Genomic DNA, 121,896 nt, shown 5'->3' on the forward strand with positions numbered 1-121,896 from the left:
GCCGGGCAGTGGTGGCTCATACTTTTAATCTCAGCACTTGGGAGGCAGAGGCAGGTGGATTTCTGAGTTTGAGGCTAGCCTGGTCTATAGAGTGAGTTCCAGGACAGCCAGGGGCTACGCAGAGAAACCCTGTCTCAAAAAAACCAAAAAAAAAAAAAAAAAAAAAAAAAGAAAAGAAAAGAAAAGAAAAGAAAAACCACTGGTATCTGACCATGGCCACATCCAGTTTCTGCTATAGTTCTAGAAGCTGTGAGGAACTCCATCGGTGTAAAAATTTAAGGGAGATTTTGGGGGTCTCTGCAACCCTCACAGGCTGTAGAGAGGCAGGTCAGGTCATGGGAGTTCAGCTCAACACTCAGTAGCTAGTATTGGTTCAAACTTCTGGCATTTAGCCCTCAATAGTTTATGTAATGCATCTGTAAGCATGGCACAATTTGGTGAACATTATTATTCTGGTGACTATCAGCTTAATCTCATGTGGGCAACAAAGTAAAATAAATACAGACCAGACATGACTACAGCAAAACTGTTGAGTTTTATAAAACTCGGGAGTCTAGTGTGCCAGGAGGGAGCACTTCAGCGGGGTTAGCCAAGGTGTTCCCCCTGAGGAATCAGCCATGTGACAGACCTAATATAAAGGTTTATTGGTGGGATGGGGAGGGAACCTGGACAAGGAGCAGAGGCAGAGAAAGGGGAGAGACAGAGAAGAACAGAAAGAAAGAGAAGAGAGAAAGGGAGAAAGAGGGGAGGGGAAGAAAAGAGAGAAGCCTTATATGCCTGGTTCCTGGCTAGTACCTGGTGGTTGGGGATGCAAGCAGTTGCTAGGTAACTGTTGGGCACAGCCTAGAGGAATTGCTAACAAAAATTCTCACAAAGTCCAAGTAGAAGATAGGTTCTATAGACTCTATAGACTGAGAAGGAAATTCTAAGTGTCAGAGGGAGGGCACAATGCTGCTGGAGAAGTCTCTATCTACCCAGATAGAGCGAAGGTCTCTAAGCTAGAATGCGTGTCTGCCCAACCTTCTGGGTGGATAACAGGTATTGTAGAGAGACTATCTTGTGTATTGTATGGATGCATTACCTGTCAATTAAAAAGCCTATGACCTATGGCTTAGGCAGGAAATGGAAGGTGGGACATCTGGGAGGACAAAGAATTCTGGGATAGAGCCAGGGGGCCTGGGAAGATGTGAGGAGAAGGATGCAGGGTACCTGAGCACAGGTAACCAGCCACATGACAGAATGTAGGTTAAAATAATTGGGTTATCTAAGTTATGATCTAATCAGAGAAGAGCCTAGATATAGGGCCAAGGTATTTGTAAATATATTTTGAGTCTGGGTCTTATTTCTGAGAGTATAGGACTGGGAAGAAAGATCAGACATTAACTTCAACAAGGTATTGCATCCGTCCCTTGAAGGAACAACCCTGTGTGCTCAACATTCCCAGTTTCTAAGTTGCTTATCTGTGAGCACGAAGACCTCTGTGCCTCCTACAAGAGACGGTGTACCTAATGTAAGTGACTTGTAAGCTATGTCACGCTATGTCCTCAGATTGAATACATTTCCCACCAAGAAGAGGATGATTTAAATGCAGCATATCTTAAATAAGTCACATCTGTTAATATTTATTTCTTTGAGGAAGATGAAGCTGCCGGGTTTTCTGGGTCAGTGTTTGTATGGTAACCCCACATAAACCATGCCAGCTTTAGACCTGGCCTTTCAACTTCTCCCTCTGCAGACTTTCAGCAGGAACTATGATGGACTGAAAATCTGCATAGTAACAGTATGTGGATATAATAATTATATATATATATATATGTATATATAATATACAATATATTATATAATAATATAATAATAATATTTAATATATAATAATAGTAACAGTGTGTGGATATAATATACACAGTAACAAACAGGACAGAGACTTGCTTAAGTGACAAGCAGCCAGAAAGTACATCCTACATTGGTATAGAGCTGCATCTGGCTTCTCTGGAAAGAGGAAGATAGGGAGAGGAAGGAATGGATTCTATCTGGCAGAGCCTAAGGGAGTGGTTACTATCCAGAGATGGGGACTAGGCTCTTAAAGAATCACCCGCATCTGTGTATCCAAACTCAGAGCATCCAACTGGACAGTGTCTAATGGGTGGATTGGCCTGAGCTACAAAATGCAGTAGGTTCTGCTATCTGGTGCTCTCTTTTCTAAGACAGGGTCTCTCTATGTAGCTCTGGCTAGCCTAGAACTCACTCTGTAGACCAGGCTGACCTCAAACTCACAGAAATCTGTCCATCTCTGCCTCTGCCTTCTGTGTGCTGGGTTCTAATGCGCCCTTAAAAGTCAACAGGAGGGCATTGAAGTTCAGCTTCACTCTGTCCCAGAATGAATGTGTTGGAGCTCTAAAATTCAGATGAATGCTAAATTTGAAGTTCTTTAATTAGTCTGACTTATCCTGTAAGGAACCTGAATTATCTACAGATGGCTAAGTACGAGGTGTAATAACACAATCTGACCCAAGAAGACACTTTAAAAATTAATTAGACATGTTTTAAATGAGCTAACTAAGTTTTGGCTATAATAGGAACGGGATACTGAGGCTTGCATGTTTTAGACAAGTGGTCCACATCTGAGCTCTGTCCTCTGCCTAGGTTTTCTTGTTCGTTGGTTTTTGTTTAAGATAGTGTCCTATGGCTGTCTGAATGACTCTGGTCCCCATTAAATATATAGGCTTATATATTTGAATACTTGGTCCCCAGCTGGTGAAACTGGGAAAGATTAGAAAGTGTGCATTGATGTTTCAGAAGCCTATACCCTTCTGTACTCCCACCCCAGCCTCGTGCTTGTAGCTCAGAGTGAGCTCAGCTGCTGCCTGCCTGCCTGTTGCCATGCTTTCTGACATGATGGACTCTTGTCTAAAACAGTAAGCCCTCCCCCCTCAATTAAATACTTCTTTTTATTAGTTGCCTTGTCCGTGATATTTTGTCATGGCAATAGAAAAGTAGCTAAGACAAGCCAAGGCAAGCAGGCCAGGAACCTGGAGGCAGAAACTGAAGAAAAGACCTTGAAGAAACAATGCTTGCTAGCTTATCCCCCATGGCTTGCTCAGCCTGCTTCTTAGTATACCTGCTCAGGGGTGGCACCGCCCATAGTGGGCTGGACCCTCTCTCAGGGGTGGCACCGCCCATAGTGGGCTGGACCCTCTCTCAGGGGTGGCACCGCCTATAGTGGGCTGGATGTCCCTCATCAACCATTAGCACCCTAAGGGGTGTGCCCATAGGCCATCCTAATGGAGGCAAAGCCTCAGCTGAGGTTCCCTTGTCCCAAGTGACTCTAGTTTGTGTCACGTTGACAAAAACTAACCAGCCTAAACATGTTCTCATGTAACTCAAGCTGGTGTCAAATTTGAAATACTCCTGTCTCAGCCTTAGTGTCGGGGCTTTGGACGTGATAACTCCATTTAACCTGCACCATCAATCACGTAGGACACAGGTAGAGGGCGTGATTAACAGGTCTCCACCTCGAGAGATTTAAATATTAATGAGTTATCTAAAAGTGGAGGGGGGGCGTGGCTAATTAAGTTATTTCCTCCCCTCTTCCCCTCCCTATAAAAGCCAAGCTCCCCTGGCTTTTAAGCGAACCATCTATACCCATTCACCATGCCATAAACAATAAAAGCTTTGGAAAACTCCTGGACTCCATGTGTTTCCTGGGCATGCCGCCAGGTTCCCAGCCTTTGGAACCATGAACCTTCCCGACACAGCCTCCGGCCCACCCGGTGGCTGCGTGAATGTGGAACCCTCCACCGGCAGTATGGAAAGCCCGCCAGGACACTGCCGCAGAACCGCTGCGCCACTTTGTCCCCACCGCTCGACTCCCCGAGAAGTTTTTTTTTTTTTTTTTTTTTCCCCACACCTTAGCTCAATTTTCCCTTCCTTTTTTGTTTCTTTTCCTTTTTCGACAGTCTCATATAGCACAGGCTAGCCTCAGACTAGCTATGTGGCCATGGTTGGAGGTGAACTCCTGATCCCCCTGACTCTGGCAACCAAGTACTGGGATTACAACTGTGCATCGCTCTCAGTTCAATTCATATTTTTCTGAGATGGGTGTCTCATGTAACCCAGGCTAGCTCTAATGCTTCCACCTCCCAAGTGCTAGGATTATAGCCATAAACAACCATATTCAGTTCAGTTTTTCATGTGCATATATATGTATGCATGTTCACATGACTATGTGTGTGTAGAGTCCACATGTTGACATCAACTGTCTCTCTTGATCATTTTCCTCCATTTATATGGCAAGGCAGGATTTATTATTTGAACCAGAGCTCACCAGAGGCTAGCTAGCTTGCTTGAAGATTCTGTCTCCGCCTCTCAACTACTGGGATTACAGTGGGCTGCTATGCCTGCCCAGCATTCCATGAGTGCTGGGGATTTGAACTCAGGTCCTTATTCTTGTTCAACAATCACTTTTACCTTCTGATCCATCACCCCCAGCTATCTCCTTTCATTTCTTTTTTGGCAGGGAGAGACTGAGTCAGGAGTGTGTGTGTGTGTGTGTGTGTGTGTGTGTGTGTGTCTACTCTTAGCTGTCCTGGAACTTGCTCTGTAGACAAGGCTGGCTTAGAACTCATAGACATCCTCCTGCCTCTGCCTCAGAGTGCTGGGATTAAAGGCATGTGACACCCACCTGTCAGTTCTTAATATTGTATATTTATTGCCAATCTTGATTATAAATTGAGTTGTTCTTGTTTTTTTTTTTTTTTAACAGTTTACAAATTTTGAGTCTGCTAAGCTTTAACCCCTTCATACCTGGAAAGAAATACTAGACATGCAGATGATTTTATGTAACTGCATGTGCTGGTTACAATGTATCTGGGAAGAGGGGCCTCATCTAAGTAAAGCCTCCATCGGATTCCCTGTAGACAAATCTGTGGGCATTTCCTTGATTAATAATTGATGCACATTGACCCAGTTCACTGGGGATGGCACCATCCCTGAGCAGGTGGGCCTGAAAAATATAAGAAAGGTAGTAAGCAGCATTCCTTCGTGGCCTCTGCTTCAGTTTCTGTCTCCAAATCCCTGCCTTGAGTTCCTGTCTGGCCTCAATTCATGGTACACTATGCTAGGGACATGTAAGCAAAACAAACCCCTTGCTTCCAAAATTGCTTTTTGTCACAGTGTCTTATCAGCAACAGAACCCCAGCTAGGGCATTGTGTTGAGACAGATTTGTATATCTTACCTTTGGCACAAATAGGTGGGCTTTCTTTTTATTGCTATAAAACAATTCCCTCAGTTCACTGGGCTGTGAGCTGGTTGAACCTTGAAGACTGTCAAGGTGGGGGGAAACAACCTAGCTGAGTGTGGTGGTGAATGCCTTTAATCCCAGCACTCAGGAGGCAGAGACTAGTGAATCTTTGTGAGTTCAAGGTCAACTTGCTCTACAGAGCTACTTCCAGGTCAGCCAGAACTACAGAGAAACCTTGTCTTGAGAAGCCAAAACAAAATGAACAACAAAACATGCCAGTTGTTGTTTAGCCATTTTGCCTAAGCTCTGAGATAAGAATTTATCAAACCTTCACTAGGAAGTTAACTTTCCTGACATTAACAATTTCCTGTTAAGTTGGCTCAATTCTTTGCTTCCCCACTCCCTCCATTTCAAGACCAAGCTTAAAAACCATTGTCCAGAAGACTAGAGCACTTGGTATCCAGCAAATGGGTGGAATAAAAGGCGGTGTCCCGGACTTTAGCTGTTTACATAACCCTTCCTGTTTGGCGTTATCATTTCCATTTTTTTTTTACATTTATTTGTGTGTGTGTGTGTGTGTGTGTGTGTGTGTGCGTGCGCCTTTATCCACTTTGCCATTTTGCCCTCCTGGATAAATCTATTTTGGAATCTGATATAAATTACATCTATTTCATATATATATTCATATGTATATTCACTGAGCATTATAAACAATTACTAAATAGATTTGGATGCTGTCTTAGTTACTATCGCTGTGATGAAACACCAAGACCAAAAGCAACTTGGGGAGGAAAGAGTTTGGCTTACTCTTCCATATCATTGTTCACCATTGAAGGAGTCAGGGCAGAAACTCAAGTAGGACAGGAACTTGAAGCCAGGAACTGATGCAGAAGCCATGGAAGGTGCCGCTTACTCCTCGCTCAGCTCGCTTCCTCATAGAACTCAGAACCATTAGCCCAGGTATGTCCTCACCCATAAAGGGCCCATCAATTACTAATTGAGAAAATGCTCTAAGGTTTGTCTGCTTATAGCCAGATCTTATGGAGGCATTTTCTACATTGAGGTTCCTTCCTTTCAGATGACTCTAGCTTTTGTCAAGTTGGCAAAAAACTAGCCAGCACAGATAGCTTTCTAAAGTTTTCATGGATTAGAACTAAAACCAAGGAACAGGTTAAACAGGAAAAGCCATCACTGAAACAACTTTAGACAGTAGATGGCGCTGTTTCAGCTGGCAGAGCTTTAGTGCTGGCGTCATCAAGACATGATCAATATCGGGGTGAATCCTACGAGCTTTCAGAACCCACCACTCTTCTTGTTCCGTTGCTGTCAAACAATGTTCGGTTAAGTCCAGAGATATCAATGTTCGAGGATGCAGGGACACAGCCTAGAATCCGCAAGCCTTCTGCTCCCGGCGCCTGGGATTCTTACTGACTCCTCCCCGCGGAGGAGGTTGTGGGTGTGGTTCTGACGCAAAGCCCAGGGGTGGACGACTCTAGGCAGGCCCTGATTCTAGAGATCCCCTACCCTTGGGTTGTGTCTGGAAAACCCAGGGTTACCTGCCCATTTATGTGAGACCATCCCGGACTGCATCGCAAGACCACGCCCACCACGGCCCCCAAGGCCGCTGGGATACCAGCTTAGTTTGGATAAGCCTCCCGCCCCAAGGCCCCGCCCCCTCAGAGACTCCACCCACCATCGGTCCAGCGGAATCTTCACGCGTCTAGAGCCCCTCCTTGAGAACTGAGGCCCCACCCACCCTGCCAGATCTCTTCCCCCTCCGCCTCCAAGTCTCTTCTTTCGGTCTCTGTCCTATGTGACAACTCCGCAAAAGCCAAAACAACCCCGCCACCAAGGCCCCGCCTACACGCCTAGAGTCCCGCCCACGAGGAGAGAGGCGCGGTCACACCGTCAAGGCTCCGCCCCGTCACGCTCAACGTCACGACTCCGCCCAACCACCGCCAAGGATCCCGCCCCCGAGGGCCTACCTCCAGGTCCCGCCCCTCCTGGGGCCCCGCCTTCCGGCCCCGCCCCTAGTTCCCGGGAGTGGCGGCTGCTGGGCTGAGGCGCTGCGTTTCCTTCGCGTTCGCGTTCTCCGCCGAAGCTCTGAGCCGCCGTGTCCGACAGCCGACGGGCTCCATCCCACGCCCGCCGCCGAGGTCCGCGGCCGTCGGTAAGTGTGGTCCCCGCGGGCCCTGAGCGGCGGAGGCGCAGGGCTCGGGCGGCGGCGCGTCTGCTGCAGTGCGGGTACGGCCGCGCGTGGGTGTGGGCTTCAGACCCGGCCTTCCGCGCCTGGCAGGGTCCGTGCGAGCGGGCCTCGGGCCGCAAGGTGGAGGTCGAATGGTCACCTGTGTCCGCCTAGCCGGCCCAGGGCGGTTCTGGAAGCTCAGCCTTTGTTGAGCAGGGCTTCCAGGTTCCCTAATGGGGTCCCAGACATGCGAGCACCACCCGGCCTAGCCCAGCGCTGGCGGATAAGCCGCGGAGGAGGCGCTCACCCGGTGACAGCAGTCCTTCTCTCGGGAAACCTGTGTAGGGTTGTTGAGGACACCCCACATTTAAAAGCTAATTCTTGTGAGGTGTCAGGTGTCTTGCTTTTTTTTTTTCCTAGTGCCATTTGATCTCAGTGTAAAAGACCGAATTCAAAACTGGGCCAATTGGTAAAAGAGGGTTGATGCGCTGTAGAAACAGGGGCATACCTGCAGGTAAATGGAAAGGCTGCTGATTGTTGGCTTTTACTGAGTTCATCGTACTCCTTCCTTGTAAGCATGTTTACAACCGACTTCTGGATCCAGCAGATGGCTTTTGGGTCTTCACCTGAGCTAAGAAATTAAGAATGCGTAAGGCGGGAGAGCTCCTACAGATAATTTCTGTTTTAAGTTAAAGGCGTCAGGTGCACGTGTGCGTACAGCTGCCCCTTTGTGTAAGATCATTTGTAGCCTCTCTAGTGCTTTTGGCCCACTGAACTGCCGTTATATCTCACACAAAAAAAAAAGTGTCGGAGATAGCTCGTGAGAGAAGCTGTTTAAAGGTTGACCTGGCCATTCTTGCACTTGTATAACAGAGATTCCCATGGAACTGAGCCCTAATGTCCTCATCTCTCACAGTAATGTCCCTCATGGGACTCCAGTGTGTTTCATTAAGTGAAATCTATGTAGAGCTGACACAGAAGCTGTGTAGTGTTGTAATTCCCCATGCCCGTATTTTGAAAGGGTTTGCTTGAATAATTTCTGAGCTTCTTAGCCGTGCAGTTGTGTCAGCTAGTTCTTTCTTCCAGCATCAGCCGTCACAAAGAACTGCACCTGCTGCCTGTTCGTACCTGGCTAGCAGCCTCCTTGCCAAGGGCAGCCAGACTCTTGTCCCGGACACTTATCAGTGATGCAGCTCTTCCTGGTGACATAAGAGTCCACACCTGTGGACTCTGAGGACTCCTTTGCTGTTATCTGGGCTTCCTCTTTTCCTCTCTTGTCCAAATCAGACTCGGATAGCTCTGTGTGTGTAAGAAAGAGTGCGAGTTGAGAGTGTGTGAGAGAGTGTGTGTATAAAAGAAAGAGTATGAGTGAGAATGTGTGAGAGATTGTGTGTGTGTGTAAGAGAATGTATATGTGAGAGTGTTTTATAAGAGAGTGTGTGTGAAACAATGAGAGAGAGAGAGAGTGTGTGTGTGTGTGTGTGTAGTCTGGTAAAATGAGGGAGGCATGGGTAATGGGGAGAGTTTTACATGGGGCAGCAAGAGGATTCAGGGAGTGCCACGTGAGACTGTGGGAGGGGGAGAAGAATGAGCGTGGGAAACTGGACCCTTGCAGGACAGAGGGACCTAGTGTGAGTGTGGCAGGTAAAGGGAGCAGGAGCGTAGAGCCACAGATGAGCCACTTTGTACAACGTGGGAAAGTGAGGGAAGAGAGTGCTGAGTGGGTGGGATTCAGGGTTTAGTTGAGTTTTTTTTTTTTTTTTTTTTTAAAGTGTTAATTTGGGTATAATTTACAGGCCATCAAATTTACCAGGTATATAATTCAGCGATTTTCAGTAGAGTTACACAGTTGAGCAGTCATTGCCATAATCACATTTCCATGACCTCAAAATGACCCTGTCTGTTTCTGGTCCATCCAGGCAACCACCAACCTGCTTACCATCATGAGAGACTTGCCCACCTTGGCTATTTCATCCAAATGGAGTCATAAAATATATGATCTTGCTTGGCTGGCCATTTTCTCTAAGCTTATGTTTTCTTTCTCCCACCATCCCCAATCCCACAGAATCCCCTGTCCTCTCCCCACACTCTACATAAGTACGTCTGTCTGTCTCTGTCATGACCCCCAGGATCTCATACATCTTAGGTTGGCCTTGAAATTACTGTGTCTCGGAAGATAACCTTGAACTCTTGGTTCAAGTGAATTCTCTTGCCTCACTGCCTAGTGCTGTGATTACAGACACGCTCATCACATCTGGCCAGAACTCCTGTAACAGGTACTTTACCCACTGAGCCATCTTGCCAGTCCTGACTTGGTTTTTGTGGAGAAGACTTCCGATCTTTTAGTCATAGAGGGTTGGATTGCTATGTGGACCTGTTAGATTGAAAGCACACCCTCGGGCTTGATAAAGGCCCGTTGATGGGAGGGACCTTGTGCATGCAGAATTACCAGCCAGCCATGGGATGTAGTTTTGTTGGTGTCTCTCCTAGAATTAGTTTTGTCCATTAAGCAGATCCAGCATCCTTGCTTCTCCCTGCCCAGTGCACTTGTGTCCCTCAGAATCCGTGAGGGTGGGAACTCTATCTTTATTTACCCAGTGACTGGCTTAGAAATCTTGCTAAATATTTGAATTGGATTGCCCAGGAAGCTCAGTCTGTGAACACAGGTCTCTCGTAGCTCCAAGTTGAGAAGGATTTCTGCCCGGGAGCAGTGCCCTCAGATGTTTTCTGATTTCACATCTAGATCCCTCCTTCACTGTGAGGATGTGAGATGGACCCAGAGGAGCAGGAGCTGCTGAGCGATTACAGATACAGAAGTTACTCGTCAGTTATTGAGAAGGCTTTAAGAAACTTCGAGTCCTCCAGCGAGTGGGCGGATCTCATATCTTCGCTCGGCAAGCTCAACAAGGTGCTGGGGTACTTCCTGTGGGACGGTGGTGGTGGGGAGAGTTGTCTTCTTATGGTAGGGAATTTGCAGTGGTTTAGAACAGTTAGACAGAAAAGAAAGAACAGCCAGGGGTTCTGCCGCTCAGACTCACCCATGGCTAGTTCATGTCACTATGTATAACATCCTGTGTCTTTGGAGCACAGAAAACAGATATATACTGTGTTGGTGTTTTATAGTGTTGATAGGGTGCAGTGGTCTTTGCTTTTTGCTTTTTGCTTTTTCGAGGGAGGTTTCTCTGGGTAGCCCTGGCTGTCCTGAGACTAGACCAAGCTGCCCTTGAACTCAGAGATACACCTAACTCTGCCTCCAAGTGTTAGGATTAAAGAAGTGTCCCACCACACCTGGCTGGGAGGGACTTTTTTCTTCAAGTCTGTGTACTGACTGACGGAATGTAAAATTGTCAGTATTATTCAGTTATTCAAAGATTGTGCTGCGTCGGATGAGGACTTTTCTGTTTCTTTTGTATTGTACTTTTTGTAGAGCTGACTGGTAACTTCTAGAAGAACAGAAAGCAAAATAATTGCATGTGTGTGAATGTGTGTGTGTGTATGGGGGAGAGTGTGTGAAAGTGTGTGTGTGTATATATGTGAATTGGAGTGTGTGTATGTGAGAGGGGGGAGAATGTGTGAGAGAAAGTGTGTGTGTGTGTGTGTGTGTGAGAATTGGAGTCTGTGTGTGAGACAGGGAGAGGGAGGGAGGAAAAGAGGGAGAGAGAGAAAAGGAGAGAGAGGTGGAGAAGGGTTATGCTCTGGGAAGATCCAAGCAGATCAGAGGGGGCTCCAGCTATTTCTTTATAACCTTCGTGTCATGTCCCACCCAAAGGGAAGGCACTGCAGGGTCTGTAAGGTGCTCAGTGACCATTGTGGCACATAGTAGACAACCGCTGTGGGGAAGAAGATGTATGCCCTCCCAGGCTGTCTGGCCATCACTTGGGTCTGGAGCATGAGTTTCAGGTGGGAGTTAGAAGATCCCATCTCCATTCAGGTCAGGGAACTCCAGCAAACCCCACTGAGGAGAGAGTGCCTCCCTTTATCTTTCCCAGGTGTAGGGGAGGGGGTTGGTGAAGAATAGACAGATTGACTTGGGTACACTGCCTGGGCAGCTGTTATGTCCCCTCCCATGTGCCCATCTCAACACCTTCCCTCTGAGGCCAGAAAACAGCTCTCAGAGTATTTTCTTGGCTAGCCTAAGGCCCTGGGCTCCAGGCCCAGCATAGGGCTGGGGGTGGGGCAAGCATCTCAGCCTGGCAGATGGCTGTCCTGGGCTTGGTGAGATAGGAGGTTGGTACTCATCGGCCAGGAAACTCCTAGAAGGGATGTTTACATGGAAATGTCACAGGCATGTGTTCAATAGAGGAAACAAATTTTTACTCCAAGATCTGTCTTTTAGATAGGATACAGAAGCCTGAGCCTCTGTGGTTGGACAGCTCCAGCCTTTGCTCAGGTGAAAGGGTTACTCTGAGAGACACAGCTGGAGACTCAGGCACATCTGAGTCCTGCTGGGTGCTCACTACTCAGAGCTTGACCTACCTGGTGTCTAAGAGCACATGCCAGGTTCCCTGCATACGGAAGTGGAGAAGGACCAGGAGCTGAAGGCAGCTTGCAGCACAGGATGAATTCTGAGCCAGCCTGAGCTAGTGTGCTGTCTCAAAAACTAACAAAAGAAAAGAACACTGTGCCTGTGTATCTCACAAAAAAACAGTTGTGTTCCTCATTTCTGCCTTAAAAAAAAAAAAAAGATTTATTTTAAATTTTAAAGTGTGTGTGTGTGTGTGTGTGTGTGTTGGGGGTTGTGTACAGATGAAGAGGCCAGAGGTGGCAAGTTCTCCCTGTGCTGGGGTTACGGGTGGTTGTGAGCCATGTGATGTGGATGCTGGTAATCAGACTCTGCAAGAGCAGCAAGCACCCTGAACCATGAGCCATCTCCCTAGCACCCCCTTTTTGTGGATTTTTTTAAAGATAGGGTCTCACATAGCTCAGGCTGGCTTTGAATGTACCATATAGCTTAGGTTAGCCCTGAACTCCAAATGCTCCTGCCTCCTCTCCCAAGTGCTGAGATTACAGGTGTTTATCACTGCATCTGGCTGTGTCTTTTAATTGAGTTAAAATATATTTTGTCCACTTTAAAGTATGTGGTACATGGTTTTTAGTACATTTTACAGTGTCATGCTGCCATGGAATTTCTCATTCCAGAAAAATGTGATCTTCCAGAAGGAAACTGCCACTGAACTGCCTCTCCACCAGCACGTGAGACAGTTTATTCTGCTGTCTCTCCCTAGGGCCTGCCCTTCCACATGAATCAAATTATGCAGTGTTTAGTCTTGAGTGTCTGGCTTATTTCACATAGCATAACATCTACAAGGCTCGCCATGTCCTGATAGATTGTTGTCACATGTATCAGATCTCTTTTTACAAAGCTGAAAGTTAACCTACCTTTTGACAGGTATTTTGGCTGTTGTGAGTAGTGATATTATGCTTATTTCTATGTGTGTTTTGTTGTTTTCTTCTTTACAGTCGTGTCATTGTGTGGGCGAGCCTGTGCCACTGTGTGTGTGTGTGTGTGTGTGTATGTGTGTGTAGGTATGGGTGTGTTTTAGTGTAGGTGTCAGTGTGTGTAGGTCAGTGGCAACTCAGAAGAGTAAGTTACCTTCTTTTACCTTGTGGGTCCTGTGTGTTGAACTCAGGTCACTGGGCTTAGTGGAAAGCACTGATTTACTCAGGGAGTGCCAGACTGTTTGTCTGACAGTCAGCTCCCAGCAGTGCACCAGGACTCCAGCTTCTCCTCATCCTTTTGATACTGACTTTCATGTTTGTTTTTTTTTTTTTTTTTTTAATAATAGCCCTCCTACTATATATGAAATTATAACTCATTGTGGCTTTAAAATCATTTATTTTAGTGTTTGTGTGCCCACATGTGCATGCATGGGGACGTATGTATGCCACTGTACACATACAGAGGTGAGAGGACAAGTTGAAGGAATCGTTTTTTCCTTTTCCATGTGAGTCCTGAGGATTGAATTCAGGACATCAGGTTTGGAGTCAGGAACCTTTATTCATTGAGTTCTCTCTCTAGTCCCCAGAAGGAGAGGGGTGGGGGTTCAAATGTATGCATGTTTTGCTGCCATGTATTCTAGGCACTGTGTACGTACAGAGAAGTCTTGGGGCGGCAGGAGTGTGTGTGGTGGATAACATAGCATGTTCTGTGTTTTAGAACTGAACAGTGGTGCTGAGTTCACTGTCTCCTTACTCAGCCTAGGGAATGGAACTGCCCACGTTTAGCATGGCTCTTCTTACCCCAGTTATTATAGTCTAGAAACTCTCACACAAATCTGCCCAAAGGTTTGTCTCTTGTCAAGTTGACAGTTGATATTAACTATCCCATCCAGTGTAGCTAATGCTTGCCTAGCGGGTCCTGGCTCTACTACAGGGAAGTGATTACACTGTTGTCCCAATTCAGATGAGGGAACTGGAGCCTAGAGGGTTAATCTGTGACCGTGGGTACAGCTAAGGCGCTGAGGTGCTGTCTTCCTGGTGTCCAGAGCTGTGTCAGGGCTGGAACAACAGTGTCCTGAATGTTTTAAAGGGCTTGATTCCTGAGAACAACTTGTTACTTTTGCTGCTTGTCCTAATGATGTGGGAAACAGAGAGAGTGGCTCCAGCAAGATTGACTAGATTCTGAGACAGAGGCTGAGGCACTGCAAGGGGCACCGCTGTCACCACACCTGGCCCCTGAGTTGGATGGAGCTGGTGGGTTCCATCATCCTACAGGACTGGACTTACTTCCATCTACACAGCCCTCATTAATGTAAGCTGAGTCCACTCATCCCTTTCTGGGAAAGTATGGTGCTGAACACCCGACTTTCCTAAGATTTACTCACTGAGGTGACCCTACTTGTGGTATTACAGTGGATAAACATTCTAGTTAATAGGTCACTTTTTGCTGCAGATTTTACCCAAGAAATCCCACCCTGTCATTCGGGCAGTATTGCTTTTATTTCCTCCAAAGCAAGGAGCAAGGTCTCAAGTATGTCAGGTTGGCCTCAAACTTAGCTTTCTGTCTACCCTTCCCCACCCTGCCCACCATAGAGCACCAGCGTGTGTGGTAATGGGGTCAAGCCAGGGCTATAAGCATGAGGCCACTCAGCTACAACCCCAGCCCTGTGCCCAATGCCTTGTTCTCTGCTGCTATAATCAGTCAGCAGGCCAGAATATCCAGCTAAAGGTTTGCAAGACTTGAGTGAGACAGGGTGACAGTAACAGTCTGCTCTCAGCTCAGCCTGTGACAGCTGGTGTTTGTGACGCTCTTACCACGCATTAAGGAGTCGCTGTGCCATATTGTATAGTATTTGCCCTAGGCCTGGTGGTGCAGGCATGGCCTTCTAGCACTTGGAAGGTTGAGGAAGGAGTGTAGCAAATACGAGGCCTGGGCTACAGAGTTGAGTTCAAGGCCAGTCTATACAACTTAGTGAGACCCTGTCTCAGAATACAAAGCAAGGAAAGGGTTTAGGTACAGCTCTTGGTAACATTCTTGCCTAACATGTGAGCCTGTAGGTTCAATCCCCACACTGTCCTGCAGAATAAAATAGAATAAAAAGATACTTGACATCCAGCTCTGGCCAAACCCTTGCTCTGGGCTCAGGCGGCCAGGCTGACCCAGGAGCTAGGCTGTTGCCAGGCTCTCCTACCTTTTCCTGTCAGTGTTGTGTGGTGGAGAACAGGGTATGCCATCTCACTGCCAACAAGCCTTACTCCTTTGCCCAAGTGAGACTGGTGTGATTGCGTCACCAGAAACTATTAGCTAACTTGCTTAAGTCACGCAGCTGTTAGTGGCTGCTGTGTGTTGAGTTGTACTTATCAAAATCCTCACTTCTGGTTCCTCCGAATGTAACTGTATTCGAAAATAGACTGTTTACAGAGATGATCAAGCTGAAGTGAAGTGATCAGTGTGCAGCTGGAACACACTGTGATGGGTATCCTTACGATAAAGGGCTTTGTTTCTGAGATAGTGTCTCATTATGTATCTCTGGCCTCAGACGTGCTGTATCGACCAGGATGCTCTCAGACTCATAGAGGTCCACCTGCCTCTGCCTCCCAAGCATGAGAATAAAGGAGAGCACCACCACAGAAGGGGACATTAGAGCCAGGTCTGGGAGCTCAGGTGGAGGCAAGAGGATAGCAGGGTTAAGGGCTTCCTGGACTACAAAGGGAGGCGCCAGGCTGGGCAATTTACTGAAACTTCAACCTGACAAATTAGAGAGAGGTCAGGAGGGTTGTGACTTGCCCACTGTGCTTGAGACTCTGGGCTCATCCCCTAGTCCTGGAAAAAAAGAAAAAAGGAGGAGGGGACTTGGACACAGATGTAGACATCATGAGTGATGAAGACAGGGCTCAGGACAACACACCTGCCATCCTGGGAACACTACGGACATGCAGAGCAGACTACCAGAGCTGCCGGGAAGAGCTGCTCCTCTTCTCAGGGGGAGCCACTGTGCTGACACCGGAAGTGTCAGCGGAGAGTGCTTCATCTGCCTTCTGTTAGGGAACATCGTTTAAGCCGCTCTGTGCATAGTGTACATTGTAGTGCGTAGTATACATTATAGCAGATTCATCAAAGGATGTCAGATGCCATAATAGACTGAAGATCTCAGGTGCTGGGCTGTGGCAGCAACATAAAACCCCTGTTCACGTGGAATAGGAGGCTCTACTGCTGGGACAGTGACCAATGTGATATTGAGTCCTGACTACAACAGCTAAATGTGGGCAGTGGGGTGCAGGGAGTCAGTGACTTTTTAGACAGAGATGGCTCTCTTTTACATGACATTTGAACAGAGGCCTGAGGGTGCAGGCAGAGAGGCCATCAGTGAGACCAGCCTGAGTCCAAGGCACAGTGAAGGGAGAGGTGTGGGCTGGTTTAGAAACAGAGTAATAGAAGAAAGAGGGCCGCCTATGATTCAGTCCTAAGATTGTGGGGAGCAACTGGGTTTTTGTAGGGAGGTAAAGGGGGAGCAGAGTAGGAAGGCAGCTCTCGGACTTGGCTGACAAAACTAACAATGGAGGCATCTGACGGAGGCCATCAAACATTCTGGTATATCTGAATCTAAAGAAATTTCCTTTGGTAGTTAACATTTTAACCAGCTAGGTGAGACATCTCTATTGTAGTCTTGAGACAGGGTCTTAATGTATAGACCAGGCTGGCCTTGATCTTGCAGTCCTCCCTGCTCAGCCCTGGGTGCTGGGACTGAAGGTGTATACCACCATGCCTGACTGAAGGTGGAGAACTCTTTAGTAGAGCTGGAGAGAAGCAAGGGGAGCGGGCAGCCCTGTCACAGCCTGGTTGTACCATGGGTATGTTGGAGATTGCCCCTTCTTTAAGCGTCGAAGGCAGTGGAAACAGAGGACCCCTGCAGCAGCCTGAGGACTTCGTGCTGAGGCCTGAACTCTGGTGAAGCCAGGATTCTTGGCTTTAGGACAGAAGAGAATTTCAAGATGAATCCGTATGCTGTAGGGACGGAGATTATTAAGAAAAGGTTTTAAACACAGATTTCAGCTAGGCATTAGGGAGAGAAAGAGGAGCACCGGGGACAGGGCAGTTTGTACCCAAGGATGGGTGAGCCTCGCGAGAGAGTTGTGTTCAAGTGTCTTGGTGACGACTGTGTGTGGTTTGGTGGCCTTGAAGTTGTTGGCTCCACAGGTTTCCAGAAGCTGCCCTTTATTTTTCCTCTTTAGGAATGGGATCTGAGGGGGCTCCCGGGCTGTGTAGGACAGGATTTTAGGGTGATAAGACAAAAACCCAGGGTCACAGGAATGCAAGGAGTCCTTGCTGTAGCGAGACACAGGGGTTGAGACATGTGTGGGCCATAAACAAACTTCCCAATTCAGTTGGTGAGATTCTCAGAAAGTCGTGGGTTTTGCAGTTAAGAGGAGTAAGGATACATTCAAGGTTTCCTTCACTCTGGCGTTAAGTAAGGATACATTCAAGGTTTCCTTCACTCTGGCGTTAAGTAAGGGTACATTCAAGGTTTCCTTCACTCTGGCATTAAGCATAGGTCAGTGCCATTTTAACATTTCCACAGGAAATACTCCATAGAAGGAGAAAACTGTCCGAGGTAGGCAACTTCAACAGTGAACTTAGTTTTGTGTCAAAATTCTATTCAACTGGCTCAAGACTTCAGCCAGACCCTGAGGTCGGGGCTCCTTCCCCTTCCTTCCCAAGCCCGCCCCTCTGTTTATTTTCCCGTCTTCTGTCTTGTCTCATAAAGCCCCAGTGAGACTCCTTAGAGTAAGCATACCCCAAATGTCTCATCCATCCTGATTACCTCTGAAAGGGTCTGTCTCCTCTTGCAGTCCATGTGAAGGTATTGGGTGTTAGGACTCTGCTCAGACAGTGATTAGTAGGTCTGACAGTCCAGATGACTGACCACAAAAGCTCAGTCCAGATGGTTTTTCTCACCCACCAAAGGAGGCTACAGTGTTATTTCTTCAAACCTTTTCACTGCCTGTGTAGTGGCGCTGAGGACTTCCTGGTGTGGCAGTGACTTAGGTGATGTAGGGCAGGCTCCACTGCTCCCTACAGGCAGCCTTCCTGATGACTTGAGCCCTGGCTGCAGCACTTCAGAACTCCGCGCCCACTCCTTTAAGAAGGGATGACACTGTGGTGAGTCCTCTAAGGGTGTATGAGCATCCTCACAGTGTGGGGTCTCTCTTCCCAGCACTGACCAGCTAACAGACCCAGCACTCCTCACTCCCACTGCTGGTCCCTAAGCAGGAGGGTGACGAGATGCCCCTTCTAGCCATATGACACTAAGCCGTCTGTCTCTTCAACCCCAGTTCTCCATTGTTAGTATGTGGCACCTCGGTTCAGAGCTGGGGTTTTAGCTGCTTGCTGCCATCTTCTAATGCTCTCCACTGATAGTATGCCAACATATGGTGACAGCAGCTCAGTTCTGGTGTGTTTGCCCAGTACTGGGTTTGGATGACATCATGGCCCTTACCCTAGATTCTGAGGGCCTTGCCAACTCAGCTGCCCACTCCGAGCCACTCAAACATGACAAGGTTGAGGTGGGTATTTTGGGGAAGAACTTTCTGTCTGCAGAGGAGTCTGTTGCACTTTTCAATAACTTGTAACCAGGATAGTCTTATTTTGTGTTTGAGTGGAAGAATTTGTTTGTAGTTCATCCTTTGCAGTCTGCTGGAGGGATAGAAGTTGACCAAGCTCACATAGACAGTGACCTCTCCAGTGACCAAAGGACAGCAGCATGAGGTCACAGTGCGGGAAGCAGCTAGTGATCCATTAAGTCGCTCTGCTGAGGACTCAACCCCCAAGTGACTCTCTGGAGAAAGTGTCATTAGTAGACTATTTGATGAGGTCATAGGGTGAGTCCTTATCTGGTAGGACTGTGCCCTTGAAGGGAGAAAAAGGCACCCTCCCTGTCTACCCTCCAAGCACCCACGTAAAGAAAGACACACCCAGAAGGCACTTATCTGCAAGCCTCGAAGAGACCTGAGCCAGCTGTCCCTTGATCATGGCTTCTGGTACTGTGAGGTGAATCAGTGTTGTTTAAAGCACACAGTATATAGTTTTTTAAAGGCAGCCAAAGAGATTAATGCAGAAAGCTGGAGTTAAACCTGGCTGCTTTTCGGTCCATAGAACTGTTTGGATATGAGCACCAGCCTTCAAGCTCATGTGAGGCGTTCCTGTTTGTCCTTTTTAGTGGGCCCCACCCCCGCCAAGCTTTGTTGACACACAGTAACCTGAGCATCCTTATACAAACTCAAGTCCTCACAGAGACTACCACTGAGCCACGACACCAACACTGCCCATGCTAAGTGTGATTTGATAGGTTTAACATGCATACAACCCTTTGAGACCCTCACCACTGTCAGACTGTGTGTCTGTCCCCTCCAGAGGTTCCCTCTTGGTATATTTCATATCTACGTCTCCAGACAACTGTCAGCATCCTTTCTGTCACTGTAAATGAGTTTGCATTTTAAGAAGCTTTGTATAAACAGAGCCTGGTGTGGTGGTGGTCTCAACAGCTGGGTGGCAGATGCAGGAGATCCAAGAGTTCACATCCAGCCTCCAGCTACGTAGTTTCAGGGATACACTGAGCTACCTAAGACTGTCCTCAAAGTAAACTGAATGAACCTTTGTCTAAATGGGCTTGTCCTCTGTTACTCCTGCTCTGGCCTTTCTCACTCACTCAGGCTATTCTGAAGGTCAGCCAAGAGGTAGATACTGATAATTCATGTACCTTGTACTGCTGAGTAAGATACACGGATACACAGGATCCATTTCCTGATAATGGACAGTTGAGTTCCTTCCAGTGGATATCTGGTTTTAATTTTTTTTAATGATTTTTTTGTGTGTCCATGTGAGGATCCCCTGGAACTGGAGTCACAGGCAGTTGTGAGCTGTCATATGGGTGCTGGGAATTGAACCTGGGTCCTCTGGAAAAACATCCAGTGCTCTTAACTACTGAGCCATCTCTCCAGCCCATGTCTTAATTTTGTAAAGATTTATTTGTGTGTGTGTGTCTGTGTGTGCATGTGTGCACGAGTGCGTGTGTGTGTGGGTGCAGGTGCGTGTACCTGTGCTTGTATGGAGGCCAGAAGAAGAGCTGGAATGGCTTGGAGTTACAGGCTTGTTCACGAGGGTGCTGACTCCAGACCCTCTCTGTTCGTCAGGGTTGCACAGGCAAGTGCTCTTTACTGCTGAGCTTAAGGCCCCCACAGTTAATGTCTTTGGAGGCCACAGTTTGCCAGCAGGATGCTCCAGTCTGCATCCTGCCATGTGTGGGAGCTGCAGCCCTTCCCTGTCTTCAACACTTGAGCCACTATTCAGGGGGCAGGGAAGAGAAGTTCATCGTGACTTTTGCTGCATTTCCCACATGATAGACAATTAAGAATACTGACATACAACAACACTGTAAATTTATTTTAATCTGATGAACATAAAACACAATGGCAGTTGGAAGAGCCTTCCTTGTATATGGTAACAAATACAAATAATTGGAAGAAGCTCCTGACAGTCAGGGAGCACCTCGAAGTAAATCGTGATGTGACAGTAAAATGACCTATGTGCCCTTCAGATGGTGGAGGCCTGTGGTCACAAGAGAATGTACTCATGATAAAATCAAGGGACAGAAAAATAAAGTGACAGTTTCTACAAAGCTCTCTCAGTCCTGCATGTATGTGTACACATGTGCATGCACACGTGTGCATGTAAGTGCAGGCTCCTGCAAGAGGTCATTAGATCTCTTGGAACCGATGTTCCCAGCAGTTATGAGCTGCCCAACATGGATGCCGGGAACAGAACTCAGATCCTCTGTAAGAACAGAACAAGCTCTTAGCTACTGGCATCTCTCCAGCCCCAACACATTCAGTAAGTTTTAATGGCACATATTCCCTCCACTTACATCTTCCAGGCACACTGAAAAATGTCCCCTGGCTGAGCAAATGGCCCAACAAGCCTTTACTGTGTGAGAACAGGCAGGTGATGTCATTAGGCAGGTCCTCATCACACAGTGATTCTCACTGTCTCACCCCCGCGCACCCCTCCATTGTTTGTCTCATTAGGAATCTGTTTGTTGCTTTGTTACTGTATCTCATTTCATTAGCTGATCAATATGGGAAGTGTTGGGCTGGAGAGAAGGCTCGGCAGTTAGGAATACACAGTGTTCTTGCTTAGGAGGACGGAAGCTCAGTTTCCAGCCCCTACACCAGGCAGCTCATAGCCACCTGTCACTCCAACTCCAGGGCATCCAGACACCCAGAGTCACATGTGTATACCCACACATACACAGTTATTTTTTTATAATAAAATAAGCCCTTAAAATGTGTGTGTGCATGTAAATGATAGGTAATGTGTTTCTTTTTATTCAAGTGACAGATCCTTTCTTACTAATGCTTCTGGTGACTCTCCAGCTAGGTGCTTTGGTGTGTTGGTGACAGTCTCATTGGATTGCTAGGAAAGGCAGGGGAGCACTGCGCATGCTGTGGGAGCAGCTGGTTCAATCCAGACTCCTCACTTCTGGGAGACTCCTCACTTGTGGGATGAGACAGAGGTCGGTGAAAGTGTGTTCTGAGGTAGCCGAGGCATAACAATCTGATTCTCATATTTAATCCTCCATTTTCAGTGGCACTGATTACTTCAGATGTGACCTTGTTGGGAGCAGACTTTTAGCAGAAAGCGGCTATCAGCTTTGCAGCCATCTTGAGCCATATACCCTGACATGAGACTTGGATTACAATAGCCTACAACAGCTGAGCACACTCTGATAACATCTTGCTTTAGATACCCAGGACTTTCCTTGGGTGTGTGAGATTAAAAGTATGTGACTTAAGAGTGTGACTTAGAGATCAGATCTAGAGACAAGACCTAAGGGCATGATTAAAGGTGTGACTTAGAGGCGTGGCTTAGAAGTGAGACATATAAAGGCTAGAGACAGACAGAAGAGAGATCAGAGAATCAGACACTTTAAAGAGTAGAGAACAATTTGGAGTAACAGAGATTCAGACACTAGGAGTAGGAGTAGACATTAGATACTCGGAAGAGAACAGAGATTGAGTACAACTAGGAACTAGGAGGAGTAAAACTAGGAACTAGGAACTCAAGACTTGGGACTTGGACTGGGAAGAGAGACTGAAGAATAAACGGGATTGAAACACACTCTGTCTGGTCTCCATTCTTCGAGTCCGTCCTCACTCTCTCTCTTGCTGAACCCCGACCCTTGGACCAGAGCGGCAGCTTGGGCTGGGATACAGTGGCCGCCAAGCGCGGAGTGGAGAGGGCCTCAACATTTTAGGCCGCCCAAAGTGGGCCAGCCTAGGCCTCAACATTTTTGGCGCCCGAACAGGGACTAGTGCGGGTCCCAACATTTTTGGCACCCGAATGTGGGCTAGTGCGGTTCTCAACATTTTTTGGCCCCCAAACGTGGGCCAGCTCGGTTCTCAACGTGACCTTGTGACTTCTTGAACCGCTGAGAAGTGGCAGGAAGGCTGTAGGCCAGCTTCAGAAAGGGATTTCCTCTCCTTCAAAGATATAAAAGGACCAAGCACTTATTGTGTGGTTATTTTTGTTCCAATGAGAACGGGCAGTTTTTGTTGTGGAATTCTTTGTATTTGTGTAAGAATTTAATGCCTAGGCCTGGGGCAGACATCCTAGCCCTTGACAGGATGACAGTGCTCGGTCACTCAAGAAGCTGAGTCTTTTCCTTTGCTTAAGCCAGAGACAAAATCCTGCTCCTCTTCAGGGGAGAGCCCCAGCCGTGATAGTGGGCATCTGGCGTGGTCTGTTTGTGCACTGCAAGATGTTTGTTCACATTCCGGCCTCTTGTCCACTACATACCAGTATACCCTCTCTCCTCCTCCACTTCCACATTTTAGAAAAAGTCATAAATGTCTCCAGCTACCCCTCAGTGTCCCCTGAGGGGCAACATTCCCCTGTACTTTTGATTTTATAAGTTAACATTATATTTTCTTTATTTAAAATTTCATGATTGGATAGCCTATGTCCATGCAGCCAAATGTGTCCCAACCTAGCCCATCTTTTGACCTTATCCAAGAGGGAGCCTGTACCTGTGCCTGTGTCTGTATTTGACATTTGACAGTAAAAGTGTCTATGTGTCCTTCAAAGTTACAGAATGGGGCTGAGGGTAGAGCTGAGTTTGCCTGGCACACACCAGGCCAGGTTCTGCCCCCACCCCCAGCTACTCTGGTGCTGCCAAAAGGGAAAGGAAGGAGTGTGATTTGCCCAGAGTGTACCTCAGGGACAGAGCTCTTGCCTAGAATGTCAGAGGTCTTGGGTTCAAACCTCCAGATAAAAAATTAAAAAGGTGAGTCTTCCTGTGACTCTAGAAAATAAGAAGGCATAGAATGCCTGTTGTGAATCCCTAGACTTTGTCTGCTTTAAGTTGGAGCTGGCTGGCGGCCCAATAGGCTAGATGGGCCAGGGCTTTTCCTGAGTCACTGCAGAGCGTGAGCACAGAGGCTTGTTGTGTTTCTGAGGATCCATGTTCTTCCAGTGCCCTGCATGCCAACCACAGTGTCCTGCTCTCTGTCCTGAATGTCTCAGGACAAGTTTCAGAGAGAACAGAGCTGGGTCCTTTACTCTGCATAGAGCAAGCCTGGGTCACATGACGTCATCCCCTGCAGCACACTCCTGCATCCTGGTGCTGCCTCCTCCCACCCAGACACCAAGAGCTTTTCTTTAACAGCCTCCTGACCATGCAGACCGCTTGTTTCTGAACCAGGAAAGCGAACAGCAGAGAGAAGGAAGACCAGGATGGGATCAAACCAGACCAAAGCTGATGAAAGCAAGTCCCCCATGCGTCCATGGAGAACTGTGACCTTCACTCCAGTCTGGGACTCTCGGTTACGTCCCTTGACATTCTTGCCCCCTGGTTGGTCACTGGCCATAAGCACTTGCCCATTGTTGAGCTGGCATGCGTCTCGGGATCCTGCTAGATGCGTTTTATTTTTGTGTATGTGTGGGAGCAGTCACTGTGATGGCATTAGTGTGCAAGACAGATCACGGGGATTGAACCAGGTCCTCAGGCTTCTTAAATACTCTCCCCTCTGAGCTAGCTCCTGGCCAGCCACCGGCCACCGTGCTGTGGGAGCTTTGTGTACTTCTAGGGAACAGAACACTGTGCCTCAACCCAAGTTCTTAGCAGCCATTCTGCAGCCAGTCAGCTCCAGCTGAGGAGGGCCCACCTGGTGTGAGGCTTCAGTGATCTCTGGAAGGTAGTGTAGGGCCCGGCCAGCTGCATTCTCCTGTGTGACTTCTGGAGAACACTGTGTTCTACCAGTGAGCAGTGCTTTGGGGACTGATGCCTGTTCAAGAGTGGTAACAGCTCTGTCTTCGGGTGGTCTTTCTTCCCTCCTGGCCCAGGCCTTAACAGATTGACCCTCATAAGGTCTGCTGCTGGTCTGTTACACATGTCATTTGTATGTAGATGACAGTATGTTTAAAAAGAAAAATGGCTCCACCTCCCTTTGCTCTCCTGGATGCAACGTGTGGTTCTTCATTCTTAAATATTCCCCAGTTCTCAGCATCACATGTAGTGCAAGCTTTAGGCAGGCTGTGAATGGGTGGCTTTTCGACACACCTTCCCTCCCAATTTCTTCCTTTCTGGTGGAACTCAGGCCTAGCTTCTGCCCGGCATGATGGTCAGTTCTGAGTGTGTGAGCTCTTGGCTCCAGAAGGGTGGTTGCCAGAAGGTATAAGCTCCTGTGGCTTTCTCAAAGTTTCCTCCTGTGTAGACAGTTTCCCCAACAGCAGAATTTTTGTATTTATTGAGGTTCATGTCCTCAGTGGCTGTCAAGTGGCCAGAATATGAGGTGCTGTTGAAAAGAATAGACCCCAAGTCTAGAAAAGTGGGAGAGCCCTGCAGAGCACCTCTGTCCAGAGCTCCTCTGTGAGAAGGCAGGGAAAATGGAGGTTAATGTTCAGGTGGGAACGTTACAGAATCTTAACAGGGGCTGGGGAAGGCAGCTCTGGCCGTAAAGCACTTGGTCTGTGAGTCTCAGGACCTGAGGTGAAATCCCTAGAACCCATGTACAATTGCACATGCCTGGAGTCCCAGGACTGAGGAGGCTCACTGGTCAGCCAGTCTAGCTGCATCTGTGAGTTCCAAGTTCAGTAAGAGGCTTTGTCTCACCAGATAAGGTAGATGGTGATAGAGGAAATGCCTGCTGTCAGCCTCAGGCTCCACACACGCATGTAAGTCACACACGCCTAGAGAGGAGTCCAAATGAGATAAACTCAGAAGGGGAAAGCAGCGTCTGTGTGTGTGTCATGTTGCTGCCTGAGCTCAGTGTGTTTGTTATGTTGGGTTCATCCTGGGAGACACACCCGTAATCCCAGCACTCAGAAGACTGAGGCAGGAGGATCGTGGTGAGATCTTTTCTCAAAAATTATAAAAGGTTCTGTCTTGGCACATTAATTCTCATGTCATCATAACCAAGATATTGGGGCACCCTGTGTAGTTTAAGACCCTGTTACTCATTCATGATGCATGCTTGAGTGTGTGCGTGTGCGTGTGTGTGTGTTTGCAGGGGGTTGTGGTTTAATGTGGGAGAGATAGGTGTGAAGGGGTGTACCAGTGTGTGCATGTGCAGGGGTGTGTCTTTGTATGTGTGAGAATGTCACTGTGTATTGTATGCTGGTGATCATATATAGAGTATGTGCATACGTAGAAGATACTTGTGCATGTACATGTGCAGAGGTATATATATATATATATATATATATATATATATATATATATATATACATATATATATATATATATACATGCGTGTAGGTTGTATGTCTGTGTGTGTATGTGTGCCTGCACACTAAATATTAAAGTACTGTGGATTGAGGTGGATGCTCTTGGGTCTCTCAGCTCCTTTCAGTGTTTAACATCTGTGACCAGCCAGAGAGGAGGTAGCAGCACATTCGGTGTGAGGAAAAGCCTTGGAGCACCCAGGTAGCTTGTGGCAGCCTGGCAGCCAGTGAGAGGAGGAGCCCGACTCAGACCCAATCTGGGTAGTGTAGACCCCTGGCCTTACTATGGCTTCCTGAACTCTTTATGGGAGCATTGTTTTCCTGACAGCCCACTCTGGGTTGATAAAGAGTGCTGCCTCTGTGCCCAGCCACCAGCTGTGCTTGGCCCCTGGGCCTGGACTGCACCAGCCAGTTCCCTTCATCTCTCTGTCTCTGCTTTTGTGACTTTTCTAGTCCAAATCCTTAGTTCACCGATACTTAGCACCCAGCAATAGCTCAGAAAGCCTTAGCTGATAGTAGCTAGAACAAATCCCTCTGGCCTCGAACTCATGGCAATCCTCCTGCCTCTGCCTTGACAGTGCTAGGATTATAGGCCTGAGTCACTGCAGCTGACTTAAGAATATTTATTCATTCATTCACTTACTCCTTTATTTATTGGTTTTGTTTTTTGGCTTTTCAACTCAGGGTTTCTCTATGTAACAGCCCGGCTGTCCTGGGACTCACTCGGCTAGCCTCAGACTCACAGAGAGCGGCCTGTCTCTGCATTCCCAAGTAGTTAGTTTTGAGACAGAGCTTCTCTGTGTTGTCTTGGTTGTCCTGAAACTCACTCTGTAGACTAAGCTGGCTTCAAATTCAAGGATCTGCCTGTCCCTGCCTCCCAAGTGCTGGAAGTAAGGATGTGTGCCCATACCTGGCTTAAGCACTTTAAAAAAGAAAACCTCAGTCTTCTGTATGTCACTACTTGAGATGACTGGCTGACTTGACCTGTACAGGTCCTCTCCTCAGTCTTCTGTATGTCACTACTTGAGATGACTGGCTGACTTGACCTGTACAGGTCCTCTCCTCAGTCTTCTGTATGTCACTACTTGAGATGACGGCTGACTTGACCTGTACAGGTCCTCTCCTCAGTCTTCTGTATGTCACTACTTGAGATGACGGCTGACTTGACCTATACAGGTCCTCTCCAGCAGCCTTTCCAGGTGAGGATGGTGGCCGTGGGTGTTGGAAGCCTCATTGTGAGTTGACTCACCCTGCCATTGCTGGGTTAGAGTTCACTGAGGGAGTGCAGTGTGCTGCTGTTCATCCTGTGACCTTTTGAGAAGGAAGCTTCTTGTTTACACAGAGGCTGACACCGTGTCACTCTCCAAGGAAACTCGAGTCTCACTACTTACCGTGGAGTCTCAGCGGCCTACAGTGATCCAGAGAGGCCAGGAGCCCCTTCTCCAGTTTGTCTCATGCAGCCACCCTCCCATGTCACTGCCATCTGTCACAGCACTTGGTGCTGGCAGTCTCTTGCTTGCCTTAAGTGGAAGTCACATCTGCTCTCCACCTGTCTGGTCTAAAGGGCACTGTTGGTGTCCCGTGGCGAGGCTGTAGTCGAGTGCTGACGCTTGGTAACCTGGCCAGCCTGAGTCACTGGGTTGTTGCTTTGTAAAATGGGCGTCCCTGGAAGGATGGCAGGCTTCCAGAGGAACGCTTGTAGTGTTTTACTGTGATGGCTGTTGTGCCTTGTTGGCTTGATGAGAGACATATGTTAAGTTGGCTTGTTTACATTTCATACAGAAAGCATGTGGCCCTCTGCAGGAAGCCTATTCTTCCACAGGGGCACTCTGGACTGTGCCTTCTGGGACAACTTGTGTGAGTGCAAGTGGGTGTGGGTGTGTGGGGGTATGTCTGCATGTGTCTGCATGTCTGTGTGTGCACATCTGTGCACATGTGTCTCTGTGTGTACACAAGTATGTGTGCATATCTGTATGTGTGTATGCATGCATGTGTATGTGTGTGTGTGTGTGTGTGTGTGGTGTATGAAGTGTTTGTAGCATATACACACACATAGAAGTACATCCACACTGAGATCAGAGGGAGATGTTGAGTCAGGGTCTCACACTGAACCTAGAGCTAAGCTGATGGCCAGCAAGCCCAAGTGATCCTCAGGTCATTGTCCCCCACCAACTACCCCACCCAGGGCTGGGGCTATGGTGTGCATGTGGCCACATCCAGCTCTATGTTGTGTTGGGGCTTATGATCTGCACTCAGGTCCTCCTGCCTGAACATCACTGAGGGAACTTTCTTAGCTCACTGTTCAAGCTTTCAGTACAGCTGAGTCCTGGAGAAGCTGCTGTAGTCACACTGTCGTGTTGGGAGAGAACCAAAGTGAGGTGCAAAGACGCCCTTGGGTGGACACAGTGAGGTCTTTCTTTGCTTCTGGTCGTGAAGCTAGGCTATAACTCAACCCCCATCCCCTTTTCTATTTGGGGAGACTGGGGATCCACTCCAGGCTTTCTGCATGCTAAGCAGATAGTATACTACTCAGGGATAAGACATACACCTTCAGCTCCTGTTACTTTGTTTTAAGGTCAACCTGCTGTGCCTATGGATGTAATGAGGTCAAGAATATTGTAATTATATCCTAATTGTAGTTTCAGGATTATATAGTTCCTGAGTGAAATAAGTAAGGAAACTTAATTTCCTGCTTAATCATAGTTTTTCCTTTCCACAGAGCTGACTGAAAATTATTTAGAAAACTATTTTCCTTTCCCAGCTCATCTGCCTCTCCGAGTTTATATTTGTAGACTGTTTCTTAAGAATTGTATATGTTAGGCATAGTGGCCAACCCAATCTGGATTTCCAGTTTTCTGAAAATAAACCCCTCTGTGACCTGCTCAGCTGTGACCTGCCCTGGGAGTATTTGCTAAGCCTTCTTCACTGAGCCATCTGGTCCACAGAGGCAGTGGTATGCTCACGCAGGCTGGAAAGAGCAGCAGAGTGGAGGGGCCCTCCTCAGCTGGGCCAGGATGCAGCTGACATGAGGGATGGCCTCAAGTTAGCCCAGGGGAAGTCTCCAGGACTGGATGTGCAGGCAGGAGATGGCCTCATCCCACTGTGTGAGAGCTAGAAGAGGCAGGCCTCCCATGAGCGGGTAGCTAGCTGATTCTGGGCTGGGCTCCCTTTTTACACCCAGTACTTAATGCCCTTGAAGTTTTCTCAGCCAGGTTGGATGGGTCAAGATGTGAGACACACAACCACCATTGAGGTGTGGAGGTGACAGTGGCTAGCTAGGCATGATGGCATATGCTTAGAATCTCAAGTGTCAAAAATAAGTGTTCCCAGGGAAGATGATAGCCCTCACTTCTCTGTTGCCCTGAGACACAGGGTCTTTTCCCTTTGAATTGGTTGTAGTGGATACACAGTATAGAAGTTGTAGTTGCTGGGCAGTGGTGGCCCATGCCTTTAATCCCAGCACTTGGGAGGCAGCGGCAGGTGGATTTCTGAGTTCAAGGCCAGCCTGGTCTATAGAGTGAGTTCCAGGACAGCCTGGGCTACACAGAGAAACCGTGTCTCGAAAAACCAAACCAAAAAAAAAAAAAAAAAAAAAAAAAAAAAAAAAAAAGTTGTAGTGGATACACAGTATAGAAGTTGTAACAGATACACAATAAAGAAGCTGTCACTCTCACCTTTCTTTCCCTAAGACAACAACACAGTGTTTGCTATGTCCCAGAGCTCTTTTCAAATCCTTTGGAAATTAAGGACAGAGAACCGCTGTGTGTTTGAGACCAGCCCTGAACTACATAGCAAGACCCTGTTTCCAAAAACTCTGCTGGCAAGGATCTTTCCACTTTAAAATTGTTACATAATATAAAACTTAACATTTTAATCCTTTTGATACAGTGTCTTGCTGTGTTCTCCAGGATGTCTTCAAAGTCTCCAAGTTCTCGGTTCCAGCAATCTTGTATCAGCCCACAAAGAAGCTGAGACAATAGGCACACACAGCCTGAGTCCACCCTGACCATTTTGGGATATGTAGTTCGATGATCTTAAGTATATTCAGGATGTAAACTGACCTCCGACTGGCATATTGGCTGTGGTGTTGTCACACTGCCATGTTGGGGTGACCCTCTCACTGCCTCACCATGTTTGTGCATGTTCTTCTTTACCACACAAGTGTCACAAGAAGTGTGAGCACCATAAGACACGTCGTTTTTTACAGAGTGCTATTACAGTTGTCATCTTACAGTGTTGTCAGCTTTAGTTGGTTGGTTGGTTGGTTGGTTGGTTGGTTTTCTCAAGACAAGGTTTCTATGTGTATATATCCCTGGCTGTCCTAGACCAGGATAGCCTTGATCTCACAGAGCTCTTCTTGCCTCTGCCTCCCATATCCTGGGACTGAAGCTATGGGTCAGCACTGCCTGGCTTTGTTGTCAGCTTTTTATAGAGCCTAATTTGCAAAGTGGGTCTTATCTGGGTTTATGTAGAATACATATACCATGGAATACCCAGGGCTTGGTACTAATATTTCAGGCATCCATAGACATTTTAGATCCTTGGGGATAAGGGCCACCTATGAGAAGAGGTTTGTCAGTCAAGATAGGGAAGGTTGGCAACAGTTAGGCCCCCAGATCTCAGTGGCTCCTCAGTATGGTTTGTTCCTCTGTCAGCTGGTACTTTTCAGGGGCCTGGGCTGGGAGGGCCTTCCTCCCAGCCATGGATTATGACCCTAAAAGCAGGAGTAAGTGACTGAAGATCTTCAAGTTGGCCTTTGAAGCCTATTCCAGAAGACTCCCACAATCCCACAGGCTGTCTTGGCTTGAGTATATCACAAAGCCTGTTCTGTGCCCATGCTGATGAGTCCTGGTTGCCTGTGTTGTTGTGTAGCACTTTTAGTGAAACCACAAACAGCAGGAGTCCTTAGGACATACCGAACACACAGAGGCGTGGTGTGGACTTGAGAAGATACATGGAGGAGCAAGCTTGCTGCCGTTCTCAGTCAGGCACTGGTCTCCGAGAACATCTACGTGCTGTGTCTTTAGGACTAGACCTCAGCTGATCTGCTAAGCAGGGTGATGGCCACCTGGTCTTCTGCCTGTTCTGTGTGTTTGAGAATGACCCACATAAAGTGCGCTATTTCCTGTTCACTGCCCACATGTGTTTCCTATCTGATTTATCTGTTAGTGTTCCTGTTCTCTTGTCATAGCTTGTGACTCAATGGCTGCTGCAGTTAGTTTTGTTTTTAGATAAACATGTGACTTATTTTGCCGGACTTCTCTTAGTTTTAGGTTATTAGACCCTTCCTAAACAATGTGTCAAGACACATTTGTTCCCCTTGAGATAGGCTCTCATATCCTCCGCTGGCCTCAAACTGGCTTGGAGCTCTCTCTGTAGTCTAGGGTTATCTTGACCTTTTGATCCTCTGGGGGTCACAGGCGTTTGTCACCATGCCTGCTGTAGCGATTGCAGGGGACTGAGCCGAGGGCCTCGAGCATACTAGGTGTTTGCACCCGAGCAGCTGACCTGCAGCCCTAGCCTTTTAAGATACTGTGTGGTCTCAGGAGCGAGTTCCAGGACAGCCAGGGCTGCACAGTGAAGCCCTGTTTTGACAGCCCCCTGCCAAAGAAAAGATAGGTCTGTACTTCTTGATAATCCCTCATTTACCCTTTACCTCTCACCTGATCCAGTCCATTTTAGAGGTGGAAGCCATGTCCTTGTTTATAAGCAGAAACCTGTCACAGCCCCAAGGGCACATGGCCCAGGGCCAGCCATCCTGACCTGGGGCTGGAACACACCTGGTACAGCAAGGCTTCCAGGCCACCTGGTTTCATTTGGTCAAGCTCTTCTATCTGGAGAGATGGATGGGATATCTTCGCCCCAGAGCTGGTGGCAGGAAGTGGGGACCTGTGTGGGGACCCTGCTGCCTCCCTGGGAGGGGACTGAGCTGAGTCACAGGTAGGCAGAGGAGTGCTCTGGTGAGAGAGTGCTGCAAAGTGTAGACACAAAGCAAAGACTGCCATGCTGTGATAGTTTTGTGTTAAGAAGGGATGGCAGGCCAGGGAGATGGCTCCATTGGTAAAGTGCCAGCCTGTGGGCTTGGGTGACCCCAGAACCCATGTGAAAAAGCGGGGTACAGCAAAGCACTCATGTAATCCCCGTGTCAGTGAGGTGAACATGGGCCGTAGCAGGAGCTTGCTGGCCAGCCAGCCAAGTGAATTAGCACACTCCATGTTAGTGAGAGATCCTGTCTCAGGGCATAAGATGGAGGGGTGGTGAGAGGGCCCAGAGGATAAGGGTACGTGTCATGCACACCTGACAACCTGAGTTTGACCCTGGAACCCACCTGTGGAAGGAGAGAACTAACTCTTCAAGTTGTCTTGTGACTCCCACAAACTCATTGCAGAATGTGCACACACACACACACTCTGAGTAAATGGAAGTTCCTGTTTGTTTGTTTTGAAAAAGGTAGAGAATGATTGAGGAAAATGCCCAGTGTTGACCTTTGGCCTCCACACACTTGTGCCAATACACAGTTATACAAATATACACATGGTTGTGCAAATACACACACACACACACGCACACCCAAAAAAGAAAAAGAAAGTGGAGATGGGGTAGGCCAAGCAGACTACAGCCATGCTCAGGGGTCCTTTGAGCGTCTCTCAGAGAACCTGGAGTTTACCCTGCATGCTCTCAGTACAGATACGTGTATACAGATAACCTGGGGCTGTGGATTGCCACACCACCATGTCAGATGGTATTATAAGACAGGGTCTCTGGGAACCTTGTTTTCTTGTGTGTTTTTAGTGCCCAGAGCCATGCACACACTAAGCAAATACTCTGGCACTAAACTATATTCCCAGCTTGAAAACCTATGGTATAAAGAAGGTTCTGTGTCCTGCATGCTTGGGGAAACAATTGTTCCATACCTCAGTGCGGTTGCAATGTATTTTTCCTGTTTCTAACACAATTCCTAGTTGGTAGAGATGCCAGAAACTGCTGCCCCACCCCCATGTATAAGCCCCACCCAAAACTACATGGCTGAGTAGCTGAGCTGAAGAACATGGGATGAATGAGACCCCCCTTATCCTGAGCCAACATCCAGAGCTACTGCTGGTCTCCTGGGATAGAGGTGCACACAGCCCTTGTCTGTCTGGGGAGCCATGGTATCACCAAGAAGCTGTCTGCCTCCTTTCCAGCATGGGCAGGGCCTTTCTAGACATTCAAGGTCCCAGAGAACCTGGCTTTTGAGTCTCTGGAGCCTTCACACATGTTCATCCATGTGACCCCTCTCTGTCTGTCTGTCTCACTGCCCCACTTTGTGTTCTGACCCCACAGATTTGCTTTTGTCTGTAAGCAGCATAACTGCCCTCTCACTTGCTTCTCTTGTGTCACAGGCTCTCCAGAGCAACCTGAAGTATTCCCTGCTACCACGGCGGCTCATCATCAGCAAGAGGCTGGCTCAGTGCCTGCATCCTGCCCTGCCCAGTGGTGTTCACCTAAAAGCCCTAGAAACCTACGAGATCATCTTTAAGATTGTGGGAACCAAATGGCTGGCCAAGGACTTGTTCTTGTACAGGTACAGCTGCTTCCTGCTCTAGTACCCTCATCAGTAGGGCAAGCCATGTTTCAGTTCAGTTGGAAAATGACAGGCAAGGGGCCAGGGTTGTCACTGAGTTGGCAGAGTGCTTGCCTGGAATCAATCCCAGCACTGAGAAGCCCAGTGTAGTGGTGCATGCTTGTATTTCTGGCAGGAAGAGCAGAAGCTCAAGGTCACTTAGCTACATGGAATTCTCAAAAAAATGTTTAAAGGAAAATGGCAAGCAAAATATACATGGGGGAAAAACACACAGCAATTAGTCATCAAGCCATCACCAGGAGATGGCCACCTTCAGAAACACCTGCCCCCAGGCTCCATGTGCTGTGTCTAACGAGAACCTGGATGTTACCTGCTTTTTACTTAATGTGACCATCTCATCTCAGGTGCGCATCTGTCTGTCACCAGTTAAATGGTTCTGATTGCTCTTTAAACTCCACATGAGGCGAGAGTAGAGAGCTCGGCCTTTGCCTATACAAGGCCCTGGGTTTCATCTCCAGCAAGTAAATGTAAACAAAGCCAAACCCCAAACATCCCCTCTGCCAGCTGTTCCTGTGGAGCCTGAGACAAGGTTCCTGACTGCTCTTGCCTGCCCTTCTTGTCTTTCTCAAAGCTGTGGCTTGTTTCCCCTCCTGGCCTATGCTGCCATGTCGGTCCGACCCGTGCTGCTTGGCCTGTATGAGAAGTACTTCCTCCCGCTGCAGAAGCTGCTCCTGCCCAGTCTTCAGGCCTTCCTTGTGGGCCTGCTGCCGGGCCTGGAAGAGGGCTCTGAGATCTATGAAAGGTTGGTGGATATCATGTCTGGGGGTACAGGCTCTATCTGTCTGGGAACTTTCTCTGTAGATTGACCTTGAACTCAGAGATCTGCATGGCTCTGTCACCTGAATACTGGGATTAAAGGCATGTACTGCCTCTTAGACTTAAACTTTTCTTTACCTGGATCTTGCTCTGTACCAGGCTGGCCTTGAACTCAGAGATCTGATTGTCTCTATATCCTGGGATTGAAGGCATGAGCCACCAGCTTTGCTTTTTTTTTTTTTTTTTTTTTTTTTTGCCTGGGCCTAAGCTTTTCATGGCCACTACCCCTCAAGATCCAGATTAAAAAAAAAAAAACCTGTATCCTCCATTTCTGGATTATAGTTCATTCCAGATTAAAAGTCCAAATGAAAGCAATAACCAGATAATAATAATGCCTAGATATAACTGTTCCTTGATCAACAGCAAATCCAAACAGTAAGCTTAGCTGGGTGAGATGTTGTCCTGAGGTCACCAGTCCCTTAATCTGCTCATCTCCTTGAACGTAGGCTACAGCTCCATTCTACTTCCTGGTGCCCTTTTATTCTTTAAGCCATACACTCAATCAAAATGCTCTTCATGAGACTTACTTGGAGAACAATATTTCTCCTGGGATTTTTTGAGATTTCCTTTGTCAATGTAATTAATATAAATCTTGTTATCTTAGCCTCAGGTAGACTCTTCAGACAGGGGCAAAAGCAGCCACATTCTTCACAAGGAAAAAAAGCCATATTCTTCACAAGGAAAATAGTCTCTAGGCCACATTCTGAAACTCTTTTCTTCACTGAACCCTCTTGGGCCAGGTCTGCACAGTTCAGATCACCCTCAGCAACAAAGTCTTCCATATTCCTACTAGGATGGCCCATTAAGCCCCAGTTAAAGCATTCCACTGCTTTCCAAATTCAAAGTCCCCAAATCCACATTCTTCCAAACAAAAGCATGGTCAGGACTATCACAGCAATATCCCACTCTTGGTACCAACTTCTGTCTTAGTTAGGGTTTCCATTGCTGTGATCAGACACCATGACCAAGGCAACTCTTATAAGGACAACATTTAATTGGGGCTGGCTTACAGGCTCACAGGTTTAGTCCATTATCATCAAGGCGGGAGCATGACAGCATCCAAGCAGGCATGGTGCAGGAGGAGCTGAGAGTTCTACATCTTGTTCCAAAGACAAACAGAAGAAGACTGGCTCCTGAGTGACTAGGAGGAGGGTCTCAACGCCCACCTCCACAGTGACACACTTTCTCTAACAAGGCCAGACCTCCTAATAGTGCCACTCCCTGAGCCAAGCATATTCAAACCCTCACAGACCCTGACCTTGAGAAGAATCCTAGATAGAAATGAGGCTGTTGTACAGGGCACCCCATTAGGTCATAGTTTGTGGACACACACAGGTGAACATCCACACTTCTTCTGGTGGGTGAAGCATCTCCTAATGAGTGCCTCCATTCACAGGGAGGGAGGGAAGGTGGGAAGGGTTTTTGGTTCTGAATAATAAGGCAAAGCCAGGTCCTTCAGTAGGCGGGACTTGGAGGGGCGAATCAATAGGGGACAAAGCAGGGTCCCCTTCCCACATTTATTTATTATTTGTTTTTCTTTGTTTGTTTTGTGTTTTTGAGGCAAGATTCTCTCTGTGTAGAGAATCTTTCCTGGAACTTGCTCTAAAGACCAGGCTGGCCTTAAACTCAGAGATCCACCTGCCTCTGCCTCCAGAGTGCTGGAGTCAAAGCTGTGCGCCACCACATGCCTACCTTATCTTTTGACATGGGTTTTACTATATTATGTAGCCAAACTGGTATCAAACTACCTACAGTCCTCCTGCTTTAACCTCTGCCTGCTAAGTGCTAGGATCACAGGTATGTGCCACCATGTGACTAGAGCAGAACCTCAGCAGGGCTTTGGCAGGACCTGAACATGCACTTAAAGCTCTGAAGTTTTTCACTGGGTCTGGTGACAGCTCAGAAGTTGAAGAAGCTGTATGGCCATATAAACCATGCATATGCATAAAGCCCTTTTACATTTCTTTCTTATTTATTTTTATTTTGGGAGAATTATAAAGAACCTATCTCCATACTGACTGTTCTGAGCGATGCTATGATTAGCCACTGGTGACTGGACCCGTGTGACACCCATCTGTGGTGACTGTTCACTGTGCATATACATACCCCATGTGCTGGCACCAGCTCTTCCTGCCTCTCCTCTTCTCAGGCCTTGGCCACATCACCCTCACATGCATTGGGGCAATGCCTGGGCCTCATGTGGGATCAAGCAGTCAATCACAGCTTGGACTGTCCCCCAAGCTCTAGAGAACCAGGGAATCCCAGTGGCTTGGAATGTTGTATCCACTGAGAGTGACCCAGGCTACATTTGTATCTGTACTGGGATTGGACAAACTATGCCAGATGTTTGCATATGGTACGCTTGGGATTCACCTAGCTTAGTCCTCAGTTTCCCACATTATAGTCACATCTGTGAGGAAGAATCTGATGCTGCCACATGTGGTGGCTAGCCTGTGTTGAGGCTTTGGATATGTGGACTTAGTAGTCATGGTGACACAGGAGGTAGCAGTGAGGCCATTACCTGACTTCCTGCAAGTTCGCGTGCGTGCGTGCGTGCGTCTGCATGTGTGTGTACATTCTCTGACAGATTGACACGTCGTTTAGTTCCCCAAAGCTCTCTTGCCGTCCTTTAAATCTCTGTTACTCACACTAGAAACATGTTAAAAGTTGGAGTGTTCTTGTTTGCTTTTTTAGTTGATAAGTGAGAGTTTGTTTGAACAATTGTTAATATTGTTTAATATTAATGTTTTTCTCCTCTGACATTATGATTTTTTGACATTGAACCAAGAGCTGGGTAGCTACATGAATCGCTGAATAGATTTAGTTGCCACTGGAAGCCAAGCCAGTGTCCCACCACACCAAGGTAGATGCTGGTCAAGGTCCTTGTAAGCCCCGAGTGTATGTTACAGGCACCATGAGTGAGCTGGCTGTACAAGATGGTTTTGTACTGTTTCTGTTGTAGTCTGAGAAGGTCTTGAGAACCAGACCCCTGAGTCCTAGGATTAGAGCAGCATACCCTTTCCAGTCATTCTCACGCACAGATGGGAAGAGGAGGGTGCCAGGTGAGGTAACCACTGCTTTCATGTAGTAAGGACTGTTCTGTCAGTGCTTCTCAGTAAATGCAAACAAACGGGCCTCTCAGCCAGTGTGGGACGGTGTCATCATCCTGGCTGTCTCTACTTCGCTGTGCTAAGAAATCAAAGATTAGAAGAAAAAAATACTCCTTTCTCAGAGCAGAGGGAGGCGAGTGCCTTGATGGCCATAAGAAAGCAGAACTTGAGGCCAGGTGTGGTGACACTGATGGGTGTGATCCTAACACTAGCTGGGCTGAGGCAGAACCAGCCAGGATTACATAGCAAGTCCAGGCCAACTTGGCTGTACATAGTGAATCCTGCCTCAGAAATCCACAGGGAGTGGGGAAAAAGGAAAAGGAAGGACGACCGTTTACATCAGTGCTCTTGAGTATACACAGGTAATCCCAATATCAAGGAGGTAGAGGCAGGAGAATCACCCTGAATTTGAAAACAGCCCTAACTACATAGTAAGACCCTGTCCCGTCAACAGGAGGGAAATCTCAGCAGGCCTGGGCCTGTCTCTGGTTGTGCAGCGGAGTGTGGGGTGGGTAGAAGGGGCTAGCTACTGCTGTGTGGTTGGCAGGACTACAGTGCTACAGGCATCTATGTTCATTATCTACTCCTGGGACAAAGCCAGCCCTGGAGGCAGCAGTGCTGGTTGAGAAACCCTGACTCATCTGTTTTTGAGACTGTTTGTTGTTTCCCACTGGTCTTCAGTCCCTGGGACCCTGTGGTCCTCTCGCTAGCCATGAACCAGCAGCTGCGGTTGTTCCTGCACTTAGTCAGAAAGGCTACTGTGAATACCTGATTGCAGCCCAGACAATAGGGTCCTGAGGCAGGACTCAGATGGACTGCTGACATCTGGCCATTAACTGTCTCTTACTGTTCTGTGGATGAGCCAATGGCAGTAACTCCTGCTGCACTGTTGTAGAAAGCAGTTACTCTCACACTCCTTTTATTATTATCATAAGCCGTAGATCAGCACGAGAGCTGGGCAGGTATCTACCCTCTATTAGAATCTATTTCCCTATCAATAACTCCAAGTTATCATTTCCCATGTTCCATCTGGGCAGTTCTTAACTCCAGTTGGCTAGCTCTCGTGGCCGTGTTTTTGTGACTCACCTACCCCATGGCAGCTTCCTCCTCTCTCTGCCTTCCTCTCCTTGTTCTCCATCTCAGACCCCCAAGCCAGGAACCCCAACCCCACCTGTGTCTCCTCTGCCCAGCTACTGTCCTCGGTTTTGGATAGTGGACCCTGCCCTGGGTGGAAGCTATGCAATGGGCAGCATCCGTGGTTTGTACTTTGGGGGTGGTCTGTTGCAAATCAAAGGGCACAGTGGCAGTAAGGAGTGTGTGTGTGTGTGTGTGTGTGTGTGTGTGTGTGTGTGTGTGTGTGTTTTCTCAGGCTCAGTGGGTTTTATCTAGGTGAGGACAGGAATTCTCAAGTAATCCTGTGGTAAGGAAACTCTTCCTCACTGAGGAGCCTCACCTCCCAGTGCAGAGGCTGCCCAACAGGTCTGTGTCCCAGGCACACAACCACTCCTCTGACCAGTTAACCATATAATGTAGCTGCTGAGCGCTGCTTCTGCCCGATACTATGGCTCTTGCTACGTTTTTTCAGAGCTGAGCAAAGCCAAGCTCTATTTGTTTGGTCAGCTTTTAATAGAAGACCAATCAATACCTTCAGCCACAAAGCCATTCTGTGTACTCACCCTGAGCCCTTGGTTTGACTTACACTCCACATGCTTGTTCTTCTAAGATCCAATTATCAGTCCCTACAAATACTTTATGAGACAATAAGGTTTAGGCTCATTTAAAACTTGTGTTAACTTTTCGTTCTTCGGCAGTTTCATATATAGAGAATGAATTTTAATCCTTCTTGTGCCCTCTGACCCTCTCAGTCCCCCTTCCCAGTAAGACCCTCCTACATTCGTGCGGTTTGAACTGGGCTTCCTGAAGAGCATAGGCGTGTGGTTATTTGCTGGAGCACAGGCAACTTAGGAATGGTCTTGGGGAATCCAGCACTGCAGCCTGGGTGGCGCTCACATTCCACCTCTCCGTGGGGCAGAGACTCTTGGCTCCATCTCATGGCCAAGCCTGTCCCAGGTCCCATAGCCAGGATTTGAACAGGAAGGCTGAGCTGAGAGGCCGGTGCGCTGTTCTTCACACTTTGCTGGCCCTGGCCTTCTTCCCCCTACTCCTTTGCAGGTAGGAAGCATATGAGAATGCTAAGTGATGAGTGACTCAGCATGACGAGGCCTCTCACCAGCCCACATGTGGGTTCAGTACGGGCACTGCAGAGCAGGGCCCCGCTTCACTGTCCATGGAAAAACAGGCCTCATTCGCTGCCAGAGACGTGTCATGAGCAGCTGACTGCGTCACGTCACAGGAGGACTGAGTGAAGATAAGAGGTGTGCCAAGCCGGATGGCCGACACCTGTGACCCCGGCGCTCAGGAGGCTGGGGCAGGTCCAAAACTAAAGGGAGCTGGCAAGTGGCCCAGCAGTCAGGGTGCCTGCTACCAAGCCTGTTGTCCTGAGTCTAATACCCAGGCCCACACGGTGGAAGAAGAGGAACAACTTCTCCAAAGGAGAGAGCCAGCTCTTTCAGAGTGTCCTCTGACCTAACCGTGACTGCTGTGCATGAGTGCACATATATATACTGCCACACACTACACACATACACACATGCACACATGCACACAGATGCACTAGTTAAATATGTGGGGCTGGAGGGATGGCTCAGCAATTAAGAGCACTTACTGCTTTAAGAGGCCTGGAGTTTGGTTCTGTAACTCCGCCTCTAGGGAATCCAGTGCCCTCTTCTGGCCTGCACAGGCCCCTGCAAACACATGCACATAAATACACACAGACATGTATAGACATAATTAAAAATCTACTTGTAATAAAGGGAACAATGGCTCACTGGGTAAAGGCACTTGCTGTCAGGCCCAGCAACCTCCGAGCTTCCATCCAGGAGCCTTGGAGATGGTCTGTGTGCCACACTTGTGATTGGATAAGCTGCACCTCTGGGTGTCATGTTTGTGTTAGCAAATTTGGATCCAGCATGACAGCTGGTGGATGGGAATTAGAGCAGTGTAGAGATGACAGCCATCTGGAGTGACAGGAAGATGGGGTTTCCTGGCCAGGGTGCTCTTCCTCAGGACAGGACTTCATGGGTGGTGCTCACACAGTGCAGAACGTGGGAGGGACCCTGAAACCTCATCATTTTTCACCAACAGAACCGACGTCCTGCTCCTGAAACTGTCTGTGGTTGTGGGCCGAGAGGTGTTCTATGCTGCCCTGTGGGGGAGCGTTCTGACAAGCCCTTCCATCCGCCTCCCTGCCTCCTTGTTTGTGGTGAGCCACATCAGCAGGGACTCACCAGGCAAGGAGCAGAAGTATATGCTGGGTACTGATTACCAGCTCACGGTAAGTGCCTTGGTCCAAGAGAGAGAGAGAGAGAGAGAGAGAGAGAGAGAGAGAGAGAGAGAGAGAGAGAGAGAGAGATATGGGTGTGGCTTCTCCATCAGGGAGAAGGGGAAGTGGAGACATTCCAGGACTGAGTGTGTGTAATGGTGAGCTGCCAAGCAGGGTGAGGGGCAGCCAGGCAGGGTGAGGGATAGCCAAGCAGGGTGAGAGGCAGCCAGGCAGGGTGAGGGATAGCCAAGCAGGGTGAGAGGCAGCCAGGCAGGGTGAGGGATAGCCAAGCAGGGTGAGGGGCAGCGGCCAAACACAGGGATGGTTTGCTTTCCCTTTAATATTTTATCCTTATTTGTGTATGTGAGAGAGAGTGAGAAAGAGAAACTGACACACTGACAGACAGAGAAAGAGATATTGAGAATGAATGTGTACCAGAGTCCAGAAGAAAATATTGCCACCTTGAGAGCTGACATGCGTACTGGCAACTAAACTCAGGTCCTGTCCTGTGAAAGAGCAGCACAGACTCTGCCCACTGAGCCAACTCTCCCGCCCTGGTGGCATGGCTCCTCAGTGGCCAATGGCTGCGTGCATAGGTACTCAGAAGCCTCTGCTAGGGTCCCTGCTGTGCGCTAGCCTTGTTTCCTCCCATGCCCGACATCCCTCCCTCCTTATTCATCTTGAAGCTGCCTCCTCCCCTGCTCCAGTGTCCTGATGACGCCTGGCTCTGTTTTCTGCCCTGGTCAGTCCTCTTTGGCTACCCTCACACCTAAAGGTTGGGGTTTCCCAGCCTTCTTTTCCAGGCCCTTGAAGGTAATCTGCCTTCCCTGGCGGCAGCTACAAACCTTCTCAAGAATTTTGTAATGTGAGCATCCCAGACCTTTATCTTTCCCAGCCGGGATCCTGTGCTTGACATGCCACCTGTTACCACCTTGTAGTGGGCCCACACTTTAAACAGTGTTTCCAGATTAAATCAATGGATTACAAAATCTGGAGCTAGCAGGCATTGCTGTCTGCAGAGGGCTGGTAGAACTTTTCCACAGGTTCTTTTTCAGGACCACGTGATAGAATTGAAGAGCCCATCGGATTGTGATTGGGATATCAGAGATTCCTGTGTGCAAATGTCTCCTACTTTTCTGCCCTGGATCTGGCCTGTTTGCCTAAGTCTCTCTCGGGCCAGCAGTCTTCCCACTGGCTACATCGACCCCACTCAGACCTGCTCTTTATTAGTTGCTAAGAGATACTTTTTGTAAAGAAAACCACCTATCGTGTGCTTGTATGCTCTGTGGCTCACACAGTCCCAGTTCAAGACTTTCTAGTTGTCTGCTCCCAGCTGATCGCTCACCTGTTCTCTCCTAAGACTTGTTTCCTGCCTTGCTCTTAACCCTACACCTTCCCACAAGCCTTTGTGGTTTTCAGCCTCAGTGCACCCGTCCCCTCCTGAGGCACTGAGAGATGCCTTTATTGAGAGAGGACACTTGGTCTGTACTGCCTTGACGTGGGATACTCTGGACTATGTGTCTTCCTTTGGATTTACGTGAGGCTCCTGTTGTCACATAGCCCCATAGTCCCTAGAGCTCAAAGCCCTGTTATCATCTCCTGTGTGGCCTAATGCCATGTCAAGACTCCCAGCCTAAGCCACTTGACTTTTATGGCTGCATAGCATAGATGCAGAGAGTATCTGGTGTCTTTGGAACAAGCACTGTGATTTGTCATTTCAGGTGAGATCCCTGTGTGCTTCACTACTAGACTCCAATGTTCTTGTGCAAAGAAATAATCTGGAAATCATTCTGTTTTTCTTCCCGTTTTATACCTGTCTGGTGAGTTGTATTTGCCTTCTGAACACTTCCCTGTTACTTCAAAGACAAAGGCAGGTGCTGGTGTCCTTAACAGTTTAGTCACAGAGACTACTCAGCCACTTGGCAGTCTCTGCCTGCCTCAGCCCTTTTCTCATTCTGTGGGCATTGTGTGATGTCTCCTGGGAAGAGGTGAACAGATGTCTCTTTATGCCGGATAGGGCAGCAGCAGACAACTAGAGGATGATGTCCCTTAGTCCCAGCTTGGTAGGGCTGATGAGTCGATGGTTTTGTTAGGGTCACTAACAGGAATGTGGGTGACACAGAGGGAAGGGTCTACCCTGGCATTGCAGAGACACAGAGGCTCCCTGGATACCCCTGTAAGACTCACAGCCTTCATGGAAGAGTTCCTCCCCGGCAGCTCTACTTCTTACATGGCAGTAGGAAGGGACCTTGTGAATCTGATAACTCCCTTAAAGGCTCCTGAGCTCCCTGCACCTTAGTCTATCCCTCCAGATGGAATGCCAACAGGCAGGCATTGACTGGCTGCTTTGGTGGGCTGTGTGGGGACAGCTAACTTTGGGGATGGATGATGAAGCCACATGTCAGAAGTCAGGAGCCCGCTTAGCATTCCCTTGAGGTAATGCTTTCTCTATCCTTCTGATAGGACCCTGATGAGAGAGCCATCCCTCTGCTCAGACAGGACGTTGTACACATTCTTTCGGCTGCCACCCAGACACTTCTGAGAAGGGACATGTCTCTCAACAGAAGACTGTACGCCTGGTTACTAGGTACCGAGTAGTGTGTGAGTGTGTGCCTCAGCGCTGCTTTGTGGGCTACATGATGCCCTTGGTGATGTCTCTGAATCATGAACTGTAAAGATAGTAATGACTAACAGCCCTGCTCCATTGAGGTTGGATTCCTACAGGAGCTGTGATTATCTGCAGCTTTGGTTTTGTTTTGTTTTGTTTTAAGAAAAGTGAGGTTTTAAAATTCCAGATGAGTTTTGTTTCAAGAGTCAAATAGAAATACCAGAAATCTCTAGCTGAATTATATTTAATGAGAAACCAGGTGTGATGGAACGCTAGTATTTACCAAAGGGCATGGGGGAGGCTGAGGCAGGAGGGTGCATAGTAAGACCCTATCTCAAAATCAGATTAAAAAACAGAGCTGTAGCCAAGCAGTAGAGGCTTCCTTGGCATGTTCAAAGCCTGGGTCTGATCCTCAGTACAAAGAGAAGAGAAGAGGAAACCGCCGAGGCAGAAGCCTGTGCTGTGTGCTGTGTGGGGAAGTTTCATGGGCTGAGGTCCATGCAAGGAAGCCCCAGAACACTGTGAGATCCATATAAGGGTGGGGGAAGGGACACGGGGAGTGATTTGCATAACATGAGGAGACTCCCTGGTCTGCATCTCTGCTTAGTGTTATTTGGACGACTTGCAAACCTGTTGCTTGGAACACTCCCAGGCACATAGCTCAGGGAAGTAGAGGCCGAAGGAAAGCATTTTCATATGTAAGTTCCCATATTTATGTATGTTAAAAAGAGAGCAGTGTGGACAGAACAAGAGGCTTCAAGTGTGCTGGGCAGGTTGGCAGCTGAGCCTCATCCATCCCAGCTTTCCTTAAGCTCCAGGGTCTGGGTCTTTCCACGCTGATCTCAGGGTCTGCCTCAGTTTCCTTGATTGCTTCTCCCTAGTTGTGAGATGTGCAGAGTCACTGAAGAAAGCGTCTACGATGAGTAACTACATACTCATGAGTGATGGCTCATGATGGAGGGTTTTTTTTTTTTTTTTTTTTTGAGACAGGATTTCTTGTATCTCAGGCTGGCCTTGAATTACAGTAGAGCCTTAGATCTTGTCCTTCTGATCCTCCAGCCTCCACCACCACTTGATGCTGTGATTACAAGCATCAATACAGTGAATACAGCATGGGGGCGGGGGGGATGCAGGGCTTCATACACCCCCCAGGTCTCTTTGGAAATCTTAGACTTTTTAAAAATTGTGTGTGTATGTGTGTGTGTGTGTGTGTGTGTGCGCGCGTGCGCGCGCGGGAACGTGCTGACTGTATTTGTGTAAATACAATGCCTGCAGAGACCAGAAGAAGTTGCCAGATCCCCTGGAGCTGGAGTTAACAAGCTGTTGTGAGCCTCTTACCTTGGGTGCTGGGAGCTGATCTCAGGTCTCTGCAAAAACAGTATGGGCTCTTAACCATTGGGGCATGTCTCCAGGCCCCTTTTAAGGATTTCTTTTCTTTTCTTTTCTTTTCTTTTCTTTTCTTTTCTTTTCTTTTCCTTTCCTTTCCTTTCCTTTCCTTTCCTTTTTTTTTTCCTTTTCTTTTCTTTTCTTTTCTTTTCTTTTTTTTTTTTCTGAGACAGGGTTTCTCTGTGTAGCCCTGTCTGTCCTGGAACTCACTCTGTAGACCAGGCTGGCCTCAAACTCAGAAATCTGCCTGCTCTGCCTCCCAAGTGCTGGGATTAAAGGCGTGCGCCACCACTGCCCAGCTGAATTTTTTTTTAAAGGATGAGTTTGTGGGCACTCATCTGTTAGAACATAGGATTCTAGCTGGGTGGTATTACATACTTTTAATCTCCCGCACTCAGGAGGCAGAGGCAGGTAGCTCTTCACCGAGGCCAGCTTGGTCTATAGGGCCAGTTCAAGGACAGCCAGCACCACACGAAGAAGCCCTGTCTATAAGAAAAAAAAGGAGGAAGAGGAAGGGGAAGAGGAGGAGAAAGAGGAAGAAGAAGGTGGCATTCTGTTTATGGAGAAAGTGCTGAGCCTCACGTTTCTGCTTATTTCCCAAGGCTGGTCTTCCTTACCCTGAAGATCTGCTAACTGATCCAGAGCCCAAAATGAGGGCATGCAGGCAGGCAGGCAGGCAGGCATGCAGGCAGGCAGGCAGGCAGGCAGGCAGGCAGCCTGCCTTGATTTCAGTTAGTGCTGGAGAAGTAAGTCATGATGTAAAGATGACCTTTGTTCCAGGCCTTATAAACATGCTGCAAAAGGGTGTTGAGTGGTTGGGCAAGCTAGACCAATGCCCACAGGGATGGATTCTCCCTGCCTGCTCCTTAGCCAGGACATCCCTGTCAGATGTGGGCTCGTGTAGGGCACGTCCTAGTACAGGCACTTCCCTGGGAAGGGAGATGTGACTGGATCTGACTTTGCTTGTCTGTTGAAGGAACTGTACTTGTTAACATACCACAACAGGAGGATTTTGCCCAACACAGTATTTTACAGCCTGTGGTGTTCATTCTTTTATAGGCTCAGACATTAAAGGAAACACCATTGTGCCAAAATCTGAAATTTCAAATTCTTACGAAGACCAATGCTCATACTTTTTTGATAAATACTCCAAGGATCTTTTAGTTGAGGTAAAAACATTTCAAAAAATGGAAATTTGACTATAATTAGGACATATCCAGTCTTTTTTCTTCCTTTCTGTTTTTGGGGTTGGGTTTGGTTTTTTGTTGTCGGTGGTGGTGGTGGTGGTGGTGGTGGTGGTGGTGGTGGTGGTGGTGGTGTTAGTGTTAGTTCTTTAAGCCAAGGTGTCATGTTTCCCACATTGGCCTCACACTCACTACATAGCCTGGGATGGCTGTGAACTTCCAGTCCTCCAGCCTCTCTCTGACGTGCTGGTGTGTGCCATTGTGTCTGGTTTATTCATGCAGGGCATTGAACCTAGGACTTGATCCACGTGGGGCAGGCCTTCTGTCCACTGAGCCCTGTGTCTTCAGTGCATTTCTTGGTGAATTCTCAAAGCAGACAGTGGGCATGACCCCTGAAGGACCAACATGCATGTGTTATGGGCTGGGACTGGTCTTCAGTTTCTCCCAGAGTGTTTAACTAATAATTTTGACTCTACCACATACAGTACCCTAATGTGTGCTTTGTGAACAAACACACAGGCTCTGGCTGAGATACTGCACCAGAAGTTCTTAGACACCGACTTAGAGGAGCGCCACCATGCGTATCTGAAGCCTTTCCGAATCCTTGTCAGTCTGCTGGACAAGCCGGAAATAGGTAACGTGAAAGCACTGTTGTCAGAGGGTTTAAGCACAGATGCAGTCAGCAGATGAGTCTTAAAGTGTGTTTCAGTTTCCGAAGTTCTTTCAGGTTCCTGATTTGCAGGGTGTGCCTACAGAGCATCCACACTTCACACTGTGAGACTGTCTCTTCCCAGTGTCGGGACTGCTGAGTTTTGATTTGTGACTGTGAGCAAGCTGTTCCTCTGTAAACATGAGAACATGCTACCACGACGTGGAGACGTGGAATAGGCATTATACTCTACTGCTTATGGACCCCTCTTACACACGCTGTGATCCCTGACCCCCCCCCCCTCTTCACTATCAGATCTGATGTGCAGTCACCAGAGCCCATAACAGGACAGAGACCCACACACACCCCTGTCCGTCCACTGCATTGCCAGCTCAAGGTACTGTCTAAAAGTCCAGGGTATGTGAGCCTTCTGGCCAGAGCAAAGAGCCAAGAGCATTCTTAGGCCCTGAAGCCTTTGCTTGTTAACCAGAGTGTGGCACTGAACGTCTGTTGTGTGTCATGGGCTCAGGGCACCGAGAGAGGACAATGATTCCTTGTGAAGATGGAAGGGGCACCCAAGGTGCTAGGATGCCTGTGCATTTGTGCTTTGGGTGTTTGCGACAGTCTGTACCCTTCAGGCTGGCCTGGAACTTGATATGTAGCTAGATGGCCTTGAGTCCATCTCCTGCCTCTGCCTGCAAATTCTTAGGATTATAGACACAGCACCACATTCAATCTAGTTTTCTAAAACTCATTGCATGTATTACATACTGTGCATATGTGTGCATTCTCATATGTGCTCATGCATACCTTAGTGTACATGTTGAGGTAAGAGGGCAGCTTTCAGGAGTCGGCTCTCTACCATGTGGTCCTTGGAGTCACTCAGGTTGTTAGTCTTGGTGGAAGGTGTCTTCAGCCACTGAGACAGGCCCTGCCTGCCTTTTTTCCAGCAGTAATTTTGTATTGGGTGACTTGCTTGTGTCCTGTGTCTCTACACCTCCAACATGGAAGTGGGACCTCTTGTGATATCCATTTTACAGAGGGAAAGTAATTTGCCCCAGGTCACCCAATGCCCAAGCCTTCCTTTCAGGAAGTACTGCTGTCTTGGCAGTGCTGAGCACAGATGCCCTGAGATGCTAGTCATGTGACAAATACAATCTCTGCTAGCTGTGATCTCCTGTGGCTTAACCAACCCACAGTGGGAGCCTTTCTTCCTAGAAGTGCCTGGGCCCAGATTCTCTTTTCCTCCCCTGCTACTTCCATCGGCTCACAGTGGCTCAGGTTAGATTTCTCTAGACCTGGAAGTAACTCTGTAAAGTCGCATTTTAGCCTGAAAATCAGGTGCCGTTAGCATGTCGGGAGCTTGCTGTATTTTTTTTTTGGGGGGGGGGTTATTCAAAGAAAATGTAGGACTTAGCATTAGGGGATGTATGTTTTGTGCCAGAGCTGTACTGTGGAGAGCCAAGCAGCCATGCCTTTATCTGGGCTCCAGGTCATGCTTTCTAGATAAGGGAGAGTGGTTAGCGTCATCTCAAATAGTTGTTAAGTCTGCTCTTCTGGCTGGCTTGGTTATCCAAGGGATGTACCCATAGCTAGACAAATTTATTATACAGAAACAAGAGCACGAGGCAGTCACTCTGTCCTAGGTCCTGTCCACACTTTAAGCAGGCAGGCTTTAGCCTGTCTTGTCTCCTCCGAGGAGGAGGCTGCAGAGCTGCCTGTAGCAGGAAGCACTTGGCCCTCAGGAGAACATACCGAGCTTATGAAACAGTCCTCTCAGAGGCACACTGTGATTCTGTAAAAATCGTCAAAGATTAAGTTGATATAGGGCTCAGAGTGCAGGCCAGTGTAGAACAGTTGCTTAGTGAGGCCACAGGTTTGGTCACAACATGGAAAAACAAACCCATGAAAGATGCATGTACTGTTGCCATTTGCACAGCTAAAACGCAGAGTTTTCCTTTGCTGAGAGTGGGCAGGCTCTCATCCCTCTGGGTATGCTCGTGAGAAGTCAGCTTTGAAAACTCCCACCCTGCACTCTGCCCAGTGGGCTAAGACACTGCTCTGATGCACAGCTGGTGCAGTTATGTGGCTCCTTGTGGGAGTTGCAGTGTTGACGTTGTTTTGTGTTCTTGCTCTGGCTTGAAAGAGCTGAGAGCAGAGAAGTTGTTTCTTCTCTGTGGATGTCTCTCCCCAGTGATGTTGGCCAAGCAGCTCACAGGTTTGGAACATGTTGCCTTCAATGGCCTTCACCCAGTGGAAGTTAGCTTGAGCCACCCACTCACACACACACACACACACACCCGTGACCTGTCACCTTGTGTAGTCAGGAGAGCAGCACAGCTCAGTATGCCCAGATGTGACAGCGTCTCTCACACAGTGGCGCTGGCTGTTTGCCTCGGCATCATTCTGCTGCTGTTGCCCTTGCCCTTGGTCACGTGTGTGTGTGCGTGTGCGTGTGTGTGCGCGCGTGTGCGTGTGAGAGAGAGAAGCCTGTGTGTCTGGAGGTGCTGCTCCCTGTGCTTTGTGAGGCTCAGTTGGTTTAAATTTGCTGGTAAGGGTTGGAGACCTAGCTCACCTGGAAGAGTGCCTGCCTAGCATGCAGGAAACCTTAGGTCCACCCAGCCTCTTACTGCACAAATTGGGCATGGTGGCAAAAGCCTGCTTTTTGCAGCACCCAGGAGATAGAGACAGGAAGATGAGAAGTTCACAGTAATCCTTGACTGTGTAGAGAGTTTGAGGCCAGCCTGGATTGCAGACCACAGCTGAAAACAAACAACAATTAAGTGTGTTGTTGATTCTCTAACTGTCGCTGTTGATTTCAGGACCTCAGGTGGTTGAGAATTTATTTCTGGAAGTCATCAGAGCCTTTTATTCTTACTGCCATGATGTCCTTGGCTCTGACCTGAAGCTCAGCTACACTCAGAGTGGGAATCCGCTCGTCAGGTATGAGCTCAGCCTCCACATCCCTCAGCCCTCCCCCCCACCTCCATGGTCCTTCTCTGCTCTTCAGTATGAGTCATGCAGGGTGAGAGGGTGGACAAGCCACAGGTCAGAGCACCATGGCAGCTCCTTCCTTCTAATCGTGAGAACCATGAACGTCATCCGGCAAAGGCCACTTGATCTATTGTACACAAGTGGTGAGGCCCAGGGAGAAGGGAAACTGGGTGGAGGGAGATGGGAGGGAGGGAGCTCAGAAATGAGGGAGAAGAGACCAAGACACCGAAGGATGGTCAAGATGCTAGAAGGGGTTTCTTTGGGAGCCATTAGGCAGATTGAGCCATTAGCTCAAGGTATTCCTTGGCTACATAGTAAGTTTGAAGCCAGCCTGGGGCCTTGAAACCTTATAGATAGATAGATAGATAGATAGATAGATAGATAGATGACAGACAGACAGATGGAGCAAGCTACCTCTTACACTTCACTGTTAAATTTGCTTTCTGCCTGGAGTGGTAATGTATGTACAAAAATTTAATTCTCCTGTTTTCTTGTTTCTTCATGGTAAATGTCCCGAGCAGTGTGTTATGCTTCTTTTTTCTTCTCTCAAAAAATAAGAGGGTTTTCTTTTCTTTCTTTTTCTTAAACATAAAAGCAATAGATGTTTATGTAGAATAGCCTGATATTTGAAGCTATCAAAAAACAACAAAGACATGGTCTTCCATAATCCTTCCATCTTTCAAGGAAAAATAAAAGGTTCTTACTTATTTCTAGACCCCTCCTACACGTTTAAACATGTCAGCCCCACCTGCCAGCCCAAAGACAGGGTTGCATGGTCTCTTTAAGTACAGCAGTGACTGGCTCTCCACTGCTTGCTGTGGAATGTGCTGACCAGAACGCCCTCACCAGGGACCTGTCATTAAATAAGGAGGGTGGGGGGGCGGGGAAGAACAGTCCTTTACTGATTGACACCACCTTTCACCTGGTTTCCACCTTTTCCTGATTTTAAATAGTCGTGTATCTGTGTCCACGTGAGGGTTTCCGTAGCATTCTCTAGAGTGCTTCACTGAGCCACAGAGACACACTTAGAACGTCAGCAATGTGCTGGAGATGTAGCTTAGTCACGGTGGGACACTTGACGAGCACCGTCCCAGGCCCTGAGGCTGCCGTCCAGCATCCTAGGAAGTGAGGGTATAAAACAGTAGCCAGCTCTCCCTGCTGCACCTGCAGTTGGGCTGGGGAGCTGGTGCATCCTGCTGACTGTTAGAGTGTTTTCCTGACTCTTTCTGTTTCTAAGGGGACCCATGAGTAAGGACTCTGTGTAGCAGGGAGTGGGTTTCTTCATAGCGGCCAGCAGATTGCCCACACTCATGCAGGCAGCGATAATTGGATTCAGTGGGTTATTTATGGAAAGAAAAAATAGAAAATTGTATACGAATATGGGAGGGGACGAGTTAGGGGCAGGAGTGGGCAGCAGCGTAGGTTTGGTCGCACTACGTTTCATATATGCATAAAATTGTCAAAGAATACATAGAAAGGTTCTAAAAGCTGTTATTTAGGAGTGAGAGCAATGTGGAAATGCTTTCTAAGTCTGTCAGAGGCGAGAGCAGAGCCGGTAGAGGCTTCTTAAGTCGCCATGCTGTGTAGCGGGGACCCTCTGGTGGGGGCTCCCTCGGACACCGTAGCAGAGATCTCCCGCTGGTGTGTTCAGTTGATTTCCCTCTTCTTCTGGCAGCACGATCAAAGAAAACAGGCATGCCTCCGAGATTGTGAAGACGGTCAACCTGCTGGTCTCCGCGCTCAGCACAGACTTCCTGTGGGATTACATGGCTCGGCGTTTCGAGGAGTGCTTCAGGTGAGTGATGGTGTGTGAACAGGGAGCAGGTGGGTGGTTCCATGGCTGCATGGAGGCCGGAGTCTCAGCCCAAGCGAATCTCAGTGGTCTCTCCTGACCTCCAGAGTCCAGTGGACACAGGGCTGGAAGGAAGTCATGTAGGACTCTAATAATAGGACAGAGACTGTCTGTGTCACAGGATCCTGGGCCACTTTATTATTCACTAAGGTCTAACTTTAGAAAGCCCTCTGCCTGTTCTCTAGCATTGATCAGTGCAGCTTCTGCAAGCCGGTGCCTCGCTCAGCTTAGGCAGTCTCCACTGCTGAGCTCAGACTCTTCATTCTTAGATCCTTCCTGAAGTTAGTGAGTGATGGGCCAGAGTGCTCATGTTTTAGGCTGCTGTGATGGCCTTTGTACCACTGTTAATCCTGTGTGAGTCCAGCATGGGCCCCTGACTCCTACCCATGTAAACTTGGGCCATGTGTGTCCTGTGGCTACATAGCATGCCATGAACTCCTGGGCAGCCTCTTGAGAAGTGGCATTTTGTTTCCTTGCTGTGAGTCTGAGAGGTAGCTAGAGCCCAGAGACATGCAGAGAGGCTCTTGCCCAGCACTGCAATTGGTAACAGCGAAACTTAGAACCCAGTCACGCCCACTATGGGCGTCTGACTTCTCAGCTGCCCCTTAGCGCCTCTCTGCCCCCTGAAACATGGCACAGGCGGCCTACCCCATTCTGAGTGGATTGCACTGCACCCAGAGCCAGCAGCGGGGCGGCAGAAGAGGAGAGGGTGCGGCGCGCACTCCCTTGCTCGCCTCCACTGCTCTTTCTTTCTTTTGTTAGGATCAGACTCAAGATTTGTGCTTGGCCTCTAAGCCACACCCTGCCCTTGTTTGTCCCTTTTGAAACAGCTCTCACACTGGCCTTGAACTCACAGAGGTCCACCTGCCTCTGCTTCCTCAGTGCTGGGGTTAAAGGTTGATACCGCCCTTGCCCTGCTGCTTGTTTGACTTTTTGGACAGAGCCTCACTGAGCTGCCCAGCCTGGCCTGGGACTGGCCACTCTGCTGCTTCAGCCTCTTAAATATTTGGGATTACAGACTGTACCACTGGTGTGGTGTAGTTATTTTATTCATGTTGTGTGTTTACGTACGTGTATGCGCATGTGCGTGCGGTTTTGCACGCATGTACACGTGTGTGTTTGTGTGTGTGTGTTTGTGCTTGTGTGTGCGTGTGTGTGTGCATGCATGCCTGTGTCCGTGTGCTGCAGTGCTCTGTGGGTGTCAGAGGACCCTTGGTGCAGTCCTCCCATCCACTTCTGCAGCTGGTCTAGTCTGTGTTGATGCTGCTGCTTATTCCAGGCTCCTGGCCCGTGAGCTTCTGGAGATCCTCCTGCCTCCACCTCCCATTGTGATAAAATGCTGTGGCCAGAAGCAAGTTATGGGAGAGTTTGGCTTGTGGTTCCAGAGGGTGAGAGATTATTATGGCCGGCCGGGAGGCATGGCACACGCAGCCATGTTAGCAGGACAGGAAGCTGAGAGCATGAAGCAGAGAGTGAACTGCAGGTAGAACAAGGACTTCAGCTCTCAAGGCATCAGCCTCAGTGATGTTCGTCCCCCAGCTGAGCTGTGTGGCACTGTCTGCCCAGACATAAACTTGCGCAGACAGTGCCACCGCATGTCCAAGACTAAGGGAGATGTGTTTCATTCAGACCACCACTGTCTATTCCTGCACATTTAGAAACAACTCTGGACTCCAGAGACTCCTGCTCCTACCCAGAAGTAGGTCAGTCAGTGAAGCAAGCCGTGCTTCTCCAGGGGTCATACAGCTCAGAGCCTGTGACCTCATGTGTCTCAGGGAGGAGTCCCAAAATGTAAAGAGTAGCCAGGGTATGGTGATACACACTTTTAGCTCCAGAGGTAGAAGCAGACAGATCTCTGTGGGTTCAAGGCCAGCCTGGTCTGTATACCAAGTTCCAATGTCAGCCAGGCCTATGTAGTGAGACCTTTTTTCAAAAACAAACAAAAAGCAGCCTCTGGCTCATATGTATGACATACGCTGGTCCCTGTTCCCTTGGATGGGTCTTTGGTTTGGTACTGGGAACTTGAGCCGCACAGAGTGACATCACTGTATGTCTGCTAGGTGATGAGTTCACACCTGAACAGACAAAATTCAAGTCAAACAGTTTCGAGACGTATTCAATAGGACACTCACTAATACCTTTCCACACTAGTCAGTCTGTCACCAACACTGATGTGTCAGACCCAACTGCATTTAAAACAGAATAATTGATGGAAATCATAAGGTGTTTGAAATCGAGCCAGTCATGTTTGCTTCTGCCTGCAATTTCAACACCTGTGAGGCGATCAGGGCTGTCCTGACTCAAAACAAAACCATCCTTTAATCCCAGCACAGGGAGGCAGGGACAGGCAGATCTCTGAGTTCCAGGACAGCCTGGTCTACAGAGTGAGTTACAGGACAGCAGGGCCACACAAAGAAAACCTGTCTTGAAAAGCCTAAAAAGAAAAAGGAGGAGGGAGGACAAAATTTGCAGTGACTGTGGAGGGATTAACTCTCTCTCCTGTGGTTAACATAGACCAGTGTCGCAGACCACAGCTATTGGAGAAGCCATCAGCCCTCCCCCCACCGTCTCGGAGCTCTGCACCCTCCTCGTGTTCCTCCTGGATGTGATTCCCTTGGTAGGTGCGCTAGACGCCTGATCTTGGTTTCTGTCCCAGCTCTCCTCAGTCTTCCAGTCTGTCTGTTAACCCTGCGTTTATGCAAGTGGCTCCACACACAGGACTGTGTAGGTGGGGCTTGTGTGTAGTGTGGATGGGGTCTCACAGTTCTTTTTCATGGTGGTCTCCTGCCTCCTGAGCTCCTGTTCACCACTGAGCTATTCTCCCAGGCTTATTGCATTCTTGCTGGGTTGTTTTTATGTTCTGTTTTGGTTTAGTTTGGTTTTTCAAGACAAAGTTTCTTTAATTCCGAATTGCTGGGATTAAAGGTGTGTGCCCCTACAGCTGTTTTAATTAAAGGAATTGATTTCTGGGCCTGGCTAAGTATGGAAGCAGTTGGTGGACTGGGGCTCCAGTCTTAGAGGTGACATGGACACGCTTGCTAGTTAATGTAGACTGCATGTGGCAGCTTTAGTATCTTATCCAGGAGGTAAATGCAGCTGAAAGCTTGGCTTGGGACTAATCTGAAACTGAGACTCTGAGATCCAGACAGGCTGAGGTGCTTACTTTTCCTGTGTGGCCGGCCAAGGTGAGTAACTGCTACTTCTGTGTTCTAGGAACTCTACTCAGAGGTGCAGACTCAGTACCTCCCACAAGTGCTTCGCTGCCTGCTGCAGCCTCTTGCTGAGGAAGTGGAGGCCCTGAGCTTACCTGAGCTCACACACGCCTTGAAGACATGTTTCAAGGTGCTTAGCAAAGTCCAGATGCCGCCCTCCTACCTAGATATGGAGCCCACCAGCGGGAACTCGGTATGTGCTCCAGGACGCAGGCACTGGCGGTGCCTCCGAGGAGTGGGAGGTAATTAGCACGAGAGCACTGTGGACAAGATGTGTAGCCCCTGAGTTCAGGATGTTGAAGGGTTAGTGCAGATGATCTTCATTTCATCCTCTCCCGGGTAGCACAGCCTCCACAGGTGGCTATACCTGCTGATACCTACAGCAGCCCTTCCATTGTGAGTTTGTATGCATGGGGCTTGACTCACTTAAAGTGCAAATCAGAGAATGCCCTCAATTGGCAGGGTGGCTTCAGCAACAGAAATCAGGCTTCTCAATTTGAAGCTCAGAGCTCCTTTCTCTCAGTGCTGTGTGACTGGAAACTTCCCGACCCTTCACAAGCTTCTCCTGGGTTTGTTGGCCATCTGTAGTACTTCAGGCTTGTTAGAATTTTATGGCCTCCAGCACATCTCTGCATTTACATGGACATAATGTTCTGTGTGTGCAGACTGTGCCTAAGTTGAAGACACAGCCTGTTTGGATTTAGGCCACCCAGATGCCCCCCACTTACCAGCTGCTAAGAACCTCTCCTCAAATTAGGCCCCACTACAGGCTGTGGGGGTTAGGGCAAGGCCCCACTACAGGCTGTGGGGGTTAGGGCAAGGCCCCATTACAGGCTGCGGAGGGTAGGGCTGGGCCCCACTGCAGGCTGCAGAGGGTAGGGCTGGACCCCACTACAGGCTGCGGAGGGTAGGGCAGGACCCCACTACAGGCTGCGGAGGATAGGGCTAGACCCCACTACAGGCTGCGGAGGGTAGGGCTGGACCCCACTACAGGCTGCAGAGGGTAGGGCAGGACTCCACTACAGGCTTCGGAGGGTAGGGCTGGGCCCCACTGCAGGCTGCATAGGGTAGGGCAGGACCCCACTACAGGCTGCGGAGGGTAGGGCTGGACCCCACTACAGGCTGCGGAGGGTAGGGCTGGACCCCACTACAGGCTGCGGAGGGTAGGGCAAGGCCCCATTACAGGCTGCGGAGGGTAGGGCTGGGCCCCACTGCAGGCTGCATAGGGTAGGGCTTGACTGCCTATCTGGGCAGCATGTTCATTATAACCTGCGCTGTGTGGCCACTCTGTCTGTTTTGCTCTGCCTGTACCATGGAGCACCCTTGCATGTCTGTTGTAGCAGTATCTACCTTGTAATTTCTGCATACCTCCCTGTGTGTGTGGACTTACACGGTAACCATTCCTATGAGCAAGGTTGAGAAGGTTGCAGTGAGGATGCCGTTGTCTCTGAAGGATACAGTTTGATTCACAGGCTGCAACTGAAGGGCCATGATTGCTTCCTTGAAATCGTGAGAGGTGCAGCCACACCAGATGAACACTTAGTCTCTGAGGCTCAAGGGGAGCATTGAGGCAGACTGCTCCTTAGGGGTGAAAGTTCTGAGAGTAGTTGTTAGTGTGTAGCAGACAGGTGGCCAGCACCATGTGGCCAGTCTGAGGGGAGATCAGACCACATGCGCAGTGGCGTCTTCTCCTAGTTCTTGCTGGAGAGTGGGTGGGAAGGAGATGAGAAAGCACCTGGGTTTATTGGTTGTTTGGTTGATTGTTTCAAGACATGCTTTCTCTGTGTAGCTCTGGCTGCCCTGGAACTCACTCTGTAGACCAGGCTGGCCTCAAACTCCCAGAGATCTGCCTACCTCTTCCTCCCTAGCGCTGGGATAAAGGCAGGTGCCACCACCAAGTGGCTGCGAAAACTTCTGGTTTTAGTCTGCAGTTGGCCACTGCTAGATGTGACCAGTGAGTCCGTGTGTCAAATGATCCATAAGTGTCTTTGCAGGCTGGCCATCACTGGGGGGTCAGTAGGGCAGGGAAGGCAAGCGTCTAGAGAAACAACCACATTACTGTGGTTACTGCCATCGGCATGGTTCCTTCAGAGCAGAGGAGCCTATGGGATGAGAGATGGGGTTTTTTTTGTCTTCCACAGAGTCCAGTAAAAGGAGGAAACAGTGGCATCAGTTTGGCGACGGAGGCTGTGGTGGCAGGTGATGAGGAGCCTCCCTTTCCCCCACTGAAATCTGAGGACAGTGGGATTGGGCTCAGCGCCTCGTCTCCAGAGCTCTCTGAGCACCTCAGGGTGCCTCGGGTGTCTGCGGACAGAGACGATATCTGGAAGAAAGACGGGAGCATGCAGGCGACATTCCTTTGCATCCAGGAGCTCATTGCGAACTTTGCCAGCAAGCACATCTTTGCAGCGTCACTGACTGTGTCTGGGGAGGAGGACAAGCCTGAAGAGTCCCCAGGGAAGAACAACAAGGGCCAGACACAGAGCGCAGAGCACTCTGCCAGGAAGAGCTCATGGGACCCCAAGCCCATCACCGTGCCCCAGCTTAAACAGATGCTTTCGGATCTGTTCACAGTCAGAGGGTCTCACTTTAAGACAAGAAGCTCAGAGTCACTGTCATCTATGCCCAGCAGCCCACATAGGAAGGCAGCAACAGAATGGGACGTTGACCAGGTGGTCATTGAGTTGGTGGGCTCCAAGGAGGACTGCAGGGAGGCCTTGGCTGCTGCCTGCCACCTGCTGCTGGACTGTGCCACCTTCCCTGTGTATCTGTCTGAGGAGGAGACTGAGCAGCTATGTGAGATGCTCTTCCAGACTCCAGGTGAGAGGGTGGTCCCCCCAGTGCGTGGTCAGTCTGTTGAGAATTCTGTGACAGGCTTGATGTTCAACTACAGTCATGTCTACCCAGAAGGGGGACAGGAAAACCTTCCCAGTGCAAACGATCAGAAATCTAAACCTTTTGACACTGGTGCATGCTTTTGGGTCATTTTAGATTAGGGAAGATTACCCAGTAACTCCACAAACACCCCCAAATCTGAAAACCCTGGAATCAGAAGCATGTTGGATGCCAAGCCTTTGGTTAGGGGCTTTGTGCCAGCCAGCCCATTTCCTTTTTGTTCTGTAGCCAGCTGCATCAGTGACTTGTTAGCTTGCTGGCTTTGTGTCTGCTTCTGACTCCTGTGTCAACTGTATCTGACTTGGCAACTAGTTTCTGTGAAGACCAGGTTGGCCTCAAGCTCACAGAGATCTGCCTACCTCTTCCTCCCTAGCGCTGGGATAAAGGCAGGTGCCACCACCAAGTGGCTGCGAAAACTTCTGGTTTTAGTCTGCAGTTGGCCACTGCTAGATGTGACCAGTGAGTCCGTGTGTCAAATGATCCATAAGTGTCTTTGCAGGCTGGCCATCACTGGGGGGTCAGTAGGGCAGGGAAGGCAAGCGTCTAGAGAAACAACCACATTACTGTGGTTACTGCCATCGGCATGGTTCCTCTAGAGCAGAGGAGCCTAAGGGATGAGAGATGGAGGGTGAGCCTGTAAACCTGCCTGGTCCACCCGGAGCCTGACTCATGGGAGGTACCCTGTATTGTTAGAGCCATAGCTATTTGTCTGCCATGACTGCCATCAAAGCTGAGCGCCTTAAACAACAGAAGCACACTGTCTCAGTTCAGAACCAGAAGCCCCAGAGCAAGATGTCCCCAGAGACACATTCGATCTGTCTGAGCCTGGGCGCAGTTCTTCCTTGGACCACACACCAGTCTTTGCACATAGACTCCTCCCTCAAGGAGGACCCAGGCACAGTGAGCTAGAGATGCATTACTTCTTTGTTACTGTGACAAATTATCCAACAGAAGCAACCTAAGGGAAGAAGCTGTATTTTAGCTGAGGGTTTCGGAGATTGTCTCTGGTAACACGCAAGAGACAGCAGCTGGGAAGCTCTGCCTCCTGCGATGGGACAGAGGTAGCAGATCAGGAAGAGAGACACTAGAGGCAGCCTCAAGCCTTAGCAGGCCACATTACTGACCTGCCTCAGCATCCAGGCTTCAGAGCTTTCCAGAGCAGCGCCAACAGCTGGGGATGAGGTGTTCCAAACACCAGCCATTGGGGACAGCAAGCTCCAAAGCATAGCAGAGGTCCACTCTGAGGCTTGTCCTAAGGTGACTGTATCCAGGAAGACCTTGTCAAGTCAGTCTCCCTATAGTTCAGCTCCAGATGAGCACAGTGCTGTTCAGATGCCTCAGGTCACTGCCCAGAGTGGGTTCTGGGGTTCTGTGGGTTCTGTGGGTTCTGTGGTTCCGTGGCAGCCGAGTGGGGAGCCATGCTCACTTACTCACCTCTCTTCTCTGGCTGGCATCCTTTTAGGAGCCAGCGATTGCAGTTTTCTACCGTGGCTGAAATCCCTCATGACAATCTGCTGCTGTGTGAGTGACTGCTTCCTCCAGAACACAGCCATCGCTACCCTGCTGGAGGTGATAAACCACTCCCAGTCCCTTGCTCTTGTCATCGAAGACAAGATGAAGCGCTACAAAACCTCTGGGAACAACCCGTTTTTTGGCAAGTTACAGATGGTGACAGTCCCTCCCATTGCTCCTGGGATACTGAAAGTCATTGCTGAGAAAACAGACTTCTATCAGGTATTTCCCCCTGGCAATATGTGTATAGGTCCATGGCCTTTTCCTTAGACCAGAATTGCTGACTGGCACAGGCTGAGCAAGTCCAGTGCTATCCAAGGGTTGGAAGGACCTGGGACCGTCTGGTCTGTCTCCAAATCCCAGCTCCTGACAGTTTGTACCTCTCAGCAGGCCAGGGCAGTAGTTTTACCCTATAAGCAGGCTCTGATGGGACAGTTAGGGTCCAACACTATGCAGTCCCTAGGCTATGGGACAGTTGGGGCCCAGCACTATGCTATGCCCAAGTTATGGGGCAGTTGGGGTGTCTTGACTGGGCAACACCTGGTGGGCTTTTCCTTGGTCCAACTGTGTCTGGTAACAGTCTCGTGTTGATGATGGGTCTCGTGTAGTAAATGTGAATAGAAGGCAGGCTCACAGGAGAGAAAAGGCTCAGCTGTTACTGCGCTTGCGTGGTCTTCACTCCCTTTTCCCTGCAGAGGGTGGCTCGTGTGCTCTGGAACCAGCTGAACAAGGAGACCCGTGAACATCACATCACCTGTGTAGAGCTGTTCTACCGCCTGCACTGTCTAGCCCCGACCGCCAATATCTGTGAGGACATCATCTGCCACGCCCTTCTGGACCCCGATAAGGTGAGCCTTGCATCTGTATCCTCTGTGCTATGTCCAGCGAGCTGCTGAGTTTGCCCACTTTTCCAGCCCAAGGCAGATTGTTCCCACCCAAGCTAAGTCTCTGTTGGGCTCAGATGTCCAGATGAGCAGAGGTGATCCAAAAGCAGGCTGCCAGATTCCTGGGAGTGGAGCTGAAAGGTCCGGGACTCCCCAAAAAGGGGTCCACTTAAGTCTCAGGATAACACGCACCCAAAGGACACACGAGAGACCGTCTTGCTGTAAAATACATGAGGTGGTTTATTATATCAGAGCTCTGGGCCAGCCCATATCCCCATATCTCACATAGGGGATAGAGGGACTGACCTCGTGGCTCAGGGGCATAGCGCTTATATATGGGCGGGATAGGGAAAAATCGAACTTTCGCGCGGGTGCACAGGATTGGTTGTTTTACCTTTTTTGAACACTAGTAGGCCGTACCATGGGGCAGGGTGTAGTTCTTCCCTTGGCCAGTCAGTTTCTGGGATGTTCTTAACAGGCCTTTGTACTGTAACTCCCCCCTCCTCTGTAACTAATTAGATGGACCCAAACCTGCTGGCAGGTGCTTTTCTGCCCAAGGTCTAAGGCGAAAAATTTATACATATTTGATAAGATGGCCTTTATAATTTTTCACTCTACATCCCCACTTTTTCCGATTTGGTTATGTTTTTAATCATAAAAACTCAATTATTAATAGTCTATTTTCACCCCACTTTTTCCGATCTGGATCTTTAGAAAAATTTAAACTCCAGTATCATAATTATCATTTTTTTTGACCCAAAGTCCTATATTGGTGGCGCAACACAAAAAGTTGAACAGCATTTATTCTTTCTCTAACAAAAGTTACTAATCTATTTTAAATGTAGGGGCCTATGGTTAAGAGCAAAAGTAAAATCACAAGGGGTCCAGCAAGGGAGGATTGAACCAACTCTTGAATCAAAGTTGCTGTGCATCTCTATCTTGTCTCTGGTCTAACTTTTTTTCTGAATTTACTCTCTGGTCACTCTTGAATGGTCTACATAATAGTAACATTTTTTCTTAGAGCAGCACACAGACTTTCTCCTTTAAGAAACAGCAAGTCTAGTAACAACTTAACTTTGTTACTGACTGTTCTAGGGCTCTCAAATCCACATCAGTGGCAGCCCTCAGCTGATGAAAGTAATGAAGTGTCTGTATCAATGTAGTTACACCTGTCTCTATACCTATGGCCACTCCTAGTCACAATGTAACAGCTAGAGTCAAGGAAAATAGGCTGTCTGCAGAATCATCTAGGGTGTATCTCAAACTCAGTTCAAGAGTACCTGCAGGATCTAGCTGGACAAGTACACAATAATCTTTGTTTTCATCAAAGATAGCAGTGGAAACACATGGTGTTAACCCGGAGCTGTAAGTCTACCATTTATCAATTTTAGGCACTAGGTATCTGTTAGCAGGGGTTCTTGGGCTCTATTCTATTGACTAGGGGTTTCAAAACATTTCTTTTTCTTTGTAGCACACTTTCAAAGTTGTCTTCTGACTTTTCCACATTTTGTGGCACATAGCTGTCTACATATACATAAAACCACATATATAATAAAGAGAAATTGCAAAAGGAACAAATCTATATAACTCTAGATTCACATTTCAACTTCAATCTTGTAATCACAAGCTGTCATTTAACCTTGGGTGTACACACACTAAGTCCCACCCTCCAAGGCAGCATTTTCCCTGTGCCTCTGGGGTGGTCTCAGGAGTCAAGGCCTGCTGCTTCTTTAGCCTTGTAGAATAGCAGAAGACCTGGAGCCAAAGAGTAGGGGGTTGTTCAGGCATCTGGATCTTCTCCAGTTGACATCAGTCACAGGTGGTGATGGTGAACTTCAAGGAGGTCGGATGGTCCACAGCACCAGGAACAGTCTTTTAGTAGCCTGAAAAATCATTTCTCACACAAAATGGGCATTCTGGGTATGGAGCAAGAACAAGGGACACTCTAGCCAGCGCCAGTTCCCAAGGGTAGTTTAATTTTAGGGTCCTGTATATTCTCTCTACCTGTCCTGAGCTTCGGAGACAATATAAACAGTGGATCTTTAATTCCTGACTTACCTTAAAACTGCTCTCTGATCTAATTATCTAGGACACTTGAAACCTCGAGAAGGTCCCTATGTTAGGCTGTTTTTTCCTAGGTATTTCTTATTTACCCTAAGTCTTATTATTTTTCTGGCTCAGAACCTAAGGTCCCTTATACGCTTTAAGTCTCTTGGCTACTTGGTTGTATTCATATCTTAAGAGTCTATCTGTGTATTTAGCCTGGTAAATCCTTTGTTTTCTGGGGAGTATAGTTCTCCCTTCTTGTGTGCGCCATTGTCTATTTTAGGCCCCAAACCTGGGAGGGCTCCTGTATCAAGCCACTTGATCTGTCCGGTTGTTGCCTCAGGCTGGAGTCTCCTCCCTTTTTGGTATCCTGGGCAACAAATATTTACAGCTTCCGGTTTCATCAGGGTTTCCTCTCTTGGCATATAGCCTTGCAGGCATGGACTGTGGCAAAAGCATACCTGTTGTCCATGCAGATGTTGGCTTTCTTGTCAGCCCCAAGTTCCAAGGTTGTTCTCTGCACCGATGACCTCAGGGGTGGGGAGTCAGTCCAGATGGCATGTGTCCACCACAGTAGCGCTGGCTTGTCTCTGACCAGCATGGAGAAAACTGCTCCCGTCTGTAAAGCACGTTACCTCGGCTCCCAGCTGGAGTCAGTAGGAGGAGCCTTTCCTCTACCCGTGAGTTCTTGTCAGTTAGTTGCAGCCTGTCTGGGCCCCAATCCTGGGGAGTAAGTCTCAACCCGACAGAGGGTAGGAACAGTCTAGGATGACCATAAATGAATGGGATACCCAGCCCATCTCTTAGTCCACCATTTTCGGGTAGTCCATGAATACCTTTTGACCCATTGGCCTGGAGGAAGCCCCTGTGTCTATCAAAAGTTGGGTGGCTCCAAGCTGCCCCGTCTATCTCAATAGCCGTCTTCACACAGAGCTGTTATCTTCGCCACTTGGGGTGTTTTTCGAGGCCTGGGACTTTCTGGCCCTGGCTTCTATTTTTTAGGGCCCTCTTGGACCCTGAAGCTGGCTCCTTCACTTGCAATGTGCACACTGGTCTTTTTCAAAGAGTTTTATCTCTCTTTGATTGGAATCTCTTTTTTCTGCTTTCTGTAAATTCTTTCCTGTCACCTTTCTCTTTCTTTACCTCTCTCTAGTCTCCTCTATTTCTCTCGATTCCTCTGGACTCACAGCAACTGATCTCTATTCTTTTTCTCTACTCTTTTCTTCTAGACTTACACTAAACCTTCTCTATTCCTCTTTTCTATTCCTTTCTTTTAAATCTTCTCTCACTTGTTATTACCATCAATCATTTTAATATGTAGTATACTTCCTAAATCTTTCAATGACTTATCTTGTAGTCTCTGTAGCCTCTGGAGCCTTGTCTACACTGACAGAATGTCTCTATGAGCTAGTCTAGAAAGGCTGTGGGTAACTTATCTGATCTCTGCTTAACCTCATGTGTCCTGATCAAACTTAGTGGGGTCTCATATAATCTTTTCTCTCAAGACCTATCAGCGGAATCTGGCGTGGGCCTCTGGGTGTCCCTTACCTTCTGTCACATGGAGGTCTTAGTCAAATCTGCTCCAAATTGACCTGCTGCTGACCACGGCCTGATCAATTGACGGGGTCCCCAATCTGAAGACCAGAACCTGCAAAGGTCTTGTGAAAGCAAGGCTTTTATCTTATCTGTAGCATTTCACAGCAAGGATTATTAAGATGTTGAAGGTTCATACAGTTATTAACAATTTTTAAAAGGCAATTTGAGTTACATTTGACACTTATTTGAATTTAACTTTTAACAAAATAGAAACTTTGGTCATAGTTCTATAAAAACCTTTTAAAGAGTTATTTCTGATTACAACAAGAACAATAAAGTAAACATTTTTATGTCTAACGTAAGAGCACAAGTCTTCACCACTTCTTTAATTTTATCTTGTCAGAACTCTCATCTTTGAACCAAATCTTAATGAAAATCTCATACAAATAATGAAATTGTCTCAAACAGTAATGGCTAAAAAATTTATCAAAACTGAAGGATATATATATATATATATATATATATATATTCCTGACTCATATATATATATTCCTGACTCATATATATATATTTCTGACTCAGGGCAGCCTATAACTTTTAAGCTGTAATTTTAGAAAAAAGCACTCCTTTACTTATAAAACTGGGAAAAATCATTATCAACTTCCTTATTATATACAGAAGCTAAAAAACTGCTGGCCCCTTTTTTTTTTCTACTTTCTGCTGGTGTCCTTCTCCTAGCCACAGAGCAGGGCGAATAATCAGTTTTTCTTGTGTAAATCAAGACTGCCTCACAAGTAAGTTTTAAACTAAATTAAGTAAGCAGTTTTAACCAGTTTGTCTCTCTTTTTTTTTTTTTTTAAAAAAATAATTAACTCTCAGGTGAACAATCTTGCTGCGGCTGTTTGTCTAGCTGTCCTGGCTCCACTGCCAGGTTTTTTTCTTTTTTCTTTTATCACCTGGGTTCTCATCTATCTTCATAGGCGGCAGGTGGAAAACCGCCATTTGTTGCACTAGTGACCTCAAGGTACCCAGTACAGCCAGGAATATCAAACTAGGTAACTGTTGCACGCTGTTGCTGTGCTGGGGAACCACGAGTTGTAGCCCGCCAAGTGGGGGCTGGGTGAGCGGGCTGGGTGAGGGCACCCTCCATGTGCTGTTACCTGAAGCATATCCTACATGCGGTAGGCGGGTTGTAGGAACACGAACCGCAAGCACGAACCGAGGTAGCTGCCCCTTATTAAAGGACCTGCCCGCCTTTCTGCAGTTGTATTCTTGTACCGGCGGCTTCATTTCTCTCTCTGCCGGCAATCATGTTACCTATTTTTAACTCAAGATGTTTAACACAGTAGATTAACAGCTAACACACAGATGATTTGTCAAGAAAAGACACACACATATAAAAAACAAAAAAACACAAATAGCTCACCCCTCTCACGGGTGGTACATAAAACACAGATAGCTCACCCCTGCCACGGGTGGCACAAATAACACTTAACCACATTTGGTTACGACCCCAGATGGAGAAGTTTTACCCCGGCGACAGGGGAGGGGCCGGCAGCCATCTTGGCTGTAGTTCCCTAAGCCACAGGGCCTGCTGGGTAACGTAGTTTTTAGGTTGGACACCATCTTGGAAGTGTCTCTAGCAGACAATCACTCGCGACCCGTGACGTGAAGAACGGCCTGAAGGGCTGGCGCAACCTGCCTGTTTTCCCCGCCTATCCGTGTTCACACAGCCTGCCCTGCCCGCGTTTACTGTCAGCCCACCGGTCCTCTCGGCGGGGGGAGGGCGTCTCTCCGTGCCGCACATGCGGTGCCACGTGGCGCACGGTGATTGTTTAAAGCTCGGCTCTTTCTCCCCAGCGTGCAGCTGCGGGGAGAGGCTGCCACATCGCATTTAAAAGAAACTCAAAACAACATATAGACAACATATAGACAAAGGACATTAACATTAAAACATAGTCATCCGCGTCTAGACTTAAACAACCAGCTAAACTCGAGTCACAACGGGAAAGGCATCCACAACCATCTCCCGTGCAGGGAGCACTCCAGCTCCTTCCTACTGGGACGTCTCCCAGATAATTGCAGCTTCAGGCCATTGGACCTCACGGTCTCACAACGGCAGCTGACAAACACTAGAATCAAACCAGAAAACAGAATCGGCGGCACACTCATTGGATCTCACGATCACACAATGGCAGCTGCCAGAAAAACGGAACCAGAATAGAAAACAGAAGCGGCGGCGGGTGCACCCAAATATAGCTCACTCACACAGACACACAGACAGTACACAGACTTAAACCCACCTCCAAGGGGTCTTCGGAAGTCCTGGGGTAGCTGCGTAAGCCTGGACGAAAGTTTCCCGGTCAGGGAACCAAGATGAAAGGTCCGGGACTCCCCAAAAAGGGGTCCACTTAAGTCTCAGGATAACACGCACCCAAAGGACACACGAGAGACCGTCTTGCTGTAAAATACATGAGGTGGTTTATTATATCAGAGCTCTGGGCCAGCCCATATCCCCATATCTCACATAGGGGATAGAGGGACTGACCTCGTGGCTCAGGGGCATAGCGCTTATATATGGGCGGGATAGGGAAAAATCGAACTTTCGCGCGGGTGCACAGGATTGGTTGTTTTACCTTTTTTGAACACTAGTAGGCCGTACCATGGGGCAGGGTGTAGTTCTTCCCTTGGCCAGTCAGTTTCTGGGATGTTCTTAACAGGCCTTTGTACTGTAACTCCCCCCTCCTCTGTAACTAATTAGATGGACCCAAACCTGCTGGCAGGTGCTTTTCTGCCCAAGGTCTAAGGCGAAAAATTTATACATATTTGATAAGATGGCCTTTATAATTTTTCACTCTACAGAGCCATTGCTTTTAGGGTCCTCATAGTGCAGTTGTGTCCATATTAAGGTTCACCATAGAATTCTGCCCTGATTCCCTGATAGTCAGGACTTGCAAGCCTCTGGAGCTGTTTGTAAGAGTCATAGTTGTAGAGAGTTATTGGCCTCCTGAGGGTTTTCTGTCAGTTCATTGTCCTTGTTCTTTACGGCCCATGGGCCTGATATTTTGAGGGAGCATGAAGAAACCATGTTCTGTGTTTTCTTTGGACCACAGCACTTGGATATGGTTCTGGACACTGACTAATGCCAAGTCCTTTTTTAAAAGATTTGTTTTTATTTTATGTGTAAGTTTTCCTTGTATGCATGCAAGGGTATATGTATAGTGTGTGTGTGTGTGTGTGTGTGTGTGTGTGTTCCCATGGAGGCCAGAATAGGGCACTGGTTCCCCCTTGAAGTTGCAGATGGTCATGAGCACCACATAGGTTCTAGAAATGAACCTGCATCCTCCACGTTTCCAGCCCTGGGCGCCAAATCTTAAACACATACTTCACTAACTTAACACATCTAACTAAACACACATCTAAAGCCTGGGGAACTGTGTACACTTTAATCCCACACTTAACAGACATAAGCAACTGTGTAAGCTCCAGAACAGCCATGGCTGTGCAGAGAGAGCAAGGGAAGTGAGAGGAGGTACTTCCTCTTCTGCCCAAGGCCGCTCTCCTGACTGCTTTTGTTATTCACATATTTTTACATTTATGAATCTGTGTGTATGTGTGTGTGTGTGTATGCACGCACATGTGTGTGTCACAGCAACTGTGTGGAGGACAAAGGACAACTTGGAGGAGTCAGTTTTCTCCTACCCTTGTAGATTCCTGAGATTGGACTCTAGCTACCAGGCTTGGCAGTGAGCACTCCCAGAACCTGCACTCATTATTAAAATGACACGTAAAGCTGAGCCTACAGTGACAGGATATGACTCCTTCATGGGAGGCTGGGGCAGGAGGATTCCAGGTTCAAGACCAGCCTGCACAACTTTTTGAGACCTTGTGTCAGAATTATTTATAAATAAAGCAAGCAAGCAAGGTTGAAAGAGGGTGGGGCTGAGCAGTTGCTGGGCAGATTCAAGGGTTCAACCACTCTTACCAAAAAACAAAACAAAACAAAACGAACAAACAAAAAACCAGAGCCTCACGGTGACTCCCACAGAACCAGGATGAAACCAGGCTCCTCCATTTCTTTCTTAATCAAGGGAACACGGCTGGAAGCTCTTTTTCGGTTTTCGGTGATCTGGCACCTGACACGAGAAATCCAGGGCAGTCGTGCGACATCTCACAACCGCTCCTTTGACAGGTAAGACAGTTCTTCATTGTGACCCATCACAGGGAGCACTGCAGAGACCCCTAGACATGCATTAGGCTCTGGAGGGCGGGGCAGTGAAGCTGCCAGCAGGCTTATATGTAGGAATCCATGCTGTACAGGACAGGATACCCACAGTCCTCTGACTTCATGTAGCCCAGTGTGAGACTCTTATGGGGGCTTTCAGTGTGGAGGGGATAAGGGAGCCCACCCTCTTCAAAATCACTGTGAGGCTTTGCAGTTTGCCCAGATGAGGGGACACCCAGGGGGGATAAGACTGGTCTAGACCTCAGGCCACCTACACCTGGTTTCACCTGCTACATCACCACCTGAGTACTTAAGATGTATTCGTTGGTATATTAGACTCTGCTTTGTCTTTGCCATGAGCCCACTGTGTCTCTAAAAAAGCACAACCATGAAGCTAGGCACACAGCCTGTCACTCACTTGGTGTGTAAGGCCAGCATGATGAAGCTTCCTGGAGTGTCTGGTTCAACAACAGGAGCTCACTGCAGGCCATGGTGCCTGGTGTGCAGGGTCGGCAGAGTGGGGACTTGTTGACATCTCTCCCCACAGGTCCTTGTTTGTCGTCCTGGATAGCCTGGCTTGCACAGACGGTGCTATCAGTGCAGCAGCCCAGGGCTGGCTGGTGCGAGCACTGTCCCTTGGGGATGTGGCACGCATCCTCGAACCCATGCTCTTGCTGCTGCTCCAGCCCAAAACCCAGAGGACCTCCATCCAGTGCCTCAAGCAGGAGAACTCAGCCGGTGAGCAGCCTCACAGTTGCAGCGAGGGTGGGGGCAGAGGGGAAGGCCAGCACCACACTACTGAGAATGCACACTGCTCACACGAGCAACTGTACCTTGGAAGCTGATGGGGATGGTGACATTTTAAGTGCCACAGGAACTAGCACTTTGAACTAGTAGGTGTGGGTTGCTGTTTTCACTAAAAAGTCAGTGCTTTGTTATTGAGAGGAAATATTTGAAACATGCAGTATATATTATTACTATTAGCTATAGTCACCTTGCTGAAACTAAAACCTCACCCCTCTTGGGTAAGAGTCTTCATGCCCTCTGGCCAGCATGTCCCCTTGCCCTCCTCACTCGGCCTCTGGCAGCCACCTCTGTTCCTGCTTTACCTCTGTGGGAGTAGATTCTAAATGTCACTGTAAAAGAGACGGTGAGGTGAGTTATGATGTCTAACCCCTCTTGGTGTACATGCACATTTAAAGTCCACACTGCATCCTGTCAGCATGTGAACTTACCTCCCAGTGGTACATCTTTTCAAGTCCTACATTTACACACAGGGATGCTCTATTGTGTCCCTGGAGGGAACAATCCCTGTGTGTAGAACACCCTTACCAGTGTCCCTTGCTCAGCAGAGGGGTGATGCCGTGTGTAGGCACCGTTGTTAATTGAGATTCCTGGTGCCTCTCTGCGTAGATTTGTACCCCAAATCTGGGATACTTTCAGATAACTAAAAACGTCACGTTCCTGTGGAATCTGGTCCATTGTCCTTTATGTCTGTCCTGATCTTACAGAGAGAAACAGTGCCACCCTGAGGTGGGTGGAGGGAAAGACATGGCCTCCTCTGCAAGGTTCTTCCTGAGAGAGGAAAAGCTGGCCGCCTTCTCGAGACTGAACTATTATTCCAGGTCTTAGGAAAGAGATGATTAGAGAACTGTACACCTTCTCATTAAGCTCTGCACGGCATGTGTGTGACGTAGATGTGTGCCACACATACACATATGGTACAGACACGTGCATGCCATGGCACCTGTGCACATGTGTGTACACACACACACACACACACACACTGAGCACATGCGTGCCATGGCACCTGTGCAGATGTGTGTGTACACACACACACACACACACACACTGAGCACATGCGTGCCATGGCACCTGTGCAGATGTGTGTGTACACACACACACACACACTGAGCACATGCGTGCCATGGCACCTGTGCAGATGTGTGTACACACACACACACACACACACACTGAGCACATGCGTGCCATGGCACCTGTGCAGAGGACTTTCCTCTCTCACTGTCTATGTTTTAAGGATGGAACTCAGGCCATTATGCTTTGTGGCAAGCAAGCTATCTTGCCAGCCAGCTCCCGCCCATCCTCTTCCTCCTTTAAAAAAAAAGCCTCACTCTGTGATTCTTGAGATTCTGTCTCTGCACTGCCTCATACTTCCCATTTCCTTCCTGGTGCTGGTGCAGCTTGCACCTTGCAATATGAAGACAGGGAGGTGTCGCCTTCCCTGCCATGTCTGTGTTGTGGTGGACTGTGTGCTCACAGGCTGTGCGTCTTTGGTTTGTAGGTTGTCCATCTCTGGTTTCTGCTTTTCCTTCCTCTCCTTATCCTGAATGTGTTCATGGCATAGACTTGTTGAAAGCTACTTAGCCAAGAATTTTCATAGTATCAAAATCTTCCAATTTTTACCTTTTTTAAAAAGAGAATTGAGGAACTGGAGAGATGGCTCAGGGTTGAGAGCACTGATTGCTCTTCCAAAGGACCCAGGTTTAAATCCTAGCACCCACATGGCAGTTGGCAATTGACTGTAATTCCAGTTCCATGGGATCTGATGCACTCATACAGACCCATGGAGGCAGAACACCAATGTAAATAAAACTGAAGAGAGAGTTGATATTTAAAAGTGCCATATGTTTTCTTATTGCAGAAGTGTTACTGTGTCTGTTTTAAACTTTAGGTAGTAGCGGGGCATAGCAGCTCGCACCTATGATTCCAGCACTCAGGAGGCTTGGACTGGGGAGCATCACCTCGAGAAAGCCTGGGCCATTTAGCAAGTTCCTGATTAAAGCGCTAAGCGAAGCGAGGTGGCACAGGGCTGAGGAGCTGGCATACATGAATGCCAAATGGGTGTCCAGCACTGAAAAGACAGTCCTGGAGCGAGCTGCCTCGGAAGACTAGCCATATCTGAGAGTGCTGAGCTCAGACATCTAAGAGACCCTGCCTCAGACACCAGCCTCAGGCCTCCACACATGCACACACATATACCCACACACATCTGCATACAGTACATATGCACATGCAGAAACACCATGAATGCACACATGCACATTCAAAAAAGAAAAAAAAAGAAAAGAAAAAACCCTCCAAAAACTTCAGAAGTAAAGGCATCACACGGAGGTCCCGACAGTACCAGCTGTGATCTGGGCACTGCTGGCGGGTGGCAGATTCCCTTCCCTGTCTTGTTTACAGCTGTGTGAACTGAGTGCTTTCTCCAGTGGACTCACTTTGTACAGCTGTTGTGTATCTGCATGTTCCCTCTCACTTCTCCTGTACATACCTCATAGTCATGGGTACTGACACATGCATCTTGACCCAGCAGTGTGTCTGTTACAGGTGTGCACCTAACTGCTCCCTGCACCCTCGCTGTGGCTCTATTTTCTCCACATCCTGTTTCGGCGTGTGCCCGGTCCTCACAGCATTGAAACCTGCTGATGTGTCTGTGGAGTGTGTTTCCAAAGAGGGAATTCCTAGAAAAAAATCATTTACAATTTCCAAAGTGCCTCCTCTCAGAATTATGATAAAGACAAAGCTGAAGCCGTGGGGGCCCCTGACTCCAGCCCAGCCCTCAGGAATGGGTAGTTAGAGGACAGGCTGAGCTGTAGAACAGGACTTTGTCTCAAGGAAAATAAACCGGAAGTTGATATCACAAGCGCATGATAGTGTCACTAATACTCACAATCCCTGAATATTCCTAAGGGCCGAGGTGCCCATGTGTGCCAGCACCCAGCTTTATGTGGTGTTGAAGATCGAACCCAGGACCTTCTACACTCTAAGCTAACACTCTCCCAACTGAGATACCCCTCCCAGCTAAAGGACATATTTACATTGTTGTGTCTCTGTTTTGCCCATGATACAATCTAGACTTGGGTGTAGTTCCAGTGGCCATTGTCTCCTTTAAGCCAAAGATCACCTCAGAGCTAATTTGTCATCTCTAGCAATTCTGGTCTAACGTCCTTTGTCATTTTGTGATTTCCAGAGGACTTATACCGCTGGTTTAACAGGAAGAAGCCCACATTCAAAGAGGCATGTGGTGAGTCTGAGCTGCAAGAGGGTGCCCCTGAGGAGCACCTCCCTCGAGGCCAGTTCACCACAGTGGACCGTGAAGCCATCTGGGCTGAAGTAGAGAAGGAACCAGAGAAATGCCCACCAAGAAGTGATCTGAGCGAGGAAGACCTGCCCTACTACGTGGACCTTCCAGAAAGGATGACCTCTGGTGGTGGGGATAGCAGTGAGCACACAGAGTCTGCAGACACGAGCTCTGGCCACACTGACAGTGAAAACACATCCACTTTCTCATCTCCCTCCCATGACCTGCAGGACCTGAGCCACGAGGAGAACTGCTGTGCTCCCATCCCCATTGGGGGCAGGGCATACTCCAAGCGTGCAGCCTTGCTGGCAGCCTTCCAACCAGAAAGCCCCAGGTCCAATGCCAGGTTAAGCCTGGTGCGAGCAGACTCTGACAAGACGCAGGCTTCAGAGTCATTTTCCAGTGATGAGGAGGCTGATGTGGAGCTCCAAGCCATCACCACATCGAGGCTGTCAAAGCAGCAGAGGGAGAAGCAGGAGACGGTCGAGGCCTTGTTCAAACACATTTTGCTCTACCTGCAGCCCTACGACTCCCAGAGGGTCCTGTACTCCTTCTCTGTGCTGGAAGCTGTGCTTAAGACCAACCCCAAGGAGTTCATTGAGGCTGTGTCCAGGACAGGCATAGACACCAGCTCCACTGCGCACCTGAACCTAATCTCCAACCTCCTCGCACGCCACCAGGAGGCCCTCATTGGCCAGAGCTTTTATGGCAAGCTGCAGACCCAGGCCCCCAATGTCTGCCCCCACTCCCTGTTGATTGAACTCCTTACCTACCTCTGCCTGAGCTTCCTCCGGTCCTACTACCCCTGCTACCTGAAGGTCTGCCACAGGGACATCCTCGGCAACCGGGATGTGCAGGTCAAGAGCGTGGAGGTTCTCATTAGAATCACAACCCAGCTGGTCTCCATGGCCAAGGCCTCCGAGGGCAAGAATGTGGAGTTCATCCACAGCCTGCTGCAGAGGTGCAAGGTCCAGGAGTTTGTCCTGCTCTCGCTGTCCGCGTCCATGTACACCAGCCAGAAGCGCTATGGCCTGGCCACCGCTGACCGAGGGGGCAGGGTTCTTATGGAGGACAGCTTCTTTGAGGAGAGCCTCATCAATCTGGGGCAGGACCAAATCTGGAGTGAACACCCACTGCAGATTGAGCTTCTCAAGCTGCTGCAGGCCCTCATCGTTCTGGAGCACCACCTGGGCCAGGGTCAGGAGGAGGCTGAGAGTCAGCCAGCCCTGTCCCGAGAGTGGCAGAGGGCTCTTAACTTTCAGCAGGCCATCGGTGCCATGCAGTACGTGCAGCCCCACCCCCTCACCTCCCAGGGCCTTCTGGTCTCAGCTGTGGTGAGAGGGCTGCAGCCCGCCTATGGCTACGGCATGCACCCCGCCTGGGTGAGCCTGGTCACACATTCCTTGCCGTACTTTGGAAAGTCTCTGGGCTGGACAGTGACACCCTTTGTTATCCAGATTTGCAAAAATTTGGATGATCTGGTCAAGCAGTATGAAAGTGAATCTGTCAAGCTCACCATCAGGTATGCTGAACTTGATGTTTTTATTGGCAGATTTTGTAATTAATGTCTCTGTTGCCAACGCTACTAATTGAAATATAATCAAACCCCTTCAGAAGGCTGGGGAGTGTCATCTGCAGGAGTATATGTGTTTAGATCCTTTGACTTTAACCCCACATGTCTGGTAGAGTGCTTGCCTGCTAGTGTTTATAAACCCATGGAGTCTAGTCCCCAGTACTGCATCAAAACAGCACCCAAGGTCATCTGGATGGCCTCACACACATATATTGTACATAGTGGGTGGGCTCTGTGCTAGTTGACGCCCTGTGTAGATAAACAAACACAGCGACCCAGGCCTTCTCAGAGGTGCCAGCCAATTAGTTAACTCTGTTAGCTTTGCAAAATAGAAATAAACAAAACCAGAACCAGCTTTAGAGTAACAATAAAACACTTTTGTCTTTAGTGACTTTGTAATATAAAGCGATACCCAAGATGCCTGTGCTTTAATTTCAGGAGCACAGTCAATCAAACACAGCCACTCTGTTCTGTGTTTACGTCATACTGGAACCTTCATAGCCTCTCCATTAGATTCTCAAGACCAGTTTCTCATTTTTAAATATTCTTCTAACGTGTGTGTTTTAAAGGACAAGATGGGATGCCATTCTTTTTTTCTTCTAAGTTGGTTCTGGGAACAAATCAGGTCACCCTCTCACCCCCATTACTTTATTTAATAGTTTCTCATCTCTTCTCCACAGCACAACCTCAAAGAAGGAAAATATTCCTCCAGATTACCCACTCACTCTCCTGGAAGGTCTTACGACCATTAGCCATTTTTGTCTTTTGGAACAGCCTGTTCAACATAAAAAGGTACATATTCCCCCTAGAATCTGAAGCAAATTGCTTGTTTTTGTCTTTACTGGGCAGTGACTGTGTTAAGTATATAATGATATATGAATGATGCAAGTGTCATGCAAATATATATGAGATGCAAAGGAGAATATAAATATATGAGTTCTACACATGTGTATAAGATGCAAATACATGCAAGATATGCAAATGTGTGTACAAACATAGATGTGTATACACAAGAAACAAATGTTTGTGAGTTCCTTCAACCTTTGCCCACTGTTTCAGCTGGCAATAATGGTAAGATAGAAAGCAGATTGATTGATTTTTAGGCTTATTTAACATACGTGTGTGTGTGCGCGCGCGTGCGTGCGTTGCACACACAGGTATACATGCCAATAGAGACCAGAGGAATATTTAAGCCGTTCCTCTATTGCTCTCTACCTTCTTGCCGTAAGACAAGGTCTCACTAAGCAGAAGCTGTCTGCTTTGGCTAGTCTGGCCAGCTGGCTGGTGAGCTCCCAGGATCTGCCTGTTCCTCTCCAATACTGAAGATATAAGCATACAAAGCTATGCCCAACTTTTTTAATGGATGCTAGGGATTTGAACACCTGTCCTCACGCTTTCACACAAACACCCTTTTTGCTCATTAAACCTTGCCGTGTATTCATCTTAGTCTAAGTGATTTTTTTTTTTTACCTCCTGATGTGATATGATGCTTGTGAAATCTGAGGTGGCTGCTCCACCCTGCCTAGCTAAGTCTTAGGACACCTGGGTGGTGATGCATGCCTGTCAGACTACCAGCACTCAGTGTGCAGGGAAGAGGATCAGAGTTCAGGGTCATCGTTGGCTAAGTTAAGTAGCAAGTTTGAGACTGGATGACATGAGATCCTCTCTTAAAAAACAAAACACAGCTGGGCGGTGGTGGCACACGCCTTTAATCCCAGCACTTGGGAGGCAGAGGCAGGCGGATTTCTGAGTTCGAGGCCAGCCTGGTCTACAGAGTGAGTTCCAGGACAGCCAGAGCTACACAGAGAAAGTATACCTACTGTTTTGATTGATTTTAAAAAGTTTATTTAAGCTGGGCATAGTGACCACGCCTTTACTACTAGTCCTCCAGAGGCAGAGGCATCTCTGTGAGTTTGAGGCCAGCCTGATCTATATAGTGAGTTCTAGGACAGCAAGAACTACATGAGAGAGTTCCTATCTTAAAAAAGTTTATGTAAAGTTTTATGTCAACTCTGTCTGAAAACAAGCAATGGGTTGATACATACAGTGACAGATGTCACTTTCAGACTACCACATGGGCGGTGGCCCACCCTCCACCCCAGCAGCAGCACCATCCCCAGGTGAGAGGGGACTTGGCTGGGACAGTGAGTCTCCTACACCCATTTGAACTTTCAGACTGCTGCCGTAAGTGATCCAATCAATCTGAGAAATGCCAAGAACGCCATTTTGGAAGAGCTGCCTCGAATAGTGAACACCATGGCCCTTATCTGGAATGTTCTCAGAAAGGAAGAAACTCAGAAGAGACCAGTGGATCTCCTGGGAGCCACAAAAGGATCATCTTCTGTCTACTTTAAAACCACCAAGGTGAGGCCTTTCTTGGGTCTGTTGGTTTGTGTGTTCACAGAAACTTAAACTGCACCTGCCTCAGCCTCCTGAGTGCTGGGATCTCAGCTGAGTATCACCTTGCCGCTTCTCTCTCTGGCTGCGTCCTTTCCTGTGTCTCTGTATGCCAGGTGTGGTAGCGCATGCCTGTACTCCCAGCACTCAGAAGAATAGCATTGCTGCATGTCAGAGACCAGACAGATCTGCACAGTGAGTTCCAGGCCAGTCGCATATGTAGGTACACATGCACACAGAGGCATGCACATATATATACACACAGGTATGCACACAAAGACATACACACAAGTAGACAGGTATACATATGCAGGGGTACACACACAGAGGTATATACACACAGGAATGCACACACAGTGGTATACACACAAATACACACAGAGAGCTATATATACACACACAGGTACACTCACAGAGGTACACACACACACACACACACACACACAGGTACAGACACACAAACACCCGTGGTCAGGTTCAATCAACCCCTCAGTAATACTTACCATCTCTAGACTCTGTCAAGCAACTCATCAAGCTGTGTCCCCATCCAGGCCACTCACTGTGCCTTCCCTCTGCCAGGGGTGACATGACCAATCTCACATCCAGCTCTGAGGGGTCTCAGCCCCTCCTCTGCCCCAGTCCATGCAGTAGTGCTGTGGCATGCGCTGCTGCAGTTCTGAGTGTGCCTCAGGTGCCGCCTGACACTACTCTGTGTTTTTTTTTTTTTTTTTCAAATAACTCTTGGTTTTCTTTTTACCAGACCATAAGACAAAAAATTTTAGACTTGCTGAACCCCTTGACAGGCCATCTCGGGGTTCAGCTGATAGCTGCGGTTGCTACAGTGTGGAGCAGAAAGCAGATACGGCGCCACAACAAGACCAAGGTGAGAAGGAGGCAGAGAGAGCTCGCTCAGTGTGCACACGCAGGCGGGCCTGCTGATCCCCACAGACGGCCCTCTAACCTCCGCACACGCACTCACAAGATAAGGAAAGATGAAAGGTAGAGGGGAACAGGCAGCCTCAACCTCAGGCCTCCACACACATGCACACACTCGCCCAGACATGGACATACCTCCATGCACACTACGATCACATCAGACTTCCTTCTCCAGGGACAGCCACCGTGGAAAGCTGTGTGTGTGCTGTTTTGCTTTAACTTCACCTGTAAGCTTTCAAGGAACTCTTTTCTTCTGGGCAGATGGTCCCTGTGGCAGGCGTGTCCCAGCACACCCTTGTTGACCTGGTCTGTGCTCTCAGCGCCCTGCAGACAGACTCAGTGCTGCAGCTGGTGAAGGAGGTGGTGAAGAGACCAGCGCAGATCAAAGGGGATGAGGTGAGGTACCCTGGGGAGGGGGGCACACCCTGGGAGATCTACAGGCGGGTGGCAGGTGTCCTTCCTGGTGCTGCTTCCTATTAGTTGTGACCTGGTGGGAAAGAGAGAATTCTTTGGGCTGTAAAGAAGCCCTGTTGCTATGTGTTAAAGGATGCCTTCAGACTTTGGGTGCTGTTAGTGGGAGCTACCTGAGGTCAGCTTACCTGTTTCTGAGGTTACACACAGTGCCTGGTACTCAACTCTTAGCACCTTCTAGAAAGAGGAAATGACACCTGCCTTCAGGAACTCCACAGCCTGAGAGGTGCAGAAAGTAAACAAAGCCAGACTCTGTCAGGGGCACAGCCCTGTGGGATTCAGCAGCCACCCTGGCAGGGGGAGGTGCTGGGCTCAGTTCCACTTTGGTGTGTGTGGTTGACTACAGATGAAGGTCAGAGGTCACAGAGGAGCAGGCAGGAGGGGTCAGCTCAGGGGATTAGGCCTGCTGGACTTGCGCTTCGCTTCGTGTTCATAGAAGTTAGCCTGACCTTCCCACAGAGAAATAGAGGCCAGCTTTTCTGTGGTCATACTTCAAAAGGGGTGCCCATATGTCCCAAAGGGGTGCCCATATGTCCCAAAGGGGTGCCCATATTTCCCAAAGGGGTAGCCATATGTCCCAAAGGGATACCCATATGTCCCAAAAGGGATACCCATATTTTCCAAAGGGGTAGCCATATGTCCCAGAGAGACCTTTCTGAGTTGTAGAAGGCACACACGTGGGAGCACTAACAGTCCTCAGCTCTATGGGAAAGTTCCATAGGAAGTCAGGTATAGAGACCACCAGGGATAAACATTCATTCTTTTGGAGGCCTGGAGCTTTCCCTGTCGTCACTAGTGGGAGCTTCAGAGATCATCCTAGTGACACAGGTTGCCTAGTGATGACTCAAGTTTCTTGTGTGAGAGAGAGGGCCGCTAGAAGAGACTGTTGTGCTAACGGCCCTGTTTGTACAAAGTCAACAGTTGGCCACGAGAGTGTGTCAAGGGTCAGTTACAGTCAGATGACAGAACTTATGGAGGCAGTCAGGGAAGGAAGAGATGGATTGCATGGGCCGCCATGAGGCAGTCAGCTTGAGAGGACGGATTGCACGGGCTGCCATGAAGCAGTCAGCTTGAGAGATGGAGTGCACAGGCCGCCATGAGGCAGTCAGCTTGAGAGGACGGATTGCACGGGCCGCCATGAAGCAGTCAGCTTGAGAGATGGAGTGCACAGGCTGCCATGAGGCAGTCAGCTTGAGAGATGGAGTGCACAGGCCGCCATGAGGCAGTCAGCTTGAGAGGACAGATTGCACAGGCCGCCATGAAGCAGTCAACTTGAGAGATGGAGTGCACAGGCCGCCATGAGGCAGTCAGCTTGAGAGATGGAGTGCACAGGCCGCCATGAGGCAGTCAGCTTGAGAGATGGAGTGCACAGGCCGCCATGAAGCAGTCAGCTTGAGAGATGGAGTGCACAGGCCGCCATGAGGCAGTCAGCTTGAGAGGACAGATTGCACGGGCCGCCATGAAGCAGTCAGCTTGAGAGATGGAGTGCACAGGCTGCCATGAAGCAGTCAGCTTGAGAGATGGAGTGCACAGGCCGCCATGAGGCAGTCAGTTTTAGAGGACGGCTGTAAATCAGCTCTGCTCGCAGGAAACAAGCAGCTTGTCTGGGCCAAGCTTGAGTGACCATGGTCTGAGAAGACAAACTGAAATTACCCTGAAGGACATGTCCACTGAAAAGGTCCCATGGTTGTATGGTCACAGGATGAAGGGAAGTCACAAAGCCATGTATTTACAGAGTCAGTGGTGAGGCCAGCAGCTAGGAGCTAGGGCTTCTCTCCTCTAGTTCAGATGTCATCTGTATGACGTTGTCAGCTGCAAGGTTGGAGACTTGAGTTCCAGGGTTGCAGGTCAGACCCAGTGTCTGACTTCTGTGCCCATTAAAGGAGCTAAAGCGAACTCCAGGTGACGGCTCCTTCTCCGCCACTGTCTCTCCCTCTGAGGGCAGACTTTAGGGGCCCAGAGCATGGAGTGGCAGGACTGAAGGGGGGTGGAGCTCTTGACAGGTCTAGTAAGATTCTACCTGCTGAGTCCTTATCAAGACCAGCTTTAGTCATGCACACAAACTCTGCACACACATGAACTGCATGCATACAGACTGAACACATACACACAGACTGCATGCACATGTACTGCACATACATGAACTCAGAGTCATCGTAAACATATTGAGAGGTGGATTAGAGAATCAGCCAAGTGCAAGGCACCAGGTCCAAGGACATAAACCACACTTTCCACGCTTGTTTGTGGAGCTCTCCTGTGGGTCTCCCACGCTGTGGAGCTCTCCCGTGGGTCTCACACATTTCCATGCTTGTGGAGCTCTCCTGTGGGTCTCCCAGTACGCTGGTTGTCATTCTCCACCTGTTGCTGTACCTAGACTTCGTTACAGTAGGCTGGCCATCGAGAGAAGCATGGACTGAGGACTCTGAGGGGCAGGAAGTGGCCCTTCCTAGGGGTCCTTGTCAGGCTAGCCCTGCTTCCATAGATGCCAGGGCTGTGTTCTGGAGAAGCACATGCATGTGTAGCCAGTGCATCCCCTTTGGGTTGTGTTTCTTCAAGTTACTAGAAAGTCTGCAGAAAACTGTAACTTTTTGATTAGAGAGTGTGAGAAAGAAACCAGTTTTTATCTGTCTGATTGAAGTTTGGTATTTCTCTGATTATTTTAGTATAACTTCTATAAATAGCTTCCTAAAAGGAAAAATGTATCTGGAATGTTTTGTTTTGTTTTTTCCCTATAACTCCAGCTAGTCAGAACTTAAGGAACTCTGAGCTAGGCAAGGACTAGATCCTCGCCTTGCCAAGAGGCCATTCTGTGCACTATGAGGATCTACATTCACCCCAGCTTGCTTTCTGTTCCGGAAGTTGGGACCTCACAGACATGGTTGTCCAGGTATACACTAGTGTTGCTAGTGTGTTTTTTATCACAAAAGAGACTCTGTCACGTAATCACAGTTCCTATCAGAGAGAAGGACAACTTGAGGAAGGGAAGACATATGTATCTGCTAATGGCTTCTGAGGCTCTGTCCATTGTGGCAAGAGAGGCCTGGCAGGGCCGCTCAGCTCATAGTAGCAGCAGGAGCATGTGTAGAGAGAGACTGTTCATGTCACAGCAGACCAGGAAAAAGAGACCAGGGAAGCCTTTCCAGGGGCCAGGATATGACCTCCAAAGGTCTGTCTCTAATGAGAGGCCTCATCCACCCCACAAAGGTCCCACGGATTCCCAGACAGCACTTCACTTTTGGGGACCAGTGTGTATAACATGGGCTGGGGGGATGTTCAGTCAAACCTTAGCAGCTGCAGCCCTGTTGAGTTTTCTATTGAGTTCTTTGACAGTCTCCCTTCCTACCCACTTGCAATGAGTGGGATTACCCTCTTTCCCTTCCTACCAGCCTGCAGTGACTGGGGTTACCTTCTTTCCCTTCCCACCAGCCTGCAGTGACTGGGGTTACCTTCCTTCCCTTCCTACCAGCCTGCAGTGACTGGGGTTACCTTCCTTCCCTTCCTACCAGCCTGCAGTGACTTGTGTTGCCTTCCTTTTCAGAAGTCTCCCCTGGTGGACATTCCTGTGTTGCAGTTCTGCTATGCTTTCATCCAAAGGTAATGGTGTCTCCTGCATTGGCAGGGACTGTGAGGAACAACTTAGCTTTAGTTCAGAGAGCTTAAGTGTCTTCACTCCCTGCCAGCACGGGTGTGGTCTCATCATCTGTACTTTTTAAAGTCCATGCACTGCACATTCAAGGCTTCATGCCAGTGAAGCTGTACCTGAGGCCTTTTAAGCTTTGAAAGGTTCAGATTTATATGAAATTGGCTTTAAGAGACCTGCATGTAACTAGGAAAGTGTAAAGGCCCCTTGTAGAGAAAGAAGAAATGGTTTATCCAGCTGAATCTCAGTCTGGGCTGTAGCTGATGCACAGGGGATTCCCCCAAATGCACAGAGCACTTGCCGGGGCCCCTGTAGCTGTACTCCTGCCACGGCTTGAATAGGGCCACTTGTGTTGGTGTAAGTGAGGAATGGAGGGGCACCTCAGGCAGCCACGCCTCCTACTCCCACAATTCCACAGCCTCCCCAAACAGCACTGCCATCTGGAGGCCATGTGCTTGACACCTATTGGGGTTGGGGGTTCAAGTTGGGGCTCATAGTAAATCTGACAACCCTTGAAGTCTCCCTGGTTCACACAGTTAACAGCTATTCCTCCTCTTCACAGTCTGTAGCCACAAACAGGTAAACTGAGGACTGTAATCCCAGCAGTCACTGGGCTGACATTAAATTTAAATTAGTGTCAGTCTTTACTCAGAGCATCTTTGCAGACCTCTGGGCTAGTCACACCACTCTTTGGGATAGCCAGTGCTCTTGTGACACCAGCTGACCTCTGTGGCTTTTAGGGCTCTGAGCTGCCCAGCAGCTTCAGGGTGTTTTTATCATCCTCCTGCTGCAGAGGAGGGGCCACCAAGGTGGAACAAGAGGCAGGAAGGTAGGCACCAGGGTGTGGGCCTGGGGCCCTCTGACTGCATCTGTGCTTTAGCAAACTGTGCTGCAGTGCCTGGCTACACAGCTGAGATGTCAGCACTGTCCTCGCTGCTGTAGAGACCTGACCGGAAAGCTGCCCTGGGCAGTGCACTGGCGTGTTTCACTTCCTTTCTGCTGTGTCTTTACCACCCATGATGCATGCTGTCCTCAATGCTGGGCAAGCAAGTATGGCCAAAATGAAAGTTGACCAGCTGGCTGAGGCTTTTATTTTACAGACAGTGAAACCCAGAGTACCCCAATTGCAGATGCTTGCCCCAGTACTAAACCCAAGCTTGCACAGACTGTAATAAACTAAACCAGGCAACCACGAGGCCAGTCAGCTGCGCTGTTCTCCCAGGTGCTCCCCTGCATCTGAAATGTGCTTCTAAGTACAGGTGCTTCCATTCATCAGCTTAGGCTCCTGTTTCCCTGGTTTTGTTTTTCAAACAGGCTCTCCACACCAGAACTGCAGGAGGCCTTCCCTTCACTCCTGGGCGTTCTGAAGGAGGCTGTGCAGCTGAACCTGGCTCCCCCTGGATACTTTCTGCTTCTCAGGTATGGATTCTCTACCTTCACACAGATACAGTGTTTTCTATAGGAATACATTTTATTTTATTTCTGTAACATTTTGACCTGAAATTGATTGTCTCTCAACAGTATGCTGAATGACTTTGTAACAAGAACACCCAACCTGGAAAGCAAAAAGGACCAGAAAGACCTGCAGGTGTGTATGTGAGACTATTGGAAAAGGTCAGTAGTCCTGTAGTCTGTCTGTAAGAGTGCCCGTGTTGCTAATAAATCTTACCCAGAGTCACATCTTAGCTTTGCCTGTGTTCTCTTCCATTAGTGAAGATCAGGCAGGCTTGGGTCGGGTTTATTGTGTCATATTAGAGCTGCATGCCTGCTGGAGAGTCTGTGAGATGCCATACTGATTGCTGGATATGGATATCTCTGAATCGCGAATCTTTTTCCTCCCAGGAAGCTTTCCTTAAAACTTTCTCTTGACCTAATATAAAATCAATGTGTGTTCATAAGAAAATTCAAAAATTCTAGAAACAGTAAAACTTACCCAGATTAGTGGTTCATGCTTATAATCACAGTACTTGAAGACCAGAATACTAAAATTAAACTGCTGAGGCAGGGGAATTGAATTGCTATGTGTTCCTGGCCACACAGCAGTAAATTCCATGGCTACTTAGTAAGGCTCTATCTAAAAAAAAAAAAAAAAAAAAAAAAAAAAAGCCATGACACACTTAGGACATCACTGCTCTACAGTTGCTAATATTGAGTAAGTCCGTGGCTGTTCTTTTAACCAAAAGCTTCAGTTTAAGCACTAATCGATATACAGTATTCTTTGACTCCAGAGAACTCAGAAATCCACCTGTCTCTGCCTCCCAAGTGCTAGGATTAAAGGCGTGTGCCACCACTGCCCGGCCTTGATGTGTTTATAAAAAGAGAAAGAGAATATGTTCTGTGGGTGTGTGTGGTAAAGGTATGGGGCAAAGGGATGTCTCAGCTGGCCCATGGAGGCATCCCTTCCCCTGAGGGACCAGCCACATGATGGTATAGCATAGACTAGAGTTTATTCAGGGTATGGGGAGGGGAGTTAAGAGGGTAGTAGAGGCAGAGAGAGACGGAGAGGCAGAGAGAATGGGGGGAAGAGGAAGAAGAAGAGGAGGAGGAAGAGGAATAGGAGGAAGAGGAGGAGGAGGAAGAAGAGGGGAGGGGAGGGGAGAGGTCAGGAGAGAAGAAGGGAAGGGAAAAGAAGTAGAGGCCGGCCATGAGCACATGAAGAGAGGGGGAAGGGGAGGGGGGGAGGGACAAGGGGACAGAGGGGGAGCAAGCAGGCAAGAGCACAGGAGATCAAGAGAGAGCAAGAGTTCAAGAAAGAGAGGAGGTAGTAGGCCAGGCCTACTTGGCTGTTGTCTGGTAATTGTGGGGAGGAGCATACCTGGCTGTTGCCAAGTAACTGTGGGGGTGGAGTTTAGACAGAATGCTAACACACCTGAAAGTCTATTCCAGCCCCTGGTACTACACTCAGGTATTCAGAACCTAAGAGTAGCCCAGAGTATTTAGACCAAGGGGCTTTTGAAGGCAAAAGCTACATCTCGTTGTCTCCGCAGCTTCAGGGGGAGGTTTGCACAAGCAAGCAGTTGAACAGGAGCTAAGGTGAGTTAGGTGGGGGCATCTTGGCCTCTGGTCCTGGAATAGAGCTGGGCAGTTTTCCAGAGAATTCTCCATCAAGGAGATCAGATTCTAGTTAAATCTGAAATGGCCTGAGCAAGAATACAAGATGGAGGAACCCCTGCCCTACCCTGTCACACTCATGTAAGATGTAGGAACCCCTGTCCTGTCCTGCCCTGTCACACTCACATCTAAGATGGAGGAACCCCTGCCCTGTCCTGCCCTGTCACACTCACATGGAAGATGGAGGAACCCCTGCCCTGTCCAGCCCTGTGACACTCACATGGAAGATGGAAGAACCCCTGTCCTGTCCTGTCACACTCACATGTGAGATGGAGGAATCCCTGCCCTGTCCTGCCCTGTCACATTCACATGTAAGATTGAAGAACCCCTGTCCTGTCCTGTCACACTCACATGTAAGATGGAGGAACCTCTGTACTATTACACTCACATGGAAGATGCTGCAATCCAAGAATGCTTATGTCCCATCCTCCTCTCTACCTCCCACCTCCCTTAGGATTGTCTAACCCTCTTACAATCTCATTCTGGCTTCATGACACACTCATGCACATTCACACGCATATATACACGCATAGGTGCATGCATACAGATAGAAAGCTCACAATATTTGTCTTATTTTGCTAACACGATTTCCTCTGTCTTCCTGCAAAAGTCATCATTTATTTTTTCTTAGGGCTATGATTTTCACTACATTTTTCTTTATCCATCTGTCTGTTCTCTTTCCTCCTGGCCTCTGTTTTCTGAAAAATGGTCTCGCTGTGTAGCTCAAGTTAGCTTTAAACCCAGAATCTTCCTGCTTCAGTCTCCTCAGGGCTTGGCTCATTGGCCACCATGCCCAGGGCTGGCTTTCCTGTTTCTGTGTTGCTTGGGATTAGCCAGGACTACTGAGCTATATACCAAGTCACTTTAAAATTCTTATTTTGAGACAAGGTCTCGCTGAGTTGCCCAGAATAGCTTTGAACTTTTGATCTGCCTGCTTTCACCTCTTAGTTGAGGCTCAAGAGATGTCTCTGTGATTACGAGCACCAGCTGCTCTTGCAGAGGACTCAGGTTCAGTTCCCAGCACAGGGCAACTCATAACTATCTGTTAACTCCAGCGCCAGAGGATATGGTGCCCTCCCATGGACTCCAGTGGTACTGCATACATTTGGTCCATAGACATACTTGCAGACAAAGAACCCTAAAATAAAAATAAATAAATCTTAAAGCTCTTATTGGGCTTAAATAGGCAACATTTTGTTCCAGTATTCCAGCAGGCCTGCAGTGAAAGCAGCTTTTCTAGTTGAAGGAGACTGAGGAATCACACAGTGACCAACAGGATTCTGAATTACTCTGTACAGGAACAGAGGACAAAGCACATAAGCACAAACCCCCAGAACCTGTTGTTGAGCACCAGGTTACTCCTTGGCAGAGTTTAAGCAGAGACCGGTGAGCACAGCGATGCGAACAGTCCCTGCAGGGAGGTTGCACATTTCTTCTTGCTTTCCAGGAAGGCATGGTAGCAGCCTGCAGGTTGGTGACCAAGCTGCCATGGAGCTCTCCACCCGAAATGCTTGACTGTGACACCTGCCTGTATGGGGTTAAAAGAAGACAGTTTTATACATTCTCTTTTTTTGTTTGTTTTTTTTTTTTTTCGAGACAGGCTTTCTCTGTGTAGTCCTGAGTTTTATACATTCTTGAGTTTATTTACAGTTTCGATCAAAACCTGGGGTGGGGGTTAGAGAAATTTTCCTTCTGCCTCTATTCCCCAAACCAAGCTACCAGGTTTAGAAAGGACAGAGCAAAGGCCAGGAAATAGCATGTGCAGATTTGCCCATGGGCCCCTAAGTAAAAGACAGATTTATTCGGGATTAATTATGGAGGTGGGGTAGGGGGTGGACCTTGAAATCGCCAGGATGGTTTTGGGGGTCTGGTAGGTGCATCCTGAGTCTAGTGGTCACTTTGGAATCCGGAACTAAGTGTGCGCTTTGTCCAGTGTTTTGTGCGGGCTTTTGTAAGCATGGCAGCTGGTGGGAGTCTCTTCGTTCTCTTCCTGGAGTCCTACAAGCACCAGCTTCTTGCTGGTGGAAGGCGGGGAGGTCTTCTTTGTCCCAAAGGTCTCCAGTCTGACAACAGGTTTTTGGTTATTTAAGCTCTGTTAAAATTGCCCTGGTTTCATGTACATTTCTCAACCCCAAGGGATTTGTGACTCTGTGACATCCAAATACCTTGTACTGCACTGCTGCATGGAGTCCATCAGGGAAACTGAGGTATTTAAAAAGGTATTAAAAAGGACCTAAGCTGCTTGCTTGTTCTAGAGGGTCAGAGCAGTGGCACAGGGCCATCGTTGGAAGCTAGCGAACATCGCCACCTACTGGAGCAAGCAATCCATAGCAGTCAAAGAATGCCAGCTCACTGCATTTCCATCTGCACAGAGATGTGTCTGAGGGTCTTACTGATGAGCCATTCTGGGTTTCAGTCTGTCCTGGTGATGAGGAGTAAATAGGTGGACCTGGAGTTTCCCTGGAGTCCACCTAAAGTGATACATCATAGAACAAAGTTACACTCCTGTGCAATTATAGACAGGGCATAGTTAACATTGAAATTACTCTAAAACAAGCAGACAATGCAACACACAGCTCTTGCTTCAAAGGGAATTAGAGTTTATTCTGAGCCAAGTGTGAGTGGCCATGGCCCGAAGCACAGGCTTGGGTTGCTGTGAATGACGTGTTCCAACACCAGAAGCAATTGGATGGACTTTGATTGCCACAGAACAAGAAAGCTATAGAGCAAGGCATGTTTCAGAAGTCAGTGGGAGCATGGGGAGCCAGGTGACGTCAGGCCAAGATCGCCACTAAGGGTAGAGGCTATCAGATGTTGTCCTTAGCTTTTCTGCTTTTCACCTGATAGTTTAAAGGATGTTAAGTCAGAGGTGTGGAGATGAATTCTGATACTGAACTAAAGGCAGTCCGTAGAGACCTGAGCTCTGCGTCTGCAACATTCCAAGTCTCCACAGCCCTTAGTGTCTAACCAAGTGTGCTAGCTTTTTTCTGGGTCATTAGTTCTCAAAGCTCCATTCCCTCAGAATACATTTAAGAGTGTTGGGAACTGGAAAGGTGGGCCAGTGGCCAAGAACACTTGTTCTGCTTGAAGGGGGCCCAAGTTTGGTTCCCTGCACCCACATTGTTATAAAATATAACGGGATGAGGAGGGGACCTTTGTCATGCCTGTGCCACAGTGTGTCCTTGAGAAATTATGCTATGCAGCGCTCCATGTAAAAGGCTTTTGGGGGGAGGAGGCAGATGGGAGCAGAGAGAGAAAGGGGGTGCCTGCAGAAAACAGAGGGGACACTGAGAACAGACAGAGCTGCTGCATGGCCAGTGGGTCCTTTTGTATGCCGCACACACCTGTGCACCTGGTAGCAGCAGGACACTCACAAGTAATTGCCAGGCCCTAGAGGGCAGGCCAGCAGAATGCCTGTATCCTAACACACTAAGTAGTATCTTACAGCCATCTGTAACTCCAGATCCAGGGAATTTAATGCCCTTTTATGGCCCCATGGGTTAGAAATCATATTTTTCCTCCAAATGCCCTTTAAAAGGTCCCCCTACCTTAATCTATGTGTTCTCTCTCTCTCGCTCTCTCGCTCTCCCCTGAACCACTCTGAGTGGCCTTTCAATCCATGGTCCTCCCAATAAATCTCTGTGTGAGATCTATTGCATGGTGTGATTTTTGTGGCATACTTTGGCCCAGATCTGTTGAAGTGCCCAGTGCCCTGTCACTATGGGTATCAGACCAACCTGTTGTACATGATGCGAGAGAGACAGAGACACACACACACACACAGAGAGAGAGAGAGAGACAGAGAGAGAGAGAGAGAGAGAGAGAGAGAGAGATTTTTTAAGCCAGCCTTAAAAAAGATATTTAACTATAACTTTTTTTTTAAGATTTATTTTATACACATACACTGTCCAGAAGAGGGCATCAGACCCCATTACAGATGGCTGTGAGCTACCATGTAGTTGCTGGGAAATGAACTCAGGACTTCTGGAAGAACAGTCAGTGCTCTTAACCGCTGGTCCATCTCTCCAGCCCCAATATAGTGATTTTCTTAAGATTTAATTTCTCTAAGGAAAAGAAAAAAACAGAAACCCACAAGAGCTTTTCTTGCTCTGTAAAAACCTCTGTTCTTTAATTTAAATCCAGGAATGGTGTGTGTGTGTGTATGTTTTATTAAGAGAAGGCCAGTTTTTAACTTTTTAAAAATTTTTTCTTTGATAGTTTCATAGGCTGTTTTGATGGAATTCATTTCCCAATGCCCTCCCATTCCCCTCCTGTTCCTACTGAACCCTCTCCGGCCCACAGGTACCGACCCTACTACCTGCCTGTGTGTACAAGTCACTGAGCTTGATGGGGGCTGCCTGCCTGAGGGCAGGTGAGGCCTGGATAACCCAGCTGTGGTTACTGCTGGGGAGACCGGCTGCCTCTGCCATGACCATCTGACAAAGCTTTGTTCTAAGCATGAAGTTTCTAAATTCTGGTTTCCTATATGTGCATAAATTTTGTTCTTAGAATACAAATAGTCCCCCACCCCCTTTTTTTTGTTTTGTTTGTTTTTGTTTTGTTTTGTTTTGTTTTGTTTTTCGAGACAGAGTTTCTCTGTGTAGCCCTGGCTGTCCTGGAACTCACTCTGTAGACCAGGCTGACCTTGAACTCAGAAATCCACCTGCCTCTGCCTCCCAAGTGCTGGGATTAAAGGTGTGCGCCACCACTGCCTAGCTAGCCCTCCTTTTTTTTTTTTTTTTTTTTTTTTATAGCCAGCTATAAATTAGATATAAATCCTTTTCATAACATATCAGTTCACAGACCTCCCAGTATGGCTTAGAGGTTGTAACTGCTCAGAGCTTCAGTGATGGTGCACCTGTGTGTTCTTCATGCCTTTTAAATGTATTTGTGCCTACTTTAGGCTGGGCACAAGGAAAAAAACTAAACAAAATCATATTTCTTGAGTTTAAAAATTCTGGAAAGTATAGATAACACTTAATTACAATCCTCTAGAGTCCAGTTTATGTCTGTACTTAACATACAGTCTGTCGTGTGACACTGTTTGTGAGGAGTTGTGAACACACATTGCCTCACGCCAGATAGGAACTGATGACAGACCAAAGAAAGAAGCCCACCAGAGCCCAACCTGGTCAGTCAGTTTTATTGTGGTTACTTATAGGAGCAGAAGTTTCTCAGAGACATCACCATAGCCTTCCCTAGCATGAGTGACAGCTCACAAAAGCTGGGAACCTGGGGCGCACTGCACAGTCTGCATGCAACTCAAGTGTTGAGAATCTCTTTCCTGGCAGCTCGGTTGATCTAAGTCTCTTTCAGACAGCTTGGCTCGTCTCTGGCTCTTCCAGGCAGCCTGGCTGGTCTCTAGTTCTTTCAGGCAGCCTGGCTGGTCTCTGGCTCTTCCAAGCAGCCTGGCTGGTCTCTGGCTCTTTCAGGCAGCCTGGCTGGTCTCTGGCTCTTTCAGGCAGCCTGGCTGGTCTCTGGCTCTTCCAGGCAGCCTGGCTGGTCTCTGGCTCTTCTAGGCAGCTTGGCTAGAATCTTCTAGTTAGATCAGCTTGTCCAAGTTGCTAGGCAGTTCATCTTTTCTGCCTCTTGACACCCCTTTGTCCAAGGCTAGTAAGCCATTTAGCATCAACTCTAGAAATGACACATCCAAGTAACCCATCAAGAATTGTCCATTCATGGACAGTCTTCCCAGAGGCCCCTGCCACAAGGTCTGGCTTTGGGTTAGAACACTTGCCCACAGAAAGTGAAAAATAAAATAATATATTTATATAAAATAGGACAGTAGATTTATTTACAATTTTGGCTAAAACTAAGTGGAGAGAAATTCTTAGTTGCCTCTGCTTTGCCCAAAACAGTGGTGTGCCTTCAGAAAGGATAGAGCCACAGCCAGCAAACACACCCAGAGACTGAGCTATGGGCCACAGTTACTGAGATAAGTCTCTTGGCCCGGGGAAGGGTTTGGGTTTTGGAGGCGGCCCACTTTTGCTCATAGCATGATATGATCACAGGAGGCCAGAACTAGAAACGATCGTTTTTTAATAGCAGATCGGTATTTTAGGGGTTTATCACGGTGCTGTGGAATATTTTATCTTTTTGCTTTGCAGTGTATGTGGAGGGGTGGAATCCAGGGCCTTCTGCATGGGGGAGGGGGAAGCACTCCTGGTGTAACTTTTGTTTTAACAACTATTAAGAAATAGGCTGGGTGTTCTCCAGCTTCGTTCCGGATGACTGATTACTTAGAGTAGTGTTCTAGAGTTTCAGGCGGAAGCCTTGTGTTCATGCATCTGTCTGTGTTTGAACATCGGGTCCTGGCTGCTGACGATGTTGGGAAAGAATATGGAACCATTAGGAGTGGGAGTCTCTGGAGAGAGTGTTTCATTGACAGAGCCTTAAGGCTTTACAGCCAGGCCCCACTTCCTGTTTGCTTCCTGAGGTGAATGCTGGTCCCCGCTGAGAAAGAATTATCACTTCAAAATGTAAGTTGGAATTACCAACACTCCCCACCCCTCCCCCCACATTGTTTTCAGATATTTAGTCACAGCAATAAGAAAAGAAACCCCATTCACAGGGCAGTCTCATTCTCTGGGCATCCTCTCGGTTCAGCCTCCTGAATGCTGAAATCACCAGCCGAGCCACCGTGCCCACCCAGGTGGTTCTGTGCCTCTTTTTTTCCTTTCCTCTCTTTGGAGCCTTGGCTGCCCAGGCTTTGGACTGAGAGGTTTCAATGTAAAAATCACAGCAATCATCTCTTTTGTTGTTTTCGTTTTGTCTTTCAAAACAGGGTTTCTCTGTGTAGTCCTGATGTCCTGGAACTTGCTCTGTAGACCAGACTGGCCTCAAACTCAGAAATCTCCCTGCCTCTGGCTCCAGGTGCTGGGATTTAAGGTGTGCTGCACCATCTCCTGGTTCACAGCCCTGTCTTAGTGAATGAACAGGGATAAGGGCCAGTTCATTCTGAAGCCATTTCCAGAGACCTGTGGCCTGGGAACACAGTTATGTCACTCCAAATTCTGTCTTCTAGTGTAGAAGTCCTTTCACAGAATTTTTAGGTTTACAGAACAAAGTCATAAATCAAGGCAACATTGGTGGATACACCTGAAAGGCAGGTATGAAGAAATGGAGGAAGCTATGTTTATAGCCCTAAGATGGTATCTGATGATATTCTAACCGTGGTTTGTGGAAGCTAGTGTTCTAAATGTTAGTTCCCATACGGAGTTGGACAGGGGTGGCTGTTCCAGAAGGTAGAATTAGCCATGTATATCGTGTGGGCTTTGGGGGTGCCAGTCGGGGTTTAATAGTAAAGACATTGAGACTCTGTGTAGTATAAGCCTGCTAGCCTTTCTGCTGGGCACAGTCCCTCAACTAGCCAACCAGATGCAGCCTGCCTCTGAGACTCCACTGTGTGGTCCCTCTCAGCTCTGCTCTGCTCTCCTACAGCACAGCCTCTAGCTCTTCATTCCTCCAAAGCCTCTCCCCTTCCTGATTAAGAAAAGGCTTATCCCCTGGCCCTCTGGCTTTTCAACAGGATAATCTCAAAAAAATCTCCATCACTCTATTTACCTTGTTTTGGGCAGGTGAGGAGGTGGCAAACATTTACATACAGAAAGCAGGTTTGGGGGGCTATAGAAATGACAACACTCTCCTGCCAGCACCTGCTGGGACAGCAGTGAACAATTGTGAATACAGCAAAACACCTTCCTAGACAGTTGATATAACCGCAGGGAAGCAATTACCCTCTGAACTACAAAATCCCAACCTCTCCTCAGCACTGAAATTCCAACTGGCCTGTCGGTCTCTGCAGATACACAGGAAGTCCTTCCAGGGGTTTTATTCACAGGGCTTGTGAATAAAGGCTTGTGAAAAGAAGACGTGGCTTCTTTTCAGGAATTTTCACTCACAGGGGTTCTAGGAACTCCAGTTCTTAGTTCACTTTGGCCCGAAGGAAGTAAGCACTGCTGGTATATGTTAACACAAACTACTGACATCCTTATTTGAGACATCTGATCTATAGCATAACATGTATTGCCTCTTCTGACAATCTTGGTTTCATTGTGGTGCTGAGATTTCCTGTCAGCAGGAAAGGCAAGCCACTGTCTCCAGCTGAGTGCCTGCCTCCTCCCTGCACTTTTCTGTCTTGGTGGTGCTGGGGTCTTCCGTGGGTTTCAGATGCCTCTGATGATGTCCACTGTCACAGGGTTTTCTTCAGCCCTGTGAACAGCCACCCTTTCCCGGCGACATGGGTGGCAGTGCTGGGAGCCCACCCAGGCTGAGGCCGCCATGACTCCAGTTGCTGACCTAAAATCATCTTCATTGAGACAAGTGTGGTATATCCCAGCCTGGCCCTGAACAAAGTGTAGCTGAGGATGACCTTGAACTTATGACCTCCTGCCTCCACCTTTCTAGAGCCAGGAGTGCAGGTGTGCTGTAGCTGCCCAGTGGCCCGCAGGTTGCTCCCCTTGTGGGCCCTGTAGCTGTAGCTGCACAGCATGGGTGGCGGGGGAGGGGAGCCAGCAGGGTCCCAGACCCACTTTCCAGGCAAACCGGCTGAACTAAGTGGCTCCAGCAGGCTACAAATAAGGGAGAGGGGGAGAAGCCTACACTATGGGTCATAGCAGGCGGTGTGTGTCCAGGTCTGGCCTGGAATTCTCAGCCTCAACTCAAGAAAGAAACTGTCTCAAAAGGAAAAGGGAAAAGTCTCAGCCAAGGGAAGGAGTCCTAGAAGGAGAGTCAGGGCACTACAGGGTTAGTTCTGAGCTCAGGAACGTCGTCTGGGCTAGCAAGCACAGATCTCTTATGGTAGCTGAGGTGGGATGCAAGCCTGTAGAGCTATATGTCCGAGTCTCAGCACCAGTGATGTTTATAAAAAGAAAAGGGGATAGGGAATCTATGTCCTGTGGGTGTGTGGTGAGGTGTGGGGACGGGGATGTCTCAGCGGCCCATGCCAAGGCATGGGAGAGAGAGTAGAGAAGGGAGAGAGAGTAGAGAAATAGAGGCCAGCCATGACCACATGGAGAGAAGGGGAAGGGGCAAAAGGACAGAGGGGGAGGAAGAAGGCAGGAGATCAAGAGAGAGCCATAGAGCAGAGGGGGCAAGTAGCCCCTTTTTATAGTGGGCCAGGCCTACCTGGCTGTTGCCAGGCAACTGTGGGGAGGAGCATATCTGGATATTGCCAGGTAACTGTGGGGGTGGAGTTTAGAATACTAACACCTTGATGAAAGTGGCCTTGATGAAGTACTCTGTCAGCTGAGTTACACTTCCATTTCCTGCCCAGACTGTGTGTGTGTGTGTGTGTGTGTGTGTTTGTGTGTTATCTTCACTTGTGTTTGACCATGTATACACATGGAAAGGCCAGAGGAGAACAGTGGGTGTCTTCCTCTGTCAGTCTGTTGCCTTACCTCACTGGGATGGCTTCTCACTGAACCTGAAGCTGGATTGGCCCCCAGCTCGACCCAGCAATCCTTTTATCCTTCTGTCTGCCCCCAACAGCACGTGGTCATGGCTGGCCTCTACTTCTCTACTCTCTCCCTCTCTCTGCCTCTGCTCCCCTCTTAACTTCCCTGCCCATGCCCTGAGTAAACTCTGTTCTATACTATACCATCTGTGGCTGGGCCCTCAGGGGGAAGGGATGTCTCGGCATGGGCCGCTGAGACATCCCCTTCCCCCATACCTCACCACACACCCACAGAACATATATTCCCTATCTCTTTATCTTTTTATAAATATATCATGCTGTTTTGACCATGCCCAGCCCTCTCCGTGGGTTCTGGAGATTTGGACTCTGGTCGTCCTGTTTGCATGGTGTCCTTGCCCAGAACCCGCCCAGACTCGTCTGATGATGCCCCTAATTGTAAGTGGCTGGTCACTCCCCAGTTCAGCCTACCTTATTTAATTTTGTTCCTTCTTATATATTTCTTATACAAATAGCAGACCTACAGCAACTTATTTTAAAGACATCTCTGTCTGTTTAAGATAGTCTCTCTGAATAGCCCGGCTGAATACTCCCCTCCCTGCCTACCAAGTGCTGGAGCTTGAAGCATGCGCAGAGCACAGAGCACAGAGCACAGAGCACAGCGCACAGCACACAGCACACACAGCACACAGCACACAGCACACAGCACACAGCACACAGCACACAGCACACAGCACAGCACACAGCACAGCACACAGCACACAGCACACAGCACACAGCACAGCACACAGCACACAGCACACAGCACACAGCACACAGCACACAGCACACAGCACAGCACACAGCACACAGCACACAGCACAGCACACAGCACAGCACACAGCACACAGCACACAGCACACAGCACACAGCACACAGCACACAGCACACAGCACACAGCACACAGCACACAGCACACACACAGCACACAGCACACAGCACAGCACACAGCACACAGCACAGCACACAGCACACAGCACACAGCACACAGCACACAGCACACAGCACACAGCACAGCACACAGCACACAGCACACAGCACACAGCACAGCACACAGCACACACAGCACACAGCACACAGCACACAGCACACAGCACACAGCACACAGCACACAGCACAGCACACAGCACACAGCACACAGCACACAGCACACAGCACACAGCACAGCACACAGCACACAGCACACAGCACACAGCACAGCACACAGCACACACAGCACACAGCACACAGCACACAGCACACAGCACACAGCACACAGCACAGCACAGCACACAGCACACAGCACACAGCACACAGCACACAGCACACAGCACACAGCACACAGCACAGCACACAGCACAGCACACAGCACACAGCACAGCACACAGCACACAGCACACAGCACACAGCACAGCACACAGCACAGCACACAGCACAGCACACAGCACACAGCACACAGCACACAGCACACAGCACAGCACACAGCACACAGCACACAGCACAGCACACAGCACAGCACACAGCACACAGCACACAGCACACAGCACACAGCACACAGCACACAGCACAGCACACAGCACACAGCACAGCACACAGCACACAGCACACAGCACACAGCACACAGCACACAGCACACACAGCACACAGCACACAGCACACAGCACACAGCACACAGCACACAGCACAGCACAGCACACAGCACACAGCACACAGCACACAGCACACAGCACACAGCACACAGCACAGCACACAGCACACAGCACACAGCACACAGCACACAGCACACAGCACACAGCACACAGCACAGCACACAGCACACAGCACACAGCACACACAGCACACAGCACAGCACACAGCACACAGCACACAGCACACAGCACACAGCACACAGCACACAGCACACAGCACACAGCACACAGCACAGCACAGCACACAGCACACAGCACACAGCACACAGCACACAGCACACAGCACACAGCACACAGCACAGCACACAGCACACAGCACACAGCACACAGCACACAGCACACAGCACACAGCACACACAGCACACAGCACAGCACACAGCACAGCACACAGCACACAGCACACACAGCACACAGCACACAGCACACAGCACACAGCACAGCACACAGCACACAGCACACAGCACACAGCACACAGCACACAGCACACAGCACAGCACACAGCACACAGCACACAGCACACACAGCACACAGCACAGCACACAGCACACAGCACACAGCACACAGCACACAGCACACAGCACAGCACAGCACACAGCACACAGCACACAGCACAGCACACAGCACACAGCACACAGCACAGCACACAGCACAGCACACAGCACACAGCACACAGCACACAGCACACAGCACACAGCACACAGCACAGCACACAGCACACAGCACAGCACACAGCACACAGCACACAGCACACAGCACACAGCACACAGCACACACAGCACACAGCACACAGCACACAGCACACAGCACACAGCACACAGCACAGCACAGCACACAGCACACAGCACACAGCACACAGCACACAGCACACAGCACACAGCACAGCACACAGCACACAGCACACAGCACACAGCACACAGCACACAGCACACAGCACACAGCACAGCACACAGCACACAGCACACAGCACACACAGCACACAGCACAGCACACAGCACACAGCACACAGCACACAGCACACAGCACACAGCACACAGCACACAGCACACAGCACACAGCACAGCACAGCACACAGCACACAGCACACAGCACACAGCACACAGCACACAGCACACAGCACACAGCACAGCACACAGCACACAGCACACAGCACACAGCACACAGCACACAGCACACAGCACAGCACACAGCACACAGCACACAGCACACAGCACACAGCACACAGCACAGCACACAGCACACAGCACACAGCACACACAGCACACAGCACAGCACACAGCACAGCACACAGCACACAGCACACAGCACACAGCACAGCACAGCACACAGCACACAGCACACAGCACACAGCACACAGCACACAGCACACAGCACACAGCACACAGCACACAGCACACAGCACACAGCACAGCACACAGCACACAGCACACAGCACACAGCACACAGCACACAGCACACAGCACAGCACACAGCACAGCACACAGCACAGCACACAGCACAGCACACAGCACACAGCACAGCACACAGCACAGCACACAGCACACAGCACACAGCACACAGCACAGCACACAGCACACAGCACACAGCACAGCACAGCACACAGCACACAGCACACAGCACACAGCACACAGCACACAGCACAGCACACAGCACACAGCACACAGCACACAGCACACAGCACACAGCACACAGCACACAGCACAGCACACAGCACACAGCACACAGCACACAGCACACAGCACACAGCACAGCACACAGCACACAGCACACAGCACACAGCACAGCACACAGCACACAGCACAGCACACAGCACACAGCACACAGCACACAGCACACAGCACACAGCACACACACAGCACACAGCACAGCACACAGCACACACACAGCACACAGCACAGCACACAGCACAGCACAATTTATAAGGATCTTGACTGGCTCTATTGTGATTCTAGAATAAGGCCACACTTCATCCCGGTGAGCTCAGTGGAGGACACTGATTCTGCAGAGACAGGCTGAGGGAAACAAGGCTGAATGATAAAATCTGCCCCACAGGCTCTCCTTTTCAAGAGTGGAGGGCAGGCAGGACAGCAGCAGACTAGTCAATGTTTTGTCTTGCTTCTATGTGAGGATGGAGGCAGAGGGAGTGTCACCACCCTGCCCTGCCAGTGGACATGAAGTCCACATGAGCGCCTCAGCCAACTGTTGTGTGGCCTGGTAGTCCACACACCTTTGTAAAGTCCCAAGCCCAGCAGCTTAGTAACAGTGTGTCCTGTGTTACTGCCACACAGTCACAACAGCACGAACCATGATCTGAGAGAACCAGAAAGCCAGTCTTTCCCATCAGTCCTGCAGACTTCTGAACCCTGTGTCTTTATCCTTTGGCTGATAGAGAGAAACAGTCACTAGTACCATGTGCTGAGAGAAGACTTGAAGTGTCAGTGTTCAGTACACACTGGTCAGTGTAAGTGTACAGTACACACGGGAGTCCAAAGCCAGGGCAGGAAACAACTGCAGAGTCTTAACGTTGATGTTGTTTGTATTTGATATTTGTAGATCGAGAACCTATTATTAAAATCTGTCACTCCTGCTGCCTTTCACCTCTCAACATTGATCTTTGGAAGTCTAACAGAGACTCAGTGACTCACATCATGGTCTGTGTCCTGTACCTGTTGGACAGTGGCGTTGTGTACCGGCACTTCTCCTTAACTAAGTCCCGTTTTGCTTCTATTGGCTCTCCAGGAAATCACTCAGAGAATCCTGGAAGCTGTAGGTACCATTGCTGGCTCCTCTTTGGAACAAACCAGCTGGCTCAGCAGAAATCTGGAGGTGAAAGCCCAGCCTCAGGTCTCTCTGGAAGAGTCAGATGCCGAGGACGATGTGCACGGTATGTGGAAAAAAACACTTGCTTCAGCCAAGGGTCTGAGGTTTTGTTTTTAAGTAAAAGGTATTCTGTCAACTTCACTGACCTATGCAGATCTGTGTCTTCAAGACCTGGGATTCGAGAACCTGAAAGAATGGGCAGACAACCTTACTTCCATTCCAATGTACTTTTATACACAAATGTAACAAAGAAAGCAGTGATCCAAGGAAGGTTGTTTGAGTTCAGAAAAGCATATAATAATTTTCCAGGCCAGCTAGACAATCAAGTGGGACCCTTAGACCCTGTGGAGAGGACTGAGATGTGCGAGAAAATAAAAAGGCACAGCAAGTCAAGAAGTCTGATCAAGCTGGCACAATTTTTATTGTTTACACAGGTTATATACTCTGAAAACAGGATATGGGGAGGGGTAGGAAAGGAAAGAGGGCTTTGCAGGTGGAGGAAGCTAGCTGCAGCTGTGGGGTCTAACTAAGTTATTCTTACAAAGCCTTTCCATTACCGGGGTTCTAAAAACATCTATCTAGCAGGATGTTGTCTAAATCTAGAGATCAGGAGGAAGGTTACTAAGGTGGGTTGCTATGAGGCCTTGTTTGAAGTTCTAAGAACTGACAAATGAATCATGGAAGGTAAGCAAAAAGAAGAATAGTAGATAGGAGAGCCAAGGATGAGTATTTGCCAAGAGTAAGGCCTTGCCATGGCTTCCCACAAATAATAGTGAAAAAAAAAAAAAAAACCCACCAGTAAACACATACTAAATATTAACAGAGCAGCCCTTTCTCAGAACTTTCCCAAGACATGCCAGTTGAAACCCAGTTGCCTGGCATGTGCTATAGATTATATCTGGGAAAGCATGAAAGCAAAGCAGATGGCCATGTCCAGATTCCTGACCAGATTGGGTTCAATAGCTATGATATGATATCCAACAAGAATAAACTGTCTTATAAACTGAATGTAAATGTTTGTCACAGAAGGCACAAAATCACCTCCAAGAACAATCCAGGGAACAAAGTGCACCTGAGGTCAAGGGCCTTTTCTCCTGGAACCTCTCTCCGTTCCCTAAAGCATTGTTCACTTTTTGACTGAGTGAGGTGTTCATTCAGTCGTCTTAGCACACAGAAAGGGAACAAGGCAGGGTCCGTGTAGGGAAGGGAGTAGTGTCAATAATCCTGGCTATGATTACTTAACAGTTTAGACATCATCAGAGCATCAGATTTTCACTCCAGTTATCCTCGGAAGAGCACCAGGAGGCACTGGAAAGTGGACACACACATCTAAGCACGAGGACAAGCATGCTGCCTTTAGCCTGTTGATGAGCCCAGGCGACCACCCCCTATCCCCTGAACCCATATGCTTGTGACTAAGTGACTGCACCTGTTCATGCTGTTTTATATATTTTTGATTGAAAATAATATTTTCAGACAATATATTCTTCATGGTCCTCCCCCAACTCCTCCCACCTTCCCCAACTCCAAGATCTCCTTCTTTCTCCCCTTCCTTTAGCAAACAAACAGGTAAGCAAAAAGAAAACAGGAAAAAAGGAAAAGCACAAGAAATGCACATAAGCACACGCAGATACACAAAAACAAAGGCCACAAAATTTCCAGAAACCATAATGTACAAGAAAAAGGACAGTCAGACAAACAAAAATGCCCAAACAAAGCTGCCCCCAGACAGAAATCTATAAAAGTACTGAGTACCTTTTGTGTTGACCACATGCTGCTGGGCCTGGGAGACTCCACTGGAGTGAACAAACCTTCCCATTCTGAGCTTACGTCAACTGGAGAGCTTTGGTTTGGGGCAAGCAGGAGATTGTGTTCAGTTCCTCCCCTTGGCGCTGAGACCCCATCTTGCTTGGGCCCGTGCTGCCAGTCTCTGATGTGCATGGTTCCTGTTGTCTCTGAAGACACTGGTCTCCGTGGTGTCGTCCATCCCCTGTTGCTCTCACAGTCTTTTCACCCCATCCCCTCTGCTCCCTGAGCTCTGAGTGGAGGGCTGATGAAGATGCCACCGTTTAGGACCAAGTGTTCCAAAGTCACACTGTCCAGCTGTGGGTCTCCTCAGTAGTTCCCTTCTACCTCAAGAAGCCTCCCTGAAGGTAGCTAAGCAAGGCGCTGATCTGAGTCCCATCCTGTGTGGTCTGATTCGTTCTGACAGTCTCCTGGAGGGATCTAGATGGTGGGGGCGGGGTGTGGGAGGAGCACCCAGCAGTTGGCCAGGCATGCACACACTTCTGTTTCAAAGGAGTGGAGCCACATGGTATGCCCTGACACCCAGACAGGAATTCTCTTCCCAGAATGAGGAGGGACAGGGAGCTGGGTAGTGTCCGGAGGTCAACCTCACATATTGTTCTTCAGAAGTTGCTGCCCACCTTATTTTTTGAGACTAGTATTCTCCCTGGGACCTGAACTTGCTGATTGGGCTAGTTGTCTGGCCACTGAGCTTCTGAGACCCACCTACCTCTCTCTCTCCCCAGCACTGAGTCACATGACCCAGCCTCCAAGCCCATCTTTTTTTTTATGATGCTGGGGTCAAGCTTGGACCTCATGATTACTTGACAAGCACTTTGTTGACTGACTCTCTCTCCCAGTCCCTTCATTTGCCACTTTAAGCTGGTGATTATACTCTCTCAGATGGTGCTATGGTTGTAGGGAAAGAACGTCCAGCCCCACGGTACCCGTGCATACTCTCCAGCTGCTTTGCTTGGCTCTTTGGGTGCTAAGCTGTGCGCCCACCGCAGCTCTACCAACTGTTGTGTCGTTGCCAGTCTGTTGCTCAGTAATTAAATCTGACCTGTGGACAGGCCTGTGGTTAGGCATCACCTGGCTCCTTTCAGTTCCTAGAAGGCATAGACTGTGGAAGCTGGCAGTGGTGTTTGAGCCGCTTAGTAAGACTTAGTTAGCAAATGTTGTAGCAGCGTTCAGCAGTAATAAACAATGTCCATGTTGGTCGGAGAAAGGGCGAGCATTTCCCTTTATTGCTGTGCGTGTGCTGTGCGTGTGCAGGTTCTCGAGGGCACCCTTGTATTTGGACTCCAGTGCCGTTCAACCAAGGAGGCTTAGGTTGAGACACCTGTCTTAGAAATCCAGTGTCTTTTGTGCTTGTTTGTTAGTTATGTGTTGTAGGTGGTGTGTCTGTATGTGTCTATGTCCACATGTATGTCAAATGTCCATAGAAGCTAGAGAAGGCGTTGGATCTCCTAGAACTGTAGTCACACATGGTTGTGAGCTGCCAGTTGGGTGCTGGGAATTGAACCTAGGTCCTCTGGAGAGCAGCCAGTGCTCTTCACCACTAAGCCATCTCTCCAGCCCCAGTTGATACTCTTAGGAGTGTTGGTCGTGTTTGTTTTCTCCATCAGTTAAAGAATTAAAGACAGGAAAATCTGAAGCACAGCAGGTAACAGCAGACAGATCTTAAGCACTGGAGGTAGAACCAGCAACTGAAGGAACAACCACTGGAGGAAGGTATTTGCTGGGGGCTAGTGGGGGTGAGGAACCACACCCACAGCAGACACACAGGGAAAAGACACCAGAGGAGGGACTCAAGGTCCAGTCTCATCTCCGGGGCTGGGAGTTTTAAAGCTCTAAAGAGTTACCCTCCCCTACTGAGGGTTGGTTAGTGTGAAGACAGACAGGGTGACTGATTGATCCACACTGCTGTGTGATAGTCCTGTTCCAGCCTTGAGCCTGCTGGTGGGAAACAAATCCTACCAGACTTGGGTTTTAATCAGGAGGGTGAGCAAGAAGCTGGCTCTCTTGAGCCAGCCTTTAGGACCTACCCATAGGCCCTCTGGCTATCACCTAGTCTCTCCTTGATGGAACTGCTCAGAAACAAGATGGAGGATGGAGACTGAAGGGAAGCCGACTACAGTTGTGGAACGTAGGATCTCACGCTGCCCCAATAGTCAGGGCAGTTATGCAGTGTGCTTCATCTTCAGAAAGCATCACTTTAACTGTTGTGAGTAAGACCATTTTGTGCAAGAGCAGAAGCCAGAAGTCCTGTTGAAGGATTCTAGAATGGTTTACACAAGAAATAATACTGACTTGGCCGTGGTCTGAAAATGCAACCAAGGAAGGTTGAGAATCTTGGCTCAACAGTTTACTGACTTGGAGAGGAATGGGGGAGCAGCGTGAGCACTGCACATGGTGGATTTGAGATGTTAGGAGAAGAGGAGTAATTGTCAAGGACGGTAGCAAGTCACCAGCTGAGAGAACAACCAGGACAGCGCTGTAAGAGTCCGGGTGGTCCCTGAGTCTGGACCAGTTAACTTAGGTTGCTAGGATGCTGCCAGCTCAGTTAACTTAGATTAGGTTGCTAGGATGCTGCCAGCTCATCACTGGCTTCCATTGGCTTCCAGCTTCTTTCTTGTTCTCCCATTTTGTGTTGGGTTTGGGGGAGGATTGTTGTTTTAAGGAAGAGTCTTATATAATCAACACATCAGTGTCACATTACTGAAAGACTAAAAGCACTTCTCCTTGGAGTCATTTACACAGGAGCGAGTCCAGATGTGAACCCTCTGCTTTACGCTCCCTGTGTTTTCTGTCTTCTTCTGTTGTGTGAGTCTAAATGTGTGCCTGACTGAAGGTTGATTTGTGACTCCATCCCTGTGTCTGTCTGACTGTTGTGGCTGTGTGTCTGTTTAACAAAGGACTTTGATCTATATTTATTGAACATCATATAAAGAATCACATGGGAAAGGAATGGGAGAAATCTTTAACTGGTTTTACAGGGCTTAAGTCACCAGTTCCAACCAGCCCTGACTGACCCAGATAGCTGCTCATCAGCCAGCACCCACAGTGGGCACTCATTCCAGAAGATCGCTTCCAGCTCCTGTATCTGTGATGTCACTGACCATGTGATCATTCCAGAGGGGACAAGCCATAACAGACCTCGGGTTGCTGGACTTAGCCAGCATTTCCCCTTCCTGGGTGGGCTCTTCTGAGGGAGAGAGAAGCAGGCAAGAAGAGGACGGATGGATGAGGGCAGGATGTGTGGTGATGGAGAAGGGCGTCCTGCAGGAGCTCAGCAGTGAGTGCTTGTCAGTGCTGCGACAAGGACATAGATCGGGAACAGAGCTGAATAGTGTTGGAAGATGCACTCTGAGCTTAGAGACCAACATGCCAGCTGGTCACCGGAAAGGACCTGGAGGCAGTGAGCTGTTGCTGGTGTGTTTGATCCAAATACCTACATTCTTTTGTCCTGGTTAGGTTTGATGACTTAGCAAAGCGAGAGTCATCTGGGAAGAGCAGTTGCAGTTGGTTAATGTCTCCATCAGATTGGCTGTAGGTGCCTCAACGCTTTTGGGCTAAGTGCTCTGGTCAAGAGAGAGTGGGGCTGCAGAGGCAGGAGACTCGAAGAATGGAGACAAGACAGGGAGTGATCAAGTCTCTTTTTTTTTTATCAAGTCTCTCTTATTGAAGGGAATTCTGAGGTATTTATATACACAAGCAGGAGAACACAGGTGAAAACACTTTACCACGTGCACCATACAGCTGAGGTCACTAAACAGCAAAACAAGCTATGTGGGATAAACAATATATTTATCAGAGTGTGCTTCAGCTGTTATAGGCTTTTGACAACCAAGTCTTTCATCAGGGTATATGGTTCCAGATGGCTGCAAAGTTGATCTAGCCGCTTTCTACTAAAGTCGGCTCCCAACATGTAGGCAAGACTGTTGGACATTTTCTTGATAAGTGATTTATACAGGAGGGCCCTGACTAATGGGGGACAGTGGTCTTCAATTCTATAAGAAAGCAGACAGCAATCCATGAGGAGCAAGCCAGTCAGCAGCAGCGCCCTCTGCATCAGCTCCTGCCTCCAGGCTCCTGCCCCGACTTCCCTTCGTGGAGGATGGCGTGGGAGGCGGGAGGTTGATTTTTCCAGACAGTGTTTCTCTGTGTGGTGCTGGATGATATAAGATGTAATGAGTGTTTCCTTCCCCGGGTTGTTTGTGATCATGATCTTTATCACAGCAATAAATAGAAACCTAACGTAGACAGCCTTCGAGGTTGGGATTGGACACTAGAGCAGATACTGAAACTACTAACTGCAGTCAGAGTGAAAGTTGCCTTGGGGAAGGAAGCAGTCACTCCCTCAGAGCTAAACAGACTCTTCTTTCTGTCTGCAGATGCTGCTGCAGCCTCCACCATGGTGTCTGCTTCTGCCCCCTCCGTTTACAGTGTACAAGCTCTCTCTCTCTTGGCAGAGGTAAAGGCTCACCTGACTTGTGGTCCCTTGTGGAAATGTTTACTGTCCTGAATCATTCTGAAGGCATGTATTCATTCTGGGTGCCACATGGCTGCCCCCTTCTTCCTCAGCTCTGAAGGCCAGACCTTGTGTCAGCCAGCTTTCTGTTGCTGCAGCAAAATACCTGAGAAACTCACTTTACAGGAAGGAAAGGTCTGTCTGGCTCAGGAGGTTAGAGGCTTCAGCCCAGTTGGCTGGCTGTGTTGCTTAGCCTCACAGTGGGGAGCATGTGGAGGCACACAGCACTTGCCCTGTGGAAGGACAAGGGCACACTGCCAGTGAGCTTCCTCCAGCCAGGCCTCCCTTAATACTGCATGGGCTCCAACATGCAGGCATTTTGATTGCCACCTGAGGAGTCTCTTGTTTTCTTTTCTTTTGGGGGGGTGGGAGTGGGGGGGAGGTGGTTCAAGAGAGGGTTTCTCTGTGTAGCCCTGGCTTTTTTTTTTTTTAAAAGATTTATTTATTTTATATATGTGAATATACTGTCACTGTCTTCAGACACACCAGAAGAGGGTGTCAGATCCCATTACAGATGGTTGTGAGCCACCATGTGGTTGCTGGGAATTGAACTCAGGATCTCTAGAAGAGCATTCAGTGCTCTTGACCACTGAGCCATCTGTCCAGAACAGCCCTGGTTTTTTGAATTCACTCTCTAGACCAGGCTTCAAGCGCATGGGTCGCCGGCCTCTGTTTCTCAGCCGCTGGCATTGAAGATCTGTACCACTGTTGCCCAGTGTATCTTGTTTTCTTGTCTTTTCTTTTAAAAATATATTATTGATTTATTTGTTTGCCTATTTGTTTGTTTTTGTGTGCATTGGTATCTTGCCTGCATGTATGTCTGTATTAGGGTATTGGATCCCCTAGAACTGGAGTTATGGTTGTAACCTTCCATGTGGGTCCTGGGAATTGAACCTGGGCCCTCTGGAAGAGCATCCAGTGCTCTTAACCACTGAGCCACCTTTCCAGCCCCACGTCTTGTTTTCTTAAAGGACTTCTGCCTCATTTCTTGTAGGTTCTGGCTTCCCTCCTGGACATGGTTTATCGCAGCGACGAGAAGGAGAAGGCGGTGCCGTTGATCTCCCGCTTGCTGTACTACGTGTTTCCTTACCTGCGCAATCACAGGTGACAGACGGATGCCCTCGTCACACGCACATGCAGAAATGTGTCCTTTGTGACGTTTCCTTTGACCCTGTGCCTTCCCTTCCCTTAGTGCGTACAACGCTCCCAGCTTCCGGGCTGGCTCGCAGCTGCTAAGCTCCCTGAGTGGCTATGCCTACACCAAACGGGCGTGGAGGAAGGAGGTGCTGGAGCTGTTCTTGGACCCCACGTTCTTTCAGATGGATACTTCTTGTGTTCAGTAAGAAATTCTGTTTCCAGAAACATGTGCTCTCTTTAATCTCAGGTCTCAGGAAGCAGAGGTAGGCAGATCTCTGAGTTCCAGGCCAGCCTAGTCTACAGAGTTAGTTCTAGAACAGCCTGATCTACAACAGAGAGAGTTCTAGGACAGCCAGAGCTACACAGAGAAACCATGTTTTAAAAAACAAGGCAAAACAAACACTCCATGTGCCACGAAGACCAAGTCTTCAGTGCTTGGGGGCCTGGCCCTCGGAGCTAAAATGAAAGTGGACCATCATGTCACCTCAGCTCCTTGGATGTCCCTGTCATGATGGTCATGTTAGTCCTGTGTTTGCTGAAAAGGCATTATATCCCTCAAAAAGTTACCAAGGTAACTTTTTATCAAAACAGGCACCGCACTGGGTTAAGAGAGCCTGTCATTGGGAAAGATGATTCAGGAGCCTTTCATCTTGAAAGGCTTAACTTCTGTTGAGATCAGAACCCACAGTGACTCTGGCAGTATGTCTGTCTGGCTTCCTGGCTCATGCACTCCATGACAGTAGTGGGCATGGACATGGAGACCCCAGGGAGGAAGGTCACTGAGCAAGGCATTCCTGTGCCTTTTCCTCAGAGCCCAGGAAGCTTGCTCAGGGCCTCCTGCAGCCCAGGCTTCCTGGGGTTCATGTGTATGCGTGCTTCTGGGTGAGTGTGATTATATGAGCATATGAGCGTGCATGTGTGCACAGGCGGAGGCTAGAAGTTCACTTAGGTTTCTTTCTCCGATACTGAAACCTGGACGTCCAGCAAGCCCCAGGGATTGCCCTGTCTCTGCCTTGCCGGCACTGAGGTCATGGCAGGCAGAAACCACACACACTGAGATTCAGACTCAGGTCCTCAGGCTTGTGCAGCAGCCATTTACCAACTCAACCGTCTGCCTAGTCCTCAAATGGGCCTTCTTAAAACACTGCTTTATGTGTGTGTGAGCGATGCACATGCCACAGTGGAGATTAGAGGATGACGTGGGAGTCTGTTCTCTCCGAGCGTGTGGGCTCAGGGCTACTGAGGACACGGTGTTAGCACTCATAGCACTCTCGCCCTGTTGTGTGTTGTGTCCTTTATAGAGAGCTGGAGAAGTTTGCTTCATTCCATGAGTTAGGGTTATGAGAAGAGCCTTCGCTTGGTCAGTTTCTCATATTAAAATCATGAGTGTGTCACTGCTGTAGAGATAGGGGGACCCGGGAGAATGGAGCTGCCAACTTCACTCAGAGCATCACGGTTTATACTCTGAGGGTTAAGGAAAATCACCTGAGTGAGTGTTCTCATTCGGTCAAGCTGTATACAACCACAAGGACCAGCTGCACATGGAAAAACATGGTTTTCCATAGTGGCATGCATATAAAGAGAGGTTGAAACATTTAATTGAATAATAACAGCAAGCAATAATGAGTCACCTGAGGTAAACTCTGTCTGTCAGCTAGCTACACCTGGGAGGAGCATGAGAGTACACTGTAAGAACAACTCCGTGTTTTGAGAAAACTGAGGTCATGAGACTCTGTGTTGTTTCCTTGGAGTGGTCTCACAAGCCCTCAGCATTCCCATATCATGCTCTGACAGATGTGGGTGACAGATTCCAGAGACCAGATTTCTTTTTTTCAATTTTTTACAGATTCATTTTGTGTGTGGAAGAATGTAGCACGTGTGTGGGGTTTGGGAGTTACATATGCAGGGGATGGAGGTGGTCTGTGGTAGGAGTGCTCAGGGGAGGAGGGCGGTCTATGGTAGGAGTGCTCAGGGGAGGAGGGCGGTCTATGGTAGGAGCGCTCATGCTCCAGCGTACACATTTACAGAGCACAGAGGTGGATGTCTGATGTCCTGCTCTGTCACCTCCACTGAGAGACAGGGTCTCACTGATCCATGGGCAGGGCTAGCAGCCATCAAGCCCATGTCCTTTTCCACAGTGCTGGGGTTGCAGGCGTGAGCAAGCATCCAGGCCTGGCTTCTCCCTAGCGCTGTGGTCTGAGTGCAGGGCCTCCTCAGGCTCCTACAACATGGGTTCTTCCCAGCTCAACATCTCTCAGCCCGCAGAGCAGGTTTAACAGCTCTTGGAGGCATGCTGTTTCCTCAGTGCTTTTCATCAAACTGCCATCAGTTGCATATTTAACTAATTGTGCCTTTCTGTACATCCAGCTGGAAGTCCATCATTGACCATCTTCTGACTCACGAGAAAACAATGTTTAAGGATTTAATGAGTGAGTTTCAAGTTATCGTCAAGCTTGTGGTTCCCTCATGCTCAGTTTCCACCACGTCCAACTCCTTCTGAGACCAGCTCTCCTTGTGTAGCCCTGGTTGTTCAGGAACTTGGCCTTGAACTCACAGAGATCTGTGTGGCTCTGCCTCCCCATTGCTGGGGTTAAAACTGTGCACACCACACCCAGCACATCAAACTTTTGTGGAGCTGAGTGAAGAGCTGAGGGTATAGATTTTTTTAAGGACTGAACAGTCTCTCAGTCCAGTGTGTTGGCAGGCCTTGACTGTCCTGTGCGGCACAGGTGGACACTGCTGAGAGCCTTCAGGTGAAGTCTTGGGTCGGCTGCAGTTTATCACACATGTCTTTAGATTTCAGGCAGCGTCTCGCTGGAACTATCCTTATGCCTCGGCCTCCAAATGTCAGCACCTCATGTCCGACTTAAATGGGCGTTTCCACACCCCCACTCTTTCCCGACTCCCTGACTCTGTGTCATTAACGAAATGAGTGGATTGTCTTTGTTGTTGTTTGGGGCGCAAATTGAATTTGGTGGAATTGTCATTTGTTTTTAGCATTTTGCTGTTGAGAAAAGGTCTCCTTCTTTGGCCCAGAGTGCCTAGAACTCATTATATAGCCCAGGCTGGCATCAAACTGTTGGCAATCCTGCTAGTGTAGCCTCTCAAATGATAAGATAATACACATGAGCCACCATTTCTGGCTGAGATGGTGTGTTTTAAAGAGTGTGCAGGGGTGACTTCCACACATTCTCAAAAGGGGGCTTTTGTGAGGCATATCATAAATTGGATCCCACCACTCTCCCTGCTGTGCTGCTCCCACTCTCCCTGCTGTGCTCCCCCACTCTCCCTGCTGTGCTCCCCCCACTCTTCCTGCTGTGCTCCCCCCACTCTCCCTGCTGTGCTCCCCCCACTCTCCCTGCTGTGCTCCCCCCACTCTCCCTGCTATGCTCCCCCAGTCTCCCCTGCTATGCTCCCCACTCTCCCTGCTGTGCTCCCCTCACTCTTCCCAGGTGCTTCCCTCTCAAGCTGACTGCTGTGTGTTTATTGCAGACATGCAGAGCAGTTCCTTAAAGCTCTTCTCCAGCTTTGAGCAGAAGGCCATGCTGCTGAAGCGCCAGGCCTTTGCTGTGTTCAGTGGCGAGCTTGACCAGTACCACCTCTACCTTCCCCTCATACAAGGTAGGAGCCCGCCTCAGGCTGCAGCACCTGCCACAGGAGACCTGATGCTGGCGAGTTTATGGTGAACAAAACTGTCTTGACTCACAGCTCTGGGGACTGGAAAGTCCAGGGCTGACAGACAGGCTTGCGTGTGACAAAAGGGACCAAACTTGGCCCATTATACTGGAACCAAACCCACTCATGAGGGTCTGATTACCTTTAAGTGTGTGGGGGAGGGGGTGCTGCAGTCCAGTGCTCCCCTCCCATCCTCAGGATAGTAGCTAGGTCCAGACAGCTACAGAGTTGTAAGTGATATAGTAGCTGGGCTGTGCTCAGGCCTGGAACCTTCCAACTGCAGGCTCCTGTTTATGAAGCACAGCAGCTCCTGTATTGTAGCATTTTAGCAGGGTTAGTGTGTGTGTGTGTACATGCCTGCACTACTCAGTAAACAACCTGATTATATTGCCCCCCACAAAAAACTTTTATTTATTTGTTGATTGATTGACAGGGTTTTCCTAGCTGTCTTGGAACTCACTTTGTAGACCAAGCCACCCTACAACTCACAATGATCTGCCTGCCTCTGCCTCACAAGTGCTGGTACTACAGGCATGCACCACCATGCCCAGCTCACAGAGTTAAAATGAATAAAAATGAATCTTTTTTAAAAGGAATGAGAGATGGGTGTTGCGCGCACCTCTTCTGTGTCCCCTTCGCCCGCGAATAAGGACACGGAGGCAGTAATCGGGTATCACTACAGACGAGGCTTTACTTCTTGTAACAGCAAAAGCAGAAAAGACCCCAAGCCCGGGAAAGGCACTGCTATATATACCCTAGAGTGGCGTGTTCACTTCTGATTGGCTGTTCACTCATCACCCCATATTACGCCCCAGGATGGGCAGTGACTTTTGGCGCGCTTTTGCCTTTTGCACCTGCGCAGTCAGTTGTTTACAAGTGGGAGGACAGGATGTCCGCGCCATCTTGGAATGGCGAATCACTGCGGCTCCCAACAGATGGGGGTGCCATGAGTGAGAGATGGGGTGGGGGTGGGATGCAGGGATGCTGAGAGATGGGGTGGGGGTGGGATGCAGGGATGCTGAGAGATGGGGTGGGGGTGGGATGCAGGGATGCTGAGAGATGGGGTGGGGGTGGGATGCAGGGATGCTGAGAGATGGGGTGGGGGTGGGGATGCGATGCAGGGATGCTGAGAGATGGGGTGGGGGTGGGGGTGGGATGCAGGGATACTGAGAGATGGGGTGGGGGTGGGGGTGGGAGTGCAATGCAGGGATGCTCAGGTATGGGGATGCCATGAGTGAGAGGTGGGGGTGGGGGTGTGATGCAGGGATGCTGAGGGAAGAGTTGCTTTAGGATGATCTCCAAAACTGGAAAAACCTGGCTCAGTTTTGTTTGTTTAAACAGCCTTAGGGGTGCGATGGGGAGTTTGACTTTCAGATTTAATTTCACACAGTGCACATGACAAGGAGGAGCCAGGCTCTAGTTAGGTTCTAGGTCAGCGCTTGCTGTCAGCTGCACAAGGCACTCCTTAACCCAGGCCTGTGCTCACCCCGCACTGAGAACGGTGGAGAGATGGGAATGTGGGTGGTGAGGGGCACAGTCACCAGCTGCATGAGGATGAGGCAAAGTGTGTGTGTGGCATGCGGGCTGCTGTCAATGTGGACAGTCACTGCCATCAGGAGGGCAGGTGGAAGCCAGCCGCAGTAGAAGGCTGAGGCAGGCTTACTTGTTGGAGGCTAACCTGGGCTACATAGTAAGACACTGTTGGGTGTTTATGGCACAAACACATACCCTTTGCTCCTCCCTGTTTCCCAGGAGTCTCAGGCTGGCCTCAAATTCTGTGGATAACACATGTGTGCTCCCATGCCCATTTTATACAGTGCTAAAGGAAAAGCCATGCATGACTCCGTGCATGCTGGGCAAGCACTGGGCCTGCTGAGCTGCATCCTCCATTCTCCCCTCCTTTTTTTTTTTTTTTTTTTTTTTAGACAAGGAATACAAGTCACTTGATAGCGCAGGCTAGCATAGAACTCACTGTGTGTAGCGGACTGGCCGTGTGGCAGTCCTGCCTCTACCTGGGATCACAGGCGTGTGCCTGCCTGTGTGGGCAGCTAGGACACATCTCTACACTGGGTTGTCATCAAAATGTCGTGCTAATTACCGGTTTTGTTTGTTTGTTTGTTTGTTTGTTTTTGTTTTTTTGTGGGTTTTTTTGTTTTGTTTTTTTGGTTTTTTTCTTGGCTGACCAGAACCCCAACTGCATATTTGTGTGACTTTTCTAACTTCTTCTTCCCCTAGAGCGCCTGACAGACAACCTCAGAGTCGGACAGACGTCCATAGTTGCTGCTCAGATGTTTCTTTTTTTCAGAGTTCTGCTGCTAAGAATCTCTCCCCAGCACCTGACCTCGCTGTGGCCCATCATGGTCTCTGAACTGGTGAGTGCACACCGTCCAGGGTTAGACAAAATTGGTGCTTTTAGAAAAGCATTTTCTTTTCTTTATTATTTTTGGGGGTTTTGGCTTTTCGAGGCAAGGTTTTTCTGTATAGTCCTAGCTCTTCTGGAACTTGCTCTGTAGACCAGGCTGACCTCAAACTCACAGAGATCCACCTGCCTCTGCCTCCAGAACACTGAGATACCCTACCTGTACCTAAGCACGCTTTGATACTATTTTCTAAGTTTCCTTATGTTGATTTGTGGTGCTGGTGATCTATCCTGGGGCTGCTTGCTAGGCTCTGTCTGGGCTCCATTCTCACATCTGCGAAGTGTTTGGTTTGGTTTTGTTTGATTTAGTTTTTGGAGATAGGGTCAGAGATCCATGTGCCTCTGCCTCCTGAGTGCTGGGATTAAAGGTGTTTGCAACCACTGCCTGGCCTGCTGTTTTTATAGATAGATAAATTTAGGTAAATGTGATCTCTCTCAAAGAGTAACTTGAATATACATTTTCTTCCTCAGATCCAGACATTCATACAACTTGAGGAAGATCTGAAAGAGGAAGACGAATTGAGGTAAGCCAAGCAAGCTCCCAGTGCATGCTGGGATGTGATGAGTTAGATGTAGCAGTGGGGTGTGAGCTGCCACACCACCTACTGTCCTCTGGGAGTCTTCATGGTGGGACCAGCCACTGTTAAGATGTAGGTGTTCATTTCATGTGTGTGCATGTATGCCTATGTGTATGTATATGTACCATGTCCATGTTGTGTCAGAGGAAGCCTGTGGAAGATCACATCTAGAATCTAGAGTTACAGGCAGTCGTGAGCTCCCCAGTGGGTGCTGGAAATTGAAGTGGGGTCCTCTAGAGGAGCAGCAATGGCTTTTAACTGTAGAGCCAACTCAAGCCTGTTTCTGTATTTTAGACGGGGTCTCATATAGCATCAGTTATCTCTAAACTGGCTCTGTACCTGAGGATAGCCTGTCTCATATTCCCTCAGCAGGCATGTGTCATGGTACCTCACATTCTCCAGATCTATTAGCAGAGAAATGTGTCTTAGGGACTTTTCCTAAGCAAATGACATTCAGCAGATGTGAATGAGTGCATAACACAAATTTCCTTTTGAATTTATAGAAACAGCAACAAAATAAACAGAATAAAAGTCCCAGTTGCTGATGGAAATGGGCCTTCGGGCAGGGCCATGTCCCCCAGTGATCTCATCATGTACCTCTCTGCTTGCAAGTTCCTGGACACAGCGCTTTCCTTCCCGCCTGACAAGATGCCCTTATTTCAGATGTAAGTGGGATGAGTCTTTGAGGTCCTTTGAAGTCGGTTTTCCTTGCTGTTGGGCACTTCACTTTTCTTTCATGTGTAGGGAGTATGTGAGAAGCTACAGTGCTCTGAGCACCTTGTGAGTGACTGAGCCTGGGTCTCATATTTCCCCAGACAGCTGTGTCTTCATGACTTGGCTCATGGTCCTGTTTGTGAATCATCTCTGTGGGAATCAGCATTCTTATTGTCTGCTGAGATGGCCTTGCTACTGGACGCCTGTGACTGGCTTACTGCTGGTGGTTCTCCGTGTGTGTGTGTGTGTGTGTGTGTGTGTGTGTGTGTAGCTCCAGTCATCTGCTGCAGTTAGATGGGAAAGCTTTATTTGGAGTGTGGCCTCTCAAAGTCACTTGGCTTCTTTGGCACAGGTTTCCCTCAGGCTTAAAACAGCTGTTCTGCCTTGAGTTTTGTGCCTGGCCTCAGAGGCTGCTGGTCTCCAGCCCCAACAGAGAGAGCAGTGAGCAGCACAACACTTGTGCGCTCCCTTAAACAATAAGCAGACTGAAAAGGCCACACACAATATCATTCCATTTGTGTGATAGTCTAGAAAACACATCATAGGAACAGGAGCAAAGACCAGTCCCTGCTGGGAACAGTTTAGGGCAGTGAGACCACACCAGTCTCTGCTGGGGACAGATCAGTAGTCTTGCAGCGTCAAGGGATCTGTCCACACTGGATCTGTACATGACCATACTGGATTATACTGGATCTGTGCATGACCACACTGGATCTGAGGAAAGTTTACTTCCATTCAGTTTAGCTGCAATCCTAAAAAGGAAAGGAAAAAAAAAAAGAGGCCATGGAAAGAAGGGCTTTCCCCCCGGCCACTGTGAACGACAGCGTTGTATATGGTCACCAAAGCTGGTGACAGCCTGTGTGTCTGTCAGCAACAGATGGACAGGCAACATGTGCTTTACCCATGTAGTGAGACGTCAGTCAGCAGTAAAGCGGAACAAGGTACTGCTGCCTGCTGCTCTGAGAATACACTGGATGACAGAGGGGGCCCTCTGAAGGCATGTCCCAGTTCACTTCTGGGAGCCCAGAATAGAGAGACGTGCACACATAGGAAATCAGTCAGGCTAGCGGGCTGCCTAGGTCTGTGTCCTAGAGACCGGACAGTGATGGCAGAAGGAAGTAGGACTTCTGGGGACAGTAAAAACTCTGCAATGGATTGTGTTATAGACATATGATACATCTATGAAGTTGTTAGGCCACTGGGCTGTGGAATATAAATTACGTCAGCTGAACCACTGCAGACAGTTTACATGAGCACTGCATCAGCGTGTCTGGCCATGATCGTTTTCTGCAGTTACAGATGGGCATTTGTTCCGGAACTGGACACTGAGCACCCAGCCTTCCCATCAGAGCTGGAAGAGAATCACCAAGAGTGCAGACCTCACACTGTCAGGATTCTAGAACTTCTGAGGTTAAGATACGGGGTAAGTGCTTTCAGAAATAACACCCTCAGGCCAAAGATGTAGCTCAGCTGGCACAGTTCATGCCTGGCGTGCAGGCACCCTGGGCTGGATGTACAACACTGTATAACTGGATGGAGGACTGCATACCCATAATCCCAGCATTGGGGAAGTAAAGGCAGAAAGATCAAAAGTTGAGGGCCATCCTTAGGCACATAGGGAGTTCAAGGACAGCCTGGGCTATCGAAGACATTGTCTCAAAAAAAAAAAAAAAATCACAGCAAAGGAGAAAAGACTATGCAGTATGAAGTTCTTTTTTTGTTTTGTTTTGTTTTGTTTTTGATACAGGGTTTCTCTGTGTAGCCCTGGCTGTCCTGGAACTCACTCTGTAGACCAGGCTGGCCTCGAACTCAGAAATCCGCCTGCCTCTGCCTCCCAAGTGCTGGGACTAAAGGCATACGCCACCACCGCCCAGCCAGTATGAAGTTCTTAATGGTTTTAAGACTTCGGATGGTTAGAAGTCCCATCCTTGGTTTTTCCCATGTCTCAAACAACTCCTCCTGTTCCTGGGAAATGAAGCTGGTTTTCCCTGTGTTGCTCTTTGTCCAAGTCTAAGAGGAGGAGCCTGCTAGGAGGGATGCTAGAGCTGGAGGTGGATGGGGCTGAGGATGAAGCCCTGACAGAAAGGGTTAAAGACCTAGAATGTGAGGGACTGCCTCTGTCATTAGCTGGCCACAGGCTGACAACCCCTGCTGCAGGTGTGCTAGCTGGGTCACTTTGGTGGCTTCGGGTCTTTCTGCAGGAAATCAGCAGCTCCAACGAGATCACCAGGAAGAAAGAGTTTCCTCTTTTGCGCGAACATTCGGTTTCCTGCATCAGGCAATTGATGCCATTCTTCACCACATTAAACTGTGCTTTCAAAACCCAAAGCCAGCTACCTGCTGACATGCCGGGAACCACAACGCCAGAGTTCCCTGTCTCAGAGAACCCGAGGGTCCTGCGGCAACTGGAGGAGTGTGTGGAGCAGGACTTTCTGGAACATCCAGAGTGTTAGCGCCTAGGAGGGATTCTTCACCCTTCTCCCCATTCCTGACAAGGGCAGGGGAGGGGTGTTCTGTAAAGAAGAAGGGAGCCAGGAGACTTGAATCAACCCTGCCACAGTCCTGAAGCACCATTCAGGTATTTTCTGTTTAGCAGCCAAACATGCTGCTTAAAGCCATGTAATATATTTCAGTCCCAGTTTGTATTTCTTCCTCAGTTTATGTAATGGAAATAAAATTAATATATCATCTAACCACATGTAATTGTCATGTGTATAGATTAAGTCCTTTTTTTTGTTTGTTTGTTTTTCGAGACAGGGTTTCTCTGTGTAGTCCTGGCTGTCCTGGAACTCACTCTGTAGACCAGGCTGGCCTCGAACTCAGAAATCTGCCTGCCTCAGCCTCCCAAGTGCTGGGATTAAAGCCTTGCTTGCGCTACCACCACCACCACCGCCCGGCCAGTCCTTTTGTTTGTTAAGCAAACACATAGGCCTGTTCTCTGCTATTCTCTAAAACTTTATGCAGATTGTCTATTGGGCTGGCAAGATGTAAGCAGGCAAAAGCCTCAGGACCCACACCAGTGGACAAGAGGACAGATTCTCCCCAGATTGTCCTCTGACCTCCACACAGGTACACACAAGATAAATAAAGTATAGTATAAAAATTAATAAAAAGAGGGTGTGTGTGGGGGGGTACTGACAAGACTTTAGGAAGGCAGGGTACAGGAACCTGCTTCCAGGCCTAATGGCCAAGTTCACCACTCCAGAATCCATATGGCTGAAGAAAAGATCCAACTCCTGAAAGTTGTTCTCTGACCTACACACACAATTTAAAGGAGTTAAAATGTTGTTGGGTTTTTTTTAAGGTTGTCAAACTGTTATTTTTAACATTTCACACTAATGGCCTTTTGTACTGTACTTTAAAACTTAAAAAAAAAATTGACAGTAATAGCCTAGTGCTGGGGTAGGGGGTACAGCTGTGGTAGAGCACTTGCAGGGCACCCACAGAGTGAGTGATTCCAACCTGTAATTGCAGTACTCAGGAAAGGGAGGCATGAGGATCAGAGCATCATCCTCAGTTACATAGCAGGTCCGAGGCCAGCCTGGACTCTTTAGGTGTCTTGCCTACTATAATCAAACTTGCACTGTTGAGTTGCATAAGAACTGGGTGTTTTTCAGACTCTGATAATTATACATATGTAAATGTAACTTTTATTTTCCAGATGTAATTGTCATCATGGAGACTTACTGCTGAATAAACTCACCCTTCTTAGTTCTTTCTGAACTCTGGCTGGCTGGTTCAACTCAGCTGTTCTGGCTCAAACTCCTCTCTGATCTGACTGATTCAAACTAGCTTATCTTGGTTTATGACTGATTTGCTTGGCTTGGCTTCAAACTAACTCTGGCAATCTGTTCTAATCTTCTGGCTTCTTCTTGTTCTCTGGCCTATTCTGTCTTGACCTGTGTGTCAAGCTTGTTCTCTCTGTAACCTGTCTCTGTAAAACTCTCCTGATAAAACTGTCTCCACAGGCCACCCCCAACTACTCTTTTAAATTACCTCGCCTCTTTTTCTGTTATGTTCTTGTGAAAGTTGGGCGTATCCTATCTCTGACTCATTCTGTCAAATCTTTCTCTGGTCACTTTGTCTGCTTCTCAATTAGAAGTTGCTTTTAGTCGGGCAGTGGCACACGCCTTTAATCCCAGCACTTGGGAAGCAGAGGCAGGTGGATTTCTGAGTTCCAGGCCAGCCTGGTCTACAGAGGAGTGAGTTCAAGGACAGCCTGGGCTATACAGAGAAACCCTGTCTCGAAAAGCAAAAAAAAAAAAAAAAAAAAAAAAAAAAAAAAAAAAAAAAGAAGAAGAAGAAGAAGTTGCTTTCAAACATAGCCGGCTGCTTCCTCTACAAAGCAACTTTACTTTCTGTCTCGGCCCGAGCAAAATGTTGAGGCCTGGGCTGCCCCAAGTTTGGCGGCCACTGTATCCCGGCCCAAGCTGCTGCTCTGGTCCTTGGGTCAGGATTCAGCAAGAGAGAGAGTGAAGACGGACTCGAAGAATGGAGACCAGACAGAGTGTGATTCAATCCCGTTTATTCTTCAGTCTCTCTTCCTAGTCCAAGTCCCAAGTCTAGTTGTACTCTCTAAAGAGTCTCCCTAAAGAGTATATCTCTCTGCCTTTTATATGTCTCACTTCTAAGCCATGACTCTAAGTCACACCTTTAATCATGCCCTTAGGTCTTGTCTCTAAATCTGATCTCTAAATCACACTCTTAAATTACACACCTTTAATGTCACACACCCAAGGAAAGTCCTGGGTATCTAAAGCAAGATGTTATCAGAGTGTGCTCAGCTGTTGTAGGCCATTGTAATCCAAGTCTCATGTCAGGGTATATGGCTCAAGATGGCTGCAAAGCTGATAGCTGCTTTCTGCTAAAAGTCGGCTCCCAAAACTTTCATTGTTAGAGATTAAAGGTGTGTACTCAGGGGGTGTCTGTATTCCAGCCAAGAGGATTAAAGGTGTGTGACATCTCTACATTCTAGTCTGGTCACACAGACCTAGGTGTTTGGATGTCCCTTGCCAGAGCAGCCGAGCGAGTTGCTGGATGAAATCCTGCACCCTTGGCTGCAGCTGCTGCTGCTCTGACTGGCAGCTTCCCTCTGCTCCCTTCTCTCAGATCTCTTACCATTCTGCTGACACTGCTGTGGATTAAAATAATCCCTCTGGCCTGGCGTCATCGGAGCTCACATTCCCAAGACTCTTGCCTTCTTGCCAGCTACTTTACTTGTGTCCTGGCTGGGAGCCATGTCTAACTCTGCCAGTGAGTGCCATGTGCCTTCCAGACCTGCCTGTGTGGTGACACTTTTTAGGCAAGAGCCGAGCGTGTAGTCTCCAGGCTTTGTGAGGCAGGCACGCTGTTCCCCAGACGCTCTCAGAGCCCAGGCCCTACTGTACTCTGTATTGTTCTCTGGTTTTGTTCAGGCTCTGAAATGAGTTGGGTTTTTGTTGTTGTTGTTTTTTTGGTTTTTCGAGACAGGGTTTCTCTGTGTAGTCCTGGCTGTCCTGGAACTCACTCTGTAGACCAGGCTGGCCTCCAACGAAATGAGTTGTTTTTTAAATTGGTTTTAATTGTGTGTGTATGTGTGCATGTGTGAGTGTGTATTGTGTATGATTTAGTGTGTATATGAGTGTCTGTGTGTGTGTATTGTGTGTGTAGGTTAGAAGTCAGCTTGTGGAAGTCAGGTCCCTTTTCTCATGTAGGTTCTTGGGACTGAGCCTGTCATCAGGCTTGGCCACAAGCCCTTTCAGTCACTTGCCATTTTGCCAGTCGTGTCTTAGATCTTACTCCTAACGTACAGTAAAAAAGCAATTTCTGCCCTTGATCTCAGCACAGCACTGGAGGTCTCAGGACCTCTGGTTTCCCTACATAAGGGCTGAAAATTATATTTAAAAAAAATACAAGTTCTCTGTCTGCTGCCCGTGGATTAGCGTGTGACACTGCTGGAGTGCCACGTCTGTTAGCTTCCCGCCATGATGATCAAGAGTTAACTCTGAAACGGTAAGCAAGCCCCCAATTAAATGCTTTCTTCTTTAATAAAAAAAAAAAAAAAAAAAAAAACATATAGATATGTGGGTAGTCACACAAAAAAAAAATCTGTGAGAAATTACATGGGAATTATGTGCAAAAATTTTGCTTAAAGTAAAAACACTTGTAAATTTGGGCCATTAAACACTATTGGTATAACACTGTAAACGTCTGTGACTCCTCCCACTTGCTTTACTCAGAGGTTCGTACCATTCAAAGCATGACGAAATAAAATAGCCCCACTTTGCTTAATAATCAGTGTCTCATCACAGTCAAAACTTACAACAGTCAGCTGCTGGGTTCACACCTGTAGAGTCTACGGCAGGAGGATCACCACCAACGAGCTATATCCTAAGTTTCAGACCACCTTGGACTAAGGTGAGGCCTGTCTCAAAGGAAAGGGGAAAGGGGAGCCTGATACCTTACCCTAAACCCCCAGCTTTTGTGAGGCTGAGGCAGCTGCAGAGGAGTAAGTGTGAAGACCTGTTTTAAGGAAAAACTGGGAGGGTGGGAGAGATACCTCAGCCATTAAGAGCACTTGCTGCCCACCTAAGTTCAGCTCCCAGCACACTCACGGTTGCTTACAAATGGTTGTAATTCCAGTTCCAGCAGATGTAACGACATTCTCTGACCTCCTAAGGCACATCTGATACACAGATGTACCTGCAGGCAAAATTCACATACACACTAAGAAACGGAAAACCTGGGCCCACTGAGAGAGCTCCACTGGAAAAGTAGCTTGCTGCCAAGCATGGTGGCTTGAGATTACTCCCTAGCACTCAGGTGATGGAAGGAAACCGCTGACTTCCCAAAGCTGTGAGCAGTCATGGGACTCCCCACACACGTGTGTGCATGTACATACACATACACACATGCACAGGTACAATAAATACAAGAAAAACAAACAAAAATATGTTCTTTATATCATCAGTTTCGATTAGACCATGAATGTCAACTCTGATGTCTGTGTGGAGGTTTACACATTTAGCACTGTGCTGGCTGGTTTTATGTCAACTTGACACAAGTTAAAGTCATCTGAGTAGAGGAAATGCCTTAATAAGATCTAGATGTAGGGGCTGGAGAGATGGCTCAGCGGTTAAGAGCACTGGCTGTTCTTCCAAAGGTTCTGAGTTCATCTGTAATGGGATCCAAAGCCCTCTTCTGGTGTGTCTGAAAACAGCTACAGTGTACTCACATATATAAAATAAATAAATCTTACAAGACATCTAGCTGTAATGTATTTTCTCAGTGATTGATGGAGGGCCAAGGAAGAAAAGCAGACTGAGCAACCTATGAGGAGCCAGTGAGCAGCCCCTCCATGGCCTCTGCATCAGCTCCTGCCTACGGGTCCCTGGCCTGCTTGAGTTCGGGTCCTCGACTGGCTTTGATGATGAACAGTGATACAGAATTGAAAGCCAGATGAACACTTTCTTTCTCAACTTGCTTTCTGGTCATGGTGTTTCATCATAGCAATAGAAACCCTAAGACAAGCACCTTTTCTCTTCTTGATATCACATGCTATGCAAGGGGGCTCAGTAAAGAAACTGGTGACATGACTGCTCCATCAGGGGAAAGGTGTGTTTGGTTTTGTGTTTTTTGGGTAAGAGAGAAAAAATCCAGAGGCATCTGGAAGTGTCTAGAGGAGAGGGGGGAGGGGTGGGAGTCCTGTGAGACCTCAGGGGGGCTTTATAAAGGGAGTGAACTGCTGGGGGAGGGCCTCTTTGGGTGGATGGAAAGCCCACTTCACAAGTTCCTGACAAATGCTGGCTTTTTCTCACCACCACAAACCCTATAGTCTAGTCTGAGCTCATTTCTAAACAAATGGAGGACCTGAGACCTAACCGATCTATCTAAAAGAACTTCACAGATTTCTGCAAACAACCTACTACAACCTAATCTATATTTATTACCAAGTTCCTTCTGGATAGACTTATCCAAGGGACCCAAGAGGAAAGCATCACAAAGATGTGCGTGCGGGCAGATCTTCCCTGTGGCAAAGGCTTGAAGGGTGGTGTGTGAACCTGGGCTAACTGAGCTTGACTTGGCCTTCACATCATGCTCTATCCTGGTAGATGACCACTGTGAGCATTGTCTAAACTCCACCCCCACAGTTACCTGGCTACAACCAGGTAGGCCTGGCCCACTATAAATGGGGCTGCCTGACCCCTCCTCCCTCTCTTGCTCTCTTGATTCCTCTGTCCCCTCACCCCTTCCCTTCCCCCCTCTCTCCACATGTTCATGGCCAGCCTCTACTCCTCTGCTTCTTTACTCTCTCTCTCTACTCTCTTCCTCTCTCTGCCTCTACTACCCTCCTGACTCCTCTCCCCATACCCTGAATAAACTCTATTCTATACCATACCCACGTGTGGCTGATCCCTCAGGGGAAGCTTCGGCATGGGCCCGCTGAGACATCTCCTTCTCCCATACCTCTCCACACACCCACGGAACATACTCTCTTTATCTCTTTCTCTTTTTATAAACACATCAACCATGCCTCAGTTTCTCGGTTTTTTGTTTTTGATACAGAGTCATCTATCTCAGGGTGGGCTCAAACTGTCTCTCTAGCTGAAGAAGATTTTGAACCCCTGATCTTCCTGCCTCCACCTTTACACACGGGGAGATTACAGACAGCACTCTGCCAACTAAGCCCCATCCCCAGGCTATCGGTGCCTCAGGTTGATACTTTCTTTCTTCCCAATTAATGAATTTCCATACCCACATTGAACTCAGTTTGATTCCTTCCAGAAGTGTTAAAATTGACCCAAAGAACCACTACACTGAGGTGAGCAGTGTCTTGGCAGAGGCATTGCTGGCCAAAGGTAACCGGCACAAATAACAACACTCCTGGTGTTCTAACAGCCCAGAGTTTAGGAGACAAAGGCCTTCAGGGGTGGTGGTGTGAATGAAGGCTGTGTGTGCAGGCACAAAATGATCCCTCCTACTGGGCCTGCCTCACAGGCAAAGTTTCGATTCTTACTGTCCTGTTAACATTCCTAAGGCAGCAGAGGCAAGGCTCAGAGCAGAGCCAGGAATTGAAACCAAAACTCTCAGACTTTAGAGCTCTGCACTCTCAGCCTCGGCTCAAAGAAAGCAGAACCGGAAGGAGGCTTCAGCTACAGCAAAAGCTGGTAAATTCTGGTTTCTTGGGCCACCCCACCCATCTATGACTTCCTGGAAACCAGCCAAAGCTGGGGCCACAGCACAGAAGAGGCCTTCCAGAGGCACAGAAGGAAATGAAGCAGAATGGGGTAAATCCGATGAACCTGGGAGCCAGTTGCCTTCCCTGATGAGTGTCAAGGAATACCACTCAATAC

General features: G+C 48.5%; 1 protein-coding gene across 4 annotated transcripts; it reads left to right on the plus strand.

Moving 5' to 3' along the window:
- Positions 1 to 7,263: 7,263 nt before the first annotated feature.
- Dop1b (DOP1 leucine zipper like protein B) lies at positions 7,264 to 115,257 on the plus strand. Of its 4 annotated transcripts, none has more exons than XM_034515384.2 (37): positions 7,264 to 7,410; positions 10,169 to 10,333; positions 33,025 to 33,206; positions 33,838 to 34,008; positions 40,397 to 40,586; positions 42,296 to 42,394; positions 43,038 to 43,161; positions 45,628 to 45,737; positions 46,272 to 46,386; positions 49,224 to 49,344; positions 51,071 to 51,190; positions 53,762 to 53,864; positions 54,461 to 54,652; positions 56,601 to 57,279; positions 58,817 to 59,088; positions 59,562 to 59,714; positions 67,424 to 67,524; positions 68,105 to 68,295; positions 71,549 to 73,181; positions 73,913 to 74,024; positions 75,408 to 75,596; positions 76,390 to 76,512; positions 76,827 to 76,961; positions 80,575 to 80,630; positions 81,991 to 82,095; positions 82,198 to 82,264; positions 97,642 to 97,786; positions 103,905 to 103,984; positions 105,036 to 105,145; positions 105,234 to 105,380; positions 107,546 to 107,607; positions 108,671 to 108,799; positions 111,089 to 111,225; positions 111,744 to 111,796; positions 112,354 to 112,515; positions 113,858 to 113,987; positions 114,766 to 115,257. In XM_034515384.2, the coding sequence occupies exons 2-37, from the start codon at positions 10,196 to 10,198 to the stop codon at positions 115,015 to 115,017; spliced, it is 6,888 nt and encodes a 2,295-aa protein (XP_034371275.1). In that variant the 5' UTR covers positions 7,264 to 7,410; positions 10,169 to 10,195; the 3' UTR covers positions 115,018 to 115,257. The 4 variants fall into 4 exon arrangements, 3 of the variants coding, with proteins under 3 accessions (XP_034371275.1, XP_034371276.1, XP_076799286.1); XM_076943171.1 differs by lacking the exon at positions 7,264 to 7,410 and adding an exon at positions 9,331 to 9,701; XM_034515385.2 differs by lacking the exon at positions 10,169 to 10,333 and having other exon boundaries at positions 7,269 to 7,410.
- Positions 115,258 to 121,896: the final 6,639 nt, after the last annotated feature.

This window comes from Arvicanthis niloticus, chromosome 12, assembly GCF_011762505.2.
Source record: "Arvicanthis niloticus isolate mArvNil1 chromosome 12, mArvNil1.pat.X, whole genome shotgun sequence".
Classification (NCBI taxonomy): Eukaryota; Metazoa; Chordata; class Mammalia; order Rodentia; family Muridae; genus Arvicanthis; species Arvicanthis niloticus.

What these genes read in the sequence shown, in the direction of transcription:
- Dop1b (XM_034515384.2), top strand. Translation starts at nt 10,196, where the DNA reads ATGGACCCAGAGGAGCAGGAGCTGCTGAGCGATTACAGATACAGAAGT. An exon ending in GGATACTTTCTGCTTCTCAG is followed by an intron (nt 82,096 to 82,197) that starts GTATGGATTCTC and finishes GTCTCTCAACAG; the next exon opens with TATGCTGAATGACTTTGTAA. An exon ending in ATGGATACTTCTTGTGTTCA is followed by an intron (nt 105,381 to 107,545) that starts GTAAGAAATTCT and finishes CTGTACATCCAG; the next exon opens with CTGGAAGTCCATCATTGACC.